At 35.2% G+C, this 117,446-nt stretch overlaps 1 protein-coding gene and 1 long non-coding RNA gene across 3 annotated transcripts; one reads left to right on the top strand and one right to left on the bottom strand.

The window, feature by feature from the left end:
- Positions 1 to 24,196: 24,196 nt before the first annotated feature.
- On the bottom strand, positions 24,197 to 117,061 carry LOC127730909 (mucin-17-like). Its single transcript, XM_052239523.1, has 84 exons — positions 116,787 to 117,061; positions 116,494 to 116,635; positions 116,118 to 116,249; positions 115,805 to 115,876; positions 115,137 to 115,417; positions 114,847 to 114,988; positions 114,471 to 114,602; positions 114,156 to 114,227; positions 113,481 to 113,761; positions 113,191 to 113,332; positions 112,793 to 112,924; positions 112,480 to 112,551; positions 111,805 to 112,085; positions 111,515 to 111,656; positions 111,139 to 111,270; positions 110,831 to 110,902; positions 106,262 to 106,542; positions 105,967 to 106,108; positions 105,255 to 105,365; positions 103,019 to 103,311; positions 102,494 to 102,635; positions 101,735 to 101,779; positions 100,673 to 100,801; positions 100,174 to 100,457; positions 99,092 to 99,245; positions 98,303 to 98,353; positions 94,962 to 95,414; positions 94,554 to 94,634; positions 93,159 to 93,641; positions 92,589 to 92,930; positions 91,761 to 92,330; positions 91,248 to 91,646; positions 89,865 to 90,875; positions 89,433 to 89,696; positions 87,179 to 87,829; positions 86,381 to 86,578; positions 83,557 to 83,864; positions 82,936 to 83,071; positions 80,282 to 80,374; positions 78,605 to 78,631; positions 77,548 to 77,793; positions 75,901 to 76,011; positions 74,299 to 74,700; positions 72,301 to 73,914; positions 71,690 to 71,722; positions 70,588 to 70,868; positions 67,664 to 67,817; positions 67,120 to 67,146; positions 66,013 to 66,576; positions 64,930 to 65,634; positions 63,846 to 64,439; positions 62,657 to 63,463; positions 61,519 to 61,749; positions 60,011 to 61,132; positions 59,401 to 59,433; positions 57,091 to 57,371; positions 54,076 to 54,229; positions 53,524 to 53,550; positions 52,833 to 52,991; positions 52,272 to 52,328; positions 51,291 to 52,133; positions 48,930 to 51,122; positions 47,683 to 48,597; positions 45,875 to 45,907; positions 41,812 to 41,844; positions 39,770 to 39,982; positions 39,473 to 39,514; positions 39,043 to 39,220; positions 38,507 to 38,556; positions 38,106 to 38,261; positions 37,687 to 37,827; positions 36,735 to 36,993; positions 36,368 to 36,411; positions 33,092 to 33,167; positions 32,305 to 32,469; positions 31,755 to 31,804; positions 31,396 to 31,563; positions 30,433 to 30,588; positions 29,782 to 29,934; positions 28,258 to 28,457; positions 27,943 to 28,050; positions 26,491 to 26,545; positions 25,812 to 26,105; positions 24,197 to 24,406 (listed from the first exon to the last, which is right to left on the bottom strand). Exons 1-84 carry the CDS (start codon positions 117,024 to 117,026, stop codon positions 24,351 to 24,353), a joined length of 23,298 nt encoding a protein of 7,765 aa, XP_052095483.1. The 5' UTR covers positions 117,027 to 117,061; the 3' UTR covers positions 24,197 to 24,350.
- LOC127730917 (uncharacterized) lies at positions 50,082 to 52,780 on the top strand. Of its 2 annotated transcripts, XR_007995367.1 has the most exons (6): positions 50,082 to 50,123; positions 50,823 to 50,879; positions 50,994 to 51,215; positions 51,300 to 51,353; positions 51,888 to 51,944; positions 52,587 to 52,780. It is a non-coding gene; the product is annotated as an uncharacterized LOC127730917 (long non-coding RNA). The 2 variants fall into 2 exon arrangements; XR_007995366.1 differs by lacking the exon at positions 50,082 to 50,123 and having other exon boundaries at positions 50,785 to 50,879.
- Positions 117,062 to 117,446: the final 385 nt, after the last annotated feature.

Below are 117,446 nucleotides of genomic sequence, written 5' to 3'. Positions count from 1 at the left end.
TTCAATGGAAATATTTCATTATTTGTTAACTTGTTCATGACATAAGTTCAAAGTTAATCATGTTTGTTGTTTTCTTTTCATAAATTTCACAAGTCTTTAAATCATATAAAAGTAAAGACCATAGAACTTCCACGTTTAACTGCTGCTTTATATTTTTGTAAAGTAATCATTACATGTTTAAAATAAGAAGTAAACAGAATATTGATTCTCAGCTGATCGTAATCGATCACCATGTAAACAAAGTCACATGACCGTCTAGACGTCTATGAATTCGTCTGCTATTTATTTTCTTTGAGATTAGTATTTTTGCAAGATCAGTAAACGTGGAAACATAAATTTCAATTAACAATTTCTTATTATAATTATGTATCTAAATGATATGAATGTGCCGCCCTTGGGTTATTTCTGCACTAAGCCTGTTTACAATGTGATTACGCCATTTTTTGTATCAAAGCGCTTTACCCCAAATCATGTTTTGCTTGCCCGATTAAAATTTACATAATGTACGACGTTCTAACCTATAGTCCCGCTTTCCTTAAAGTCATAGCTAATAAAGCGCCACACCCGGGCAAGCTGTCAACTCTTAAGTAACTCCAAATTCATGAAAGTTCAGGCAATTGCCCGGCTCAACTTGTCCCACCATTTTTGTTTTCATTGTTACGGTTGGCCAATACATGTCACGTGACATATAAATTTTATTATATAAGGAGCGCCGCTTTCATAATATGGCGAATAGCTGCCGTGGCGGGTAACTTGAAATACCAAAATATAGAAGTATAAATATTTGCAAGAACAAAACAACACAGTAGAGGTATGAATATTTATTATACAATTTTTATACCAATTTTTACTCAGCACATGAACGTACAGAATTTAAATGGGAAATAAGGATAAGAAACGGCTGTCAGTTCCTACCTTGTCCAGTTGCCCCAGAGTGTTAACAATGTAATCATGCAGTTATTCCCCATCACATCGACCTTTTTAACCACAGATAATTAACAAGGGACCATTAATTAGGATTTCACTAAAGATAAACTGTTATTTCCGGCCTGACATAATTAGTTATATGATTGTGCCAATTGTTTGGTATTTGGATGTTCCAGTCCAACTTTGGATGTGCCATCACAATCTTAAATATAGATTTTTCTTACCCTAAATTATACATGCTTCATCACCAGGCTTAGTCAAGGGTGACATAGTTATAGAAACAATATAAGAAGAATATATTTCATTCCTGTATTTTACCATATTATTATATTTATGTGCTAATAAATATTTAGTCCTGTGGATTATGCATTATAGTTAGTGAAATATGAATGTCAAGTAAATGGTAAATCAACTTACAACTTCCAAAATGAGCAAAGACTGTTTTCTTGACTAGAAATGGATCCTTCTGTTCACTAATCATCTTAGTGCTGGTGCACTAAACTTCATAAGATTAAGATTATACGTTTTGGGCAGTTGTCTTGTGGCTGGGCAGATATTTCTCTGTTACAGGCAGGCACAATTGGTCCATAATGGCTGACCATCCAGAGACATATATATATATACACGTTTAAAATTGGTTATTGCTGCAACCTTTATAGAGACTTACCCAAATGATATAATTATATTGAAGCCTACCCCAGGTCCCTTACAATGGTGTCAGAAGTGGGATTGCTTTAATTTTCCCAAGCAATCCAGAGATACGAACCTAGATGTTACATAGCTCGATGTGATGGTAACCGCCCGCCACAACTTTTAAAAATTTGTAAATATGTTAGTGTTGATTCGTTTCGTGATGTTTTTATTTAAAATCGTATTTTTGTAAAGATATGGCTGACAGTCCCGACCCAGAAATCCAGTTTCATGCACCCCCACCAGAATTTGGCCAAGGAGATGATCAAAATGACCATGAATATGAAGAAGAAAGAAGATATAGCAGAGATTTTGGAAACGGTGATGCAATTGGTAGGCCCAAAGGAAATAATCGGAGTTTTTATATCAAACCAGATTCATATAGTGGTAGCAGTGATTGGGATGAGTACTTTTCTCATTTTGAAGACTGTGTGGAGTTAGGAGGATTATCTGACAAAGACAAATGTTTAACTTTGGCAGCTAGTTTACGTGGTCCAGCACGTACTTTTTACATAAGCCTGACTTTTGAAGAGAGAAGAAATTATGATATACTTGTATCAAAATTGCAGCAACGGTTTGGATGTACCAGACAACAGAGTAGATGGCTTTCGAGGTTTGAATCCAGAAAACGTTTGCCATGTGAATCAATTGCCATGCTAGGAGATGAATTGAGACAACTTTCCCAAAAAGCTTATACCAACCTTGACCCCAGTGCCCAAGAAGCTCTTGCCCTAAACCAACTGTACAAATCAGTGTCACTTGAAATGAAATGTAGATGTATTGACAAAGAATGTGCTACCATATCTGATGCAGTCCAAGTAATAGAAAGATATGAGGCTATTTTAGGAGAACCACCAGTTACAGAGAAGAAGAAAACAGCTGTAAGACAAATTTCTACAGATGATGACCAAGACTACAGTTTTGACCAGCTGAATGCCAGAGTAGCAAAGCTTGAACAGACAAGTTATAATACCCCGACAGCTACCCCCCAGACCATGTATAAAGCAAATGAGTCATCCCAAGGGAAGTTTGAACGTAAATGTTTTATTTGTGAATCACCTAGGCATATAATCAAAGACTGTCCAATGCTGAAGAAAGTGATGAGTTATGCAACCAATCAATCAAGACCATACTATGGATCCAATAACACTGGAAAGCAGCAGGAAAACTACAAACCGTCAATGTAGAGGGCCCCTATTTGACGGATGACTCATCTAATGGGCCTATAAAAGAAATTTATGGAATTAATGATAATTGTAATAAAAGAATTGGGCAATTGGGGAAAACTTGTGGGAAATTCGATAACGGATTTTATGCAGTTGGGGAGATTTGTGGACTTCATGTTGAATTTCTAGTAGACACTGGCTCTACTACTACACTGTTAGCTTGCAAAATGTTTGACCAAATTTTAGAAAGAAGCAAGCCCAATTTAGAACCTTCAAGATTAAATATAAAGGATGTAAATGGAAATACAATTACAGCTTATGGTCAGAGCATAATGAACCTGAATTTTAATGGTAAACTATTTCCCCAAACTATCATAGTGTGTGATATCAGTCCAGATGCTATTATTGGACAAGACTTCCTGTTACATTATGTCAACAAAATTGATTATCAGCGTATGGTGTTACAGACCAGTTTGACAGACATTCAATGTTGGGTTGCTGGAGAAACTCAGATGGTGTGCCGTGTAGAAGTCAAAGAAGAAATTACCATACCTGCAAATTCAAGAATGTTTATACCTGTGGATATCCCCTTCTGTGAAAAATTGAGTGAGAGCTGTATGATTGAACCATCTGTACGACTGTTTGACGAGAAAAATATAGCCATTTTGCCTGCCATACTACAAACTTCTGCTGAAAACAAAGTTGTTAGTCTGCATAATTTTAATGATACTGATATCAAGATATATCCAAAAATGAAGTTAGGAGATTGTGAATCATATTATGAGAAGAACAGTATTGCTGTTTGTTGTACAGAGGTTTCTTTAGATGAAAATCCAGAAGAATCTAATTTACCAGAATATTTGAAAGAGTTATGGGAAAGAAGTTGCATTCATTTGAATGAAAACGAAAGTATAGATTTTGCCAATCTACTTAAAAGATACAAAATTGTATTCTCAAAGTCTTCAGACGACATAGGAAGGACCCATTTAATCCAACATGAAATAAATACTGGAAATGCAGTACCAATTAGACAGCCACCAAGAAGACTTCCTTTTGGCAAGAGGCAGATTGAAAAAGATGAGATCCAGAGAATGTTGAAGTTAGGAGTAATAGAACCCTCTACCAGTAGCTGGTCTTCACCTGTTGTTTTAATTGCCAAGAAAGGAGGCCAAGGTGGAACTCGTTTTTGTGTTGATTTTCGTGGCGTAAACGGACTAATGACGGAAAAAATAGCCTACCCAATTCCAAGAATAGATGACTGCCTTGATGCTCTTTCTACAGCCAGTTTCTACGGATGTATGGACTTAAATAGTGGATTTTGGCAGCTGGAGATGAAAGAATCTGATAAAGAAAAGACAGCCTTTGCAACTAGCCAAGGATTATACCAATTTATTGTAATGCCATTTGGGTTAGCCAATGCCCCCAACAGTTTTCAGAGATTAATGGAGAGTGTATTACGTGGGTTACAGTGGGAGGAATGTTTATTATATCTAGATGATATTATTGTCCCTGCCTCTACAGTACAAGAATCAATCGAAAGACTAGAGCATGTGTTCCAAAGATTGTTAGACTCAGGATTGAAATTGAAACCCTCAAAATGCATATTTTTTCAGAAAAAGGTCAAATTTTTAGGTCACATTGTCTCTGAAAATGGTATTCAAACAGATCCAGAGAAAACAGAAGCTGTACAAAAATGGCCCAGGCCCAAGAACCAGAAACAGATGCGCAGTTTCCTAGGACTATGTTCCTACTACAGAAGATTCGTTCCCAAATTTGCTGAAATAGCCAGACCCTTACATAAACTTTGTGAAAAATATGCTGCATTCAACTGGACAGATAACTGTGAAGAAGCTTTCACTAGGCTTAAAGAAGTTTTAACCTCACCCCCAATCCTAGGATATCCTATAATTGGATCTAAATTTATCCTTGATACTGATGCTAGTGATAAGGCATTGGGAGCAGTACTTTCCCAAGAGCAGGACGGACAAGAAAGAGTTATTGCTTACATGAGCAAAGCCATGACCAAACCTGAGCAGAGCTACTGTGTGACTCGCAAAGAATTATTGGCTGTTGTTTGTGCTCTTCGCCACTTCCATTCCTATCTCTATGGACAACCCATTTTAATAAGGACTGATAATTCTGCTGTCAGCTGGATGAGGAACTTAAAGGCACCAACTGGCCAAGTTGCAAGGTGGCTGCAAGAACTTGGAACTTATGATCTTACAGTTGTACACCGGCCTGGTCTAAAACATAGGAATGCAGATGCACTTTCCAGAAATCCTTGTGCTTCATGTTCCAGACAAGAGAGTGTTAACGCCCAAGACAGTTGTGATGAAGACTCTGAAGGAAAAGAACATTTATCAGTTAGAACAGTAACACGTAGTAAAGCAGATACCAGTCCAACAAGGAACCAGTTTGTACTTTTAGGGTGGGATGTCAATACTTTAAGACAACAGCAGTTACAAGACAAAATTATTGGTCAGTTATTCATAAAATTTGAAGACAAAGAGACAAAACCGGAATGGAATTCACTATCTGAGGAATCAACAGATTTAAAAACCTTATGGAACATGTGGGACAGATTTGAAATTTACAATGGCGTATTATATGTAAATTGGATTGATAATTTGGAACAAACTCACTTGAGACTTGTAGTACCTGAGTCTTACAAAGATACTGTTTTAAAATATAACCATGATATACCCTCTGCTGGACACCTAGGTGTAGAGAAAACCGTGGAGAAGATTAAACAGCACTTTTACTGGCCCAGAATGAAAGTCTGCATTCAAGATTATATTAGAAAGTGTGATAGTTGTGCCTCGAGAAAACCAGTGTTGAAACAAAGTTCTAGAGCTCCACTAGGGAATTATAATGTTGGTGCTCCAATGGAAAGAATTGCAATTGACATCTTGGGACCCTTGCCAAAGACACGACTAGGTAACAGATTTTGTCTGGTTTTGACAGATTGTTTTTCTAAATGGACAGACGCTTATGGAATTCCAGACCAAGAAGCAGCAACAGTGGCCAAGATATTTGTTAATGAATTTGTTTGTAAATTTGGTACCCCCTTGCAGATCCATACAGACCAAGGAGCAAATTTCGAATCCAAAATTTTCAAGGAAATGTGTGAATTGTTATGTATTGACAAAACCAGATCAACTTCTTTTCATCCACAGTCTAATGGCTGTGTTGAAAGGTTTAACCGTACTTTAACGAATATGTTAAGTATGTACTGTGCAAAAGACCAAGCTGTTTGGGATGAATATTTGCCTCAAGTTTTACTTGCCTACAGATCATCAGTTCATTCAACCACTGGATTTACACCAAATTTCCTAACCTTTGGAAGGGAAGTAACTCTTCCATTACAAGCTGTAATTCCAATGCCTTCCCCAGCCCAAGATTATACTACATGTAAAGAAGACTTTGTTATAGACCTGCAAAATAGATTACAAACAGTTCATGAATTAGCCCGCAAGAATTTGAAAAATAAGGTCCAGTATCAAAAGAAGTATTATGATGTAAAATCAAAGAAAAGGATGTTTACAGTGGGACAACGAGTGTGGCTGAATGACCCAACCCGGAAAATTGGTGTATGTTCTAAACTAAGTGCTAAATGGAAAGGACCATACATTATTATTAGATGTATGGATGACACTACCTATATTGTAAAAAAGACTGCTAAGCAGATGGCAAAGGCCTACCATGTAAATAGACTAATGCCATATGAAGGACAAAAGCTGCATGTGTGGATGAAGAAAATACAACAGATCAAATGAGTTAGTGAATTATTTTTATGAAATGAAGATGTATATTGTGAATATTTGACTTATGTGATATGATAAATAAATTGTTGAATTTATTTTATTGTTACTCATGAATTGGTGCCTTGTAAATTTTATGCCTATGATGAGGTGTAAAAAGGAAGTTAGACCAACCAGGTGCGGACGTATTTCAGTTTTTATTTTGGTTCTTCAATGGACGCATTGATGTTTTGATATATAACAGGTGTGTTATTTTAACAATCTTGGTGATGGACGCATTGTCGAGAGGCGGATCCGTCAACTAGAAAGGGCTACAAGGGACTGGACTGGCCATCCATGAAATTGGTAGTCGCTCTGTGGTTTCACAGTGGTGAGCCACGTCCTTTGCGGGCAAAGGACTTGTACTGATACGCCAACTGGATTTGGTATTGGAAATTATAAAATGTGTCAAGGCTGTTTAACCCTGTATAAAATAATTCACTAGCTTGTTAAGAACTAAGATGATGTGGTCAGTGTCCTGTCAAGACTGGGGATTCCTATTATTTACCCAATAATTCAATAAATTAGTGTTCATGTGCTGAGTACTATCATAATATAATATATAGATGTTACATAATATATATATTTACTATAAAAAAAAAAATTTAAAAAAAAAACCCAACAAAGAAAACCAAGTCAAGATGTTTTACTTCAACAAAGACATTCATTTGATTAAATGAAATGAGTTAATGTGCATATATCGTCCATACGCAAACTGTCCATGTACTATATATTATGGTCACCTGTCCAGAGTACCAAGTTTTTCTGTGCATCTCTAAAGTGTTTCAAGGATACAAGACTGGAGTAACCTGACCTTTCAGCTACAGCACCATTCAAATAATCTTCATACCTACAAAACAAATTAAAAGAACAATGTTAAATATATTTCTAATAATTATCTATATACAAGTTATACAATATATATATATATATATATATATATATATCAAATGTGACCGCACACTTACAGAGATGTTCTGTTTTCAGATGGAAAAAGAATGCTGGATATGTCCGGAAAAGTTTGACACCACCAAACAGCTGAAATCACATTTAGCAAGCAGCATACATTCTAAGATGGAAGTGGTGTGTCCCTTTTGTCTGGACAGGCCAACTAAGTATAAAAGAGTCTGGGAGTTGAAGGACCATTGTAACCGGTTCCACAAAGAATCCATGCAAGACATGAGACCGGACGTTCTTTCGGAAGGGAATGCTTACTACCTTGCTGTGCATCCGGCATGTTACAGGAAGGTAGTTAGGCCCACTGCCTTTTATTCACCACCAGCAAGAGACCTAAAGAAAGCCATGCAGGCATGGATGAAGAAGTCGAAAGACACTTACAGGACGCCAGAAGAGTGGGAGCAGGGATGGAAGGAAGGAACAAAATTTGATGGGCCTCCAGGTGAGGAACTTTTCCAACCAGTATACTCCGGGGATGAGACACGGGCGGCCTCATCCTCTTCCATGGATATGGACATAACAAAACCTGATGCCTGGCGCATAACTTATGTGGCACTGGTGCCACAGAGTATCATGGTAGAAGCCGTTTTTGGAAGGGAAACATATCGATTTGCCATTGCAGATACATTGCTGACAGATGTCAAATATGTATCTGCATTGACAAGGAGAATGCTGGCCATACCGCAGGGAGGTAAACAATCCGCTGGAAGGAAACACAAGTTGCTTGGGAAAGCATACAGTGACAGAGTAACGCTGGCCGTGAAATTACTAGGACTTCCAGAAAAATACATTACCAATATTCATCGTTTAGAGAGTGATTTTTATACCTTACCATCAACAGAACTTTTTGCTCCTCCCACTAAAAATCCAGAAATACTCAAAAAGAAAAGCATTTTGAAACCAACTATTTCGGCCAAGAAAACTTCAAAAATTTCATTAACAGTCAGTAAGAAACCAGAAAAACCATCCATCAAATCATCTTCCAGCAACACTCCATCCTCTGCACCAGTGACAGTTGTACCATCAATTCCAAAGACCTCTTCACCTAAACCATCAACACCACCTACAACGCCGGCCGTTACCTTAGCATTATCTCCAATTTCTACCGGATCCTTCTCACCAGCTATGCCACCTGTATCTCCCCCAGCAAAGAAGCCAAAGATTTCGACCAAGACCATACCATACACACCTGAAAAACCCACTCAACCCGGACCGACATATATACCGACACCAAAACAGTTGCTGGCGACGATAACTACAGAAAATATACCTAGTGTAGAGCTAAGGACACCTGCTGAGCGGGCAACCTCGCTGCTACGTCTTGGTGGAATGCCATTGTTCCCTCCAGCACGGCGGGACTGGACTGGGGAGGTCCAGGTGAAACTTCCAGGAGATGTTCTCACCAAGGACTGGCCTCCTCAGGGCTGGAAGGACATGACCCCCGACACCAGGAAGTTAAACTGGGAATATATTGCTTTCCAATATGAGCAGGTCTCCAATAATACAACTATACCTAGTCGAGCCGGACTCCTAGACAAATATAATATGTTTGCTTTACCGGGAACGTCACCGCATAATAAGATTAAAGATCTTAGCAGAACCATAATGAAGAACAGATACTATATGTATGAGAATTTAAGATTAATTGCCACCGAAGGGATTAAGCCGGATCTTTCCACTACTTTCATGCTGGACATGCTGGAGAAAGCAAGCGCTAGTCGCGATAAAACCACAGACCATATTTGCCATGCTTTGGATAAGGCTGGCATTCCTTTGAGATTAGACGCTTAAATTTAATTCATAAAATATTGCTGGACATTATATGAAAACACTATATCAATTATTTTGGACTTTAACAAACAAATACCGTCCGTTACTGCAGATACAAAAGATTACAGATTATGAACACTTGAGTGTATGAAATCATCAATGTGACAATGGGGGGTGGATTTTACTTGATATTGAAATTTGTTATGATATGCATTTATGATATATATATGTATAAGGATTTCTTGTGCATCACAAATCAGGCATGCAGTAGCCTAGCATATGTTATACGAGTAAGATGATATCAGCTGGGTCCGATATCTTAAGTGAACTCAAGGCTTGGAGTAGGTATTCTTGCTATACATGTAACAATTACAAGTCGAATGGACAGACAACACAAATGGCAATATCTTTCTTTATATAACAATGGCTGATTATACTGTATGCATTGAGTTGTGTTGTACAAGAAATGAGTGAAATATTTATTGAATTCGGGAGAATTCCACCACTTTAAGGTGGGGAGGGTGTAATGTGCAGGGTGTACCCCCCCTGACATATTTTTAAATTATTGGAAATCCACATTTCCTTTTATTTTTCATGTTTTGCCAATTTACAAGTTCTTGTTGATAATGTTTGGCTAAGGACCTTTGTTATGTTAAAATATTTGGTAATTTTGCTTGTTGCAAGCCAGGAAATAGTTTCAATGGAAATATTTCATTATTTGTTAACTTGTTCATGACATAAGTTCAAAGTTAATCATGTTTGTTGTTTTCTTTTCATAAATTTCACAAGTCTTTAAATCATATAAAAGTAAAGACCATAGAACTTCCACGTTTAACTGCTGCTTTATATTTTTGTAAAGTAATCATTACATGTTTAAAATAAGAAGTAAACAGAATATTGATTCTCAGCTGATCGTAATCGATCACCATGTAAACAAAGTCACATGACCGTCTAGACGTCTATGAATTCGTCTGCTATTTATTTTCTTTGAGATTAGTATTTTTGCAAGATCAGTAAACGTGGAAACATAAATTTCAATTAACAATTTCTTATTATAATTATGTATCTAAATGATATGAATGTGCCGCCCTTGGGTTATTTCTGCACTAAGCCTGTTTACAATGTGATTACGCCATTTTTTGTATCAAAGCGCTTTACCCCAAATCATGTTTTGCTTGCCCGATTAAAATTTACATAATGTACGACGTTCTAACCTATAGTCCCGCTTTCCTTAAAGTCATAGCTAATAAAGCGCCACACCCGGGCAAGCTGTCAACTCTTAAGTAACTCCAAATTCATGAAAGTTCAGGCAATTGCCCGGCTCAACTTGTCCCACCATTTTTGTTTTCATTGTTACGGTTGGCCAATACATGTCACGTGACATATAAATTTTATTATATAAGGAGCGCCGCTTTCATAATATGGCGAATAGCTGCCGTGGCGGGTAACTTGAAATACCAAAATATAGAAGTATAAATATTTGCAAGAACAAAACAACACAGTAGAGGTATGAATATTTATTATACAATTTTTATACCAATTTTTACTCAGCACATGAACGTACAGAATTTAAATGGGAAATAAGGATAAGAAACGGCTGTCAGTTCCTACCTTGTCCAGTTGCCCCAGAGTGTTAACAATGTAATCATGCAGTTATTCCCCATCACATCGACCTTTTTAACCACAGATAATTAACAAGGGACCATTAATTAGGATTTCACTAAAGATAAACTGTTATTTCCGGCCTGACATAATTAGTTATATGATTGTGCCAATTGTTTGGTATTTGGATGTTCCAGTCCAACTTTGGATGTGCCATCACAATCTTAAATATAGATTTTTCTTACCCTAAATTATACATGCTTCATCACCAGGCTTAGTCAAGGGTGACATAGTTATAGAAACAATATAAGAAGAATATATTTCATTCCTGTATTTTACCATATTATTATATTTATGTGCTAATAAATATTTAGTCCTGTGGATTATGCATTATAGTTAGTGAAATATGAATGTCAAGTAAATGGTAAATCAACTTACAACTTCCAAAATGAGCAAAGACTGTTTTCTTGACTAGAAATGGATCCTTCTGTTCACTAATCATCTTAGTGCTGGTGCACTAAACTTCATAAGATTAAGATTATACGTTTTGGGCAGTTGTCTTGTGGCTGGGCAGATATTTCTCTGTTACAGGCAGGCACAATTGGTCCATAATGGCTGACCATCCAGAGACATATATATATATACACGTTTAAAATTGGTTATTGCTGCAACCTTTATAGAGACTTACCCAAATGATATAATTATATTGAAGCCTACCCCAGGTCCCTTACAATACGACTTTATCGTCATAAGATAGTAATTTGACAGAATAGTATGAAAAGTTGCTCCATGTTATATTGAGAAGATTGTATAGTATACATATTTATCGTAATAAGAATTAAGTAACCTGACATAATAGTATGGTGAGGTGACAAAATAGTATGAAAAAGTTGTACATATTTTTGGTGGAAGAAGACTTTGAAGTCTTCTGAAATCCTATACTGCCGGCTGTAAAATCATTGAACCGTCACCAGGAGTGTTGTCGTATCCTTTTCTGTGCTTTACTATTTCATAACTTCCGTGCCATATCTTGACACCGATGTTTACACATGATCTGTTTCGAGTTAGTCAAATAGCATCTGCATCATTGTATAAAACAAATGTACAGTTAGACTTGAAAAACAATCTCTAACGTTAGTGTTATAATTTCTCATGTTTTAATGTTTTAATATCTACCTTTTTATTATGTCAGTTATAAGATTTCATCTCTCCTTACCTGGGAACAGTATATCTAACTGTCAATATATATGTTCCTGATCTTACATGTACGTTATTTATTATTAACTTGTAACCGGATGTTTTTAAAGTAGATTTGGTAGTATGCATGCGTTAATTTAATTATAATCCGAAACTAAGTCGAATGATTCAGCGCCCTCTATCCACTGCCGTTTCTCGTTGGAGTAATCGGAATTAAACAACTGGATTATTCAGGTTAATCCAAATCCTGTTGGTTACGTATCTGCGCATGTGCATAAATGGGAAATTTAATTGTGCATCTAAAAGTTTCAAAATAATGATAAACAGAATTTTCATTGATTCAAACAATGCATCTTATGTTAATTTCAAATATCCAAGCGGAGAGAACGACTTCAACTCAATGATGCTTGACAAAAATACACATATTTAGTTGTTCCGTCTGTGTTCAGATCTTTAACGCAATCAAGTCATATTCCTGTTTTAGAAAACATGCGTTTTTTAGCTCACCTGGCCCAAAGGGCCAACTGAGCTTTTCTCATCACTTGGCGTTCGTCGTCCGTCGTTGTCGTCGTTAGCTTTTTACAAAAATCTTCTCCTCTGAAACCACTGGGCCAAATTTAACCATACTTGGCCATAATCATTATTAGGGTATCTAGTTTAAAAAATTTGTCCGATGACCCCGCCTTCCAACCATCATGGCCGACTTGGTTAAAAATAGAACATAGGGGTAAAATGCAGTTTTTGGTTTATATCTCTGAAACTAAAGCATTTAGAGCAAATCTGACAGGTGGAAAAAATGTTCATCAGATTTGGATTTATCTGCCCTGAAATTTTCAGACGAATTCGACAACCCGTTGTTGGGTTGCTGCCCCTGAGTTAGTAATTTTACAAAAATTTTGCAGTTTTTTGTTATTATCTTACATATCATTATGATATCTAATATCTAATACTATTAATTATGATTTTAACCTTATTTTACATGATTTCCAAAGCATCAGTAAATACAGGTGAGCGACACAGGCTCTTGAGAGCCTCTAGTTAAAACGAAAGTTAGAATATTTCAGTATGTTATTGCGATAATAAAGAGTCACTTAAATCTGCTGGTGCTTTTCGCTTCAAACAATGCACTGTCAGTTGACAGAAATATCAATGTACGAACTAATGTCAGTTGACGGAATCCATATCGAAAGCACGTAGATTTTATGTCAATCATTGTCGGAGTGTCCCCAATGATTACCTTTATTGCCTTACGTTTCAAAGTTTTAAGTGATCAAAAACAGGATTTAACATATAAATAGTCCAGCTTTTTACCGTTATTCGTCATGAAGGTACCCCCATTACGACCCTCGAGTACGGAACCAATAATTCCTTGTCGTCAATCATTTATGAAACATTTCAGAAAATGACCGTTTGACGCCTGACGGAAAAGGGCATTCCTACCCTCGTACTTTTGTGTAAAAATATCAGACATGTTAGATGAAAAAGAAATATTGTTAACAACAGCAAATTAGTGGTTCACGATTTGGGTCAAGCACATACAGAAAATGAACGGGTTTGAAATGTTAACAAGTGCTCAAAACCCAATCCCTGACCTCAGACAAATCTGCATTGGATATATTTAGCATTTTTCAATATATGTTTATAATGAGAAAAACAAGTATCTGTGAACAACTACAACAATTCATGATTAACTGATTGATGTTAAACCCTACTTTAAGCACACTTGACTAAAATCATGGTGGCCAGTTTTTTCATACGAAGGAAGTTGGAATACCTATAGTGAACTATCTACCGTTGACAGAAAAACTTTCAAGTGAAACCTAATCAATTACTAGTATAATTGCATGCATCAAGTTGACCATGCTGAGACGAATGTATGGAATTATAGAAAAATTTAATCTTAATCTACAGTATTGGTAGATTTTTTAGTTTAGTATAGTCAGTTTTGGTTGAGGTTAACAGTATTCTTGAAATCCTTTCTTTTTACAAGATATTATAAATACATTGTACAGTTCAGGATGTTTATCTTGTTGCTTTGTTGTATCACTTATAATTATTTTACATTTTGGACATGACCATGTTATGTTCTCACATTTACTCATTTTGTTATATTCTTCTGGACTAATGTTACCACATTTGATGTGAACCCATAATTGACAATTGTCACATGACACAACTCTATGGTTGCTGTTGACTGATTTACCACATATCGCGCATGGATACTTTATGGGTCCTGGATTTTGATGAATATCATTTGACAATATTAGCGCAAGTAGCAAAAATGTTTTCAGGAGTTTAGGCAGTTTGTTCTTATTAATTGGAATTTTTGGTCGTTGTAATTGAAGGCAAAGGCTTGGGGTGATGTCTTTCCATGACATAGCTTTAATGTAGAAAGTAGTAGTGAACTCATCTATTGACAGTTTTTCATGATGTTTTTGTCTGGGCATGCACAAGAATAATAGCTGAAAGAGTCAGGAAGAGTTACCACAATGTTATAAGCATTAACATATTATTTGGCTCTACCCCTTCAGTCATGGTCTTTTGACTTTGAAACTTTTGCTTTGTTTACATGTATTAGTTTGTGATTAGGTCAGTTCAAGGGGAACCATTAGTAGGCTAATGTTAATCGGTATGCAATTGTATAAGCATTAGTACATCTCATTTCCATGAAGAATATTTGGCCCCGCCCCCTCAGTCATGGTCTATTGCCTTTGAAACTTTTGATAGTTTACATGTATTAGTTTGTGATTAGATCAGTTTAAGATGAACTGCTAAATGTGAAGTCAATGATATTTTGGTATGCAAATATATTGGCATTTGCAAGTATCGTTTCCATGGAGGTTATATAGCCCCACCACCACCAACATGGTTCATTGACTTTCAAACTTTTACAAGCAAATTAATGTCTGTGTTTAGGTTTGTTTAAAGGGGAAGACTTATGATAAGTCAATGGTATTTGGTATGAAGTATTAGCATTGGCATATCTCATTTCCATGGAGATTGTTTAGTTATGTTCACCATTTGATGACTCAACATCCTTCAGATCCACGAAAAATTTAACAAATAATGTGTACAGTACCATATGTTGGAACAATTTCCCGACATAAAGTTCCAGCTCCAATGGTATGGTGAATAGTCGTGTTTCAATCTAAGGAAATACATGTAATCTTACAACAGTGGGCTTTTATACGCAATGAGATTAATCATGTTCTAACAGTCCTCCTACCTCGTTCCACAGATTGTTATAAGGCTATTTGCTAGTGGTCTACGGTATCATATATGGGAATAATGGTCACATATAGCCCTCTGTTTTGACTTTGGCACACATCCAACCAGATTCAAAATATGCAGGTTACGGCAAAAGGGATCAGTTCAGCCTCCTTATTGTGAACTTTCCATTTCTATGTAGCAACATTTCAGCAGCACCTGCATATGGGAGTGTTTATCTCCCAGTTGATACGATATTCTAGAGCTTGCATTTCCTATCATGATTTCCTTGATAGACGGTTGCTGCTTCCAAGAAAGCTAGTAAACCAACCTTATCTTATATTTGTTCAGTAGGTGTAGGGATTTTGTGTCATGAAAAGAAAACTGACATGCCAGCAATGGACCAATTATTGCTAATGCAAACAAAGCAATACATGTTCATGGTGTATCAATTTTCATAAATCGAAAACTTTAGTAGGGAGAATATGATTTGTTTATTAGATGGGTTTTTGGCTTTGAATGACCTTTCAGTAACTGAGAGTACTCTTCGATCAGGTATTTGTGTCTTTTGTCTTTATGTTATTTTTTTTTTTTGCGCTGTGTGCCGATCTTAGGAGTCGAGCCATTTCCAATTGATTTGTTTTTTCAGTTTGTTCATAAGTTGTGCTGTTACAACACCGTCCCATGTTAAGGGAGGGTTGAGGTCTCACAAACATGTTTAATCTCGCCACTTTCTGTATGTGCCTGTCCCATTCTAGGAGCTTGTAACTCAGTGGTTGTTGATGGCTGCTGTCTGTTGTATTTGTTTTTCGTTTATTGTTTATGTCGTTTGTTTTTCGTTTGAATTGTTTCATATTTTGTCCTGGGTTGGCCTTTCATAACTGACTATACGGTTTTGGTTTTGTTGATGGCTGAAGGCCATACTGTGGCCTATAGTTGATTAAACCCGCTTCATTTGGACTCCGTTGTTTGATCTCAAAATGTTCATCGGAAAGTACCAAGACCTAATAGATAAATATTCAGTGTTTACTTAAAAATTAATACAAGATTGTCTTGAGTTATAGATTCTATGTGCTGAAATTGTGTATCTTTTTATTTTCTGTACAGTTTTCCCCTTATTTGTCTTCGTGCTATGAGATTTCTTTTGGTCATATGACTTTTGACGTGACTAGTTATTTATACATCCCGCTGTCGGGTGTTTGACTTTGGACGTTCCCGGTGCAGGTGGGTCCTAAGGTATGATTCGGACGCAAGAGGTTTTTATAACCCCGCTTACGGGACGTATTATGGTATATCGTTGTCCGTCCGTCCGTCCGTCGTCAACACTTCGGACAGTAACTCAAAAAGGCTTTGAGCAATCTCATGAAACTTTGGTGAACTGTTTATATATATTGACATAAGTTTCCTTTCGATTTAAAAAAAAAATCTACGTTTTGGAGTATAGGGGACTTTATTCATAAAAAGGGGGAATTTTCCAGATTTCGAACAATAACTCAAAAACACTTTGAGCAGTTTTCATGATTTTTTTTGTGACTTGTTTGTATCTTTTAAAATAAGCTCCCTGTAATTAGATACCAATTACCACTTCTACGAATTGTTTTCATTAGAAGGGACATACATTTTTATTGCCAATTGAATGAAGAGCTAGCAGAAAGAACCAATTTATCTGTGCGTCATGAATGTAATCCCTATTTTTTTCTAATCTTTTAATTGCATTTTATTTAATCTTTGATAAGCTAAACACTGTTGATAACAATAGTTATTTTCAATAGAAAAAAGTTAAAACGCCTATATTTCATGGTTTGCCTATTTTTCCGTTTTAGAACCAGTCTACAATTGACAAAGGAAAACAACTTTTTTTAAAAAGAGTGTAATACCAGGATTAAATCAGTAATAGGCAAATACATACAAAGCACAAAAATGTCGGCACTAACCTCAAAAGCTAACCAAACCTTTAAACAGACATATTCAGAACGGATATAGTTTTGATACTATTGTCAGGTCATTAAAGTTGGCATATGTTGGGTATTAATATTGATTCACTCATAGGGAAATAAACACATTTATTCTAAAACCAGTTATTGGCATGATACGGGTTATGTTCTTCTCATATATTTTATGATGGTATGATACTAAACCCCTAACGGGAGGGATTGTGCTTGATATTCATATGATGAAGACGTAATCTTTCAATCAGTTTAATTAAGGTCTGGGGCTGGCATGTCAGTAACTGCTAGTAGTTCTTTGTTAATTTATGTATCATTGTCTTTTCGCTAAGTTTCTTTTATTACCTATTCTGACATCGGACTTCTTTTAAACTGAGTTTTACTGTGCGTATTGATGTGTGTTTGTTTTTTCTACATTGGCTAGAGGTATAGGGGGAGGGTTGAGATCTCACAAAACATGTTTAACCCCGCCGCATTTTTGCGCCTGTCCCAAGTCAGGAGCCTCTGGCCTTTGTTAGTCTAGTATGTTTTTTACTTTTAGTTCATTTATATGTTTTTGGAGTTTAGTGTGACGTCCATTCTTACTGAACTAGTACACATTTTGTTTAGGGGCCAGCTGAAGTCCGCCTCCGGGTGCGGGATTTTCTCGCTGTGTTGAAGACCCATTGGTGGCCTTCGGCTGTTTTCTGCTCTTTGGTCGTTTTCTTTTTCTTTTTGACGCATTCCCCCATTTCCATTCTCAATTTTAAATAAACTATTTGAAATAAACACACATAAAAATTTAAGTTTGTTCATGTTAGAGTTATGCAATTTTGCTTGTCTATTTGGGCAAATTCCTGATAACTATCACCTAAATTGTTGATTAATTATATTTTGATTATACATGTAGTACTGATTTGATCGGCGCGGGACGTTAGCGCTTTTTGATAGGACATTTGCGCTTTATAAAAAAAGAACATTTGCGCTTTTTCTATACAGGACATTTGCACTTTTTAGCAGGACATTTGAGCTTTATAAACATAACATTTCAGTAACTATTTTTTTGGTAATATTTTATTGGCGAAAATATATATAAAAATAAATATTATATGGTATAATTACGGAAATTAGTCCATTGTGATAGCTACATTGGCAAAATCAAGACAAATACATATAGTTAAATCATTTGATAAACTTATGGATAAATAATAATGGTAAGAAAACCTAGTCAGTCTGGACTTGGAGGATATTTTTATTACTTAAAAGTTTACATGAATGTATAATTATTCTATTACTTCCAGAAGGAATGCACTCTTTGCAATACTTTAGTTTAAAAAAAACTCAGCACATTCATTTATTTATATACAGCTTAAATTTGTCGCTTTCTTTCTTTAGTTACTTTTTCACTGACCAATACCTCACACGATTCTTCTGTTTTTTGGGGAAAATTAATTTCAATAAGTCCATTCGAATTTTGAAAATTACACATATTATTCAGTAAATGAATAGAAAAAAAGTAATGTCTTTTATTGGAAAAAAATCAAGTAACTTTAATAAGTTTTTTTTGTGAAATTAAAATAATCTACTGTGTAATATATTACCATCGCACTTTAAAAATATTTGATATTACTTCTTTGCTTGTACTAGAGGATGTCAGTTAGACAAACACACACATAATATTATAAATATATATGGACATCCCTGCATTATTGTTTCGCTGAAAATCTCTGTACTTAAAACAAATTCAAACAATTGCATTGTTTTAATATTATACTGGTATTAAATTTTTTTCATATTTTTCTATTTTTACTTCTTATATATATTACATGTATATATATCTAAATAGGCGACTTAGGGTGTAGGTAGGGGTGATTTCTCATTCAATGACAGAAGTGGTTTTTTATTCTCGTCAGGGAAGGAGGAATCAATAAATACCAGTATGTCATTGGAAATTTATTTGGAACAATATACGCGACCGTTATGGAAAAGGAACAACTACAAACATATCCATCCTTACTAAAGGATTCTTTATCTGCTACATCAATCGTGGGAGACGTCCTTACATTTGGTAGCATTTAACTAGCACATGTCTTGTTCTTTGTTTCTTACTATACTTTATTTTTTATAAGTATACATGTATCATAGACGACACAAGGGTGAACAAGCAGATGAAATTTCTAAACAATGTTATGATACCTATCAGTTAATAAGTTACATTTCATTAGGAACTATCATTTTTTTTTTTAGTTTTAATTTTTTTTTTATTTTCCTATTACCTTTTGTTTCTGTGTTGTTTTTTCCCCTTCCATATATATACTTTATTGTAACACAGTCAACCCTGTTCGTCACAGTTTCATATAATTACTCGCCAAAATGTAATACTAAAAATAAATTAAGGAATGAGCGTATATACATAATATTTATTTTATATGAATTTAAGGCACAATTACTACATAAGTAAGCCGCCTACCAAAACCAATAACAACAACAACAACATATCACTTCTTGTAAAAAAAAGAGATAAATTTTGAATATTCACAAAGATATATAATTGCTTCTTTTTAATAGAGATAATTTATGAAATTTCACATCCAACAATTAGAAAATCCGAATTTCAAAATATTTATCTTAAAAACAGCCATGAATCTTTCTTTAGAGTCAACATGAACAGCTGGTGGTTAAACAAGTTGCTTTCTTTAAAAAAAGAAAAGCAATACGTGAACCTAAGATCGCTGGTCACCAAAGATTGTTGCTGAATTTTTGTTTGCTTTTGAACTGAAATAATGGACTGTGAATGGAAGAGGATAATGATGATGTTAAACTACCTTTATTAAAACTATGTAATTGTGTGTACATTATTGCACAAGTCAGTTGAAAGCAATGCTGTATAGTTGTGAATATAAAAGTGTATATATACAGCTACTATTTTAATATACATTTTAAAGCTCGGCTATTTTATTAGTCCCTGGGAATATACATATTTTTTTCATAACCCTTTTGCAAATCCCAGTTTCTACAAACCAGATGTCTAATGCAAATTGCACAAACCAATAGAAATATAAATTTAGGCACTCAGTTTGCTTTATAATCTGAATGCATTTGTTTTTATCTGTCATATCTTTATATTTTGTTTCTTGCATGGATGCCTTCAAATTCTCAACTCATTATTGAAGCTGTATGAACTCATGGTAGATGTTGTATAGATAATTTTAAAGTCCAATTTCCATTTGAAGTGGAACCCTGTGGCATGCAACTTATAAGAAGGTTTCGTTTATTTTTCTTAAGAGTAACACACCAGCTTCATTGGGCCCTCTTATATAGAGACTTATTTTAGTCTCATAAAACATATCAAATTTTAAGGATTTCTTGATTTTACTTAAATCAATCCAAATATTCTACAGAGAAACTTGGTTTTGAAGAATATCTTATATACGAAGTTTCATGAATACCTGAACATACTCTCAAAAGAAACAATTTATATAAAAGATATGTAGATATAAAACGATACCAGGATTAAAATGTTGTACGCCAGACGCGAGTTAAGTCTACAAAGAATCATCAGTGACTCTCGAATAAAAATCGAAATTGTCACAGGTAATAATAGGACAGTGACTCAAAAAAGAAAACAAAAGAGAAACAGCTAGAGGTCAGAATACCGTAAGTAACATGATGACCGTGCTTAAAAGTCACATGTCAATCTCTTACTGCCGTGTCTTGAATTTAAATAAGAAAAGCGAAAATTCTCATTCACGAGTGAAATTAATATTTATGAATGCATGTGGTATTTTTGTCCAAGAAATAGTAAATAGAAAGCATACGCATTGATACTCTGGATAGGAATACGCATTTGCGTCATCGCATATATTGATATCATAGTTGAATTCGGATGTCAAACTACCTACCTTAAGTGTTTTGACTCCGGATTCATTGACATTTTATCCGGAATTTTTGTGATAGTGGGCGTGTGAACAGGATGATGTATAATGTGAATGAATCAAGACGTGTATGATAGCTGGTCAACACAATGAATACAATTTTCAACACTGTACCATAGAACAAATATTTAGATGCTATAAGGTTGAACTATTAAAACAATTAACAAACAAAAAAAGAATTGTCATTTGAAATAGTATAATAAACATACATTCCTGCTAGTGAACTTTTTCCGAAAATTTAGAATATAATATCAATAAACACAAACGTCGAGTATGGACATGGTATTTATCAAATGAATCCCTTTTTAAAGTCTAAAATTCGATTATATGAATATATATATACTATACAAAATATAAGCAGAGACTTATAAATCCATATTTTAACAGTATAAAACAATTAACATTATGATAGTTATTAATTTTGTTATAATTATTGTAAAATAATAATTACAATTTTTGTGAGATGCAAGGATTTAGAATGCGTGTGATTTGAAACGTATTTTCATTCACGACCGTTTAAAATTTAGATATTTAGCTAACTTTGGGTACGCATCCCTGCTCATTGGTGCTCATACATTACATATAATTTTCATACATGTAATAACTGTTTAAATCTGTGAGACATGATAATGCACGTATAAATTACAATTTTAATTATATTCTATTAAGAATAAGTTCAGTCTCAGTTTAAACTTAACAATGAATATTCTCTTAGTCTGGTAGTATCTATTAATGAAATTAGATTTTTTTTTACAGAAAAATCTTTTTGTTTGAGTATCTTTCTGCTTTCCGACTACTGTGTTTCCGACCTAAGATAAATATTTTAAACAGAAAAATCGTTTTTTAAATTTTCTTTTTTGCTTTCCGACATATTCTCATGCTATGATCTAAATACACAATATCAAATGATAAACGTTCAGAAATAATCAGTTTATTCTGGGTCATTATATATCAGTAAACTATTCCCAGGTTTATTGTCACAATGCACGACAACACGCTGTTTAAATACACAACACACAACGCGTAGAGGGACCGTCTCAAAGCATAGATTATATAATTGCGTTATCATTTTACTTGATATTTAATAAACATTCACATTAATAAAAAACACATATGTTTTGTCAGAAGGCAAATAGGTTCTAACATATAAAGGATATATACAACCCATTTTTTTACTATTTTTTATTTTGTGTGTATTTTCATTGACATTCATTATTAGTGTTTTTATGGTTTAGATGTCTACTCCCTGGTTGGTGGAGCGACGCCAAATAAAAGAATTAGAACAATAGCTCTTATCTTCCAAAATCTGGGCCTCGGTGGCCGAGTGGTCTAAGTGGTTCAACTACTGTATCACTAGCCTGTCATCACCGGTGATGTCGAACCCCGCTCGTCACAAGTCTTCGTTGGCAAGGATTGTCAGTTTTCCTGCTGAAGGTCTGCTGTTCTCTCCGGGCACTCCGGCTTCCCCAATCAATAAGAACTGACCTCCACGAAATAGGCAAGTGCGGAAAGTGGCGTTAAAAACCAGTCATTCAATCAATCCAAAAACTTTTTTTTTTCATGTGATTTTCTCACGTTATACTAGTATGAGAAAAAAGGATAACTATATTTGGTATATATAATCATTGCAAGGTCTACATTTACATGTTTTAGGCATTTCATGAATCACCTGATCAACGGTAGCTTTTTTATATTTAAGTCTAATTTCTTGGATACAACATGTAAACGGTCAACTAAGTTTTTTTTTTTTGTGTACCTATCCATATGGCAGGGATCTTTTGAAATTGACCCTCTTTCGTTCATTGGTCAGCGTCAAGTCTGTAGAACCGTTGGTCCGTTTCACATATTATATTAGCAATAAGTCGACTATATCTGGTGTTTGGAATGATTGTAAGGTGGTCATGTTCATCTGGTAGGTACATTTGACCGTGATATCATTTTACGTTTTACCGATAGGAAAACCTTTGTCGTAAAGACTATCAACATAAAAATTCAATCGTTATCAGTAGAGTACGCGTGTCATTTCAGCATGCGTACACTTGATTTATAAACTGTGAGTTTTTATTGCATTTCGTTTGTTCAGTAATGTCAAATGTGGAACAAGATCTGCTAACTCTTCCAGAGCACATGAGACCACCTCCGACGGGTTCGTGTTCGGGTCTTCAGTTTTCTATGTAGTGTTTTGATGTTGTTTATCGTCGGTTTTTCGTTTTTTACTTGGCGTTATCAGTTTCTCTTCAACTTGTGAGTTTGGAATACCCCATTGGTAACTTCTGCATTTTTTAAAATTTAACAAAAATAAGTTTGTACCTAATTTAGTTATTTACATTATTGAAAGGGGATTTGATTTAATAGTATTCATAAACACTGTGCATAAAATTATGAAAATCGGATGAGGCAATCTTGACTTATAGCACGACACAAAAGTGCTTTCAAAACGGGCAGACGGACAGATGAACAGTCAAACAGGCATATTACTAATGGACACCATCGACTAGTTTCAGCGGAACCTTAAGTAAAACAAAATTTTCCTTCTTTTTCATTACATTGACAAAGTTGCCGTATGAATGTCTTTCTGTCTATGTTTATCAAAATTGTTACACGTATGTGGTTCATTTGATTTATTTTCCGTTGTATTACTTTATTTCCTGTTTTATAAAAATATCTTTATAGCCCCAACGTGATTTAAATGTTGGTATTGGTTTTGCATTTAACACTGACATTGTTGTGCAAATTATGAAAGTATTTGCCAGATTTAGTCGGCTAATTTGTAGTTATTACCCAACAGCCGTGTAGGATTTGTATGCACAGGTGTAGTGTTAAAGACATATCGAGAAAGAATGAATCAAAGCAGTGCAAATGGTGATTTTGAATTTGCAGTGAGCTTCTGCTCGGTGTTGTTGAAAGCATCAGTAAGAATTCAATATGAGGAGCAACAGTTGAAGGACTCTTCTCAGGGTTTTTGTCTGTATGTGTCAACGGTTAATTGTTTCTAGTCTTGTTCATATCAACTTTTAAAATGATTTTAGCATATTTTATTCTACACACCATTTGTATCAAGAAAAGTTTAATAACAGTTTAAAGAAAAAATCATATAAACAACCACATATTTAACAAAACATTAAAAACAGAGGAAAGAGTCAGATATTCAAATAACAAATGACTGGTACTCTACTATCGTCTCCGTTCTTCTATAGTATTGGTCGCCGAATTTTGCGTTTTTTCGTACTCTGAAAAAAGTAATGAAATGAAAATATTAAAACCAAGCTTTGTTAGCTTTATATTGTAAATAAACACCTAGATGTATCAAATCTTTTATTAAATGTATTTGTGAGAACGATTGCAGTGGCGGATCAAGAAATTTTCATAAGGGGGGGGGGGGGGGCACTCTGACTTTCTAAGAGGGAGCCCGCTCCAGTCATGCTTCAGTGATTCCCTATATAATCAACCAAATATTTCCCAAAAAGGGGTGGGGCGGGCCCCCTGAAAAACCCTCTAAATCCGCCTCTGGATTTGTTTTCCGACTTTTTCAAATATCTAAACTTCATCATAACGTTTTATAAATCTAAATATGGTCATGCAGTCAGACAGATCGTGATTTCCAGATCAAATGAACACTGGCCTTTTTGGCTTTGTTTGATACACATTTTTTGATTGATTGCTCAATTTCAATTAGCTTGCATAACTGTTTAAAAAAGTGGTGAGATTTGGTAACAGCAATGTGACAACTGTCCACCGAGAAGCAAAGGATATGAAAATGAGTTATTAATAGCCAAGACCCATTCTGGAAACTTAGTTACAGAGGATCCTAAAGATACGAAACAAAAAACCCAAAAACCTAATAATATGATTTAAAACAAAACCTTAGACATGTATTGACAAAATTGTAATATAGCACTTATAGATGATTTTACCCAGACTATTCAGGATAAGCTAACATGCCCAATATTCATCAGTTAATATTTCTGATATTTTAAAGATAGTAACAGATCACGAAGATATCAAGCAACATTATAGGCATGTCTAGTATACCATCAAGCAACATTTAAGGCATGGTCAGAATACCAAAGCTCAATATCCGACAGTCAAAATTACAGGCACAGCAGCATTAACAAACCAAATATTAGGTAGTACCTGTTTCTGACATGGTCCGAATTAAAAATCTTAACTTAAAAACATGTATTTCAGGTATGGTCCTTATTACAACCTATCATTCATAAGCCAAGATACCTGGCATGGTACGGATGATCTAAACTACTATTCACCGTTACAAGATTGGCAGAATATTCAGTCTAACATATAACAAGCAATGTTACATGGATGTTCAGTAAAACAAATCCAAACTTTATATTTAGCAGCTAATGGTAAAAAGTGGATGAAAGTCATTTTTTTGTATACTAGGAGACAGATTTCGACATCAACCTGCGTCTAGATTTTTATTTCGTGTGTATAATATTGTGATGTGATGATTTTTCTTAATAAATATTGATTAAAATAATAATAGCCAGGATACAATGTACAATACTACAAATGTGAGATATTTTTGTTCTGGACATCAGCAAACAACAATAAATATTCCATCACATAGTCAAGCATGTTGATTCAATAAATAGACTACATCAATTAATTATGTACCTGTTGATACACATTTGTTGCATTCACACTTGTCTATTACTGGAATCCTTGCTGAAATGATGCCGTTTTTTCGGTCACACTTTACTTGGACAGTGTTATATCCTCTAATGTTGCCAGTACAGCATGAACAATCTTTACTCATTGATTCTTCATAATCTATTCCTTCAGGCAGCAACATTGGCTTATTGATGCTATCTCCACATCCTCCAGAACAATAATTATATGTCACATTGTCAACAGACACACAGCCATCTCTTATCAGTGGTTTAGATTCTGTGTATAGCTGACATGTATCTGTAAAATGTATCATTTATATACCATAACTATGCTGATTTTGATTTCCCATGCAATGACGATGTAGCAATGACCTTTTGCTTGTACTTTATGAAATACATTAACAGCTAAATCTCTAAGGTTTCCCTGAAATCCTCCTTTAAAATCACACAAAAATGCTGCAAATGAATGGTATCTCAGTATCTGATTACATTCCTTTCTTGAATTAAAGTGCTGGTTTTAACCCAAGGCACCATTAACAAATTGAGTTGCATAAAACTTAAAATGTAATATATAGAGAAAATTTCTTATGTGAATGCTATCAATAACAACATATTCAAGTGTTTGATGTAAATCATATACAATGAGTCCTATTAGACAGGCTATTGAGTCAATGATTACATACCTTTAGGTTTTTCACATCTTGAACAGCAATCACTGACTGGAACAAGAACTTCACCCTGAAATGTAAGATTTATCTTGTCAGTTATATATAGATTTACTTAACTCATATCTGATAATTTCAAGTTGAGTAGTTCAGATAAAACATTTAATAGAAATAAGAAGATGTGGTATGAGTGCCAATGAGACAACTCTCCATCCAAGTCACAATGTGTAAAAAGTAAACAATTATAGGTCAAAGTACGGCCTTCAACACGGAGCCTTGGCTCACACCGAACATCTAGCTATAAAGGGGCCCAAAATGACTAGTGTAAAACAATTCAAACATGAAAAACAACGGTCTAATCTATATATAAAACGAGAAACGAGAAACACTTATGCACCACATCAACAAACGACAACCACTGAACATGCAACAGGCTCCTGACTGAGGACAGATGCATACACATGTGCAAAGCTAGTTTTTGTCTTTCATTGTAAGTAGATATCGAAAATCATATGTAAATTTATGACTTATGACTTATGTTTGTCTTGAAAATTCCGCTATACAGAACTTTAAATGAATACAATATAGACTGCACTGTAGATTCTAGTTAAACCAATTACTCGTACTTTTAAGTCTCAGTACTAAGTCAGGAATGTTAGAGACTCCTATATTCCATCTTGAATATGTCGTTAATGTTTTCCTATCTTCTACTATTCATTCTGATTCTCCATTTTGGAAAAAAATAAGTTAAAAAACCCAATTATTGTATATATAGCCTATTTTACATGACTAAACCTTATAATGATCTTCCTTAGTGGTGAGTTGTTTCAGAAGAATGCCTTTTAAGGAATTAACCAAACAGCCAGCATTGCCAGCTTTAATAAAAAAGAATACAGAAGTAACAAATCCACAATGAATCAAAGTCACAAACCCAAATAAAGGTAAAACTATTCAAACTCTTTGGTACTGACATGATTTACAACATTCTTTTTGTAAATTCTCCTTTGATGAGTAAAGAAATTATTAAGATACTAAAGTTTTAACTCCTTCAGGCAAAGTTGACCTTAGATGAATTTTCCTATTTTTTAGGTCCCTTTCGGTTATATAAATAACTCTCTGTGTGTTTTGGTCTTATATATACTTATCTTTCAAATGTTTTGGTTGGAGCGTTTCTGATGAAGGTAATCCGGAGAAGCGATTCGAACGCACGAAATTAGTAAGTTTTAATCTTAATTTTTAACGCCATATGAAACTGTGATTCATTAAATCACAAGCATAATCAAATAAGGCCGCCAATCTGGCATACATAGAAAAATAATACCATAAAACTTTTAGTTAATGTCCTTTTGACTTAATATTACACAGCTGTATTAGAGAATATAAGACTAACAAGCAGGTAAATGATACAAGCACTTTTGAACCTCAGGATATTCACAAGTGAACTTTGAATCTCAAAATAGACTGACTTACAGGTAAACATGATGTGATTTCCTGGCATTTTCTGTAACATTTGATCTGAGAGTCCACACATTCACACTGTTCACATTTATTTTCAGGATTAGTCCACGATTCACCATTCTAAAATACAAGTTTTGTAAGTAAGTCAACAGAATATTACCTTTAATATTTCTAAAAAATTCAATTGAGATTTTGGACTTAAGTAAAACATATGGGTTAACAACAATTTCAAGCGATAATCACAATGAAAATTAAATCATAATATTACATATTTTGTATAGCACAACAAAACTTAATCAAATAATTGAAAGCTTGCATTAATGTTACCTCCTTGACACCGATAGATGTATTGCACACACACTGTTCCTCCAAGACACAAACATCGTTATAGTTGAGGAAATAACCTTCCTTACAGATACATCCCTGCTCTTCTTCACTACACATGTCTGATTCAGGCAAATGGCGATTAGCACATGTCTTCTGACAATAAGAGTAGTTTGTCCATTGTTGATGATCTTTATCGCATACTAAATTAAGAAGTAAATTTATTAGAACTTTCTGGTTCTGTTTTTACTACTTATTGATGGTGTTAATTTAATGCATTTTCATTTCAATAGGTGTCCTGCATTATTATAAAAATAGATTGAAGTTAAGCTTAATTACGATAAACAATATTTGCATTTTTGTATATACAGTTGTGCAACTTTTTGCCAGTTTATATGATTATTATTCCTTTATTATTTTGTTTAATAATTTTTGTAGTTAGTTATTATATGAAATAGTATAAAATTTCCTTTTAATGTTTTGGAAGAGCAATTTTAGAAATGGATCATCCCACAGGACATATTGATTATACAATGGAGCTAACAAAGAAAGCTTGTTAGCTATAGAGTTTGCATATCTAAGGTAATTGTTTTCATAATATTTAGCAGTACAAACGATTTTGTATCATACTCTGAAACATTCGACCAAAATATGGCATGATTAGACAGGAAATGAAAATTGCTTTTGAATAATTTGGATATAAAGATCATGTTGTCAATTTTTGACAATATGAATGCAAAATTGATTATGGTCTATGTCTGTTAAGATACTTTTTTACAACATACAAAAAACAATAGTATGGTTTCATATATGACAAATGACTTCTTAGATGCACACAGTAACCAGAGTAGAATCTATATTACACATTAAAAGACAAATGTTTTATTTCTGTCTAGTATCACACCTGTCTATTAAATTGTTAAAAATATAACAGAGAAAAGCTAAAACATTTTTGGTTTATGTGATAATTCATATCTAACATTTTAAGATAATTTCTTGATGAGCATTATGGCAACCAAAGAAAATGGTGTGTGGTTTTGTTGAACTGTCTAACTAGTTTTGCAATTCCTGTTACCCTATTTATATAATAATGTATTATAAAGTCCTACAGACTTGTTTGAGTGATTGGTAGAATTTTTAAACTAATAAACTCCCTATAAAAATAATGAGCTATGGTTGTCAATTAGAAAAATATTTAGAAAGTCCAAATGACGTGGCTTTTAGAAATTATGGGTCACCGTACGGCCTTCAACAATGAGCAAAACCCATACTGTATAGTTAACTATAAACGGCACCGATATGGCAAAATGTGAAACAAGTTGAAAGAAAAAAACTAACGGTATGATTAATGACAAAACAATAAAAGAATAACAGACAGCGAACAACGACAATCACTGAATTACTGGCTCATGACTTGGAGATGATCATGCAGATTGTGGCGGGATTAAACATGTTTGTAAGCGCTTAACGCTTATAAACTTTATTACTAAATGATAACCATATTAAAGGTAATCCTTCACTACTTACAACAATCCTGCTGATAACACACTGTAACATCCCTTATAGTTGAATTACATTTGGCATTTGGTTCCTGTAGGGTTTTGCTTCTGTCTTTGAGTCCTAATCCACAAGAAGCAGTGCAGTCAGACCAATCAGACCACTCATCATATACACATGTACCTTAAAAAAGAACAAATTCCAGGATTATGTAATGATTAACAAACGTATTAAACTGTGCTATGATACAGTTAACCCTGTCTAAACCAAGTGTTAACTGCATGGGCACCTTCTGCTAAATAAATACTAATCCCACTTAAGTGTACAAACCAAGGATGTATAAATACTTGAAACCATGAGGAGGTACATTACCAAAAGGGACCAAATCCACCTCCATAGTCATTCACGTATAGCATTTGATAGTGGATGGAAAGCCATGTACTATGAGAAATAGATGGGAATTCTGATTTTCCATTGACGAGAAAAAGTGAATATGTCCTTAGTGTTAAAGCAATTACAGTTTAAGATGTTGATATAATAGATGTATTGATCAGCACCGGTGGGGATCATATGGCTCAGTCATTATTTTATCTTCCACTTATGATTTTTGAATATCTAATACACTTACAACTGCCGGAATTACATGGTTGTGCCTGAAACAATAATATCAAATAAACTTACAGCTGCCGGCATTACATGGTTGTGAATCGATTTTGTCAAGCGGTGGACATAACATTTCATCAGAAGAATTTACATAGCTTCGTTGTCGAATTTGGTTACCCTCTCCACAGGTAACAGTGCATTGTCCCCATTCAGTCCACTGTGATACCTGACAACCTGAAAAGATTTAAAAAAATATACTAACTAACACCTGTATTTCTCTTTCCTGATGATAGCAAATCACAAACAAATGTCTCAAAATTTATATTAATTTAATAGAAAAAGCTTTTTATGTCATTGAAATCTTTTCTAGACTTTAATATTTTATGATGTAAATATAAGTTTGAAATGCCAATTTCTTTACTCTATACTTTATTTTCTGTTCTGTTTTTGACTCTTTTTATCAAACAGAAAGAATTGGTAAGTACCAATATTATAGATTCTATTTACTTATTGCACCTAAGAGTAGCGTAACAAATACATATCCATCAATTAACCTCTATGCTATATTAACTCCCTACATATTCATATGGATTGGCTTTTATAAATGCTTAGATTTGAGCATTCTTAGTCAAGGTAAATCAACAAATGCACTTTAAACTGACGGCTTATGCGATATTTTTCTTCAATCTTGGCTACTATTTTCCCATAGTCAATGACACTGCATCATTCTATAATTAAAGCCGCAAACTTAATGTTTTGAATTTTAGTTAATAGTAACAAAGGATAATTATTTAATTTATTACTTTTATACCTATAGCTATATAATTATGAAAAATTAAGTTCAATAAAATATAACATAAACATATGGAATACAACAATTGTTTTCTGTTTAATTTTGAAAGCACAATGGACTTTATGAACAGATGATAAAAAAACATTTTGAAATCTACGCTACCTTCTGGAGCATTTATTATAATTGTAGTATGGAAAAGATGTATATACACCATTTATTGCCAAACTTAATTTAGACGATCTCCTTACATGGCACATCATTGTTGCACTGTTCCACCTCTGTATTATTTCCTGGGCATTTGCCTCCATTACACATAGGTACTGGATCATTACAACCTCTGGTACGGACACGCTCACCACCTTCACATGTTCTAGAACATTGACCCCATTCAGACCATAGTGACCAGGCTCCATCAACTAAAGAGAATGAAGAAATTTATCTTTAATAATATGTCATTACAGGAAAGATATTTGTATCGCCAATGATAACTTATAGAGACTTATAAATTAACATATTCAACTTATCGTACAAGCACATGTTTGAAATATGAAATATCAATAAACATACAGCATTTACAAATGTAAATTTTAATTAATAAAGTACTAACCATTTTTTGATGAGTCAGGCAAACAGATTTCTTGCATATTCGTACAGTAACTGAAATAATATGAAAGATATATAAAAACAGTAAACGACTGAAGTAAACTCTCGATAGTGTAAAATAGTTTTGTTTTAAACTTATGGGTTGATGCTTATTCGTTTACCAACTAATCGATTAACTTTACACATACCTAATATAATGAAAACATGAGTTTTTTTCCACTATCAAGTTTACATTGACATTTGTGTTGACATATGATTCATTGCATAGTATATTCTATTTATGGTGCTTCTATATGTTATTCCCAAAACTGCTGAAGGTCGGTGGTTCTCTCCAGGCACTCCGTCTTCCTCCACCAATAAAAACTAGCCGCCAAGAGATAATCAATAGCGCTGAAAGTGGCGTTAAACACTAACTTTCAATCAATCGCTCCTAAATTTTTTTATGCATGAGATATCTAGGAAAGACTTTAAAATTTAATTTAACTAGAATTAATACAATTTTAACTCAGCAAACTTCCAAGAGAAAGTCTAGTGTATTTCTGTCTAAATATTACCATGTACTACAATCTCCTCCTCTATCCGGGATCACCTGACCATTAGAGTATGGTTTCCCTTCAATCAAACACTCAACACAAGTATCGGGTATCGGAACAGGTTCGGGACATTTCTCAGTCTCCATATTTGTTCCACAGTTTTCTAACTGGCCAATTTTAAGTGACCTATAAATAACAAGTAAAAACATGAGAAATCAAACAATAAATAAAAATTAAAATTGAAGAAAATCTGTATAACCAATTACATTGCTGTTTACCAGTTATAACAAACTAGATTGTACTGAATATTTTCTTTTGTACTGCTTATAGCAAAACATAGTAATATTTAATCCCTCAGGCAAAGTAAATGGATTTGGCTATTATTTTGAGGTCCTTTTTATTCCTAAAGCTCTTCAACTGTTTCGGTTCTTATATATCCTTGGCTTTCAATTATTCGGATTTGAGAGTTCCTGATGAAGGTAAATCCAGAAAAGGTATCAGACGCATACAATTGATGAAGTGTTGTTTTTATTTTTCCTTTTTTTAAACCTGTGGTTTTTTGCTAAAGTGTATGCACGACTCAAGTCCATTTTCCCTACTATCAATTAATCAAAATTACTTTTTGAACTAACATTGTCCCATTTCTTGAAGGAGACTGATTAAATTGTTTTTCTGACTTATTTGATTAATAAAAAACAATACTAAAATACATATAGGATATAATATTTTACTTAATGGTATGGAAAACAGTGCAAATATAGTTCTAATAGCTGTCTTAAAGCAATATCAAATAGATGATAGTTCTAACCTGTGTCTGTATCGAACTCCCTCTTCACATGATGATGAACATGAACCCCATGACGTCCACTGTGCCCAGTCACAACCTAGTTTACAGATGATAATCAAATCACTTATTTTCATCGGTATAGCAATTACAAAACATTACATTCTACGTGCAGTATGCCTTTGACATAGGTTAATTTTATCTGATATATTATTGTTAAAATAAGGTGTTATTTCCTTTTAAATTCAAAAGGATTTTAAAAGTTTTATCTTTCTCTCATTGTATCAATATAAAAAAATGCATGCCCTGGCGAGATTAGAGGTCCAAAATTCGATTTAAACGAAATTATTTTCCATTTAGACATATCTTATTGTTTTACGTGGTTCAGGGTTTTTAAACTGTGTATATGAGTAAATGGGATCTTGAAATCTTAACAACAGGCTGTCCAAGATATAAAAAAAGAGGAGTAAAACATGCACTATAGACTGCTTTACACATTTTTGCTTCAAAATTTTCCTAATTGTACAAGCCTTCAATAACGATTTTTTTTATATTGATGAATTATAGTAAAAAATTGTATATACATATATTGCATGAACCTATATATATATATATTACGGATTACATATGTGTCGAGTTTTGTGATTGGATAACAACACAGATATGTCAGTATATATTCAGGAAACTGCCGAGGTATATACGACGTTTTTCACCCCAATTGGAACCTCAGCAACGTCATCATAACGAACATTACTATGTGACGTAGTCTTCAGCTATACAAAACACAGAGGCTCACAGGGAAAATAATGACGTGTATCCGTTTAATTTAAAAACACGTGATTTACACATCAAATACTCAACTCCGATTCCCTCAAACGTGTATATTTCGCCCAAACGTGTCCTTAAAATCCCAAATCGCCCACAAGTGTCCGATTTCACATCCCCCAAACGCCGTGTCTGATAATTGTTATTCGCCAAAACGTGTCCACTTTAAAACGCTAGAACGTCTCAAAACTTTTGGCGATAATATGTCCTCAGTAACGTCAATAACGTTTACGGAAATTCAATGATGGGGACACGACTGAAAACGTCGGGTTTTAGTTGCAGGATTGTAAAAAAAACAAAGCCGCCATCCAAGGACTTCTGGAAGAAAGGTGCAGTGAGGCGTACAGACAAATGTCCAAGACATGGTACACTATCCACAGTGAAAGATGAAATCATTGACTTTCAAATAAACAGATACCAGATAAGAAAATAAAATGGCAGAATAAACATTAATTTTTACTTGCAGTGGTTTTTTGTTTTTTTTATCAATGATATGATAATTTATGTTGTAAATTTTAAATGGAGGTACTTCACACTTAAGAAATCAAAAACATTTGCCCAGTGCTGGTTATTAATATTTAGCATGATTGCAAGTTAATTGGAAACACATAAATTAAATTTTGACTGTTGATTGCTTAATGTCCAGTGGCAAATATGTCATGCATATTTAGATCGAACATAAAAATAGCAATTAATTAGTTTTGCATAGTTAAATTCATCGTTAACTGAATTAATTCGTTGTACTAATATACTCCAGTGATGCCTAAATTTCTTAATAATATACGAGAGTATTGCACGGCCTACTTCTTACATAAGTGGTGTCTGTGCTTTTAAAGAGTACATTTTTTGTTACTGTCCCATTTTTACAACAACAAAACAAAACTCAGGTTCCTGTTATAATATCGATTGGATTTGTATCTACGAATCACTGTTTAATAAGGATCGACACGTTTGCCGGGTGTTTATAAATATGGACACGATTGAGCGTTCATAAAAGGGAGACGTTCTGGCCTCACATGAACACGTTTTGGGGATTGGACACGCGTTTTTTATTTTAAATGGACACGTTTGAGCGTACATAAAGAGGACACCCTTTGGCGACCATCTGCAACTAGAAATGTTTTGCAGTTCAGTGACGTCATATGGACATGTTTAGGGGAATCGAACACGTTTAGGAGGATGGACACGTTTCTGAGTGTTACATATATATTATATCAAAATTTATTTTTCAATTTTACAAATGAGAAAGAGGAAAAAAGCTTCATTCCCTGAGCTTTTCTTTTCTCAAAGCAAATATTAATAAAAAGGTAAGCCAAGTTTCCTATGAATTTATTTCATAGTCCTTCAATTTTATTTTCAGAATTCACAGCATCATATATTAAACTGTGTAAGATTGTTTGTTCTTCAAACATTTATAAAAGCGAAATTGTGAAATAACATTTCGCTATTAGCAGTCAATTTTTGGATCACTGTTGTCAAAATAAGCTCAAAAACATCGCTAATGTATTATTGACTTGCACTGGGTCTACGCAGGGGCTAAGCATGTTCAGTTATTAAAAAGAAAAGAATGTCATATTTAAAAAATGAAACAAGGCAGCCACCGGGAAGATCCCTTTCGTTGATTGATTCTGCCCACAAAAAAAACATTCAAATATAGGTAAAACGATTATTTACATATTTTGTTAATCTATGCATGAAATCCAACAAACTCAGAAAAATCGTCATTATATGATTGCACGTACTTTCCTGGTTATTTATATTTATGTTAACATCAGTTCATATGACCTACGGAGTTCTTCGATGGTTAATTATATTGCGTCTGTCATAAAATACACACGAACTGTTGATACATTATAACGAGTCCATACATTGTAATTTTTTTCTTTATGAACTTTTTTTAATTTGGATAGACGTTTAAGTATGTTATGATATTCTGAGTCGAAACGGTGAACCTGAATTTGACAGCTAATACCGCTTTAAAATTTTGATGTATTTTTGAACATGTGACTAAATTACATTTTTGGTCGTTTTTTTCTTCTCCTGATTGTAAATGATTTATGAGTTTGAGTATCCCTTTGGTTTTTATTTTGCCTCTTATTTAATAAAGTTTAGCGAGACCTTATTATCATTTGGTCTCTGGTGAACAGCGGTATCATTGATAATCATACTTGGGCAACCTAAGCATAAACAAACCGACATATCCACATCCCCTAATTAGGAAAAAGGCAGCGTGGATGTTTTAGACATTTTTAGATATTAGACAATTGCAAACTTGTAAACTGCTAAGCTGTGTAGTTGAAGTAACCGGAGGAAGAATGATGAATAGGGAATAAATAAGGTGTACATTCATTTTTATGATTTTCTAGACCCAATTATATGAAGGGCTATAACAGCACATGCATTTAACATTTGTTTGATACCAAACAGAATTGAAAACAATTAAGTTGAACATATATCCCATAGGTTAGTACTTACAGTCAGGTTTGTCATAGCATGTTATACTTCCCATGGAACATTTGCTGAAAAATTAAAAATACATTTGACAATGTATGATGATAAATAAAAAGAAATATTCAAAACAACATATTGAATAAATGATGATCTGACATTTTCGTGTAGAATGTAACTTGGTTATGGTAATCGTTGTTTATTATGTCTTGGAGAAATTTCAACACAACACAGTCAAATTTCAAGAAAAGAATTCTTTGTTAAGAATTATCTAATTTAAAACAAAATCTGAATACAGATTTCATCATAGAACAGCAATAAAACAGGTCGGCCAGACCATGGATTTAATTGATTTTGAATTTATTTAAAAAATATCTTATACTGTTTATATTACCATTCTTCACATGGACTGCCTTCTTTGTTAACTGTAAAGTTTTCATGGATAATAACACCATTGATATTATAACATGGACATTCTTCTTCTTTAACACAGTTTGCATTATCATCCATTACTTCTCCAGCAGGACATCCACAGCCAGGTTCACAATCATCTGGTTCTGTACATGTATTCATTCTAAGTGCTTTGCATGTTCCTGGACATTGTTTTACACATTCCTTCATTACAAGAGGAGGTACACAAGGTGTGGTAGTGCCTGAAGAAGAAGGTTCATTATTTATAATAGTCATCTATTTACAAATTTGTCTTCAAGTAGATATAAGAAGATGTGGTATGAGTGCCAATGAGACAACTCTCCATCCAAGTCAAAATTTGTAAAAGTAAACCATTATAGATCAAAGTACGGTCTTCAAAACGGAGCCTTGGCTCACACCGAACAGTAAGCTATAAAGGGCCCCAAAAATTACTAGTGTAAAACCATTCAAACGGGGAAACCAACGGTCTAATCCATATAAAAAACGAGAAACGAGAAACACTTATGAACCACATCAACAAACGACCACTACTGAACATCAGATTCCTGACTTAGGACAGGTGCAAACAAATGCAGCGGGTTTAAACGTTTTAATGGTACCAAACCTTCACCCTTTTAGACATGTTCCTCTTTGTTTGAGAAAATGGACAGTTTAGACCTGTGGAGTAATAAATACTTTTATAATCAGGAATCAATTAGAAAACTAAAATTAAATATGATTTTAATAAATGTTCTGTACTTTTCCCTACAAAACGGACACAAAGTTCAAAACATTTAGGATTTAGTCGAAATGTTTCTGAAGCTATGCCTTCACACCTCTTAACAATATGATTTTGTGTACAAAAGTATTCAGAAATCTCACAAATATATCTTTCATTTCCATTAAAGGTAAACTTATAGGTGTTGTTTTCTTACAATTGACATTTTCTCCTATACATGGCTCATCCTCTGTTTTTACATCTGGACATTTCCTCTGTCTTGTTCTTTGTCCTTGTTCACAATTTTGACTACTACAATCGGACCACTCGCTCCAAGTTTCACAATAAGGTGTTGTTGCTGAAAAAGTTGACAATTTTATGATATATTTATTATTTTCTTGTAGACAGCTTGCATATTAATCTTCATATCAATCTTGTATAACAAGTTTTGTAGTTTTTGTTCTATATATACATATATAAATTATTTACTAAATCACTGTTAACGTATTACCTTGGACCTTATATGTAATAAACTAAAAAAAACTGAAAATATTATTCAAATAACAGAAACTAATTATAAAGTTTTAAAAACTATTCTATATCTATTCGTTAGAATTATGACTTTCAAAATCTTACTTGTAAAAGGACAAAGATGAGTGTTACAATCCACTATTTCTGTCAGGTTGTTACACTCAGGACGAATAGTTACTGCAGTTCTATTCCTAGACTTGCCACCATTGTCACATGGTTTAGAACACTCTGTCCATTCAGACCAGTCACTGTATTCACAATCTGACCAAAGTAAGATATAAAATGTTATCATGTCATTTGTAAATAAATCTGTTTTTAAGTGTTCCTTACTTGAAAACATACGAACTGTAATCAATATGCATAAGGAAATTAAATTTCAAATCAAAAGGGTTGTCATAAATGAAGTTGATGGTTGTAATATTGACGAGTTTGAACTGATCATATAATTTTTTGTTGCTAAAACCACTTACATAATATAAACATTATTCATTAGCAATAAAACTTACATTGACAAGATCCAGTTACACATTCAATATATCCACCTTCTGTACAAGTACTAATATAAGAAAAAGAAATAAAACATTCAATGTGCAATTTGGTGTTACTGTATTTAAAAATGCTTTTGCAATTAATTATTTCCAGTTCTTATGACCTGCATTGCAAAGAGAATCCCAAAGATAAGATGAAACTAACTCATTGATATAGTAAAATAACATAATTTCAAAAGCCTAATGGGTTATAATTTTTACATAGAAAGACTTTTCAATAACAATGCTTTGTATGTTTACAAAAAAGTAAAGCCTTTACTATAGTGAATATGATATCTACTTCACAACTTTAACACTTACGCATAACTTTTAGATAAATAGATATTTTGGTATTGCTCAAGTTTTTTATTTTTGTTAATCCTAGTTTGTGTTTTTTGTTGACCTATATGTCCAGTAAGTACAGTTTTATTTCAGGTACACTTTTTATAGTATCTGTGAATTGTACTTTGTGAAACAATACAGACTTTCATATTAACGATTATATATTGACTTACCAATTAGTGCAATCGGGAGCATTAACAACTGTTCCAATTTGTAAGATATCACCAATGTTAACCCCTTCCGATGTTGATGTAAAACCTGGCTTTCCATCTTTTTCTATGTAACCTATAACTTTAGTTGTGTCATATCCAAATTTGTCTTGGAAGATTTCTTTGGTAAATATACATTGTTCTAAAATAAATTACAGAAATATTTTATATTACAGCTAATATCCAAACATGTTTCCTATCTATTTTATGAATTTTGTGAGGATGAAAATGCTTTTCACTTAATATTAAGTTTGGTATAAGTAGAAATAATATATGCAAAGAGTATAAGTAGCAACACTTGTCTTATTATTATCTTTATAATTATTATTATCATTATTATTATTATTATTATTATTATTATTATAACTATCATAATCATTAATATAGTACGTACCTGGAACTGTTGTTGATAAGGTTACTGTTACTGTTGTGGTGACTGAAAAAATATAGATAGTGGTCTTTACGTTGTACAAAAATAAAAACCACAGTATATCTCACTGTTTCTGAGAGCTAAATTCCAACCCCTTACCCCCAAGACGGTGCTTTAAAAAAGTATTACCAAAAATACCGAACTGCAAGGTAAATTAAAAACCATAAACCTGACAAAATCAAACGCTTTTCTATATTGACCAATGGAACGAATGCTTGGAACTTGTGATAATGTTCTTTTGATTAAATAAAATGGGGTTACCTGTTGATCCAGTAGTGAATGGTGTCATTGTTAGTGTCGTTGAAGTAACTTGGGGACTACTCATAGATGAACCTGTCGTAGTTTCAGTTGGAACATATGTCGTTGAAACTGTTGTTGTTTTCTCTGTAGCAGATGTTGATGAGGTTGAAGTTGTAGATTGTTTTGTAGCTTCAGTTGTCGGCTCTGTACCTGGGGTAGTTGAAACACCTGTAACTGTTTGAAAATTAAGTTGTTATAAGAACCAAAAAAAAAAACACAGACCAACATTCATCTTTCATTTCGCATTTGAATGTTCCAAAATCAATCAAAGTCTTATACATGTCCATGTATATGTGCACTTGCATAAGGTCGATTTCTATCCGACGCAGCTCAAATGTAGGTTCAATGTCAAAAATACGAGACAACAAATATATTATTAATCAAGTACTATCTAAAAGATATCTGACGCATTCAGATGTGAGCGTAGAGTTTAAAACAAATCATACATTCTTATTGTGTTTTTATTATTAACATAGTTTAAAAGTTGCACACAGTATGAAGGCTAAAGCCTGACGATTCTGAACGTTTAGTATATATGCGCTGTTTTTTTCAAGAATTGAAATATATACTGGTACTCAAATAAAGATATATATAGGTATGTTTTCAAAGATAAAGAAGAACCTAGCTGTGAAAAAGACATAACATAAGATATTATTAGGTTGCAATTTGTAATGCATAACAAACTTGAAACAGTTTAGAACCATGAAGAAATTTCAATTATAACTATTTGTCAAGCACAACTTTAACAATTAGAGATACCACCTATTTCGGTGTGTATTTCGGGGACGGACGGACGACAACGGGAGATGAACTATATAATACATCTTTGACAAGTAATTTAATTTGCGATATTTTGACAATCTTATTCTAACGTATAATATTTTATACTCTCTGAGATTGATATTAAGCCTAAGAGGTTTTAGACTGCACTTGCAAGTATACAAATTCAATAAAATATAGTTATAGCACTCGAGCTATTAATAGCCAAATTGGCCAGCATTATCTTCAACTGTAGATGTAATAAACCTGTCATTGATATTTACCTGCTCATGTATTAAAGGCTAACCATACAAAATCCAAACAATTTGACAGTGGTGATAATGACACCTTCTTTACCTGAATTTATTCTATGTATCTGGATAACTTGTAGGTGTAATGAACCTGTCATTGATATTTACCTGCTCATGTATTAAAGGCTAAGCGTACAAACTCCAAACAATTTGACAGTGGTAATAATGACACCTTCTTTACCTGAATTTATTCTATTTATCTGGATAATTTCATTTTTGAATTAAGCTTTATTTATGTCCGTAATGTTTTACTTTTATTGTAGCATATATCTTTTTTTTGTTGGTTTTTGTTCAATTCCGTAATTTCGTCCGATCAGAGTAAAAGATTGGTAATATCATGAATGACGTTACCATATATAGTTAGGCGTCCTCAAGGTCACAAACCAAAACTATTACTGAAAGAGTCAGAAAAATCTTGTACTGTCAAAACGAGGTTGAATACTTCCTTAATTCAATTTGAGGTTTATGTGGTTTCTTTGTTTAGGCATGTTTGATTGCGTTGGCTCCTTCTTAAACGCTAGACTTTCGAATTACAGAAATTTTGATATCCCCAGCGTAGTGCCCCACTAATTTAGATTCGGAATCTGCGTTTGATTAAAACACAAAAGAAATGAATTTCTCTGTCAATTCTGATTGGATGTGTCCGTAAATAATCTGTTTTAGGTATTCATGCGGTTCCATCAGTTTTTGTTTGTTATCTTGATTTGTCTCTTCTTTCACGATTTACGAATGATTTATATAGTATCATTGGATTTACGAGATTTGAACATTAGTAAACTACTATGGCATTAATTGTACACGTATCTTGAAATAATTTTGTATTGATCTCAACACTAAAGTCAAAATCATATTTGTTAACATGGAATAATTTAAGTGTCTATATTTAACTTCATGTATGTATGCTAAGTATAAATTATGTGACAAGTAAGTTACCTGATGGTGAAGTAGTTGTTACTGATGTTGTTACTGAAAAAAAAACAATACGTTGGGTTCTGTGTTAAAAAGTAATATAATAAATTCTACCTGGGAATAGTGTACTAACTAATTGAGATCAAGGATTTGTATAAATCCTTGTTGATAAAAGAGGAAAGAAATTATGAAAGAAGAATCTACTGATGTTTAAGTGCAGATGTTTCTCTTACAAAATATTTCCCGTATTTCATTTAATTAACTTTAGTATTCCAAATTTAAATATTTCTTAATTTATATAATCTTATATCATACGAAACACCAATATTTTGATACTGGTATGAATTATACAAGTCGATACGAAAAAGCCGTAAACTATCGGCATTAATAGTGATTACGTAATTTGACACATCTCCGTTTCTGTATCATATCGGTAATTAACTAACCCGACAATGACATAGATATGACTGTCGAGTGTCAAATCCCGTCAAAATATTATGAACCAGATCCTACTGGAATTATTATTTTAAAACTGTCTTCCATGAAACATTTATTTGCTTGAATCAAACAAAGGTGTCCATTAAAGGTAAATGATGTTTTAAAATAATAGCTCTAAAAAATCATTTAAGCACCAGTCATTCGTTAATTTTGGTGAGGATGAGTTTTTAAAAGTTCTCTCAGGACAAACAATTTTTTAACTGTAATAAAAACAAACTATTATTTAAAAGAAAAACCTAGTCATGAAAAAATAAACGACAAAGACAAAGAACAACACATGGCATATATATACCAACTTGGGCAAATACAGGCCAACAGTGTTTCCATCAATAAGTTAATTTCAACTGGATATCGGCATAAACTCGTTTTTTTTTTTATTCAAAACTTTTAATTCTACAGCAATTCATGTAATATTTTCAAGTTTACACAAAACCATTCTGATAGGGTAACAATGAATGACGCAAAGTTATTTTTTTATTTTTGTACAATAACAAGAATGAACCGAATGTCCTATATATTTTTTCTCTTTAATGATTACTTTATGTGGTGTTCAACTTCTATTATCCACATAATCATACTTATTCTTTGATAAGAGACATATAAAGCAAGACAAAAACCGTCAACATATATATATATATATTCAACTACCAATTTTGTAAAAATCTTGAACTTCATCCAAATTATGTATTATTTTCAAGGCAGCTAAATTCAAGTGCAACATATACATTGAGCTGCAAAAGTTTCTTATCATCTACATCCGATTTCACCTGGATAGATGCACGCTTGATAAAGCCAGTTAGTCTAGCGAAATATTGCGTTTATTTTCATCATTTTGTAAATATTTTAAACATTCTTATATTTACATACTAAATAGTGTGTTAAAATTACATTGTTAGGCAATCTATATATATATATATATATATAAGTGCCTATAAATAGCAGCACATGACATACAAATCTATGGGAGTGTGGATTAATCAGTACAGAGATTAATTCAATTACACAAATAAAATTATAGATTGCCTAACAATGTAATTTTAACACACTATTTAGTATGTAAATATAAGAATGTTTAAAATATTTACAAAATGATGAAAATAAACGCAATATTTCGCTAGACTAACTAGCTTTATCAAGCGTGCATCTATCCAGGTGAAATCGGATGTAGATGATAAGAAACTTTTGCAGCTCAATGTATATGTTGCACTTGAATTTAGCTGCCTTGAAAATAATACATAATTTGGATGAAGTTCAAGATTTTTACAAAATTGGTAGTTGAAGTTAGCAACGTCCATTGGCCAATATTACAGGATAAAAAGGACAATGCTGTGTACTAAATTATTCTTTATCTTTCCTGTATCTTTTCTCATCTTTTTCGTTAAGACCATCAGGTTCTAAAGTGTGGAGTTGGTGGATCAGCTCCGTTACTAAACAAAATTATACCATCTACTCAAATTCCAACTGTAAAACGGAGAACTCAATTTATATATTAACATGTGACACATGTGGCATTCAGTATGTGGGAGAAACAATGGACAAATTTAATATTCGGCTCAATAACCATCGTTCATGGTACAAAACCAACAAAAACTGTCCTCTCACAAGACATCTTCGTTCAACGAAACATTCTTTTGATAATGTTACCTTCCAAATCATAGAAGTCAACACCGAGTGGGACACCACGGCGAGAAGGAGGAGAGAAAATTTTTGGATCCACCAACTCCACACTTTAGAACCTGATGGTCTTAACGAAAAAGATGAGAAAAGATACAGGAAAGATAAAGAATAATTTAGTACACAGCATTGTCCTTTTTATCCTGTAATATTGGCCAATGGACGTTGCTAACTTCAACTACCAATTTTGTAAAAATCTTGAACTTCATCCAAATTATGTATTATCTTCAAGGCAGCTAAATTCAAGTGCAACATATACATTGAGCTGCAAAAGTTTCTTATCATCTACATCCGATTTCACCTGGATAGATGCACGCTTGATAAAGCTAGTTAGTCTAGCGAAATATTGCGTTTATTTTCATCATTTTGTAAATATTTTAAACATTCTTATATTTACATACTAAATAGTGTGTTAAAATTACATTGTTAGGCAATCTATATATATATATATATATATATATAAGTCTAAATTGAAAACAACGTTCAAACCTATGATTGCGTTGGATAAAAACCGCAATTTTTATACATGTGCATGCAAAACAAATTTCTTTGTAGAGGGGTCTAAATACAGCACAAACATCATTTTCCAAAAGACTAAAGAAGTGAAAAAGTACATTTAAACAAAACGCATTTGACTAACAGGTCGAACAACGGATGTTCTTAAACCATGATGACTGCCATTGGCGATTGCCAAATAAACGGATCACAAGATGTAACAAAACGGATCTTTATTATTAATTTAATACCAAACAGAAAACAATAAACTTGCGGAAAAGGTGGTATACCGCAAACATGAGGTGCAAAAATTTGTACACCATATCCGGATTTCGACAATTAATGTCTCTTCAGTGATGTTAGGAATCGAAACAGTATTTGGAAGGCCATATAATTTACCTCAATTTAGGATAGACTCTTGAATTTTGAAGAGTCGAAATAGGATGAACGGATCATATAAACCCGAAGGCAAAAATAATACAAGCCCATCACTAGATATATATATATCCGTTTATTTGGCAATCGCCATGGCAGTCAGCAGGGTTTAAGAACATCCGTTGTTCGACCTGCTAGTCAAATACGTTTGGTTAAAATATACTTTTTCATTATTTTGGTCTTTTGGAAAATGTTCTTTGTGCTGTATTTCGACCCCTCTACCAAGAAATTTGTTTTGCATGCACACATATAAAAATTGCGGTTTTTATCCAACGCAATCATAGGTTTGAACGTTGTTTTCAATTTAGACTTGTTTATATTTTTTCGTTTGGGCTTGTATTATATTTGCCTTCGGGTTTATATAATCCGTTCATCCTATTTCGACTCTTCAAAATTCAAGAGGCTATACTAAATTGAGATAAATTATACGGCCTTCCAAATACCGTTTCGATTTCTAACATCACTGAAGAGACATTAATTATCGAAATCCGGATATGGATGAACGGATCATATAAACCCGAAGGCATATATATATATATATATAAACAAGTCTAAATTGAAAACAACGTTCAAACCTATGATTGCGTTGGATAAAAACCGCCATTTTTATACGTGTGCATGCAAAACAAATTTCTTGTTAGAGGGGCCTAAATACAGCACAAACAACATTTTCCAAAAAACGTGAAAAAGTATATTTTAACAAAACGCATTTGACTAACAGGTCGAACAACAAATGTTCTTAAACCCTGCTGACTGCCATTGGCGATTGCCAAATAAACGGATCCCCGATGTAATAAATGGATCTTAATTATAAATATAATATATAAATATATATATATATATATACAACTTTAGAGAAAACAAGGTATTAACCAGAGCAAATCTGAAAGATTTCAAATAACGTTTGTAACATGATTTTGTTTTTCTAGCAAAATTGAAATATAAAAAAAATGACCGATTTCATTAAATATCTGTAAAAATATACCTGAAGGTGTTGCAACAGTGCTTGGGGTAGTAACTGAAAATAAAAATAAAAGTTAATGAGACGAAATGATAGATATACATACAAAAGGGATTAATATTTTTTTTTAAATTGGGTGGGGGGTATGCTGGCGGAATAATTTCACTTGATGTAAGACTCATCCTATGTGAGGTAAACCTTATTATTTTCAGTTTTAAACAGGCCAGAATATTCATTTCAAGGACCATCCCCCTTTTCTCGACCTGAAATCAAACGTTAGTTTCTTTAACGTCATATTAAGCGGCAAGACATATTCAACTGTTCTGCTGTTCTAATGTTAATGTCCATTATTCACAACTGATGAATTTCATTTTAGTCTTCTAGTTTGAATAAATGTTTAAATTACGTACAGTACAACTTGCTTTGTGAGTATACTAAGAACGGTATGTAGTTGATAGAAACTTTTATTTGCACAAACACATTTACATTAAATTATTATGGCATGAACTGCAAACAAAAAACTGACAATCGTATAATTATATTGGATTTTCAGTTGCTTTCATATGACTACAACTATTTGTGTATTCTTGAATTTACAAAAAATTTAAAATGTAGACAGATTTTCTTAATAAGACAATCTTTTATATGTTTTGCAGTTTTTCCATATTTACTTGCAAACCGCTACTACTCAGTGTCGAAATATGCCTCAGTGATGTGACATATCTCAAAAACCAAAAGGAAACATACTATATAGTCTTTTCATATCTCTCAAAACCAGACAAAGATTTGTCTCGGTGAACCTAACGTATAAAAACAAAAATTTGATTTGTCACATGGAAAGTATCATAAATGAAGTTGTATTCATTATGAAAAAAATATTAAATACTGGAAATTGTCCTCACACGGGCATACTAATGAATAAAGTTTCACATCATGTGAGGTTTTAAAAAATTTGAAGATCAAATTCAAATAACCTCCATACATTAAGCATGTGTAAAAACTCTCTGACAGAGTATATAAAGTTATCGGCAATATGCACATGTTTCCGTTGATTCTACTGCCGAATGTCAACGTTATAATTTTCATGTCAATCCGCATCTATTTCAAAATGATGCACGGAACGTCATTCATAAAACCGGACAACTATCTCTTTTCTTAACTACTTCGTGAAATTCAATATTCTACATTGCCGATAAAAAGGAAAATGGCATTTTATATTTTGATACTGATTTTATCAGCTTGTATATCAGTTCGCGGTAGCGAGTTCCCTTGATATTGTTGTTGTTAAAATCAGTATCAAAAACCAAAATGCCATTATTCTATAGACTTTAAGCAGAAAAGACGGATGAAGATAAGGAAATCCAATATCATCGACTTTCTGTTCCATAGGCAAACAAACTCATGATACTCATTTTAGTTTGCAAGACATGTATTTCTGACACAACCTTCACCAGGAACTCTCAAACAGACCAACGTTTTGGAAAGCTCAATTTCAAGCATAAAATTAGCAAAGCAAGGTCTTCAGAGTTAGCATACATATCCTGCTAAGCATATGAATTCCTTCATATACTTTCAAAGTGATGTTTAGTAGTCTGTTTCAAAATTCGGAACCGCTGCACCGTGATAAATCAACATTGACGCACCTAACTTTTTTATGAACTAATTATAAAAATAAGAAAATTTGGTATGATTACCAACACCTACTCGAAATAGAATTTACGTCATTATATATGGTATGAGATTTTAAACAGTACTGGCTATGGTAAAAATAAACGAACAAAAACAAATATTGTACTAGTTAAAGTACATGAAGAATTAGAAATCCTGAATACCTAAAGCAGTTGTTGGCTGTGATGTTGCTGTTGTGGTTAGCTGTTGTGTGGTACCTGTAGTAGCTGTTGCCTGTGATGTACCAACAGTGGTTGTAGGCTGCTGTGTAGTACCTTCAATAGGTGTTGGCTGTGATGCTACAGTGGTTGTAGGCTGTTGTGTAGTACCTGTGGTAGGTGTTTGTTGTGATGTACCGACAGTTGTTGTAGGCTGTTGTGTAGTACCTGTGGTAATTGTTTGTTGTGATGTACCGACAGTGGTTGTAGGCTGTTGTGTAGTACTGGTAGTAGGTGTTTGTTGTGATGTACCGACAATGGTTGTTGTCTGTTGTGTGGTACCTGGAGTAGTTGAAGGCTTTTGTGTAGTACCTGTGGTAGGTATTTGTTGTGATGTACCGACAGTTGTTGTAGGCTGTTGTGTAGTACCTGTAGTAGGTGTTTGTTGTGATGATGGTGTTGTTGTTGGCTGTTGTGTGGTACCTGGAGTAGTTGTTGGCTGTGATGTACCGACAGTGGTTGTAGACTGGTGTGTAGTACCTGTGGTAGGTGTTTGTTGTGATGATGCTGTTGTTGTTGGCTGTTGTGTGGTACCTGGAGTAGTTGTTGGCTGTGATGTACCGACAGTGGTTGTAGACTGTTGTGTAGTACCTGAAGTAGTTGTTGTCTGCGATGCTGCTGTTGTAGTTGGCTGTTGTGTAGTACCAGGAGCAGGTGTTGGCTGTGATGTTGTAGTAGTTGTTGATTGTTTTGTTGTAACTAGAGTAGTTGTTTGCTGTGATGTTGCTGTTGTGGTTGGCTGTTGTGTATTGCCTGTAGACGTTCTTGGTTGAGATGTTGCTGTAGTGGTTGTAGACAGTTGGGATGTTCTCGGTGTTGGTGGTAGTGGTGGTGTTGTAGATTCGCTCGATCTTGTAACACCTATATCAATAATTTGTATTGCAATATATATAGCAAGAATAAAATATCTAATTATTTTAGAGCCTATAATAGACAATGAGTCATTTAAGCTTTGCTTGGTGTTCAATCATCTGTTTCATTTACATTTACACTTTACAAACAATTTACACTTTTTCAAGAGTTTTTTAATACAGAAGAACACATTACAAAATGCTTTGATTGTTTTCTCCATATGTGTATTGATATGATTTTGTTTTAATTTGGACTAAGCTGAAGATTAATTTTGATTTCTATATCGAAAACAATTATATACAAAATTATAGAGGAAAAAATTGTTAAAATGAAAATATTACCAGTTGACATTGTGCCAACAGTTGTAGTCCCAATGATCGTTTGGCCCGTTTTCAAAGTTGTTAATGTAGTGGTTGTAGACTGTTGTGTAGTACCTGTATTTGGTGTTGGTTGTGAGGTACCTTCAGTATGTGTTGGTTGTGATGCTGTTGTGGTTGTAGGCTTTTGTGTTGTACCTGGAGTAGGTGTTTGCTGTGATGTACCTACAGTGGTAGTAGGCTTTTGTGTAGTACCTGTAGTAGGTGTTGGTTGTGAAGTTGCGACAGTTGTTGTAGGCTGTTGTGTGGTACCTTCAGTAGGTGTTGTTTGTGATATACCTACAGTTGTTGTATACTGTTGTGTAGTGCCTTGAGTAGGTGTTGGTTGTGATGATGCTGTTGTTGTAGACTGATGTGTAGTACCTGGAGTAGGGGTTGGTTGTGTAGTACCTGCAGTAGTTGTTTGCTGTGATGTTCCGACAGTGGTTGTAGACTGTTGTGTAGTACCTGGAGTAGGTGTTGACTGTGATGCTACAGTAGTTGTAGGCTGTTTTGAAGTACCTGGAGTAGGTGTTGGTTTTGATGTACCGACAGTGGTTGTTGGCAGTTGTGTGGTACCTTCAGTTGGTGTTGGTTGTGATGTCCCGACAGTGGTTGTTGGCAGTTGTGTAGTACCTGGAGTAGGTGTTGGTTGTGTTGTACCAACAGTGGTTGTTGGCTGCTGTGTAGTACCTGGAGTAGGTGTTGGCTGTGATGTACCGACAGTGGTTGTAGACTGTTGTGTAGTACCTGGAGTAGGTGTTACCTGTGTAGTACCTGCAGTAGTTGTTTGCTGTGATGTACCGACAGTGGTTGTAGACTGCTGTGTAGCACCTGTAGTAGGTGTTGGTTGTGATGATTCTGTTATTGTAGACTGCTGTGTACTACCAGGAGTAGCGGTTGACTGTGTAGTACCTGCAGTAGTTGTTTTCTGTGATGTTCCGACAGTGGTTGTAGACTGTTGTGTAGTACCTTGAGTAGGTGTTACCTGTGTAGTACCTGCAGTAGTTGTTTGCTCTGATGTTCCGACAGTGGTTGTAGACTGTTGTGTAGTACCTGGAGTAGGTGTTGGTTGTGATGTCCCGACAGTGGTTGTTGGCAGTTGTGTGGTACCTTCAGTAGGTGTTGGTTGTGATGTCCCGACAGTGGTTGTTGGCAGCTGTGTAGTACCTGGAGTAGGTGTTGGTTGTGTTGTACCAACAGTGGTTGTTGGCTGCTGTGTAGTACCTGGAGTAGGTGTTGGCTGTGATGTACCGACAGTGGTTGTAGACTGTTGTGTAGTACCTGGAGTAGGTGTTACCTTTGTAGTACCTGCAGTAGTTGTTTGCTGTGATGTACCGACAGTGGTTGTAGACTGTTGTGTAGTACCTGTAGTAGGTGTTGGTTGTGATGATTCTGTTGTTGTAAACTGCTGTGTACTACCTGCAGTAGCGGTTGGCTGTGTAGTACCTGCAGTAGTTGTTTGCTGTGATGTTCCGACAGTGGTTGTAGACTGTTGTGTAGTACCTGGAGTAGGTGTTACCTGTGTAGTACCTGCAGTAGTTGTTTGCTCTGATGTTCCGACAGTGGTTGTAGACTGTTGTGTAGTACCTGGAGTAGATGTTGGTTGTGATGATGCTGTTGTTGTAGACTGCTGTGTACTACCTGGAGTAGGTGTAGACTGTGATGCTACAGTAGTTGTAGGCTGTTTTGAAGTACCTGGAGTAGGTGTTGGTTTTGATGTACCGACAGTGGTTGTTGGCTGTTGTGTGGAACCTTCAGTAGGTGTTGGTTGTGATGTACCGACAGTGGTTGTTGGCAGTTGTGTTGTACCTGGAGTAGGTGTTGGTTGTGTTGTACCAACAGTGGTTGTTGGCTGCTGTGTAGTACCTGGAGTAGGTGTTGGCTGTGATGTACCGACAGTGGTTGTAGACTGTTGTGTAGTACCTGGAGTAGGTGTTGGCTCTGATGTACCGACAGTGGTTGTAGACTGCTGTGTAGTACCTGGAGTAGGTGTTGGCTGTAATGTACCGACAGTGGTTGTAGATTGTTGTGTAGTACCTGAAGTAGGTGTTACCTGTGTAGTACCTGCAGTAGTTGTTTGTTGTGATGTACCGACAGTGGTTGTAGACTGCTGTGTAGTACCTGTAGTAGGTGTTGGTTGTGGTGATTCTGTTGTTGTAGACTGCTGTGTACTACCTGGAGTAGCGGTTGGCTGTGTAGTACCTGCAGTAGTTGTTTGCTGTGATGTTCCGACAGTGGTTGTAGACTGATGTGTAGTACCTGGAGTAGGTGTTACCTGTGTAGTACCTGCAGTAGTTGTTTGCTCTGATGTTCCGACAGTGGTTGTAGACTGTTGTGTAGTACCTGGAGTAGGTGTTGGTTGTGATAATGTCGTTGTTGTAGACTGCTGTGTACTACCTGGAGTAGGTGCTGACTGTGATACTACAGTAGTTGTAGGCTGTTTTGAGGTACCTGGAGTAGGTGTTGGTTTTGATGTACCGACAGTGGTTGTTGGCAGTTGTGTAGTACCTGGAGTAGGTGTTGGTTGTGTTGTACCAACAGTGGTTGTTGGCTGCTGTGTAGTACCTGGAGTAGGTGTTGGCTGTGATGTACCAACAGTTGTTGTTGGCTGTTGTGTAGATCCTAGAGTAGGTGTTGGCTGTGATGTACCGACAGTAGTTGTAGACTGTTGTGTAGTACCTGGAGTAGGTGTTACCTGTGTGGTACCTGCAGTAGTTGTTTGCTGTGATGTACCGACAGTGGTTGTAGACTGTTGTGTAGTACCTGGAGTAGATGTTGGTTGTGATGATGCTGTTGTTGTAGACTGCTGTGTACTACCTGGAGTAGGTGTTGGTTTTGATGTACCGACAGTGGTTGTTGGCTGTTGTGTGGTACCTTCAGTAGGTGTTGGTTGTGATGTACCGACAGTGGTTGTTGGCAGTTGTGTAGTACCTGGAGTAGGTGTTGGTTGTGTTGTACCAACAGTGGTTGTTGGCTGCTGTGTAGTACCTGGAGTAGGTGTTGGCTGTGATGTAAAGACAGTGGTTGTAGACTGTTGTGTAGTACCTGGAGTAGGTGTTGGCTGTGATGTACCGACAGTGGTTGTAGACTGCTGTGTAGTACCTGGAGTAGGTGTTGGCTGTGATGTACCGACAGTGGTTATAGATTGTTGTGTAGTACCTGAAGTAGGTGTTACCTGTGTAGTACCTGCAGTAGTTGTTTGTTGTGATGTACCGACAGTGGTTGAAGACTGCTGTGTAGTACCTGTAGTAGGTGTTGGTTGTGTTGATTCTGTTGTTGGAGACTGCTGTGTACTACCTGGAGTAGCGGTTGACTGTGTAGTACCTGCAGTAGTTGTTTGCTGTGATGTTCCGACAGTGGTTGTAGACTGTTGTGTAGTACCTGGAGTAGGTGTTACCTGTGTAGTACCTGCAGTAGTTGTTTGCTCTGATGTTCCGACAGTGGTTGTAGACTGATGTGTAGTACCTGGAGTAGGTGTTGGTTGTGATAATGTCGTTGTTGTAGACTGCTGTGTACTACCTGGAGTAGGTGTTGACTGTGATACTACAGTAGTTGTAGGCTGTTTTGAGGTACCTGGAGTAGGTGTTGGTTTTGATGTACCGACAGTGGTTGTTGGCAGTTGTGTAGTACCTGGAGTAGGTGTTGGTTGTGTTGTACCAACAGTGGTTGTTGGCTGCTGTGTAGTACCTGGAGTAGGTGTTGGCTGTGATGTACCAACAGTTGTTGTTGGCTGTTGTGTAGATCCTAGAGTAGGTGTTGGCTGTGATGTACCGATAGTAGTTGTAGACTGTTGTGTAGTACCTGGAGTAGGTGTTACCTGTGTAGTACCTGCAGTAGTTGTTTGCTGTGATGTACCGACAGTGGTTGTAGACTGTTGTGTAGTACCTGTAGTAGGGGTTGTCTGTTCTGTTGCTGTTGTAGACGTTTGTGTGGTACTTGACTGAAATGTACTTGTAGTTACTGGGATAGGTGATGTACTGACTGGTGGAGCAGGTGGAGGTGGAGTGGTGCCAGTAGTGGTTGCCGTTGTGCCCGTGGTTATTGCTTATTGTCATAAAAATACAGATACTTTTGTAAGACAGGTGTTTACTACATGATACCAATATATAATGAACTTATGATGCGCTTTTTTTTTAAAGAATATGGCAAAAAAAAAGCCTGACATTTTTGTCATAACACCCCTTTTCGGTCATACTCGAAGTAAACAGCCATGAGAAAATACATAAACTCGGTCATCTATTATGCCGTTGAAGGAAATTATTGACATAATGCCATACAAGCAGCAGGAGCCAAGAAGAGAAACCATTACAATTTATATCTCACTATTCGTTTTGCTACGTACTATTAGAGTGTTTCAATTATTTTCATTCAAATTTGACGATGTAGGTATGGTTCACTTGTTGTTGTCATTTTCTGTCATTTCTACTCAACAATTATGATTCTTGAATTTCTTACTATTCTGTCAATCAGATAAATCAAAAAGCAAAAATCATTTTTTTACTTTCATTAACAAAAAATATTCTCTACAATGATATTCTGAACATTGAATAAATAAAACATGCAATACAAAACTAACCTGTAGTTGTTGATGCTGCACTGGTAACTGAAATGAGGAGACATTATTTATTTACGTTGTCAAAACAGTTCACTAATTTTAAATTAATTAGATTAAAGATGTGTATTCCAACATTTATATTTATGTATAGTAATGTAAAACAAGTGTTTTTATGTCAATTTATCATAAGGAAATGTTGATTATCATACTGATACCAGAGTACAGTCTTTTGTGAATGATATCCCTGCTTTTTTTGTTGTTCTAATCATCATCTTTGTAGCGATTGCAATAGCATAATACGTGAACTATATAAAATTTCTCTTTCCCTACAATGTTCTGTACTATATGCTTAGGTCAAATGACAACTTAATACATTTTTTTCATCTATTATACTGATAACGTTTCTTTTAAACTTAATTTCACGATAATTTGTTAAATATCTGTGAAGTCTATCATCATGATCATTGCATAAAAGGCAAATAAAATCCGGTATATTTTGATAGAGTAAGGATACGTAAAAGTGTTTTTTGTAAGCTCTGAGTTTTATTAAAATAACCTTTAAAATAGAGTTACCTGGTACATAACAGACTCTAAATTTAACATCTGAAATGCTTGGTGTAGCTTCAATATTGTCCATTGGTTTTACATTGATGCGCATAGAGTCTGCATCTGTCATATTGAAATTCAATGTGAAGGTTTCTTTCACTTCTTTCGTTTGGTATGTTTGCTGCAAATTTAAATCATATTTTTAAAATCTAAACATAACTGTTTACAAACATGTAAATAAATATGACCTCCTTTTCACTATATTTTTTTTTATAAAGACAGAGCTTTCATCATTATCGAAATTGCTATAATGTAAACTAGAGATAATAGTAAGTTACCGATGCTCAAATCTCATAAGAGATATAATCTGTTAAGAAATTATAAATCAAGGTAAAAACCCAAACTGAGGGAATTGCATTAACTCTAAACGAAACGAGACCGGGTGGGACCACAGGGTTACACAAGGTTAGTGTCTCCTATGATGCACACATCACTTGCCATACGAATAAAAAAACTCGTCAAATTGTCACAATCGGGAATAGGACACTATCAGTCAATTTACAGATTAGAAGACTATCTGGTATCAAAAGATCTAAGAATGCGAGTACATGTCGCTTGTGAGCTGAGACAAAGATATATCGTAACAGTCAATCAATTCTTAATGATGGCCACAAAATTTATATAGTGTCAAAAACAGTCGTTTTTCCTCATAACTCTGTTGAATCAATGTATTGTGCCAGGAGTATCCCCTGTTAATGAACTCTTTACAATGTGAATATGAACGAGAGTAACGTATTAATTGAAATATGTAGACGCCATACGATGAGGCAGTCTATTTTACTGGTAAAGAATGGAGAGTGGACAGTTTGAAAGTTGAAATCATCATTTTTGTCATAGATTATAATTTGTAGTCTTATATCTGTGTCAATATCGTGAAAAAGATTAAGATAGGCAGCAGACATTCACTCATAGGGTCTTTGCATCGGAAATAAACACATAAAACAGTTGTTGGCATGCTACGGGTTATATGTTCTTCTCATATATTTTATGATGTTATGATACTTAACCCCTAACAGGAGAGATTGTATTTGATTTACATATAATGAAGACACAGGGGCCTCGGTGGCCGAGTGGTCTAAGTAGTTACTACTGTAATCACTAGCCATTCAACACTGATGTTGTGAGTTCGAACCACGCTTGTGAGGGTGCACTCGACTCCAATCTTAATTGACTAGGATTGTCAGTTTTCCTATCGAAGGTCTGTGGTTTTCTCCGGGCACTCCGGCTTCCTCCACCAATAAAAACTGGCCGCCACGAAATAGCCCAAAAGCGGTGTTTAAAAGTGGCGTTAAAGCACCAAAAATCAAAATCAAATTATAATGATTACATAATCTTTCCATCAGTTCAATTGAGGTCTGGAGCTGGCATGTCAGTAACTGCTAGTAGTCCTTTGTTAATTTTTGTATCATTGTCATTTTGCTTAGTTTCTTCTGTTACCTATTCTGACATCGGACTCGGACTTCCTGTTAACTGTGTTTTACTGTGCGTATTGTTGTGTGTTTGTTTATTCTACATTGGCTAGAGGTATTAGGGGAGGATTGAAATCTCACAAAACATGTTTAACTCCGCCGCATTTTTGCGCCTGTCCCAAGTCAGGAGCCTCTGGCCTTTGATAGTCTTGTATGTTTATTTTTTATTTTAGTTCATTTTTATGTTTCGATGTTTTATGTGACGTCCATTCCCACTGAACTAGTATATATTTTTGTTAAAGGGGCCAGCTGAACCCCGCCTCTAGTAGCGGGATTTTCTCGCTGTGTTGAACACCCATTGGTAGCCTTCGGCTGTTGTCTGCTCTTTGGTCGGGTTGTTGTCTCTTTGACACATTCCCCATTTCCATTCTCAATTTTAGTTTCGGTAGTGTCCTTAACTGAGACATATGAGATGCAAGTATTCACTGAAATGTGGGTTATTGAGCAACAGGACAACTTCAATATATCTGAAGGTTAAATGGAAGAACTTTGCAAGATATATTTTTCTTTTTGCCTTTCAGAAGGTTCTGTGTAATTTTTTTAATTTTTCTAAGGACTTTTGTAAAGTTTAGGTACCTAGTTCAGAAACGGGAGATTTCCATCATCTCTTATTTTTTAACACCAGAGAGAAAAAGGAAGGGTTTGTGATTTTCGGGAATGATGTAGGGGTACATGCGGGATTCCAGGGTTGCGACGTATTCCAATTTCTTTAGTGAGACATTCCATAAAGATTTTTGCATTTAAGAACAATATTGTTTAAGGTTTTTAGTGGAAAAGTTACCCTTATTACTAAACTATATTTTTCATCATCTTTGGAAGTAGTTGTCATGGGTTGGTATACCCTGTTGAAATGAATATCCATAATTATTGCAACCAGGTTGGTATTGTTTCGATAACGGAAATGTTTTGAGTCTCAAGAAATAGTGAATTGAGTTTAAAAAATGGTACTAATTGCTTTCATTCACTTCATTTAAACTCTGGTGGATAGTTGTCTCATTAGCAATCATACTACACCTCCTTATGTTTATATAGGGATACTATATTATTTTGATTTGTTGTGTCCTTTAGAACATCCGCTTGAAACCGTGTTATCCTAGGCGACGGGTCATTCAGTATATTGGTATTTTGTCTACTTTTTGACATGCTGTTGAGCTTCCGAGCTGGTAGAATCCCCAACTTCCACAAGCAGAGATTACGAATAGGTTATATAAATGATGGTACAGATTTTTTCATTATATATTGTATTTTTGCATGGCTTAAAAATTTCCAGGTCCTACTGAACACAGCAATGAATATATAATTTAGTCTTCGGTTTTATATTAATGTAAAAGTCAATCTCCTTAAAATGTAAATTTTGTAAAGAAATAAGACGAAGCCAAAGGCTAATCAAGAATAAAGAAACAGATGATATTTAGTAATTGTTATTTGATTGATGTGTTATCAGATTTGCTATATATCAACTTTATTTGTTTTATAAGAAAGTCCATATTAAAGGAAACAATATTGTACTTACAGTTTTTGTGCTGATAACATTTCCTTCTGAGTCAAGTAAATCCACTGTAATCCTCTCAATATTTAGGAGTTTCACCACAATATCAACAAATGTAGCGGGATTATTTTTACCATTTATGACATATTCTATGCTACTACCGTCAGTAATTGGAGTCCAGCTACCTGTGGATCCTTCAAATGCGTTTACTGAATCCTGGCCAACTTTGCCATTAGTTGTTTTTATTTCAAGATCTGTGTCATTTCTATTTTCAAACTTGAAAGTTTTGGGATTCGTACATACTCCTTAAAATAGTAACACAATAATTATAACGAATTTCTATGTCACAAATGACACATTGTTAATCTTAACAAGAAAAACAATACTATACTCATCAATGCACCTTCATACAATAAATAAGCCGATAAAAATCAAAATGAAAACTTCATATATCCAAATGAGTAATATTTCCACATTATTGCCAAACAAAAAAAAATATATGCTTAATCGTGCTTTTTAGTACTAGAAATCAAACAAACAAATTCGGTCTTATAATCATAAATATGAGAGAATATGTGATATACCAACATGAGACAGCAACCAATAAACATCAAAACCACAAAAGAATACATACAGTCTTCAATAATCTTAAAGCATCTTAATATATGTTCATCTCTCATTAGACTGAATATAGAAAAAAATAATCTGATTTAAGAGACTGTCAATCAGACAAAAGTTAAGTAACCGTGGTGCAGACAAAAACAAGTGATGAATATTTATTAGTTATAATTGTAAGGATAATAGTTCTTTGGTGACTTATTGATCTTTAGGGTACTGCATACTGGTAAAGTAAACTTACGAAGTCTTCTTCAGTTTTTAATGGTATGAAGTTATAATTTTTCATTTTCTGCTAACACTTAAAACACTGATAGCAGTAGTTAGGTAATTTTTCAACAAGATAAAATTTTCATTTATAGAGTTTTTTGGCGAGGGTTGGTTTGTAAACATGTTGAAACCCGGATTACATTTGTAATATTTGAAACTGTCTGCTTCCACGTTTCGTCTTATATCAGCAATCAAAAGTTTAAAAATCGTTACAAATATATATGTAGGACTCTAATGTGCGATGATACTCTAAAGTGCGATGTTATACGCTAAAGTGCGATGGTGTCAAACGCTAAAGTGTGATGGTATGACACGCTAAAGTGCGAAGGTATAGCACGGTAAAGTGCGATGGTGTAACAGGAATGGGGTTGCGGCAATGGTTTTCGTTTGTTTCTGTGTTCCTATTATTGTCTTTCTCTTCTTATTTGTTTTTAAATTTACACTGGACATTGTGTGGCCCTATGTATATATAATATATAGATTGCTATGCGGCGCAGGCTAAGTCTCCACGTTAAAGGCCGTAGTTATTAGTTGCATATATCAACGACATTTGGTCTTGGGTATATATGTGTCTCATTTTTTTATTCAAAGTACGATAGTTGTCAAAAAAGTGTAATAGGTACATTGCAGTTGCTAGTATATACGTTCAAGTTAGAATACCATGCGGATAAAGCCAATGCTCCGCGTTAAAGGCCATGCGGTAACCTATCGTTGCTTACATTAAACACATTTGGTCTATCTGGTCGTTTGGTTACTGTCTAGTTGACGTATATCCATATCTTTAACAGAAATGACGAACCATATTGTAAAAAAATGTTTTATAATCTAAGAATGATTTCATTAGAAAGTAAAAAAGTAGACTTTATTTCACGCAAGTTCATAACATGGAATTACAAACATAGAAGAAGCTGCTAAATTAAAATTGGACGAATTTAATTCCTCAACATCCAAGTGAGCCATCTCCAGAATCTCCTTTTCCTCTTAAGTTAAATTATTTTTTGTAACTTTAACATGAAAAGTAGAAATACTAAAATTATTTCAGAATAAATGATCAAATGATCATGTGTATGATCGTCCTGTATATGCATGTGAAATTTGCCACTGTACGTTCAACTAGCAACACTATGTTTATATTACTTATCAATTAATTTTACCGAACTACTGAAAAATATGGTTTTCAAAGCGTTTCATACACATCGTCACTATTAAGGTAATCCGCTTTTTCATTTTTGTTGATTTCCATTGTTGTCGGGAAAACCAACTTTAGCGTATTGAGCCATCGGACTTTAGCGTGTTCCATTTAATAACACAGACCATCGTACTTTAGCGTATCAAACAATCGCACTTTAGCGTAGACTATCGCACTTTAGTGTGGCCATCGCGTGTTAGCGTCCCCATCGCACTTTAGAGTCCTACATATATTTTATAAAACTACTGAAAATAACTAACCTTGGGGTGTTGTGATAGTACTTTGTACTGTTTCTGAAAAAGAATATTGATTGTTGATTGCTTAACGTCAAGTGGCAAATATTTAATGCATGTTCAGGACCAGAACAAATCAACAATAAATACAATAGGTAGGTCCTGTAATAGAGGCCATCGGGGATGAAGGTCGGGGAAATTTGGACTGCCATTGAAAAAAAAGGGTACATTGAATGAGGACAGGCCACCTACGGACCCCTCAGAGTTGTTGCAAGGATTCTTAACGTACAGAGAGCGTGACGAAACTCTATACACAAGGCCTCGGATTTAACGTCACCATTTTGACCGGTCGTGGCTGCGTTCTTGTACATCCCGCACAGCCAAAAGGACGCCCCACTTTGGCAAGGGTTTTACTGCCGGTCGGAAGAAGACATGTAGTGACCATATTTGTATTTCCCAGTCACCCTTCGGGGGCCGAAAAAGAAAATATATTTCTTATAAAACAAAGCTAGAATAAAACTTAATAATTGCTGTTTTTCATTTTTATCAGCTTATCTGAAATGATTATCAGATAAGATTGAAAAAATAGACCAAACACGTTTGGTACCTGGCTTCATATCAAATAATGTGTTGTTACCTGTAGTAGATGTTGGCGTTGATGATGATATTACAGTTGTTGAAGGCTGTTGTGTTGTACCTGCAGTAGGTGTTGGCTGTGATCCTGCAGTGGTTGTAGGTTGTGGTGTAGTACCCGGAGTAGGTGTTGGCTGTGATGCTGCAGTAGTTGTAGGCTGTTGTGTGGTACCTGGAGTAGCAGTTGTCTGTGATGTACCAACAGAGGTTGTACGCTGTGGTGTAGTACCTGTAGTAGATGTTGGTTGTGATGTACCAACAATGGTTGTAGGCTGCTGTGTTGTACCTGCAGTAGTTGTTGGTTGTGATGTACCGACAGCGGTTGTAGACTGTTGTGTAGTACCGGTAGTTGTTTGCTGTGATGTTGCAGTGGTTGTAGGCTGTTGTGTAGTACCTGCAGTAGGTGTTGACTGTGATGTACCGACAGTGGTTGTAGGTAGCTGTGTGGTACCTGTCGTAGGTGTTTGCTGTGATGTACCAACAGTGGTTGTAGGCTGTTGTGTAGTACCTGTAGTAGGTGTTGCCTGTGATGTACCGACAGTGGTTGTTGGTTGCTGTGTGGTACCTGTCGTAAGTGTTTGCTGTGATGTACCGACAGTGGTTGTAGGTTGTTGTGTTGTACCCGTAGTAGGTGTTGGTCGTGATGTACCGACAGTGGTTGTAGGCTGTTGTGTAGTACCTGGAGTAGGTGTTGGTTGTGATGTACCGACAGTGGTTGTAGGCTGTTGTGTAGTACCTGGAGTAGGTGTTGGTTGTGATGTACCAACAGTGCTTGTAGACTGTTGTGGGGTACCAGTAGTAGGTGTTGGATGTGATGTACCGACAGTGGTTGTAGGTTGCTGTGTGGTACCTGTCGTAGGTGTTTGCTGTGATGTACCAACAGTGGTTGTAGGCTGTTGTGTAGTACCTGTAGTAGGTGTTGCCTGTGATGTACCGACAGTGGTTGTAAGTTGTTGTGTAGTACCCGTCGTAGGTGTTGGTTGTGATGATGCTGTTGTTGAAGACTGCTGTGTAGTACCTGGAGTAGTAGTTGGTTGTGATGTCACTGAAATGGTCGTAGACTGTTCAGTGACACTTGGTGTTGGTGGCAGTGGCGGTGTTGTGGGTACGCTCGTTGTTGTTCCACCTTGATTTTAATTTGTATTGCAATTAATAATAATTAAAACAATATATATAAATATCACATAGCATTTAATTGACTATGAGACATTTAAGTTTTGCTTGTTGTTCAATTATCTCTTTCATATGCATATTAATATGTTACTTTTCAATGATATGTTTATTAATGTATTTCATTATATCGATGAAGACAACTTATAACACCTTTTTAAGTAAGATTTCACGTTGTTCATTGAGAAAACTGAAATACGAAATGCTTTAATTTGGTATCTTCATACATGTTTTATTATGATATTTTTGGTATGATTGATCGGTATTCATAAGTATTGATTGTTCTGTCAAAACAATCATATGACAAATTTAAAAGGAAAATAGTAAGTTTAAAATAATTACCAGTTGACATTGTGCCAACGGTTGTAGTCTGAACTTTTGTTTGGCCTGTTCCTGAAGTTGTGGTTCCAGTAGTTGTGGTTTGCTGTGATGTTGCAGTGGTTGTAGGCTGTTGTGTGGTACCTGTCGTAGGTGTTTGCCGTGATGTACCGACAGCGGTTGTAGGCTGTTGTGTGGAGCGTAGAGTAGTTGTTTGCTGTGATGCTGCAGTAGTTGTAGGCTGTTGTGTGGTACCTGGAGAAGTTGTTACCTGTGTATTACCTGCAGTAGTTGTTTGCTGTGATGTACCGACAGTGGTTGTGGACTGTTGTGTGGTACCTGTAGTAGTTGTTTGCTCTGATGTACCGACAGTGGTTGTGGACTGTTGTGTAGTACCTGTAGTAGTTGTTTGCCGCGATGTTGCAGTGGTTGTAGTCTGTTGTGTGGTACCAGTAGTGGGTGTTGCTTGTGATGTACCGATAGTGGTTGTAGGCTGATGTGTGGTACCTGTCGTAGGTGTTTGCTTTGATGTACCAACAGTGGTTGTAGTACCTGGAGTAGATGTTGGTTGTGATGTCACTGGAATGGTCGTAGACTGTTCAGTGATACTTGGTGTTGGTGGCAGTGGCGGTGTTGTGGATCCGCTCAAGGTTGTTCCACCTTGATTTTAATTTGTATTGCAATTATCAATAAGAAAACAATATTTAAATATCTCATAGCATTTAATTAACTATGAGACATTCAAGTTTTGCTTGTTGTTTATATATCTCTTTCATATGCATATTAATATGTTACTTTTCAATGATATTTATATTAATGTATTTTATTATATCGATGAAGACAACTTATAACACCTTTTAAGTAAGATTTCAATTTGTTCATTGAGAAAACTGATATACGAAATGCTTTAATATGGTATCTTTATACATGTTTTATTATGATATTTTTGGTATGATTGATCGGTATTCATAAGTATTGATTGTTCTGTCAGAACAATTATATGACAAATTTAAAAGGAAAATGGTAAGTTTAGAATAATTACCAGTTGACATTGTGCCAACGGTTGTAGTCTGAACTTTTGTCTGGCCTGTTCCTGAAGTTGTGGTTCCAGTAGTAGTTGTTTGCTGTGATGATCCAGTGGTTGTAGACTGTTGTGTGGTACCTGTCGTAGGTGTTGGCTGTGATGTACCGACAGCGGTTGTAGGCTGTTGTGTGGTGCCTGGAGAAGTTGTTTGCTGTAATCCTCCAGTGGTTGTAGGCTGTTGTGTGGTTCCTGTCGTAGGTGTTGGCTGTGATGTACCGACAGCGGTTGTAGGCTGTTGTGTGGTGCCTGGAGTAGTTGTTTGCTGTGATGCTGAAGTAGTTGTAGGCTGTTGTGTGGTACCTGGAGTAGGTGTTACCTGTGTAGTACCTGTAGTAGTTGTTTGCTGTGATGTTCCGACAGTGGTTATGGACTGTTGTGTAGTACCTGTAGTAGTTGTTTGTTGCGATGTTGCAGTGGTTGTAGTCTGTTGTGTGGTACCAGTAGTGGGTGTTGCCTGTGATGTACCGACAGTGGTTGTAGGCTGATGTGTGATGCCTGTCGTAGGTGTTTGCTGTGATGTACCAACAGTGGTTGTAGGCTGTTGTGTGGTACCAGTAGTAGGTGTTGGTTGTGATGTACCGACAGTGGTTGTAGGTTGCTGTGTGGTACCTGTCGTAGGTGTTTGCTGTGATGTACCAACAGTGGTTGTAGGCTGTTGTGTAGTACCTGGAGTAGGTGTTGCCTGTGATGTACCGACAGTGGTTGTAAGCTGTTGTGTTGTACCTGGAGTAGGTGTTGGTTGTGATGATGCTGTTGTTGTAGACTGCTGTGTAGTGCCTGGAATAGTAGTTATTTGAGATGTCACTGGAATAGTCGTAGACTGTTCAGTGATACTTGGTGTTGGTGGCAGTGGCGGTGTTGTGGATCCGCTCAAGGTTGTTCCACCTTGATTTTAATTTGTATTGCAATTATTAATAAGAAAACAATATCTAAATATCTCATAGCATTTAATTGACTATGAGACATTCAAGTTTTGCTTGTTGTTTATATATCTCTTTCATATACATATTCATATGTTACTTTTCAATGATATTTATATTAATGTATTTCATCATATCGATGAAGACAACTTATAACACCTTTTAAGTAAGATTTCAATTTGTTCATTGAGAAAAATGATATACGAAATGCTTTAATATGGTATCTTCATACATGTTTTATTATGATATTTTTGGTTTGATTGATCGGTATTGATAAGTAATGATTGTTTTGTCAAAACAATTATATGACAAATTTAAAAGGAAAATGGTAAGTTTAGAATAATTACCAGTTGATATTGTGCCAACGGTTGTAGTCTGAACTTTTGTCTGGCCTGTTCCTGAAGTTGTGGTACCAGTAGTAGTTGTTTGCTGTGATGATCTAGTGGTTGTAGGCTGTTGTGTGGTACCTGTCGTAGGTGTTGGCTGTGATGTACCGACAGCGGTTGTAGGCTGTTGTGTGGTGCCTGGAGTAGTTGTTTGATGTGATGCTGAAGTAGTTGTAGGCTGTTGTGTGGTACCTGAAGTAGGTGTTACCTGTGTAGTACCTGTAGTAGTTGTTTGCTGTGATGTACCAACAGTGGTTGTGGACTGTTGTGTAGTACCTGTAGTAGTTGTTTGTTGCGATGTTGCAGTGGTTGTAGTCTGTTGTGTGGTACCAGTAGTGGGTGTTGCCTGTGATGTACCGACAGTGGTTGTAGGTTGCTGTGTGGTACCTGTCGTAGGTGTTTGCTGTGATGTACCAACAGTGGTTGTAGGCTGTTGTGTAGTACCTGGAGTAGGTGTTGCCTGTGATGTACCGACAGTGTTTGTAAGCTGTTGTGTAGTACCTGGAGTAGGTGTTGGTTGTGATGATGCTGGTGTTGTAGATTGCTGCGTAGTACCTGGAATAGAAGTTGTTTGAGATGTCACTGGAATGGTCGTAGACTGTTCAGTGACACTTGGTGTTGGTGGCAGCGGCGGTGTTGTGGATCCGCTCAATGTTTTTCTACCTTGATTTTAATTTGTATTGCAATTATTAAAAAGAAAACAATATCTAAATATCTCATAGCATTTAATTGACTATGAGACATTCAAGTTTTGCTTGTTGTTTATATATCTCGTTCATATGCATATTCATATGTTACTTTTCAATGATATTTATATTAATGTATTTCATCATATCGATCAAGAGAACTTATAACACCATTTAAGTAAGATTTCAATTTGTTCATTGAGAAAAATGATATACGAAATGCTTTAATATGGTATCTTCATACATGTTTTATTATGATATTTTTGGTTTGATTGATTGGTATTGATAAGTAATGATTGTTTTGTCAAAACAATTATATGAGAAATTTAAAAGGAAAATGGTAAGTTTAGAATAATTACCAGTTGACATTGTGCCAACGGTTGTAGTCTGAACTTTTGTCTGACCTGTTCCTGAAGTTGTGGTACCAGTAGTAGTTCTTTGCTGTGATGATCCAGTGGTTGTAGGTTGTTGTGTGGTACCTGTCGTAGGTGTTGGCTGTGATGTACCGACAGCGGTTGTAGGCTGTTGTGTGGTGCCTGGAGTAGTTGTTTGCTGTGATGCTGCAGTAGTTGTAGGCTGTTTTGTGGTACCTGGTGTAGGTGTTACCTGTGAAGTACCTGTAGTAGTTGTTTGCTGTGATGTACCGACAGTGGTTGTGGACTGTTGTGTAGTACCTGTAGTAGTTGTTTGTTGCGATGTTGCAGTGGTTGTAGTCTGTTGTGTGGTACCAGTAGTGGGTGTTGCCTGTGATGTACCGACAGTGGTTGTAGGCTGATGTGTGGTACCTGTCGTAGGTGTTTGCTGTGATGTACCAACAGTGGTTGTAGGCTGTTGTGTGGTACCAGTAGTAGGTGTTGGTTGTGATGTACCGACAGTGGTTGTAGGTTGCTGTGTGGTACCTGTCGTAGGTGTTTGCTGTGATGTACCAACAGTAGTTGTAGGCTGTTGTGTAGTACCTGGAGTAGGTGTTGTCTGTGATGTACCGACAGTGGTTGTAAGCTGTTGTGTAGTACCTGGAGTAGGTGGCAGTGGCGGTGGTGTGCCTCCGCTCTGTGTTGTTCCACCTTGATTTTAATTTGTATTGCAGTTATTAATAAGAAAACAATATCTAAATATCTCATAGCATTTAATTGACTATGAGACATTCAAGATTTGCTTGTTGTTTATATATCTCGTTCATATGCATCTTCATGTTACTTTTCAATGATATTTATATAAATGTATTTCATCATATCGATGAAGACAACTTATAACACCTTTTAAGTAAGATTTCAATTTGTTCATTGAGAAAACTGATATACGAAATGCTTTAATATGGTATCTTCATACATGTTTTATTATGATATTTTTGGTTTGATTGATCGGTATTGATAAGAGTGATTGTTTTGTCAAAACAATTATATGACAACTTTAAAGGAAAATGGTAAGTTTAGAATAATTACCAGTTGACATTGTGCCAATGGTCGTAGTCTGAACTTTTGTCTGGCCTGTTCCTGAAGTTGTGGTTCCAGTTGTTGTAGATTGTTGTGTAGTACCTGGAGTAGGTGTTGGTTGTGTTGTACCGACAGTGGTTGGAGGCTGTTGTGTAGTACCTGTCGTAGGTGTTGTCTGCGATATACCAGCAGTTGTAGTAGGCTGCTGTGTAGTACCTGGAGTAGGTGTTGGCTGTGATGTACCAACAGTTGTTGTTGGCTGTTGTGTAGAACGTAGAGTCGGTGTTGGTTGTGATGTACCGACAGTGGTTGTTGGCTGCTGTGTAGTACCTGAAGTAGGTGTTGCCTGTGTAGTACCTGCAGTAGTTGTTTGCTGTGATGTACCGACAGTGGTTGTAGACTGTTGTGTTGTACCTGTAGTAGGAGTTGTCTGTGCTGTTGCTGTTGTAGACTTTTGTGTGGTACTTGACTGCAATGTACTTGTAGTTACTGGGATTGGTGATGTACTGACTGGTGGTGCAGGTGGAGGTGGAGTGGTGCCAGTAGTGGTTGCCGTTGTGCCCGTAGTTATTGCTTATTGTCATAAAAATACAGATACTTTTGTATGACAGGTGTTTACTACATGATACCAATATATAACTAAGTTATGATGCGCTTATTTTTAACATCAACATTGTGAATATGGCAAAAAAAAAGCCTGACATTTTTGTCATAACACCCCTCTTCGGTCATACTTGAAGTAAACAGCCATGAGAAAATACATAAACTCGGTCATCTATTATGCCGTTGAAGGAAATTATTGACATAATGCCATACAAGCAGCAGGAGCCAAGAAGAGACACCATTACAATTTATATCTCACTATTTGTTTTGCTACGTACTATCAGAGTTTTTTAATTATTTTCATTCAATTTTGACGATGTAGGTATAGTTCACTTGTTGTTGTCATTTTCTGTCATTTCTACTCAACAATTATTATTTTTGAATTTCTTACTATTCTGTCAATCAGATAAATCAAAAAGCAAAAATCTTTTTTTTTAATTTCATGAACAAAAAATATTTTCTTCAATGATACACTGAACACTGAATAAATAAAACATACAATAAAAAACTAACCTGTAGTTGTTGATGCTGCACTGGTAACTGAAATGAGGAGACATTATTTATTTACGTTGTCAAAACAGTTCACTAATTTTAAATTATCTAGATTAAAGATGTGTATTCCAACATTTATATTTATGTATAGTAATGTAAAAAAAGTTTTTTTATGTAAATTTATCATCAGGAAAATCATACCGATACCAGAGTACAGTGTTTTGTGAATGATACCCCTTCTTTTTTGTTGTTCTAATCATCATCTTTTTAGCGATTGCAACAGCATAATACGTGAACTGTATAAAATTTCTCTTTCTCTGCAATGTTCTGTACTATATTCTTAGGTCAAATGACAACTTAATACATTTCTTTAATCTATTATACTGATAACGTTTCTTTTAAACCTAATTTCACGATAATTTATAAAATATCTGTGAAGTCTATCATCAGGATCATTGCATAAAAGGCAAACAAAATCCGGTATATTTTGATAGAGTAAGGATACGTAAAAGTGTTTTTTTGTAAGCTCTGAGTTTTCTAAAAATGACCTTTAAACTAGATTTACCTGGTACATAACAGACTCTAAATTTAACATCTGAAATGCTTGGTGTAGCTTCAATATTGTCCATTGGTTTAACATTGATGCGCATAGAGTCTGCATCTGTCATATTGAAATTCAATGTGAAGGTTTCTTTCACTTCTTTCGTTTGGTATGTTTGCTGCAAATTTAAATCATATTTTTAAAATCTAAACATAACTGCTTACAAACATGTAAATAAATATGACCTCCTTTTCACTATGTTTTTTTTTATAAAGACAGAGCTTTCATCATTATCGAAATTGCTATAATGTAAATTAGAGACAACAGTAAGTTGCCTATGCTCAAATCTCATAAGAGATATAATCTGTTAAGAAATTATAAATCAAGGTAAAAACCCAAATTGAGGGAACTGCATTAACTCTAAAAGAAACGAGACCGGGTGGGACCACAGGGTACCACAGGGTACCACAGGGTAAGTGTCTCCTATTATGCACGCATCATTTCCCATGCGAATAAAAAAACTCGTCAAATTGTCACTATCGGGAATAGGACACTATCAGTAAATTTACAGATCAGACGACTATCTGGTATCAAAAGATCTAAGAATGCGAGTACATGTCGCTTGTGAGCTGAGACAAAGATATATCGTAACAGTCAACCAATTCTTAATGATGGCCACAAAATGTATGTAGTGTCGAAAACAGTCGTTTTTCCTCATAACTCTGTTGAATCAATGTATTGTGCCAGGAGCATCCCGTTAATGAAGTCTTTGGTTTTCCCGTTTGAATGGTTTTACACTAGTAATTTTTGGGGCCCTTTATAGCTTGATGTTCGGTGTGAGCAAAGGCTCCGTGTTGAAGACCGTACTTTGACCTGTAATGGTTTACTTTTATACATTTTGACTCGGATGGAGAGTTGTCTCATTGGCACTCATACCACATCTTCTTATATCTATTTACAATGTGAACATGAACAGAGTAACGTATTAATTGAAATATGTAGACGCCATACGATGACGCAGTCTATTTTACTGGTAAAGAATGGAGAATGGACAGTTTAAAAGTTGAAATTATCATGTTTGTCATAGATTATAATTTGAAGTCTTATATATGTGTCAATATCGTGATAAAGATTAAGATAGGAAGCAGACATTCATCATTGCGTCTTTGCATCGGAAACAAACACATATAACAGTTGTTGGCATGATACGGGTTATGTTCTATTCATATATTTTATGATGATATGATACTTAACCCCTAACGGGAGAGATTGTATTTGATTTTCGTATAATGAAGACATAATCTTTCCATCAGTTTAATTGAGGTCTGGAGGTGGCATGTCAGTTACTGCTAGTAGTCCTTTGTTAATATTTGTATCATTGTCATTTTGCTTAGTTTCTTCTGTTACCAATTCTGACATCGGACTCCTGTTAACTGTGTTTTACTGTGCGTATTGCTTTGTGTTTGTTTATTCTATATTGGCTAGAGGTATAGGGGGAGGATTGAGATCTCACAAAACATGTTTAACTCCGCTGCATTTTTTCGCCTGTCCCAAGTCAGGAGCCTCTGGCCTTTGATAGTCTTGTATGTTTATTTTTAATTATAGTTCATTCAAATGTCTCGGAGTTTAGTGTGATGTCAATTTTCACTGAACTAGTACACACTTTTGTGAAAGGGGCCAGCTGAACCCCGCCTCCAGTAGCGGGATTTTCTCGCTGTGTTGAACACCCATTGGTAGCCTTGGGCTGTTTTCTGCTCTTTGGTCGGGTTGTTGTCTCTTTGACACATTTCCCATTTCCATTCTCAATTTTAGTTTCGTTAGTGTCCTTAACTGAGATATATGAGATGCAAGTATTCACTGAAATGTGGGTTATTGAGCAACAGGACAACTTCAATATATCTGAAGGTTAAATGGAGGAACTTTGCAAGATATATTTTCTTTCTGCCTTTCAGAAGGTTTTGTGCGATTTTTTTTGATTTTTCTAAGGACTTTTGTAAAGTTTAGGTACCTAGTACAGAAACGGGAAATTTCCATCATCTCTTATTTTTTAACACCAGAGAGGAAAAGGAAGGGTTTGTGATTTTCGGGAATGATGTAGGGGTATATGTGGGATTCCAGGGTTGCGACGTATTCCAATTTCTTTAGTGAGACATTCCATAACGATTTTTGCATTTAAGAACAATATTGTTTAAGGTTTTTAGTGGAAAAGTTACCCTTATTACTAAACTATATTTTTCATCATCTTTGGAAGTAGTTGTCATGGGTTGGTATACCCTGTTGAAATGAATATTCATAATTATTGCAACCAGGTTATACTTAGCAGAATTTGTTTCGATAACGGAAGTGTTTTGAGTCTCAACAAATACTGAATTGAGTTTAAAAATGGTACTAATTGCTTTCATCCACTTCATTTAAACTATGGTGGATAGTTGTCTCATTGGCAATCATACCACATCTCCTTTTGTTTATATAGGGAAACTATATTATTTTGATTTGTTGTGTCCTTTAGAAAATCCGCTTGAAACCTTGTTATACTAGGCGACAGGTCATTCAGTATATTGGTATTTTGTCTACTTTTTGGCATGCTGTTGAGCTTCCGAGATGGTAGAATCCCCAACTTCCACCAGCAGAGCTTCCGAATAGGTTATATAAATGATGGTACAGATTTTCTCATTATATATTGTATTTATGCATGGCTTAAAAATGTGCAGGTCCTACTGATCACAGCAATGAATATATAATTTGGTCTTCGGTTTTATATTAATGTTAAAGTCAATCTCCTTAAAATGTTATTTTTGTAAAGAAAATAAGACGAAGCCAAAGGCTAATCAAGAATAAAGAAACAGATGATATTTAGTAATTGTTATTTGATTGATGTGTTATCAGATTTGCTATATATCAACTTTATTTAAGAAAGTCCATATTAAAGGAAACAATATTGTACTCACAGTTTTTGTGCTGATAACATTTCCTTCTGAGTCAAGTAAATCCACTGTAATCCTCTCAATATTTAGGAGTTTCACCACAATATCAACAAATGTAGCGAGATTATTTTTACCATTTATGACATATTCTATGCTACTACCGTCAGTAATTGGAGTCCAGCTACCTGATGATCCTTCAAATGCATTTTCTGAATCTTGGCCAACTTTGCCATTAGTTGTTTTTATTTCAAGATCTTTGTCATTTCTATTTTCAAACTTGAAAGTTTTGGGATTCGTACATATTCCTTAAAATAGTTACACAATAATTATAACGAATTTCTATGTCACAAATGACACATTGTTAATCTTAACAAGAAAAACAATACTATACTGATTAAAGCACCTTGATACAATAAATAAGCCCATAAAAATCAAAATGAAAAGTTCTTATATCCAAATGAGGAATATTTCCACATTATTGCCAAACAAATAAAAAAAAATATGCTTAATCGTGCTTTTTCAGTACTAGAAATCAAACAAACAAATTCGGTCTTATAATCATAAATATGAGAGGATATGTGATATACCAACATGAGACAGCAACCAATAAACATCAAAACCACGAAAGAATACATACAGTCTTCAACAATCTTAAAGCATCTTAATATATGTTCATCTCTCATTAGACTGAATATAGAAAAAAATAATCTGATTTAAGAGACTATCAATCAGACAAAAGTTAAGTAACCGTGGTGCAGACAAAAACAAGTGATGAATATTTATTAGTTATAATTGTAAGGATAATAGTTCTTTGGTGACTTATTGATCTTTAGGGTACTGCATACTGATAAAGTAAACTTACGAAGTCTTCTCAAGTTTTTAATGATATGAAGTTATAATTTTTTTTTCTGCTAGCACTTAAAACACTGATAGCAATAGTTAGGTAATTTTTCTTTTCATTTATAGAGGTTTTTTTTGGCGAGGGTTGGTTTGTAAACATGTTGAAACCCGGATTACATTTGTAATATTTGAAACTGTCTGCTTCCACGTTTCGTCTTTTATCAGCAATCAAAATTATAAAATCGTTACAAATATATATTTTATAAAACTACTGAAAATAACTAACCTTGGGGTGTTGTGATAGTACTTTGTACTGTTTCTGAAAAAGAAGATTGATTGTTGATTGCTTAACGTCAAGAGGCAAATATTTAATGCATGTTCAGGACCAGAACAAATCAACAATAAATACAATAGGTAGGTCCTGTAATAGAGGCCATCGGGGATGAAGGTCGGGGATATTTGGACTGCCATTGAAAAACAAGGGTACATTGGATTAGGACAGGCTACCTACGGACCCCTCAGAGTTGTTGCAAGGATTCTTAACGTACAGAGAGCGTGGCGAAACTCTATACACAAGGCCTCGGATTTAACGTCACCATTTTGACCGGTCGTGGCTGCGTTCTTGTACATCCCGCACAGCCAAACGGACGCCCCACTTTGGCAAGGGTTTTACTGCCGGTCGGAAGAAGACATGTAGTGACCATATTTGTATTTCCCAGCCACCCTTCGGGGGCCCAAAAAGAAAATATATTTCTTATAAAAAAAAAGCTAGAATAAAACTTAATAATTGCTGTTTTTCATTTTTATCAGCTTATCTGAAATGATTATCAGAAAAGATTGAAAAAATAGACCAAACACGTTTGGTACTTGGCTTCATATCAAATAATGTGTTGTTACCTGTAGTAGATGTTGGCGTTGATGATGATATTACAGTTGTTGAAGGCTGTTGTGTTGTACCCGCAGTAGGTGTTGGCTGTGATCCTGCAGTGGTTGTAGGTTGTGGTGTAGTACCTGGAGTAGGTGTTGGCTGTGATGCTGCAGTGGTTGTAGGCTGTTGTGTGGTACCTGGAGTAGCTGTTGTCTGTGATGTACCTACAGTGGTTGTACGCTGTGGTGTAGTACCTGTAGTAGTTGTCAGTTGTGATGTACCAACAGTGGTTGTAGGCTGCTGTGTTGAACCCGCAGTAGTTGTTGGTTGTGATGTACCGACAGTGGTTGTAGACTGTTGTGTAGTACCGGTAGTTGTTTGCTGTGGTGTTGCAGTGGTTGTAGGCTTTTGTGTAGTTCCTGGAGTAGGTTTTGACTGTGATGTACCAACAGTGGTTGTAGGCTGTTGTGTGGTACCAGTAGTAGGTGTTGGTTTTGATGTACCGACAGTGGTTGTTGGTTGCTGTGTGGTACCTGTCGTAAGTGTTTGCTGTGATGTACCGACAGTGGTTGTAGGTTGTTGTGTTGTACCCGTAGTAGGTGTTGGTCGTGATGTACCGACAGTGGTTGTAGGCTGTTGTGTAGTACCTGGAGTAGGTGTTGGTTGTGATGTACCGACAGTGGTTGTAGGCTGTTGTGTAGTACCTGGAGTAGGTGTTGGCTGTGATGCTGCAGTGGTTGTAGGCTTCTCTGTGGAACCTGGAGTAGGTGTTGCCTGTGATGTACCGATAGTGGTTGTAGACTGCTGTGTAGAACCTGTGGTAGGTGTTTGCTGTGATGTACCAACAGTGGTTGAAGGCTGTTGTGTGGTACCAGTAGTAGGTGTTGGTTGTGATGTACTGACAGTGGTTGTAGGTTTCTGTGTGTTACCTGTCGTAGGTGTTTGCTGTGATGTACCAACACTGGTTGTAGGCTGTTGTGTAGTACCTGGAGTAGGAGTTGCCTGTGATGTACCAACTGTGGTTGTAGGCTCCTGTGTAGTAACTGCAGTAGTTGTTTGCTGCGATGTACCGACGGTGGTCGTATGCTGTTGTGTGGTACCTGTCGTAGTTGTTTGCTGTGATGCTACAGTGGTTGTAGACTGTTGTGTTGTACCTGTAGTAGTTGTTGTAGTGGTTGTAGGCTGTTGTGTGGAACCTGGGGTAGGTGTTGCCTGTGATGTACCGGTAGTGGTTGTAGGTTGCTGTGTATAACCTGTCGTAGGTGTTTGCTGTGATGTACCAACAGTGGTTGTAGACTGTTGTGGAGTACCAGTAGTAGGTGTTGGTTGTGATGTACCGACAGTGGTTGTAGGTTGTTGTGTGGTACCTGTCGTAGGTGTTTGCTGTGATGTACCAACAGTGGTTGTAGGCTGTTGTGTAGTACCTGGAGTAGGTGTTGCCTGTAATGTACTGACAGTGGTTGTAAGCTGTTGTGTAGTACCCGTCGTAGGTGTTGGTTGTGATGATGCTGTTGTTGTAGACTGCTGTGTAGTACCTGGAGTAGTAGTTGGTTGTGATGTCACTGAAATGGTCGTAGACTGTTCAGTGACACTTGGTGTTGGTGGCAGTTGCGGTGTTGTGGGTACGCTCGATGTTGTTCCACCTTGATTTGAATTTGTATTGCAATTAATAATAATAAAAACAATATCTAAATATCTCATATCATTTAATTAACTATGAGACATTTAAGTTTTGCTTGTTGTTCAATTATCTGTTTCATATTTATATTAATATGTTAATTTTCAATGATATTTTTATTAATGTATTTCATACTATCGATGAAGACAACTTATTACACCTTTTTATGTAAGATTTCAAGTTGTTCATTGAGAAAACTGAAATACGAAATGCTTTAATTTGGTATCTTCATACATGTTTTATTATGATACTTTTGGTTTGATTGATCGGTATTGATAAGTATTGATTGTTTTGTTAAAACAATTATATGACATATTTAAAAGGAAAATGGTAAGTTTAGAATAATTACCAGTTGACATTGTGCCAACGGTTGTAGTCTGAACTTTTGTCTGGCCTGTTGCTGAAGTTGTGGTTCCAGTAGTAGTTCTTTGCTGTGATGTTCCAGTGGTTGAAGGTTGTTGTGTGGTACCAGGAGTGGGTGTTGCCTGTGATGTACCAACAGTGGTTGTAGGCTGTTGTGTGGTTCCTGTCGTAGGTGTTTGCTGCGATGTACCGACAGTGGTTGTAGGCTGTTGTGTAGTACCTGTCGTAGGTGTTGGCTGTGATGTACCGACAGCGGTTGTAGGCTGTTGTGTGGTGCCTGGAGTAGTTGTTTGCTGTGATGTTCCAGTGGTTGTAGGCTGTTGTGTAGTACCTGTCGTAGGTGTTTGCTGTGATGTACCGATAGCGGTTGTAGGCTGTTGTGTGGTGCCTGGAGTAGTTGTTTGCTGTGATGCTTCAGTAGTTGTAGGCTGTTGTGTGGTACCTGGAGTAGGTGTTACCTGTGTAGTACCTGTAGTTGTTGTTTGCTGTGATGTACCGACAGTGGTTGTGGACTGTTGTGTAGTACCTGTAGTAGTTGTTTGTTGCGATGTTGCAGTGGATGTAGACTGTTGTGGAGTACCAGTAGTAGGTGTTGGTTGTGATGTACCGACAGTGGTTGTAGGTTGCTGTGTGGTACCTGTCGTAGGTGTTTGCTGTGATGTACCAACAGTGGTTGTAGGCTGTTGTGTAGTACCTGGAGTAGGTGTTGCCTGTGATGTACCGACAGTGGTTGTAAGCTGTTGTGTAGTACCCGTCGTAGGTGTAGGTTGTGATGATGCTGTTGTTGTAGACTGCTGTGTAATACCTGGAGTAGTAGTTGGTTGTGATGTCACTGAAATGGTCGTAGACTGTTCAGTGACACTTGGTGTTGGTGGCAGTTGCGGTGTTGTGGGTACGATCGATGTTGTTCCACCTTGATTTGAATTTTTATTGCAATTAATAATAATAAAAACAATATCTAAATATCTCATAGCATTTTATTGACCATGAGACATTTAAGTTTTGCTTGTTGTTCAATTGTCTCTTTCATATTAATATTAATATGTTAATTTTCAATGATATTTTTATTAATGTATTTCATCATATTGATGACGACAACTTACAACACCTTTTTAAGTAAGATTTCAAGTTGTTCATTGAGAAAACTGAAATACGAAATGCTTTAATTTGACATCTTCATACATGTTTTATTATGATACTTTTGGTTTGATTGATCGGTATTGATAAGTATTGATTGTTCTGTTAAAACAATTATATGACACATTTAAAAGGAAAATGATAAGTTTAGAATAATTACCAGTTGAAATTGTGCCAACGGTTGTTGTCTGAACATTTGTCTGGCCTGTTGCTGAAGTTGTGGTCCCAGTAGTAGTTCTTTGCTGTGATGTTCCAGTGGTTGTAGAGTGTTGTGTGGTACCAGTAGTGGGTGTTGCCTGTGATGTACCGATAGTGGTTGTAGGCTGATGTGTGGTACCTGTCGTAGGTGTTTGCTGTGATGTACCAACAGTGGTTGTAGGCTGTTGTGTGGTTCCTGTCGTAGGTGTTTGCTGTGATGTACCGACAGTGGTTGTAGGCTGTTGTGTAGTACCTGGAGTAGGTGTTGGCTGTGATGTACCGACAGCGGTTGTAGGCTGTTGTGTGGTGCCTGGAGTAGTTGTTTGCTGTGATGTTCCAGTGGTTGTAGGCTGTTGTGTAGTACCTGTCGTAGGTGTTGGCTGTGATGTACCGATAGCGGTTGTAGGCTGTTGTGTGGTGCCTGGAGTAGTTGTTTGCTGTGATGCTGCAGTAGTTGTAGGCTGTTGTGTGGTACCTGGAGTAGGTGTTACCTGTGTAGTACCTGTAGTAGTTGTTTGCTGTGATGTACCGACAGTGGTTGTGGACTGTTGTGTAGTACCTGTAGTAGTTGTTTGTTGCGATGTTGCAGTGGTTGTAGACTGTTGTGGGGTACCAGTAGTAGGTGTTGGTTGTGATGTACCGACAGTGGTTGTAGGTTGCTGTGTGGTACCTGTCGTAGGTGTTTGCTGTGATGTACCAACAGTGGTTGAAGGCTGTTGTGTAGTACCTGGAGTAGGTGTTGCCTGTGATGTACCGACAGTGGTTGTAAGCTGTTGTGTAGTACCCGTCGTAGGTGTAGGTTGTGATGATGCTGTTGTTGTAGACTGCTGTGTAATACCTGGAGTAGTAGTTGGTTGTGATGTCACTGAAATGGTCGTAGACTGTTCAGTGACACTTGGTGTTGGTGGCAGTTGCGGTGTTGTGGGTACGCTCGATGTTGTTCCACCTTGATTTGAATTTGTATTGCAATTAATAATAATAAAAACAATATCTAAATATCTCATAGCATTTAATAGACTATGAGACATTTATGTTTTGCTTGTTGTTCAATTATCTGTTTCATATTTATATTAATATGTGAATTTTCAATGATATTTTTATAAATGTATTTCATCATATCGATGAAGACAACTTATAACACCTTTTTAAGTAAGATTTCAAGTTGTTCATTGAGAAAACTGAAATACGAAATGCTTTAATTTGACATCTTCATACACGTTTTATTATGATACTTTTGATTTGATTGATCGGTATTGATAAGTATTGATTGTTCTGTCAAAACAATTATATGACACATTTAAAATGAAAATGGTAAGTTTAGAATAATTACCAGTTGACATTGTGCCAACGGTTGTAGTCTGAACTTTTGTCTGACCTGTTCCTGAAGTTGTGGTTCCAGTAGTCGTGGTTTGCTGTGATGCTCCAGTGGTTGTAGGCTGTTGTGTGGTACCAGTCGTAGAAGTTGGCTGTGATGTACCGACAGTGGTTGTAGGCTGTTGTGTGGAGCCTAGAGTAGTTGTTTGCTGTGATGCTGCAGTACTTGTGGGCTGTTGTGTGGTACCTGGAGTAGGTGTTACCTGTGATGTACCAACAGTGGTTGTAGGCTGGTGTGTTGTGCCTGGAGAAGTTGTTTGCTGTGATGTTGCAGTGGTTGTAGTCTGTTGTGTGGTACCAGAAGTAGGTGTCGGTTGTGATATACTGACAGTGGTTGTAGGCTGCTGTGTGGTACCTGTCGTAGGTGTTGGCTGTGATGTACCGACAGTGGTTGTAGGCTTTTGTGTGGTACCTGGAGTAGGTGTTTGCTGTGATGTACCAACAGTGGTAGTAGGCTGTTGTGTGGTACCTGTAGTAGGTGTTGGTTGTGATGTTCCGACAGTGGTTGTAGACTGTTGTGTAGTACCTGGAGTAGGTGTTTGTTGTGATGTTCCGACAGTGGTTGTAGACTGTTGTGTAGTACCTGTAGTTGGTGTTGGCTGTGATGCTGTTGCTGTTGTGTACTGTTGAGTGGTACCTGACTGAGACGTACCTGTAGTAACTGGGTGTGTAGTTACTGGGATAGGTGATGTACTGACTGGTGGAGCAGGTGGAGGTGGAGTGGTTACAGAGGTGGTGGGAGAAGTGGTGGCAGTAGTTCCCGCGGTGGTTTCTAATTGTCATAAAAATACATATACTTGTAAGACAACTCAGTTATGATGCGGTTATTTCTAACATCAACATTGTGATTATAGTATAAGAAAACTGACAGTTGTTTCATAACACCCCTTTCAGATCATACTTATAGTTGTAAATAACCATAGGAAATAGCATAAAACTCAAACGTCTTTGAAACCATTAATCAGTATATTTATATACATTGTAGCATAGTTGCTGAGTTGTCTAGGGTTTTGGACACAAATGTGCAGATATAACTTTGTTGGGCTGAGACGAAGTATACATAAGTTATGGTTGTAGCCCTATATAACCACAGGTTATCCGAAAGAGAACGTCTGTCGCATAGTTGTCATATATTTAGACGTATATATTTTCCAACTGTACAGAATGAAGATGCCCGATTCTAATGTATTTTTTCTTCTTCTATTGAATGCATATGTATTTATTCAATATTTGAGCTGCTATATATAACTGTATTATGTATTTTATTTTATTTGTATTTTTGTCTTTTCTATTTGTATTAATAGTTTTTGAAGGCCTCATGGAAGATTAACATGTCATTGTTAAATGTGTTACCTTCGTTAAATAAAGAATTTTATTTATTTATTTATATATATAATACATATATATAGGCACTTATAAATATATAAATGTACTTGTTTTTTTTATTTAAGTCGTAACTATTCTACCAGTATGATTTTTTATTTTTAATTCTTACTACTCTGTCTAGCACATAGATATGGTTTTTATTTCTTCAATGAGATACTAAATATTAAACTACTAAAACTAGCAAAAACAAAACTAACCTGAAGTTGTTGATGGTGTACTGGTAACTGAAATTATAAGAAATTATTAATTAACATTAACATTGTCAAAACAGTTCACTTATTTTAAACCATTTAGACTTGGAATTTGATTCCAACATGTTCATTTGTGTACAGTAATTGTAAAAAACAGTTTTACGGTGTACATATTCGTTAGTGACGTTGATTACCAGAGTACAATGTCTTTTCCTTAAATGAGTAGAATTTTTGTGGAATTAAAAACTTAAACTATCAAATATTCGTTAAAGAATTAAGTGAACTGCATTAATGTATATATATTGATGTATGCATATAAAGAAATAAGGGAGCAACACTTCTTTTAACGGCGGATAATCATCACAGATACATGTGACATGCTGTAACACGCCATGAGGCTCTGACCCTAATACAAAGTCGTAAATTGACATCAATAATTGGACAGCAAATTAAAAGTAAGATTCCAGACCTGAGAAGGGAAAATGAAAATGTTGAAAAGAAACATGGTTGCATTATATGAATAATAAGACGCCGAAAATCAGGCACCAATTAATATTAATCAAAATAGTTTTGTGTTTCAGCCAATTATGTTAATTAATATCACTGAAAGATGACAAGTGACACCATATCAAATCTGTTTCTTGAACAAATGAAGACATTTAAGTAACAAACCCTGACGGTGAAAAAAAAGTAAAAAAACAAACATACCGAACTCCAAGGATAATTCAATACGGAAAGTCCTTATCAAATGGCAAAATCAAAAGCTCAAACACATCAAACGAATGGAAAACCACTGTCATATTCCTTACTTGGTACAGGCAATTCCTTATGTAGAAAATGGTTGATTAAACCTGGTTGCATAGCTAGCTAAACCTCTCACTTGTATGACAGTCACATAAAATTCCATTATACTGACAACAAATTGTGAACAAAACAAACAGACATTAAATGTAAAAATGTCAAAAATAGGGGTACAGCAGTCAACATTGTGTTATAATCTTAATCACTATAAAAACAAACAAATACTTTAACAAAGAAAACCAAAATGGCATATAGACAACACATAAGCAAAAATGAAAGACAGGAATACAAAAAATGACCATAGCAAAATAACACAATGGCGGGATGTATAAGTACCGAGCCACGCCAAAAGGATATTACCAAAAACGGACTTAACAGTAAAGGTTAATAATTTACAAAGACAAATAAAAGAACACAATATCACGTAATAAAGATTATAAACAACGTCAGTACCTATGATCTATACTTCAAGACCATCATGTATTATTTGTGAAGTTACTACGGAATATTTATCAACTAGGTATTGGTATAGATGGAAATAATTATTTTAGAACCTAATAAAAGCGATCTCAAAATTACATAAAAACCAAAACAAGACTTTATGGTTTATTTAAAATAGTGTGTCCGCTAGGAGTAGGAGCTAAATTATCAACTATGTGAAGTAGAGTAGATCAATTGTAATTTTCAAATATTTCGCATGAATCTTGTGTAGACGAAACGGGTGTCCAGCGTACATAATTATATGCCTGGGATCTTTGTTATTATTTTCATCAGTGACAGAACAAGTTTAAGCATTGCATTAAGTAAAGTACAAATAAAGGATATAACCAGTCTAGTGTCATCTATTTATATTTTCCATTCATCTTCCGATAGAAGTCTTACCTGTTTTTGTGACACCACTAGTAGTCATAACTGGTGTAGTTTCGGTCGTAGATGGTGTCGTCTGTGATCCGGTCGTGGAATGTAGTGTTGTACCTGATGTAAATATATATACTTTTTGTTTTATATCAAATGAAAAAAAAGTTGATTTGTAATTGCTCACAAACAAGGTCCTGTTAGTATTTTTATGAGGGAGAAAAATTTTCCACCTGTAGGAACTAGCGTTGCTAATGGGTGTACCATTACCCAACAATATATATATATTGATAATTTGTATAGCATTCAAGATTTTTAATTCAGATTGACTACCACATGTCAAGATAAGATTCATTTTACATCTTACTGATAAAGGATATTAGTTATCCGAAATATCTAAAATTTGTTCATGATTTAATTATTTTTGGTGATGTTGTATCCTTTTAGACTTGTTATATGTTATATTTTGTAGTGTACTGTATCATAATTTTATGATCCATCGCCCCGTAAGATTTATCGTTGGCTATTATTCGGTCATTTTATATATGAATATATATTTATATATATATAAAAGCTCTGATTGATTGTATAATAAAAACTATAACACAAGTTTCCATACGTGTCGGCCATTACGGCCTACTTCGTTGCAATTCCAATGAAGAAGGCCGTAATGGCCGAAACGTATTGAAACTTGTGTTATATGTATATTCATATATGCAATAAAGAAATAAACAGCTACGCCATGAGCGCATGATACGCCCGTGGCTTTTTTTAAAGAATAAAGTTCAATAACTTCTCAATGTCATATCCGAAATTTATGAAAAACTAAAGGGAGGTTATCTAAATAGATATAAACCAGTCACCAAAGTTTCATGAGAACTCCTCAAAGCACTCCCCTTTTTTATAAATAAAATCCCATAACTTGGAAACGTAAGACTTTAAATTTATAATAATCGAAAGGGAGCTTACGTCAATAGATATAAACAATTCACCAAAATTTCATGAAAACTGCTGAAAGCATTTTTGAGTTATTGTCCGAAAACTGGAAAATCAACCCTTTTTTAATAAATAAAACCCCATAACCTCGGAAATGTATAATCTAAAATAAATTTATAAAAATCGAAAGGGAACTAATGTCAATAGATATAAACAATTCAACAAAGTTGCTTGCAAATTTGTGAAATTGTTTTTGAGTTTTTGTCCGAAAACTGGAAAATCCTTCTTTTTTAATGAATAAAACCCTATAACTCGGAAACTTAAAATCTAAAATTTACAAAAAACTAAAAGGGAGCTAACGTCAATAGATATAAACAATTCACCAAAGTTTCATGCAAATTAGTAAAAGCGTTTTTGAGATATTGTCCGACATGTTGACTACGGACGGACAGAGGGACGAACGGACGGTCAACGGTATACAATAATACGTCCCGTAAACGGGCGTATAAAAAGGGAGCAACACTTCTTTTAACGGCGGACAATCATCACAATTACATGTGACATGCTATAACACGCCATGAGGATCTGACCCTAATACAAAGTCGTAAATTGATATCAATAATTGGACAGCAAATTAAAAGTAAGATTCCAGACCTAAGAAGGGAAAATGAAAATGGTGAAGAGAAACATGGTTGCATTATATGAATAATAAGACACCGAAAATCAGGCACACATTATTATTACTTTTCAAAATAGTTTTGTGTTTCAGCCAATTATGTTAATTAATATCACTGACACCATATCAAATCTGTTTCTTGAACAAATGAAGACATTCAAGTAACAAACACTGACCGTGAAAATAAGTAAAATAACAAAAATACCGAACTCCAAGGAAAATTCAATACGGAAAGTCCCTTATCAAATGGCAAAATCAAAAGCTCAAACGAATGGAAAACCACTGTCATATTCCTGACTTGGTACAGGCATTTCCTTATGTAGAAAATGGTTGATTAAACCTGGTTGCATAGCTAGCTAAACCTCTCACTTGTATGATAGTCGCATAAAATTCCATTATACTGACAACAATGTGTGAACAAAACAAACAGACATAAAAGGTAAACCTGTCAAAAATAGGGGTACAGCAGTCAATATTGTGTTATAATCTTAATCACTATAAAAAAACAAACAAATACTTTAACAAAGAAAACCAAAATGGCGTATAGACAAAACACATAAGCAAAAATGAAAGGCAGGAATACAAAAAATGGTCATAGCACAATAACACAATGACGGGATGCATAAGTACCGAGCCACGCCAAAAGGATATTACCAAAAATGGACCAAACAGTAAAGGTTAATAATTTACAAAGACAAATAAAAGAACACTATAACACGTAATAAAGATGACAAACACCCCAGCACCTAGAATCTATACTTCAAGACCATCATGTATTATTTGTGAAGTTGCTACGGAATATTTATCAACTAGGTCTTGGTATAGATTTATAATTCTTTTAGAAATTAATAAAAGCGATGTCAAAATAAGATAAAAATCAAAACAATACTTTATGGTTTATCATTAAAATATTGTGTCCGCTAGGAGCTAAATTATCAACTATGTGAAGTAGAGTAGATCAATTGTCTTTTTCAAATGTTTCGGATGAATCTTGTGTAGACGAAACGGGTGTCTAGCGTACATAATTATATGCCTGGCATCTTTGATGAGTTTTAAATTAAAGTTTTACCTGTCATGAAACAAGCCCGCAATTCCACTTCCAATGAGTAGTCCAGATTACTATCTACTTTATCCGTAACACTAACAATAACTTTGACTGCAAACGTATCCATTTCAAATGTTACTAGTTCATCTCCCTGATATACCTTAAAAATCAAACAATAATATATAAATTATATAATGAACCTCGATAGTGACATGAGGGATAACTACACATAAAAACCGTTTGATACTGATTGCTATCATGGAACTACAAATGTTTTGTCTGTGTATTTATGTTAATGTTAATATATTCTATTATACAATTGAGTATTAAAATAGGTTTGATATTATAAGTTTCTGAAAGGGAAACATTTCCTGTAATGTTTTGTAAATCTCGGTTCTAACGAGATTGCTACGCTGTAGCAAAATGTCCCTCCACGCTTTATAAATGAGTTTGGAATCATTCAACATATCCAAACTTTGATAATAATTTTTTTTTTCTTAACCAAAAAAGTGAATATTGATGAAAAACTTCAAGTTTGCTTACAATATTGTTTTTAGGGCAGAAAAAAAAATAGCAAAATATCGAGAAGAATTATATGAGAGAACAATATTTACACATTAATGACATTGAATAAGAACATTTTACCTTCCCACCTAAATAAGGCTCTGGAGTTTCACCATCATTCTTTACCAGTAGAACAGTGAATGTTTTAATATTACTTTCGTCAGCTTTTACAAATTTGACAGATCCAAGCTGAGTTGATTTTCCAAGATTTATTTCGATATTTGCTTGGCTTTCGTTTATTAATAACATCTTCCCTCCAGGACGGATATCTTCAACATCTGGTTGTTCGTTTACCTTAATGTCTGGTGTGAGAGATGGATTTGCCATACCTTCAACATCTGTGCATATATTTGGTTTTTCTGTGGTAGGAGCTGACGCTGTAGTATGTGCTTAAATAAAATGTTATTTGTTTATTCATCTGAAACTCTGAACATCTAGGATAAGTTATGCAAACAATTGAAATTATTGTTGAAGTAGTTTTAAACAAGTTTTTTTTAAATAATTTATAATGACTAAAATATTTGATATAAATCAAGTATAACAAAATACTATACTAATATAGATCGCATCAATCTGTAGTTGTATCAGCTTCGAAGTAATTGTAATATATATATATATATATATATGACACCAATTTTGTTGAGCACGTGTTTTATAGAATACATGGCACTTTCTAGTCCAAACTTTTGTATCAATATTGATGACAATCAAATTTGCATAAATGATAAAATTGAGAATGGAAATGGGGAATGTGTCAAAGAGACAACAACCCGACCATAGAGCAGACAACAGCCGAAGGCCACCAATGGGTCTTCAATGCAGCGAGAAACTCCCGCACCCGGAGGCGTCCTTCAGCTGTCCCCTAAACAAATATGTATACTAGTTCAGTGATAATGGACGTCATACTTAACTCCAAATTAAACACAAGAAACTAAAATTAAAAATGATAGAAGAATAGCAAAGGCCAGAGGCTCCTGACTTGGGACAGGCGCAAAAATGCGGCGGGGTTAAACATGTTTTTTGAGATCTCAACCCTCCCCCTATACCTCTAGCCAATGTAGAAAAAACAAACGTACAACAGTACGCACAGTAAAACTGAGTTAAAGAGAAGTCCGAGTCCGATGTCAGAATAGGAAACAAAAGAAAATAAACAAAATGACAATAATACATAAATAACAACAGACTACTAGCAGTTACTGACATGCCAGCTCCAGACCCCAATTAAACTGATTGAAAGATTATGTCTTCATCATATGAATATCAGGCACAATCCCTCCTGTTAGGGGTTTAGTAATATAACGTCATAAAATATATGAGAAGAACATAACCCGTGTCATGCCAACAACTGGTTTTAGAATAAATATGTTTAATTCCGATGCAAAGACCCTATAAGTGAATCAATATTAAAGCCACAATATGCAATTTTTAATGACCTGACAACAGTATCGTAACTATATCCCTTCTTAATAAGTCTGTTTAAAGGTTTTGTTAGCTTTTGAGGTGAATACTGACATTTTTGTGCTTTGTAAAGAATATTACCATAAAAGATTGGATGTGAAATACCCGAACGTATAAGATGTCTGCATGTTGAGTTATATTTACGAATGATGTCCTTATACCGATGATAAAATTTAGTAAATGTTTTGACTAGTTTATGATATCGAAAACCCTGGTGTAATAATTTTTCAATAATATATAAAAAGTAAAATCACAAAAATACTGAACTCCGAGGAAAATTCAATCGGAAAGTCCCTAATCACATGGCAAAATCAAATGACAAAACACATCAAACGAATGGACAACAACTGTCATATTCCTGACTTGGTACAGGCATTTTCAAATGTAGAAAATGGTGGATTGAACCTGGTTTTATAGCGCTAAACCTCTCACTTGTACGACAGTCTTATCAAATTCCGTTATATTTACAACGATGCGTGAACAAAACAGACATTATAAATAAAATAGTCAAAATATGGGTACAGCAGTCATCACTGTGTTACAATATCAAAACAAACAATTATTTACAAAAAAAATTTTTCTCGCTAAAATCTAAAACGTTGTAACATACACGAGCGAATCGTACAAGTTGAGATATATAAACACCATAAGATGGTGACAAGGGAACATCACCATCTAAAAATGAATAATTAACGATAGGAAATGAAAAATCATCTCTTTTATCATAAATTTTTGTATTAAGCTTCCCGTTAATGATATAGATATCAAGATCGAGGAAAGGACAGTGGTCATTGTTAGTATTAGCTACAGTGGACATTGTTAGTATAAGCTAATGAGACCAAATAGAAATATTTTAACATCAAACTAACAATTATTGCAGATGTTTCATAAGTCGGCATATTAATTTTTTAATCTTCATACAGCGAGAAAAATTTGACTGAGCAACACTTGCTTTCACCACTTTAGCTTATACTCTCAAGAAGTATAGAAAAACAGTTTTTAGTACAAATAATCATCATAGAGCTGTATGCTGTTTTACATTTTACTTAGCTTACTTGTAAAGTATAATCATTATTTTTTTTCGGAAGCATACACAACTTTGATAGTGGCAGTTATTGACGTATTATTTTTAATTGCCAGAAGCAATTATTCTAAATAACACAACCTCCTCCCTCCCCCTTTGACCATCTTTTTAGTCGACGAAACAAATATGAACTTTTAACAGAACTCTTATATGTTCCTACAGTTAATATAAGGGAAAACGGTGAAAAATAAACATGTTATTTGTGATGTTACTGAATAAGTTATTATACGTAGTTGTTTACTGGGTAGGTACTTGTTTGCCAATTTTTCCCTGTATTAAGTCTTGGTTTGAGGAGTTGCAGTGAGGTACCTGTCAAAGATGTAATGTGTGATACTGTGGATGTTGTTGGCTGTTGTGTAGTACCTGGAGTAGATGTAGGTAGTGATGCTGCAGTTGTTGATGACTTTTGTGTAGTACTTTTAGTATGTGTTGGCTGTGATGTACCGACTGTGGTTGTATGGTGTTGAGTTGTACCTGCAGTGGTTGTTGGTTGTGATGTGATACCTGGAGTTGGTGTTGGTTGAGATGTACCAACAGTGGTTGTAGGTTGTTGAGTAGTACCTGGAGTTGGTGTTGGGTGTGATGTGCCGACAGTGGTTGTAGGTTGTAATGTAGTACCTGTTGTAGGTGTCGGTTGTGATGTCACTGTAGTGGTTGTAAACGGCAGTGTAGTACCTGTAGTAGGTGTTGGCTGTGATATACCGACAGTGGTTGTAGGCTGTTGTGTAGTACCTTCAGTAAGTGTTGACTGTGATGTACCGACAGTGGTTGTAAGCTCTTGAGTAGTAACTGGAGTTGGTGTTGGCTGCGTAGTACCGACAGTCGTTGTTGCCTGAAGTGTGGTACCTAGAGTAGTTGTTAGCTGTGATGTACCAACAGTGGTTGAGGGCTGTTGTGTGGTACCTGGAGAAGGTGTTGGCTGTGATGTACCGACAGTGGTTGTAGGCTGTTGTGTGGTACCTTGGGTAGGTGTTGGCTGTGTTGTACCGACAGTGGTTGTAGGCTGTTGTGTGGTACTTTCAGTAGGTGTTGGTTCTGTTGTACCAACAGTGGTTGTAGGCTGTTGAGTAGTTCCTAGAGAAGTCGTTGGTTGTGATGTGGTACTTGGAGTGGTTGTTAGTTGGGAGTTTCCGACAGTGGTTGTAGGCTGTTGTGTAGTACCTGGAGTAGGTGTTGGTTGTGATATACCGACAGTGGTTGTAGGCTCTTGAGTAGTTACTGGAGTTGGTGTTGGCTGCGTAGTACCGACAGTGGTTGTAGGCTGTTGTGTGGTACCTGGTGTAGGTGTTGGCTGTGTTTTACCAACAGTGGTTGTAGGCTGTTGTGTGGTACTTTCAGTAGGTGTTGACTCTGTTGTACCAACAGTGGTTGTAGGCTGTTGAGTAGTTACTGGAGTTGGTGTTGGCTGCGTAGTACCGACAGTGGTTGTAGGCTGTTGTGTGGTACCTGGGGTAGGTGTTGGCTGTGTTGTACCAACAGTGGTTGTAGGCTGTTGTGTGGTACTTTCAGTAGGTGTTGGTTCTGTTGTACCAACAGTGGTTGTAGGCTGTTGAGTAGTACCTAGAGAAGTCGTTGGTTGTGATGTGGTACCTGGAGTGGTTGTTACTTGTGAGGTTCCGACAGTGGTTGTAGGCTGTTGCGTTGTACCTGTAGTAGGTATCGGTGTTGATGTCAGTGAAGTTGTTGTAGACTGCTGTGTAGTTCCTGCAGAAGTTGTTGGTTGTGATGTCACTGAAGTGGTCGTAGACCTTTGTGTGGTACTTACTGTTGGTGGCAGTGGCGGTGTAGTGAGTTCGCCCGATGTTGTTGTACCTAGATTCAGAATTTGTATTGTAAAACATAAAAAGGTAAAACTATCTAAACATTTTCAATGATTCAATGGAGAATGATACATTTAACCTTCACTTAATGTTCAATGATCTGTTTCATATTCATATTAATAACTGTTATATTCGTCCTATTATGATTAATTTCTTTGCATCTGTAAATTAGTTTATAGGTTCAAGTTCAAACAGTTATATGAACAAAATGATAGAAAAATTACCTGTTGGAATTGTTCCAACAGTTGTTGTAGCAGTCTCTGTCTGGCCTGTTTGAGGTGTTGTTAATGTTGTTGAAAGCTGTTCTGTTACAAAAGGCGTAGATGATGGTTGTGTTGTAGCGGTAGATGTTGTAGGTTGTGGTGTAGTACCTGCAGTAGGTGTTGCCTGTGATGTACTGACAGTGGTTGTTGGCTGTTGTGTGTTACCTGGAGTAGATGTTTGCTGTGATGTACCAACAGTGGTTGTAGTCTGTTGTGTAGTTCCTGGAGTAGGTGTTGCCTGTGATGTACCAACAGTGGTTGTAGGCTGTTGTGTAGTACCTGGAGTAGGTGTTTGCTGTGATGTACCAACAGTGGTTGTAGGCTGTTGTGTAGTACCTGGAGTAGGTGTTGCCTGTGATGCTGCAGTTGTTGTAGGTTGTTGTGTAGTACCGGTAGTAGTTGTTTGCTGTGATGTGCCGACAGTGGTTGTAGACTGTTGTGTAGTACCTGGAGTAGGTGTTGGCTGTGATGTACCGACAGTGGTTGTAGGTTGTTGTGTAGTACCTGGAGTAGGCGTTGGTTGTAATGTACCGACGGTGGTTGTAGGCTCTTCAGTAGTAACTGGAGTGGGTGTTGACTGTATGATAACGACAGTGGTTGTTGGCTGTTGTGTGGTACCTTCAGTAGGTGTTGGTTGTGATGTACCGACAGTGGTTGTAGGCTGCAGAGTAGTACCTGGAGTAGTTGTTGGTTGTGATGTGGTACCTGGAGTGGTTGTTACTTGTGATGTACCGACAGTGGTTGTAGGCTCTTGAGTAGTTACTGGAGTGGGTGATTGCTGTGTAATAACGACAGTTGTTGTTGGCTGTTGTGTGGTACCTTCAGTTGTTGTAGGCTGTAGAGTAGTACCTGGAGTGGGTGTTGGTTGTGATGTGGTACCTAACGTGGTTGTTACTTTAGAGGTTCCGACAGTTGTTGGAGGCTGTTGTGTTGTTCCTGTAGTAGGTGTCGGTGTTGATGTCAGTGAAGTTGTTGTAGACTGTTGTGTAGTTCCTGGAGTAGTAGTTGGTTGTGATGTCACTGAAATGGTCGTAGACCTTTGTGTGGAACTTCCTGTTGGTGGCAATGGCGGTGTAGTGGGTTCGCCCGATGTTGTTGTACCTAGATTAAGAATTTGTATTGTAAAACATAAAAAGGTAAAAATATCTAAATATTTTCAAGCATTCAATGAAGAATGAGACATTTAACCTTCGCTTACTGTTCATTGATCTGTTTCATATTGATATTCATACCTGTTATAATCGTTCTATTATGATTAAATTCTTTGCATCTATAAATTAATTTTGATTTTAACGTTCAAACAGTTATATAAACAAAATTATAGAAAAATACCTGTTGGATTTGTTCCAACACTTGTTGTTACAGTCTCTGTCTGGCCTGTTTGAGGAGTTGTTAATGTTGTACTTGAAGACTGTTCTGTTACAACAGGCGTAGATAATGGTTGTGTTGTAGCTGGAGATGTAATCGGTTGTGGTGTAGTAACCGGAGTAGGTGTTGATTCTGATGTTCCGGCAGAGGTTGTAGGCTGTGGTGTGGTACCTGGAGCAGGTGTTGGCTGTGTTGTACCGACAGTGGTTGTAGGCTGTTGTGTAGTGCCTGGAGTAGGCGTTGGTTGTGTTGTACCGACAGTAGTTGTAGGCTGTTGTGTAGTACCTTCAGTAGGTGTTGGTTGTGGTGTACTGAGAGTTGTTGGCTGTTGTGTGGTACCTCCAGTAGGTGTTGGTTGTGATGTACCAACAGTGGTTGTAGGATGTTTCGTAGTACCTGTCGTAGGTGTTGGCTGTGATGTACCGACAGTGGTTGTGGCCTGTGATGCTGCTGTTGTGGTAGGCTGTTGTGTGGTACTTAGACCAAGAGTTGGCTGTGATGTTCCAACAGTGGTTGTAGGCTGTTGTGTAGTACCTGTCGTAGGTGTTGGCTGTGATGTGCCGACATTGGTTGTTGGCTGGAGTGTAGTACCTTCAGTAGGTGTTGCTTTTGATGTACCGACAGTGGTTGTAGGCTGTTGTGTGGTACTAACAGTGGATGTTGGCTGTTGTGTGGTACCTTCAGTATGTGTTGGTTGTGATGTTCCGACAGAGGTTGTAGGTTGTTGTGTGGTACCGGGAGTAGGTGTTGGTAGTGATGTACCAACAGTCGTTGTAGGCTGTTGTGTAGTACCTTCAGTAGTTGTTGGTTGTGTTGTACCAACAGTGGTTGTTGGCTGTTTTGTGGTACCTTTAGTAGGTGTTGGTTGTGATGTACCGACAGTGGTTGTAGGCTGTTGAGTAGTACCTGGAGTAGGTGTTGGTTGTGATGTACCGACAGTGGTTGTAGGCTGTTGTGTAGTACCTGGAGTAGGTGTTGGTTGTGATGTACCGACAGTGGTTGTAGGCTGTTGTGTAGTACCTGGAGTAGTTGTTGGTTGTGATGTACCGACAGTGGTTGTAGGCTGTTCTGTGGTACTTTCAGTAGGTAATGGTTGTGATGTACCGACAGTGGTTGTAGGCTGTTGAGTAGTACCTGGAGAAGTTGTTGGTTGTGATATACCGACAGTGGTTGTTGCCTGTTTTGTGGAACCTGCAGATGGTGTGGTACCTTCAGTAGGTGTTGGCTGTGCTGTACCGACAGTGGTTGTTGGCTGTGATGTACCAACAGTGGTTGTAGGCAGTTGTGTAGTACCTTCAGTAGGTGTTGGCTGTGATGTACCGACAGTGGTTGTTGGTTGTTGTGTGGTACCTGTAGTAGGTGTTGGTTGTGATGTACCAACAGTGGTTGAAGGCTGTTGTGTGGTACCTTCAGTAGGAGTTAGTTGTGATGTACCGACGGTGGTTGTTAGCAGTTGTGTGGTACCTTCAGTAGGTGTTGGTTGTTGTGTGGTGCCTTCCGTAGGTGTTGGTTGTAATGTACCGACGGTGGTTGTAGGCTGTTGTGTGGTACCTTCAGTAGGAGTTAGTTGTGATGTACCGACGGTGGTTGTTAGCAGTTGTGTGGTACCTTCAGTAGGTGTTGGTTGTGATGTACCGACTGTGGTTGTTAGCAGTTGTGTGGTACCTTCAGTAGGTGTTTGTTGTGATGTACCGACAGTGGTTGTTAGCAGTTGTGTGGTACCCACAGTAGGTGTTTGTTGTGATGTACCGACAGTGGTTGTTAGCACTTGTGTGGTACCTTCAGTAGGTGTTGGTTGTGATGTACCGGCACTGGTTGTAAGCTGTTGTGTGGTACCTGATGTAGGTGTTGGCTGTGATGTCCCAACAGTGGCTGTAGGCTGTTGTGTAGTACCTGGAGTAGTTGTTGGTTGTGATGTACCGACAATAGTTGTTTGCTGCTGTGTAGTACCTTCAGTAGTTGTTGGTTTAGATGTTCCGACAGTGGTTGTAGGCTGCTTTGTCGTACCTAGAGTAGTTGTTGGCTGTGATGTACCAACAGTGGTTGTACTCTGTTGTGTAGAACCTTCAGTAGATGTTTGATGTGATGTGCCGACAGTGGTTGTTGGCTGTTGTGTGGTACCTTCAGTAGGTGTTGGTTGTGATGTACCGGCAGTGGTTGTAGGCTGTTGTGTGGTACCTGAAGTTGTTGTTGGCTGTGATATGCCGACAGTGGTTGTAGGCTGTTGTGTAGTACCTGGAGTAGGTGTTGGTTGTGAAGTACCGACAGTGGTTGTAGGCTGTTGTGTGGTACCTGAAGTAGTTGTTGGTTGTGATATACCGACAGTGGTTGATGATTGTTTTGTGGTACTTTCAAAAGTTGTTGGTTGTGATGTACCAACAGTGGTTGAAGGCTGTAGTGTGGTACCTGGAGTAGGTGTTGGTTGTGATGTACCAACCGTGGTTGTAAGCTGTTGTGTAGTACCTGGAGTAGTTGTTTGTTGTGATGTACCGGCAGTAGTTGTTGGCTGCTTTGTGGTCCCTGGAGTAGGTGTTGGTTCTGATGTACCAACAGTGGTTGTTGGCTGCTGTGTAGTACCTTCAGTAGGTGTTGCCTGTGATGTACCAACAGTGGTTGTAGGCTGTTGTGTGGTACCTTCAGTAGGTGTTGGTTGTGATGTACCGGCAGTAGTTGTTGGCTGTTGGGTGGTAACTTCAGTAGATGTTGGCTGTGATATGCCGACAGTGGTTGTAGTCTGTTGTGTGGTACCTGAAGTAGTTGTTGGCTGTGATATGCCGACAGTGGTTGTAGGCTGTTGTGTTGTACCTTCAGTAGGTGTTGGTTGTGATGTACCGACAGTGGTTGTACGCTGTTGTGTAGTACCTGAAGTGGTTGTAGATTGTTGTGTGGTACCTGTAGTAGGTGTTGATTGTGATGTACCTGCAGTAGTTGTTGGCTGTTGTGTGGTAACTTCAGTAGATGTTGGCTGTGATGTACCGACTGTGGTTGTAGGCTGTTTTGTGGTCCCTGGAGTAGGTGTTGATTCTGATGTGGCAACAGTGGTTGTTGGCTGCTGTGTAGTACCTTCAGTAGGTGTTGCCTGTGATGTACCAACAGTGGTTGGAGGCTGTTGTGTGGTACCTTCAGTAGGTGTTGGTTGTGATGTACCTGCAGTAGTTGTTGGCTGTTGTGTGGTAACTTCAGTAGGTGTTGGCTGTGATGTACCGACTGTGGTTGTAGGCTGTTTTGTGGTCCCTGGAGTAGGTGTTGGTTCTGATGTGGCAACAGTGGTTGTTGGCTGCTGTGTAGTACCTTCAGTAGGTGTTGCCTGTGATGTACCAACAGTGGTTGGAGGCTGTTGTGTGGTACCTTCAGTAGGTGTCGGTTGTGATGTACCGGCAGTAGTTGTTGGCTGTTGTGTGGTAACTTCAGTAGGTGTTGGCTGTGATGTACCGACTGTGGTTGTACGCTGTTGTGTAGTACCTGGAGTAGGTGTTGCCTGTGATGTACTGACAGTGGTTGTAGGTTGTTGTGTGGTACCTGGAGTAGGTGTTGCCTGTGATGTTCCAACAGTGGTTGGAGGCTGTTGTGTGGTACTTTCAGTAGGTGTTGGTTGTGATGTACCTGCAGTAGTTGTTGGCTGTTGTGTGGTAACTTCAGTAGGTGTTGGTTGTGATATGCCGACAGTGGTTGGAGGCTGTTGTGTGGTACCTTCAGTAAGTGTTGGTTGTGATGTACCTGCAGTAGTTGTTGGCTGTTGTGTGGTAACTTCAGTAGGTTTTGGCTGTGATGTACCGACTGTGGTTGTAGGCTGTTTTGTGGTCCCTGGAGTAGGTGTTGGTTCTGATGTGGCAACAGTGGTTGTTGGCTGCTGTGTAGTACCTTCAGTAGGTGTTGCCTGTGATGTACCAACAGTGGTTGGAGGCTGTTGTGTGGTACCTTCAGTAGGTGTCGGTTGTGATGTACCGGCAGTAGTTGTTGGCTGTTGTGTGGTAACTTCAGTAGGTGTTGGCTGTGATGTACCGACTGTGGTTGTACGCTGTTGTGTAGTACCTGGAGTAGGTGTTGCCTGTGATGTACTGACAGTGGTTGTAGGTTGTTGTGTGGTACCTGGAGTAGGTGTTGCCTGTGATGTACCAACAGTGGTTGGAGGCTGTTGTGTGGTACCTTCAGTAGGTGTTGGTTGTGATGTACCTGCAGTAGTTGTTGGCTGTTGTGTGGTAACTTCAGTAGGTGTTGGTTGTGATATGCCGACAGTGGTTGTAGTCTGTTGTGTGGTACCTTCAGTAGGTGTTGATTGTGACGTACCGACAGTGGTTGTAGGTTGTTGTGTAGTACCTGAAGTAGTTGTTTGTTGTGATGTACCGACAGTGATTGTTGACTGTTTTGTGGTACTTTCAGAAGGTGTTGGTTGTGATGAACCAACAGTTGTTGGAGGCTGTTGTGTGGTACCTTCAGTAGGTGTTGGTTGTGATGTACCGGCAGTAGTTGTTGGCTGTTGTGTGGCTACTTCAGTAGGTGTTGGCTGTAATGTACCGACTGTGGTTGAAGGCTGTTGTGTAGTACCTGGAGTAGGTGTTGCCTGTGATGTACTGACAGTGGTTGTAGGTTGCTGTGTGGTACCTGGAGTAGGTGTTGGTTGTGATGTACCGACAGTGGTTGTAGATTGTTGTGTGGTACCTGTAGTAGGTGTTGGTTGTGATGTAGCGACAGTGGTTGTAGGCTGTTGTGTGGTACCTGGAGTAGTCGTTGGTTGTGATGTACCGACAGTGGTTGTAGGTTGCTGAGTAGTACCTGGAGTAGGTGTTGGTTGTGATGTACCGACAGTGGTTGTAGGCTGTTGTGTAGTACCTTGAGTAGGTGTTGCCTGTGATGTACTGACAGTGGTTGTAGGCTGTTGTGTACTTCCAGTAGTAGGCGTTGGTTGTGATGTACTGACAGTGGTTGTAGATTGTTGTGTGGTACCTGTAGTAGGTGTTGGTTGTGATGTAGCGACAGTGGTTGTAGGCTGTTGTGTACTTCCAGTAGTAGGCGTTGGTTGTGATGTACTGACAGTTGTTGTAGATTGTTGTGTGGTACCTGTAGTAGTCGTTGGTTGTGATGTACCGACAGTGGTTGTAGGCTGTTGTGTGATACTTGGTGTTGTTGGCAGTGGAGGTGTAGTTGATACGCTCAATGTTGTTTCACCTAAATGAATAATTTGAATTGCAAAATATAAACAACTTAAAACTGATATTAAAATATTTTCAAGCTTTTTACGGACAATGAGCTATTTTACCTTTGCTTAATGTTCAATGATTTCTTTCATATTCATATTAATACCTGACTTTGAAATGACAGTTTCATGAATGTTTTTTTTTATAAAACCTTTTTAAAAATGTTCTCATTCAGAAAACTAAACACATTGTTTTAACTTTTTATTTTCGTTCTATAATGATTAAATTCTTTGCATCTGTCAATTAGTTTTGAGGTTCACGTTCAAACAGTTATATGAACAAAATGATAGAAAGTTACCTGTTGGAATTGTTCCAACAGTTGTTGTAGCAGTCTCTGTCTGGCCTGTTTTTGGTGTTGTTAATGTTGTAGTTGAAGGCTGTTCTGTTACAACTGGCGTAGATGATGGTTGTGTTGTAGCTACAGTTGTTGTTGGCTGTGGTGTAGTACCTGGAGTAGGTGTTGTTTGTGACGTCGTTGCAGAAGTGAAAGGTTGTGGAGTCGTACCTGTTGTAGGTGTTGACTGGGTTGTACCAACATGTGTTGTAAGCGGTTCTGTGGTACTTGGTGTGGGTGTTGCTTGTGATGTTCCGACGCTGGTTGTTGTTTTCTGCGTCGTACCTGGAGTATGTGTTTGTTTTGATGTCACTTCAGTTGTTGTAGGCTGTTGAGTTGTACCTGTTGTCTTCGTTGTAATTGTTGTCACTGGAGGTGCAGGTGGTGGTGGAGTTGTAATAGTGGGAACTGTTGTACCTAAGTTTTAAATTTTGTGCATTTAGATTTGAGGGTTTAGTTCGTAAATTATATTAAATTGAATTGAAATATCTAATTTTCTGCTGAAATATATTAACTAGTACATTCTTTAACCTTGTGTCAGAAAGTAATGACAAGATATGCTTATAACCTAGAGAAAAGTAAGTGTTCCATACGCATAAAGCTTGTGAACAATGGTGAACAAGTTCTAAAACCCTTGCAAAAAATGTCCAACTTTTTGGTGCCGATAAAAAATAAAATTTGCATAAGGTATGCCTGACCCAAATGATGAATGAACGCAGTTGGTCTGAGGGTTAACGAATATAACTATTATCAAGAAAAAGGTAAATGACTTTGAATATATTTTTGTAGTTATATCAAGATTAAGAAGAATTCCTTATCAAAGAGATAATTTTCTCTTTTATAAACGATAGTGTGGTAGTGTAGTAATAGACAAATAAATAGTACAGTAATTATCATAAGGAATTCCCGGGTGGTTGTAAGAGCATCAGTAAGAAGAAGTAAAACATTAACTGAATGTAGATTTCAAACAGATTTATTAGGTTCCTTGTGTAATTTAATCAATTGTTTAAAATACAGCGATGTGTTGTTAAGTTATAGAAGTACAAACCTCTTATTTTAAATTATTCATACAAGAAACTCTGAAGATTTTGAATATTGTTAAGAAACTGAAATCAGTCATGTTGCTGAATTAATAAAAGCTTAATTTACCCTACAACCTTCTGATACAGATGTGTTCATGCCTTGTTTTTCCTACTTTTGTAATGTTAAACAGATAAACTTGATAGAAGCGTATTGTTCTCACAGATTGACTACATACATTCAAAATCGGTTTCATCATTACTGTGAGATCATCGCCATCACACCAACGTTGTACTGACCGCTATTGTACTAGTGACTAACGAAAAGTTCAAGACACTTTACATCTTGATTGGAGTCGTCTTATTACATGCTTTGATCTTTTGGGCAATATGACCAGTTAGGAGTAAAACAATTAATGTCTTCTGGTGTACCTAATATACCTCATAAAAAGCAAGAATTCACAATGCTCCAGCTAATTTTTTTTTTGAATGAAAAAAAACGTTTCACGCTTAGACTTCACCGATTGCTATGTTTAGCTTTGTTTAATGATGTGATGTCAATTAATAATACCTTCAGTATATTATAGAATTTGATATGTATGCATTTTCGAAATAGTACTTTTGCAATACAACACATCACACACATATATTAGTGTGTATATGTGATGTATTTGTCTAGAATAGAATGCCACTTCAAAAAAGCAGATATATTTACTATGGTACAATCCAATAATTCAATGATATAACGTCCTAGAAACATTTGGTATTTTGTAGAAAAGTCATGAAATAGATGAAAGCCCTACATATTCACCATATGTTCAAATTGATTGATACTCAATATGATTCATTTTACAATAATACATTTCATAAATAAAAAGTTTTATATGTATAAATAATTTTGGCAGCTATTTTCCTTCAGGGCTTTGGGCATAATTTAGACCTTCAATTGTATATAGTGCTGTCTCCATTTTGTTTACCATTATATTTATATTCTGCTTAATTTGTACTTTATCGAGAAAGTGTTTACTATATACGATATGTACTATCAACGACAAAAATAATTCATCAAAGTCTTTGTCAATTTACTATTAGCTTCAGCTTAACTTTAACTAGCGCTTTTGTTAGATTTATTTGTATGTTTGTCTGAATTGTTTAGTCAGATGTGTTGTATGTCTATGATGTATGTTTACACAGTTTTGACTGCTGGATCCAAATTATTGTTACATTAACTTATTATGTCTGTTTGGGTTGCTCCCAGAATTTTGTCGATATAACGGAACTATTAACAACTGTCATACAAGTGGGAGGTTTAGCTAGCTATAACACCAGGTTAAACCAACCATTTCCTTGGGAAATGCCGGTACCAAGTCAGGAATATGACAGATCTTTTCCACTCGTTACGTTTGTTGATAACGTTTGATTTTGTCTACTGTGTTTGGTGTTTGTTAATACAAAGCTCTTAACACGTGTATTCTACTTGGTGTTTTCGTATATGGTACAGAAATACATTGAAGTATTTGGCAATTTTTCAAGAAATCAGTTTGCTATCTAATTCGGCCTTAGTTTTATAAGAATATTTTCTTTGTCTAAAACTGAATGTTGTTGCCGGCGACATTTTAACAAGATGACAAAGATGTTACGGGAAATGAAATGCATGCCTAACTAAGAACGGTTATTGTTTTTGTTGCAGTTCAGTGTTTCTGTTGTTCCGTTGTTTTCCTCTTATAGTTGATGTGTTTCCCTCGGTTTTAGTTTGTAACCCGGATATGATTTCTCTTAATCGATTTATGACTTTTGAACGGTGTACTACGGTTGCCTTTATTGATTGATTTTATTTTCATTCGTTTCAATAATATTTTTAAATGGTTTAGAAAATAATTATTCCGTTAACAGTCAAAGTCAAAAAGTGATTATAACATATAATTAATTTTGTTGGGGATTTGTTTGAAGATTGACCTCTTTCGAGAATAAAAAAATGTCTTAAAACTAATAATTATCATGTCTACTTCAACTTTTAGGTCGTTTTGTCGAAAGATATTGAATATACAATTTTTGCTTTTAATAATTTTATTCATTTCAAATATTTTTTATTGAAAAGATTCCTATCCATTCTGAATAACAAACGAAAAAAATATTCATAATTGTTCTGTACAATTACTATTACTGCATAACCGTCTAGATTGTTAAATGAAAAGCAGAATCGTTTGCAGCAAAATAAATCTGTGGTATTATGTGAATTGAAATTATAAGAAAACCATGTACAGCAAATATTGAAAGTATCGTTACCTGTCGTTATTGGTTGTGTTGTTACTGAAGTTACCATTGGTGTTGTTATACCTGCAAATATTTTTATAAGATTTGTCCATGTAATTAAAGAACAGCAGTATAATAACATATAATTATGTACTTCTTCGAGTTTTCACACAATGCTGCTGAAGTATTAAGGGATGCGAAATATCTCATGCGATGAGGATCATCGTTAACATTGCAAATGTTTATATTTTGGAACATCTTTTGATTATGACGAAATAAATCAACTATTTAGCTAATAACAAATACAACAATAGCACTGCAATCTTAAATAGAGTATTTGTAACCTCAAATTGCACTTAATCAATTTCCTGAAATATATCTGACAAAAGTGTAAGCATTATTGCGTAACTGTTTAATCCATCTTAGTTCAAAATAACTACTTCGAAATAGAGGAAGATAAATTGTATCAAAACACTTTACTTGTCATGTATGCTGTCCATGTTAGGGGAATGTTGGCGCCTTTAAACAAGTTTTAACCCCGCCACATTCTTTACGTGCCTGTCCGAAGTCAGGGGCCTGAAATTCAGTGGTTGTCTTTGTTTCTTGTCTGCCATATTTGTTTTTCGTAAATTGTTTTGTTATAAATTAGTTAGTTTCCGCAATTGAATTGTTTCATATTTTTCATGCATGTCAGGGCCTTTTATTGCCGACTATACCGTATGGGTTTTTCTTATTGTTGAAGGCCGTATGGTTGCCTATAATTGCTTACATTCATATCTCCTTATTTTTATATTATGTATATAAATGATACAATAAACTTACTAGCAGCACACCCGATTACTTCAAATCTTAGTTCAACTGGTTTGTCTTTTGGTATTACGGGAAATAGTTGAATACTTATTATGTTCGTGGTTTTTATTTCGGCAGGCATCTCAATAGTTACTATTCCAGTATTATCTGTGTTGCCAACAAACGTCTAAAAGAATACGACTTGATTAACAATCGTAAGGAATCTCATATATTCGAAAGTATCATTATCTTCCTTTTTTATGTCTTTAATCATGGATATACGTACAATGATCCAAAACTTAATACAAACGTTGAAAACCTGATAAATGTAAAACCATAAGGACAAAGTATAGCCAAACCTTGAAAAGTAATCAGAATAAGCATCACTACACATTCTTTAAAATCCATTCACTTTTTTAAAAACTCAAAGATAACCTATGGCTTTCATACAACAGCTTTCTAAAGTATAAGTATGCCAAATTTGACTTTAATACCAAATATTTTGTTAACTTTAATAAAATCAATTCCCAAGCGTTTATCAGTAGGACTTGCCAATAGAATAAATATATCAATAGGTATTCTTTATATAAATCATTAAATGAAAAAAGTATATCAAAGCAATTTCAATTTCCCCGTTTTTAAAACGCACAGATTTGTTAAGTCTTTCCTGTACAAAACAAAACATATACAGTGATTTCAAGACATTGTATCAAAACGAATGGAGCACGCATAGAAAAAAGATATGTTCATTACCTTTTCTGCTTTATTCACATCAAAATAAAACGTTCTAGAAAAATATGACCCATGAATTCAAAGATTTTGGTCAGTTATTTGATTAAATTAAGGTACAGGGGCTATTTAGATTATATTTTTATTACAGTGACATTTTTACATTTGATATGTATTTTGTTTTATCTTTATAGTTTTAAAGATTAAATGGTAAAATTTCTTTATTCTATTGTTCAATTGACAACATTTCTCTTTCTCTTTTTTAAGAAAATGGAAGTAGTCTTGACCGAATCGTCAATTTTTACGCAAGTTAAAACCTGGAAATAATAAAAGAATAATACAAAAATCTTTTTTTCAATTCTTGAAGCTAACAAAAACAGTATTACCATCTGTTCATGATTGATATTCTTTATATACTGGAACTCTTCAGGTGTTTCCTTTATGCCAATATGAAATTGTTCGACAAATCCATTCAAACCTCCTTGGACCATGATTGAAGTCACTTTAGCTTTATTTGGGAAGCTGATAGTAACAGAAGGTTTTAAGTCAGTTTCTGTAGGACTCCATGCTTCACCGCCAAGTTTCGCATTGCCAGTACCTAGGTTGCTACTAAATGTTATAAGGTTTTCATCAATAATTCCAGTTTTTCTCATCTCCTCTGTGCATTCACCTGCGACAGATAAATGAATATTTAACCTTTTTTGATTAATTTGATGTCAGTTGTCAAGAAAAACATATGCAACTTACATGTCATGAATATCTGAATCAAAATCAAAATGAAACCCAAATTATTAAGCTATCTAAGACTAAATACGTATTGTTTGTATGCTAACCACATAATGAGGAAGATCATGGATTATCTAATCGGTAACTTTTTTTAAATACCTTTTGTAGTTGTTATTGCCGTACTTGTAGTCATAGAACTGGTCGATGTGACCACAGAGCTCGTTGGTGTACTCATAGAACTCGTTGATGTGACCACAGAGCTCGTTGGTGTACTCATAGAACTCGTTGCTACAAAGTACAAAGTTCATTAGTTCCAAATCGTCGTAATACATTAGAAATATAGCGATTTCGAAATAATAATGAAATACGTAATTGGAATAGAAATAATTAGGCTTATAAATATAATAAAAATCAAATTATGATCATATATATTGTAGATATATTATGAAAAAGCTAGCTAATGGATGTAAAATTACTATACTGATAAATAGGCTCTTAAATTACTACAGTTCGATTTATCAAATTACTTGTGAGGCTCCTGAAATAATTTAAAAACCTATTTATATAAATTTAAAGTAAGTAAATCAATAGTTAGAATCTAAAAAGTTGTTACGTTCAATAATATGACATGCAATTAAATGACACCAAATGTAGAATATAACAAAAATACAAAAATGGTAGTGAAATAAACACAACAAATATTTCGGAATTCTTAGTATACTTTCATCAGATAAACAGCCTGATGAAATAAATGTTAGTATATAACATAACAAGCAAGGTTTTATGCATATAGATGAACCATCAAAAGGTACTGGTAAGGTAATGGGATCAGGGTTCAAGGTAACAATCAGCTGTAATTATAAGAAATAAAGATAAAATATTTTTAAATACATCTATCTATATATATTGAAGTCTAATATTTGTGCAACAATATTGATGAAATATATAGAAGACAGGGATGGAACTATTATTTCAAATACCTATTAGGTTTGCTAGTTGGTTGTTTATATTATATTGTTTTTAAATCATATTACATGAAAATATTTATACATGTTATTATACAATAGTCATACGTCAATAAATTGGATCAATATAATTGTAATTGAAAGATTAATTTATATTGAACTCAGAAACAACATTTATGTTAGAAGTGGACACAAGTTAAATTTCAATGAATTATACAAAGACTTAACAGTTACTTTAAACATCTATGCAACTTACTTTCTGAAGGTAATGGTGTACTCATACTCTCGGTTGTACTACTTGCTAAAATTAAAAGTATTTTTTAGCTATAGGAAATATCTTATGGCAGTGAGTCTGAAAAAATCATGTTGATGTATTAAGTTATACTACACGGAATGATAAGTGGTCATAGAAGCATATGTCCAACCAGTTTCCTTAGCAGTTGTCTGTTTTATAAACTACTCACAACTCTCAAAAATTAAAATATATAGAAGAATAATGAAAAGAAAATCAAATGAATACCCAAACTCATGGTTGCATTTTGAAACATAGACACATTGATAATTGGAGAAGACCATATTATTTCTGAAAAGTAAAGATCTTTCTAGTTAGTTTTATCAGCGTTTGAAAGCCGATTTTCAAACATTAATAAAACAATCTAGCATCAAAAGAGGTTTTGCCAGCCATGACTGTTGGAGATAAAAGCTATTGGTGAGTACATGTAAAATAATACATACGACACACACCAAAATGTACGAAGTTATACAGGATTATAAACTCAACTCATTTGATATAACTGTAGAATACCACTTTTAGCCTTCATTCACTGTTTTTTCATATCTATACATATCTTCATATATATTGTATAATTAGACAAACTAGTCACAATGAATGTTTACTATGTGTAACTTTTAATTTATTAATGTCGACTACAAAATATCCATTTTTAGTTGAGACGCTGAAATCTTACACAAAACAAATAAACACACGAAAGCTTGTTAATTGAAAGTTACTTACAAAAGATACAGCCAAACAGTTCAAATCTAAATAATGGTCTATTGAACCAAGTGAGTGGGTATATTCGGATCCCATCTCCATTTGCCATTGGATAAATTCGTTTGCTGACAACTGTGTCAGCATTCTGACTGCCTTTGAAAACCTGAAATTGACATTAGTTTATCTGATAATAATGCTCATTTAACATCTCATCATGTGAATGTTCTTTTACAATGATTTCATATTTTTATTGTTTATCTGATTGCCTTCATTATGTTTCTAGGTAAGTCATTGCTTGACTGAATACAAAGAAAGGTTAATCAAAACGGTTTAGATCAGCCTGTAACAGGAAACTATATTAAACAACAAGAAAATCAATGGCAAATATTTGTAAATGGATGAAGTAGATATATTTTGCGATAACCAATGCATCTTTGTGTTTTAACTTATTCTGTATACGGCTATAGTAAAGCCAGTTCGGTCAATATCATAATATGTTCTGGAATAGATATACATAATGAACATTTAGTTACCATGATAACTTACGCCTTTTACAGGTTTCCAATTTCCACTTTTTTCACGAACTTCGATCTTAAATGAGGTAACATATCCAGACCCCACACCATTGATACTTCCACCTTGAAAGTTGATTCTTGAAAATGCACCTGTCTGTCCGTGAAATAAGACTTCTATGTAAGACCCGGATTCAAAACCTTTTTTCGGCACCCACGGTGTTTGATTAAGTCTACCAAAACCACTACCATTATCCGAAGTGGAGTATTTAATTTTCGACGAGGATATCTTTCCAGATTCTAATCCAAGAGGGGCATCACAATTTCCTAAAATGTAGTCCAAGTATAATGTATAAAACACGAAACACACTGGCAATCAAAGAAAACTCAAGAGAACTCAATTTGATCGTGATTGAAGTCACATTATAAATTTCAAAGGTCTAATAATAGCAAAACTGTTCTACTTTCAGGAACATTAACATATGCACACGCTACAGCAAGCCAATGTTTTCAAACAGCAGACATTCAACTTATACTAGTTGTGCTATGACAAAACTATTTCAGTACACATCTAATCCTGTTTTTGGAAAAGCCTACGAAACGTTTGCTCGAAATTTAAAATAAGTGAAGCCCTATATACGTAAAACATTTAATTGTTATACACGTATATCGATTTAAATCTTCAGGATTTTACATAATTAAACCAAATTTCTGATCTACCATTGCATATGTAAATGGCAAATCTTTAGAAGTCTTTCTTTTAGACAGTTTTGTACGCATTCGTTTTTTGTAAAGTCTTCAACATTAAACACTTATACAGCAATAAAATTTAAAGAGAGAGCAGGGGTTTAACTGAATGCACAGAACTCGAACAGTCGTATGGGGTCTCTATCATCTGTATTGGCCCTCGGCTACGCCTCAAGCAAATACGCCTGTACTTAAACATTATCTGTACTTAAACATTATCCAAGATCAATATGAAACGCAGATTTAATAACACTTTAATGCAATAATCAGCAAACGGTTTAAAACTTTTTTTCTGACTTTCAGGGAGAAACATAAAGCTCTGTTTAGGTTATCGATATAATTGTTTTGAGTATATCCAATTCATAATTTGGCGAATGCAAAACAGATCTGCACTTACTTGAACCAAGTTTTTGATATTCGGAACAAAGTTGAATGTATACTGGTCTACCTTAATAATAATGAAATGAACTAGTAGAGTAACATTGAAATAAGATTCATATATCAGACATAATAAAGGTTTTGAATTATTTTTACAAACAATTATATTCAACAAATTAGCTTTAACAGTTATCGTTTTGCGACTAAAGGGGAATAATTATATTTTAGAATTTTTTGTTACCAGTGACGGACAAATTCCGGATTTTCATGCTTTCTCAGCACTAGTTGGTTTCTTTAAGCACGGACAAATAGTTTTGACAATGACTAATTATAAAATAGTAAAAGACAAACACATAAAAAAAAATCTAAAATTGTTTACAATAACGGTTACTTGCTCAAACATAGCTTAAATCTTTATGGAAAATGTTGTTAAAACATTGGAGTTTTCTTTACCATGCGACATTTTTTCTTTACAACCGATGTGTTTCCTATGTCTATCATGAGCTAATTGTCGTATACATGGATTTGACTATTTCAGGACTTAAAATTAACTGAGATTAAATTTCAGTAGTCTTCAATTAAGAACCGTTTGTGTGGTGGTCCGTATGTTTTGTAAACTGTATTTTCATAAGATAACAGTAAATCAACCGAAATTCAAGTAAATTTCACCGAATTATGCAATTACAAAACTATTTATTGACTGAAATAAGAAAAAAATAATAACAGGTGATGAGACTAAACAAATGTAGCATCTTTCATTTATCATTCTTTAATATCTTTTTTAAATGAAGTATACCTTAACGTGTGAACATTAAACAAATAAATATTATAAAAAAGCTTCAATATTAAATCTTTTTCGTACTTGAAAAACAAGGAAAGGACTTGTCGTTGACACTTGATTTAGTGTCATCATCGATTGCGAATGGCCCTTGAAAATCAATTGTTTAAAAGTCAAATACATTGTATCTCAGACAAATTGAAATGATGTTTTTTTACATCTTAATAGTAATCAAATGTTGCCTCTCTTACTTTTTGTTATCAATTATATAAAGCATCTCTTTGATGTCAACTACCTTGATATATCATACACATGTCGCTATAACAGTTCTTTTAGAAGATATCAGTGGAACTATGAAACAGCTTACCCGTTAATGATGTAGTAGTTTCACTTGAAATTGTAGGTATAGCTTCGACTGTGGTGCTTCCTGTTGATGACGTCTGTGGGACAGTAGTTGTACTTGGAATTGACGTCGAAGCTGACAAAAAGAAATCAACAAGGTTTGAACATCAATAGAACATTAATAACAATAAGAAATCACACAACGTTTGCATGTACAGTTGATTCTTTACTGCATGTACTATCAACTACAAAACTTTTGTTATCTTCTTATTCATTTTAATTTGTATATATAATTGAATTTTCAATTGTGTTTGATGTCTGTGATGTTTGTTTACACACTTTGTGCTGCTTGATCACAGTTATTGTCACGTTAACCAGTTATGTCTGTTGTGGTTGCTTTCCTAATTTTGTCATATAACGGAATTATGAAAACTTTCATACAAGTGGGAGCTTTAGATTACTATAAAACCAGGATTAACACGCCATGTTTTCGTCATATGCCTAAACCAAGCAAGAAATATGACTTGTTCCGTTGGTTGATATAGTGTAGCGTTTGATTTTGTCGGGTTTTAAGGTCTTCCTCCTTTAGTAATTTACCTTGGAAAGTCGGTATTTTTGTTAATATTTTTTACATATAGTTTCATGTCAACAAGACACACCAATCAATTACACGAGTGTTGAAATGATAATAAGATATACATCTGCAGTTCAAACACCTGTGGATTTTCTTTACTTACTGACTTCAAAACAGGCGTGGACACTTAATTGAAGCTGTACAGGTTTGTAAGAATCTTCTTTGTCATCAGGTGTGATAATTACATTCACTTTTCTCACGTCAGGTTTAGTTCCAACACTTGTAGCCTTTTCGCCAACTTTCACCTACAGACAAAAAAAAGTTTAAAGATTTACAAGGCAAAATTTTTCAAGTTTCACAAACCACATTAGCAGCAATTGAATTTTTTTTTTTTTTTGACGAAGAAAGAGTAAATTTAATATCATTTACTCTTATGATTTAGTGAGAGTCATTCTAACCTTTTTCGTTGTCACAGTTCCATCTGCATTGAAGAATTGCACTGTATACGTCTTAACATTATCAGTAGAAACCAGTTCAACATTGGCTATTGGTCTTGTCTTCGTAGGCACGTACTCTATAACCAATTTGCCTTCAGAACTTTTAAATGGTGTCTTAGACGAAGTTCGCAGATTTTCAATTTCTGCTGTCTTGTCATTTGCTGTAATTTCAGTTGAAGGTATTGTTGTTATTGAATCCATTCCATCCGTTTCTTCACAGATGGGAGTTGTTGTCGCTATTGCTACAGAAGAAATATCCATTAACACTATAAGAAGTGAAAAGTAACCTGGGTTTCATTCATTAATTAAAACCAACAGTAGTTAACCTATGTTATCATTTAAAAAATTCATTAAGACAATACAAATCAAGGAAAACAAAATAAACATTCGAGGGAAATATTTTAACTCCAAAAGGATCATGATCATTTATCAAGTAATCATCTCTGTTGCAAAATTTTCAATCAAAAAGCTGAAAGCTCTGAGGAAAAATGACGCCATTGTCTCTAATATTGGTATATTTTTGATACAAGTCTTGATTTTCACATAATTTACCTACTTAATCTTATGAGACTTTTCAGTTCATGGTAGGTAGGCTGACTGACAATAGAATAGATATGAATTGTTTTCAATGTCTATGGCTTTTTTTATTTGTTTGTCAATATATATAAATGTTGTTTGTGCTGCCGTTAGACTCCTTTACCAAAAAAGTTGTTTTGCATGCACACGTATAAAAATTGCGGTTTTTATCCAACGCAAATATAGGTTTGAACGTTGTTTTCAATTTAGACTTGTTTATATTTTTTCGTTTGTGCTTGTATTATATTTGCCTTCGGGTTTATATGATCCGTTCATCCTATTTCGACTCTTCAAAATTCAAGAGTCTATCCTAAATTGAGGTAAATTATATGGCCTTCCAAATACCGTTTCGATTTCTAACATCACTAAAGAGACATTAATTGTCGAAATCCGGATATAATGTACTAATTTTGCACCTTTTGTTTGTGGTATACCATCTTTTCCGCAAGTTTATTGATTTCTGTTTGGTATTAAGTTAACAGTTAAGATCCATTTTGTTACATCTGGTGATCCGTTTATTTTGCAATCGCCAATGGCAGTTAGCAGGGTTGTTAAAATATACTTTTTCACTGTTTTTGGTCTTTTGAAAAATGTTGTTTGTGCTGTATTTAGACCACTCTACCAAGAAATTTGTTTTGCATGCACACGTATAAAAATTGCGGTTTTTATCCAACGCAAATATAGGTTTGAACGTTGTTTTCAATTTAGACTTGTTTATTTATATATGTGTGTGTGTGTAAAGTGAAGATTACTACTGGTTATTCTGTTGTACAAAGAAATAACTCAAGAATACCTAAACAATTTAAAATATTCAAAGTAATATGTGAATTTGTTTCATGCAATTTCATAATTCTTAGTCAAGTATACATTAACAGACTATCCGGGGGGCCCTTCTTTGTAGAAATATTTAATAAAATGATTACGAAGCGCCTGTAGTAAGCAAGCTCTTATACCCCACATAGTCCTTATTTAAGAGATAGGTTACAGGTGACCTAGTGACATTGTTATTTCTGTTACTTAAAGCATGATCAATTTCTGTAGATGTAGACAATAGTATTGTTATACTAGTTTGACAATTACAAACAAATTGACACCATTTATAAAACTTATCGTTGATATATAAAAATAAACTAGAATCTTAAAATTACAACATAAATTATTTCAAAATTATTTTTTTTCAAATGATTTAATGTTTGTTAGTCATTTATTTCAAACAATTAATCCGTACTAAAATAAGGAGATGTGGTATGATTGCCAATGAGATAACAGTCTGATAACTATCCACCAGAGTCCAAATAATGTGGCTGTTGGCAGTTATTAGTCACTTTTCAGACCTGAAAAATGAACAAAACCGGTTCATTGTTTTCAGGCACCATAGGAAAAAGAGGAGTTGTGGCTTGGTAGCTTACAAGAAAATATAAGAAAGAAAATAAGAAAAATATAAATAAGAAAATAAGAGAGACAAAAAAGACAGGACTATGCCACTGGACTATATATAAAGAGCTCTATTGCTAATTCTTAGAGGAGCTGCTGATCTATACTTAGAATTTTGAGGCTTATGAACAACAAAGTAGATGTGGGGACACGACATATATAGGCAAATCTGCCCTATTTGGTGCCGCCTATTAAAATTATTGCCTAGGGTGGTAATTAAACCCATGTGCATTTAATCTGTTGGTCTCTATGTACATATATGATATATTAAATGCAAAAAATGCAGCTGTAATGTAAATATGGTAATTTTACATCATTTAAGCCTCATTTTTATAAGGACCTAGCTAGACCTATTTCTTAGGCAAGGTGTATTATATAACTCTAATGCAATACAATTCAGTGTTCTCCCTAGGATTTGTTTATAGCGCTGTGGTAAGTGTGCGATATTAGATTGATTCACCTTAAGTTTTGTGTTTGTGACTTGATGTTACATTTATTTATAACTACCTTGTTGGTTATCTTATATTAAATAGACAAAGACCTGCATTTTTATACATGTACCATGTGCATTAACAGAAATGCAAAAAGTAAAATCACAAAAATACTGAACTCCGAGGAAAATTCAAAACGGAAAGTCCCCAATCAAATGGCAAAATCAAATGATAAAACACATCAAACGAATGGACAACAACTGTCATATTCCCGACTTGGTACAGGCATTTTCAAATGTAGAAAATGGTAGATTGAACCTGGTTTTATAGCGCTAAACCTCTCACTTGTATGACAGTCGCAGCAAATAAGTGACATTTTTATTATTAAACTTTAAAACTTTAAATGCCTTGATAACTTAAATAATTTGATTTCATTACCACCCATCCCCAAATGTAGCACAGTACGGAGTAGGTATATCTTTTTTTCTCACATTTAGTTGTTTGACTTAATGCATATTAACTAGTTATATATTCTTTACAGCTTCATAATTTACTGACACATATTTAAAGAAGGTTTTCAATGACAAAATTGGATTTTTTTAATAACTCTTATTCACATCTATCCAATAACAATTTTGCAATTAAAATTGGTATATCCTTTTATATGAAAGGAAGAAGTGGAATAACTCTTTCCATAAGTACTGATATCTTATTGAAGATATGTTTATAGAAGGCTTACAGAACATATTTGATCATATTCCAAGATGAATATGATAGAAATCTTATTTTTTATTACTAAATGTGGATTATCAATAAAGAAATGTTTGCCAATTGAAACATTACAACCACCTTTAAAAGTAGTGTTTTGTAATTTTATGAATATTTGAATTATTGCCACCAGAAATAATTTACAAGATTTGACAATACTTGTTTTAGCACTTTTGTCCACCAAAATTGTCTCCCTTAATACGCAACTTCCTGTTTACACTAATAAAATTGAGAATGGACTAATGAATGTTTCTCTATGAATCAATAAATACCATTCCTAATCCAAGCCAGCAACTGTTAACATTGATTTTAAAATAATATTTAATTAAAAGATATTAAAAAGTGGATAGCAAATCTCGATATTTTATAATCATATTTTCAAGAATTTTTCGTTTAGTTATCCTCTCTTCGATTTTGAAAATAGCGATGCAAGGACAAGTAATCGTAAAATACGGGCTTGTAATGAACCCCTGGACAACAGGAATGCTTTTTTCAATACAATACATGTTCAACAGTTTAGTTGTAAACACGAAAAAGTAATGAAATAATCGTAGATGTTTCAAAAAATGGACGAGACCACGTTGTCAGAAAAGGTAAAACATTCCTTAACTGTCCATTCCTTTCATAAAGTTTTTGCTTCTTCTAATTCTTTTTAAAGTGAAAAATCCACTTGTAATAAAGTTTTTTGACAGAAAAACTAATGCCAAAGCCGCGATTTTCATCTTTAACTGAACTGGTCCCTATGTCTGCAGCTATAACTTTGTAAACAAATTTCATACGCACCGCGTGGATATAATTGTATTACTATTTTTTTCATTCTTAAAATTTCTTAAGTCTTAATAAAGAGCATTATCTTTCGTATCGATATCAAGATGATTCCGATTATTATTTCTTTAATGATTTTAAAGTTCAGCTGACAAGAAAGGTTGACATTCTTTCAAGAACTATTTTGTCTAGCTATTGGTTATCATTGGTATGTAAAAAGTTCAAAACCATAACAAAACGGCTCTATTTATATTCTGACTTTTTTACAGATTGTAAAGACATGCACATATAAGCGAAAGCTCGTATAAATATGAAAATATACCAAAGAGATAGCTCAAAATACCATTTTAATAACAATGAACAAATGGACAGGTTAAAAATGAAATTCTGTATAGTACATGAGTATGTAAAATACGAAACAGAGTTCGGAAAGCGGCTTGGAAGCTGGTCAATGGTATTGTAAAATTAACTGCGTCATTTTCCAAAAATAACGTTGTAAACGTGAGTAAATAAAACAAATAAATATTACAGGAAAACTTAAAATATTCAAACTTACTTGTAATTGAAAGCCCAGGAGATGGCCTTGTCGTTGACACTTGGGTTGGTGTTGTAACTTTTCCACTTGATACTGAAAAATAATTATTTAAAAAGTCAAATATATTAGAACATTTGAAAATTTCAATTGTTTTTACATCATATTTTTGCACAAATGTTGCAACTTTCAATTTCTTTCTAAAATATCGTTGTATATTGTTAACAACGATCATTTTGTTTTGTAATCATTTAAAAAATATATAGCTTTAGCCTGCTAACAATATCTTTCAGAAAATACTACTGACACTGTAAAACTTTTTTAACGATTACCCTTTAGTGTTTGAGTAGTTTCAGTTGAAATTTCGGATGTAGCTGTAGGTGTTTGTGTAGGCTCGGCTGTAGTGATTACTGCTGAAGACGCTGTCTGTGGAACTGTTGTTGTACTTGGAATTGAAGTAGAAACTGAAAAAATGAAACAAAGTTTGAACAGCATTCACCCATTTTAGTCAAGAAGATTTCAAACATCTTTTGGCTAACAGTTAATCGACCACTACCATGTATACAAATTTACCACAATTAATTATGTACGTATAGTTTCATTTCGACAAGGAACACCAAGACATTTAACAGACAAATAGACTACACGAGTGTTAAATCAATAAGTTATACTTCTGAAGTTAAAACACATGTGGTTATATTTACTTACTGACTTCAAAACAGGCGTGGACACTTAAGTGAAGCTGTACAGGTTTGTAAGAATCTTCTTTGTCATCAGGTGTGATAATTACATTCACTTTTCTCACGTCAGGTTTAGTTCCAACACTTGTAGCCTTTTCGCCAACTTTCACCTACAGAACAAATACAAAGTTTAAAGACTTACAAGGCAAAATTATTCAAGGTTCACAAACAACATTAACAGCAATTGAATTTTTTTTTGGAAAAAAAGAGTAAATTTAATATCATTTATTCTTATGATTTATTTAGAGTCACACTAACCTTTCTCGTTGTCACAGTTCCATCAGCATTAAAGAATTGCACTGTATACGTCTTAACATTATCAGTAGAAACCACTTCAACATTGGCTATTGGTCTTGTCTTCGTAGGCACATACTCTATAACCAATTTGTCTTCAAAACTTTTAAACGGTGTCTTAGACGAAGGTCGCAGATTTTCAATTTCTGCTGTCTTGTCATTTGTTGTAATTTCAGTTGAAGGTATTGTTGTTATTGAATTCATTCCATCCGTTTCTTCACAGATGGGAGTTGTTGTCGCTATTGCTACAGAAGAAATATCCGTTATTACTATAATAAGTGAAAAGTAACCTGTGTTTCATTCATTGATTAAAAATAAACTCATCATACATGTAGATACCAGGATTGAAATTTTGTATTTGCGCCAGACGCGCGTTTCGCCTACAAAAGACTCATCAGTGACGCTCGAATCAATAAAAGTAGTTTACCTATGTTGAAATTTACAAAATTCATTCCGACAATACAAGTCAAGGAAAACAAAATAAACAAACGAGGGAATTATCTTAACTCCAAAAGAAGCATGATCTGGTGCATTGACTAAGTTATCATCTCTGTTGCAAACTTTTCAAAAATGACGTTGTGAACATGAGTAAATAAAACAAATAAATATTACAGGAAAACTTAAAATATTCAAACTTACTTGTAATTGAAAGCCCAGGAGATGGCCTTGTCGTTGACACTTGGGTTGGTGTTGTAACTTTTCCACTTGATACTGAAAAATAATTTTTCAAAAAGTCAAATAAATCAGAACAACTGAAAATTTCAATTGTTTTTACATCATATTATTTCACAAATGTTGCATCTTTCAATTTCTTTCTAAAATATCTTTGTATAATGTTAAACATGAATTACGATCATTTTGTTTTGTAATCATTTAAAAAATATATCTTTAGCCTGCTAACAATATCTTTCAGAAAATACCACTGACACTTTAAAACTTTTTTAACGATTACCCTTTAGTGTTTGAGTAGTTTCAGTTGAAATTTCGGATGTAGCAGTAGGTGTTGGTGTAACCTCGGCTGTAGTGATTACTGCTGAAGACGCTGTCTGTGGAACTGTTGTTGTACTTGGAATTGAAGTAGAAACTGAAAGAATGAAACAAAGTTTGAACAGCCTTCACTCATTTTAGTCAAGAAGATTTCAAACATCTTTTGGCTAACAGTTAATCGACCACTACCATGTATACAATTTTACCACAATTAAATATGTACGTATAGTTTCATTTCAACAAGGAACACCAAGACATTTAAAAGACAAATAGACTACACATCTTCTTATATCTATATACACGAGTGTTAAATTAATAAGTTATACTTCTGAAGTTAAAACACATGTGGTTATATTTACTTACTGACTTCAAAACAGGCGTGGACACTTAATTGAAGCTCTACAGGTTTGTAAGAATCTTCTTTGTCATCAGGTGTGATAATTACATTCACTTTTCTCAAGTCAGGTTTAGTTCCAACACTTGTAGCCTTTTCGCCAATTTTCACCTACAGAACGAATACAAGGTTTAACGATTTACAAGGCAAAATTATTCAAGGTTCACAAACAACATTAACAGCAATTGAATTTTTTTTGACGAAGAAAGAGTAAATCTAATATCATTTATTCTTATGATTTATTTAGAGTCACACTAACCTTTCTCGTTGTCACAGTTCCATCTGCATTAAAGAATTGCACTGTATACGTCTTAACATTATCAGTAGAAACCAGTTCAACATTGGCTATTGGTCTTGTCTTCGTAGGCACATACTCTATAACCAACTTGTCTTCAGAACTTTTAAACGGTGTCTGTGACGAAGGTCGCAGATTTTCAATTTCTGCTGTCTTGTCATTTGTTGTAATTTCAGTTGAAGGTATTGTTGTTATTGAATCCATTCCATCCGTTTCTTCACAGATGGGAGTTGTTGTCGCTATTGCTACAGAAGAAATATCCATTGATACTATAATAAGTGAAAAGTAACCTTTGTTTCATTCATTGATTAAAAATAAACTCATCATACATGTAGATACCAGGATTGAAATTTTGTATTTGCGCCAGACTCGCGTTTCGTCTACAAAAGACTCATCAGTGACGCTCGAATCAATAAAAGTAGTTTACCTATATTAAAATTTAAAAAATTCATTCAGACAATACAAGTCAAGGAAAACAAAATAAACAAACGAGGGAATTATCTTAACTCCAAAAGAAGCATGATCTGGTGCATTGACTAAGTTATCATCTCTGTTGCAAACTTTTCAAAAATGACGTTGTGAACATGAGTAAATAAAACAAATAAATATTACAGGAAAACTTAAAATATTCAAACTTACTTGTAATTGAAAGCCCAGGAGATGGCCTTGTCGTTGACACTTGGGTTTGTGTTGTAACTTTTCCACTTGATACTGAAAAATAATTATTCAAAAAGTCAAATATATCAGAACAACTGAAAAGTTTAATTGTTTTTACATCATATTATTCCACAAATGTTGCATCTTTCAATTTTTTTCTAAAATATCGTTGTATAATGTTAAACATGAATAACGATCATTTTGTTTTGTAATCATTTAAAAAATATAAAGCTTTAGCCTGCTAACAATGTCTTTTAGAAAATACCACTGACACTTTAAAAGTTTTTTAACGATTACCCTTTAATGTTTGAGTAGTTTCAGTTGAAATTTCGGATGTAGCTGTAGGTGTTGGTGTAACCTCGGCTGTAATAATTACTGCTGAAGACGCTGTTTGTGGAACTGTTGTTGTACTTGGAATTGAAGTAGAAACTGAAAAAAATGAAACAAAATTTGAACAGCATTCACCCATTTTAGTCAAGAAGATTTCAAACATCTTTTGGCTAACAGTTTATCGACCACTACCATGTATACAAATTTACCACAATAATTATGTACGTATAGTTTCATTTCGACAAGGAACACCAAAACATTTAACAGAAAAATAGACTACACGAGTGTTAAATTAATAAGTTATACTTCTGAAGTTAAAACACATGTGGTTATATTTACTTACTGACTTCAAAACAGGCGTGGACACTTAATTGAAGCTGTACAGGTTTGTAAGAATCTTCTTTGTCATCAGGTGTGATAATTACATTCACTTTTCTCACGTCAGGTTTAGTTCCAACACTTGTAGCCTTTTCGCCAACTTTCACCTACAGAACAAATACAAAGTTTAAAGATTTACAAGGCAAAATTATTCAAGGTTCACAAACATTATTAACAGCAATTGAATTTTTTTTGACGAAGAAAGAGTAAATTTGACATCATTTATTCTTATGATTTATTTAGAGTCACACTAACCTTTCTCGTTGTCACAGTTCCATCTGCATTAAAGAATTGCACTGTATACGTCTTAACATTATCAGTAGAAACCAGTTCAACATTGGCTATTGGTCTTGTCTTCGTAGGCACATACTCTATAACCAATTTGTCTTCAGAACTTCTAAACGGTGTCTTAGACGAAGGTCGCAGATTTTCATTTTCTGCTGTCTTGTCATTTGTTGTAATTTCAGTTGAAGGTATTGTTGTTATTGAATTCATTCCATCCGTTTCTTCACAGATGGGAGTTGTTGTCGCTATTGCTATAGAAGAAATATCCATCAAAACTATAATAAGTGAAAAGTAACCTGTGTTTCATTCATTGATTTAAAATAAACTCATTGTAAATGCCAGGATTGAACTTTTGTATTTGCGCCAGACGCGCGTTTCGTCTACAAAAGACTCATCAGTGACGCTCGAATCAATAAAAGTAGTTTACCTATGTTGAAATTTAAAAAATTCATTCAGACAATACAAATCTAGGAAAACAAAATAAACAAACGAGGAATTATCTTAACTCCAAAAGAAGCATGATCTGCTGCATTGACTAAGTTATCATCTCTGTTGAAAACATTTCAAAAATGACGTTGTGAACATGAGTAAATAAAACAAATAAATATTACAGGAAAACTTAAAATATTCAAACTTACTTGTAATTGAAAGCCCAGGAGATGGACTTGTCGTTGACACTTGAGTTGGTGTTGTAACTTTTCCACTTGATACTGAAAAATAATTATTCAAAAAGTCATATTTCTGAACAATTGAAAATGTCAATTGTTTTTACATCATATTATTCAAAAAATGTTGCATTTTTCAATTTCTTTCTAAAATATCGTTGTATAATGTTTAACATCAATGACGATCATTTTGTTTTGTAATCATTTAAAAAATATATAGCTTTAGCCTGCTAACAATATCTTTCAGAAAATACCACTGACACTGAAAAAGGTTTTTAACGATTACCCTTTAATGTTTGAGTAGTTCCGGTTGAAATTTCGGATGTAGCTGTAGGTGTTGGTGTAACCTCGGCTGTAGTGATTACTGCTGAAGACGCTGTCTGTGGAGTTGTTGTTGTACTTGGAATTGAAGTAGAAACTGAAAAAATGAATCAAAGTTTGAACAGCATTCACCCATTTTAGTCAAAAAGATTTCAAACATCTTTTGGCTAACAGTTTATGGACCACTACCATGTATAGAAATTTGCCACAATTAATCATGTACGTATAGTTTAATTTCGACAAGGAACACCAGAACATTTAACAGAAAAATAGACCACTCGAGTGTTAAATTAATAAGTTATACTTCTGAAGTTAAAACACATGTGGTTATATTTACTTACTGACTTCAAAACAGGCGTGGACACTTAATTGAAGCTGAACAGGTTGGTAAGAATCTTCTTTGTCATCAGGTGTGATAATTACATTTACTTTTCTCACGTCAGGTTTAGTTCCAACACTTGTAGCCGTTTCGCCGACATTCACCTACAGAACAGAAAATAAAAGTTTAAAGATTTACAGGGAAAACATATTCAAGTTTCACGTACCACATTAGCAGCAATTGAATTTTCATTTGACGAAGTTAAAGTAAATTCAATGCCATTTATCTTAATGATTTAGTGAGAGTCATACTAACCTTTCTCGTTGTCACAGTTCCATCTGCATTAAAGAATTGCACTGTATATGTCTTAACATTATCAGTAGAAACCAGTTCAACATTGGCTATTGGTCTTGTCTTCGTAGGCACGTACTCTATAACCAATTTGTCTTCAGAACTTTTAAACGGTGTCTTAGACGAAGGTCGCAGATTTTCAATGTCTGCCTTCTTGTCATTTGTTGTAATTTCAGTTGAAGGTATTGTTGTTATTGAATCCATTCCATCCGTTTCTTCACAGATGGGAGTTGTTGTCGCTATTGCTACAGAAGAAATATTTCACCATGTTACCACTTATCAAACGATAATGATAGTTCATGCATTAACACTGTAAAAAGTGAAAAGTAACTCGAGTTTCATTCATTCTTTTGGACCAACAGTAGTTTAACGATGTTAAAATCTAATCAATCCATTAAGACAATACAAATCAAGAAAAACAAAAGAAACAAATGAGGGAATTACTTTAACCCCAAAAGGAGCAAGATCCGGGTGCATTAACTGGGTAATAATCTCCCGTTGCAAACTTTTCAAAAATTACGTTGTAAATATGCGCAAATAAAGCAAATAAATTTTACAAGTCAAACTAAAATATTCAAACTAACTTGTAATTGAAAGCCCAGGAGATGCACTTGTAGTTGACAC

Source organism: Mytilus californianus, unplaced genomic scaffold (genome assembly GCF_021869535.1).
Source record: "Mytilus californianus isolate M0D057914Y unplaced genomic scaffold, xbMytCali1.0.p SCAF_2, whole genome shotgun sequence".
Classification (NCBI taxonomy): Eukaryota; Metazoa; Mollusca; class Bivalvia; order Mytilida; family Mytilidae; genus Mytilus; species Mytilus californianus.
Note: the sequence above shows the minus strand (reverse complement) of the source record. Positions and strands in the feature narration are given on the sequence as shown.

What these genes read in the sequence shown, in the direction of transcription:
- LOC127730909 (XM_052239523.1), bottom strand. Translation starts at nt 117,026, where the DNA reads ATGGATTCAATAACAACAATACCTTCAACTGAAATTACAACAAATGAC. An exon ending in AGTAATCGGGTGTGCTGCTA is followed by an intron (nt 98,354 to 99,091) that starts GTAAGTTTATTG and finishes AAATATTTGCAG; the next exon opens with GTATAACAACACCAATGGTA. An exon ending in ACAACCAACAACTACTTCAG is followed by an intron (nt 91,647 to 91,760) that starts GTACCACACAAC and finishes CAACAACTTCAG; the next exon opens with GTACCACACAACAGCCTACA.